Genomic DNA, 144,179 nt, shown 5'->3' on the forward strand with positions numbered 1-144,179 from the left:
GAGATATACAGCACAAGCTTTTGCCAGTTTTATTGACAGCATCTTTCAGAGCCCTTGGCTGGAGCCAGAAGAGCAAAGAGCAAGTAGTTTTAGCAATCAGCACACATTTCATTCCTTGTGAAACTGGTGGGCGGTTTGTTGCACCAAAGGTTAACAGGCTTTTTCAACCTAAGCTTTCACTGAACCGTTAATGGTAAGAGTAGTTTTGCCATTGACTTCCACAGAATGTGAACTGCATTGCAACAGAATGAGAATTGTTCCAAAACTTGCTACAAAGAATATAGTACCTTTTCCACATAATATCGGGAGAGGCAGACACAGTCCATGAAGCAACACAATACAGCTTTCTTTAGGTAGCAGGTTAGAAGTGGCACCATTTTCCTGCTTCCATGGCAAGGTTGCCAGTTTCCAGGTAGAGGCTGAATATCTCCCAGGATTTTTTAAAAAATTGTATTTATTTACCGCCACTTCCAGCCACCTGACTCCTGGCTCTTTACATCAACAAAAAACAAAAGTTAAGATAACCCAGTCCACCAATCTCAACCCACCCACCCACTCCTGGCTGCTTTGGAGAGTGGACTGTATAGCCTTACATCCTGCTGAAGTCCCCCTCTGCCACAAACAATGCCCTCCCCAGGCTTTACCCCATAAATCTCTGGGTATTTCCCAAACAGGAGCTGGCAACCCTTTTCTAAGGGCTACAGTACACTCCCTATGTCTCTGATAGCAGCTTCCTTTGCCCCACATTAATGAAATAATATTGAGAATGACTTTGACATATAGGCTATTGCTTGCCATCTGGCTGTGTGTGGCATTCCAGATTCCTAGCGACCACCAATGAGGACACAGAGACATGCATAGTGGACTATCTTTAACCCGCTCCTAGCGGAGCGGATTAAATAATCAGTTAAGGGCCCCAAGGGTGGGCCCTGTCCGTGATGAGGAAGGGTGCCCATAGGCCCCTTCCCCCGGACTGACACTCGGAGGGCCCAATCAGCCTCCCACCCTCCAGCGCTGCTCCGAGCGCCTCGACACCGACACACTCGGCCACAGAACTGCTCTGTTCCCCGCAATGTCAGCCGGGTCACCGGACCGCGCCGCACAGCCCAAGCTGCCCCAGCCCCAGCGTGCCTCGCCAGCCCTGCTAGTATGTTAAATAATCTTAGGCATCATGTCTAAGATTAAGAATTTGGATAGATCTATGAATTCAGAATGAAGCAGAGCCCATATCTAATCCATGGCCATAGCCAGGAAACAGAACCTGCCGTTTCTTGATGGCACCATGGAAGGAAAAGCACAGCAGAAGAGCGCAACTCAATAGCTGTGTACAGCTAAAGAAGGAAAAAAATAGCCAAGGAGAAAAGCTTTGCCTCCTGTCTTTCTTTCTAGCTGGCAATGAATTTTTATCTAAATCCATGGCTCAATATTTTTCAAATCTGTTAAATCCCTTCTGCCGTCAAGCTTTTATGATGGCCTGACTGAATATTTTTCCATCAGCCATGGTCTCTGGGACATATAGGAACATTTCTTTTGAACAAAGACTTTGTGACTGCTACCTTGGAAAACCTGAGTCAGTTATGTACTTGCTTTTATTTTATCCACTATTCTCGAAGCAACACACTTATTTGATTAGCCATGTTTTGCAAGAATCTAATGACTCACCTGGGCAATGTATTAAAATTCTATTAGCTGATAAGATTTCTGAAGTTACTGAGCACGTAGTCCCCCTAAATTCTCCAAAAAAAAGAGGGTAGGATCTCGTAGACTGTGCACTAAACTTTTATGCAATATCAAGGCTTAGAGAATCACTCTGGATCTCCCACAGATAATAGAGATAAAAGGTATGACAAACAAGGAGCAATGGTACAGTAACTGAGACCAATTGAGTATATATTGGAATGCCAATAAGGGTTTTACGATATGATTATCTTTGATTTTTAAATTTATATTACACTACCTAATTAGTAAAAACAACAAGGTCCACTGACAAGCAAATTTATCTCCTGGCTCCAAACTACAGTTTTGTCTTTTCAGATAATATAAAAGGGGAAGGTGCCTTTATCCAGTTCTAATGTTCGTGGGTATGTGCATTATTGCTTAATTAATGGTGTTCAGTGTCTGAACAGATGAAATTGTTTTCCCCAATGCTCAGTAAACAGGGCTTTTAGAGGATCATAAATTAGGAAACTGGAAAAGATCAAGCAGAATGAGAAAAGAGTTTTAGGGCTCCTGTCAATAAAATTTATCCGGAAATAAATTTTTACTTATTGGAGTTGCGTATATGGGTGTGGAAGAAGTGCTTTGCTGTAATCTTGTCTATTAAGTATCAGATCTGATTGCTTCAGGCCTATAAACTGCTTTACAGCACTGCATTATAACTTTCCAAAAGCCTCCCTTATGAATAAAATTTCATGAACTATCCATTTCTACAATAAGTCACATATCCCTAGAGACTAGGCATACTACCAGTTGATGCTGAGATTCATCAGTAAGAAAACAGCAGGTGTTTTCCCCCATTATCTCTCTTAACAGATGCAAAGGATATGAACAATTTTATTGCTCCCATAAAAAGAAACAAGCTTTGCACAAGAGGAAAGACATCTATAGAAAATCAGGCCATTAAGTCTGACTTCACTTATTAAGGATGATTTCTGAGGACAGTCTGGAAACAATTTGGTTCAGCTACATCAAGTAGGCAAGTTGATTTTTAAAAAAAGAACATTTCTCCTTTTTAAAAATGATTTCCCTGCCCAACAGGACACATTTATACCAAGTACATATTCCTGATTTAAATATGTTAACATATGACTGATAATCTCATAGCCCTGAGGCAAAAACATCTCAGCACCCTCAAAGCTCTTTATTACTTTGTTTATCGTTTTCTGTAGTGTCTTCCAGATAGGCATTCTCTGCTCCATTTCTTCACAACTTCATGCCTTCTTTCGCACTGTGCTAAAATCCTGGAATTTTCTTTCCCCATCCACTAAACAGATTACTCTAATTCTTCCATTGCATATAAGGCCGGAGCAATTTCGTCCACAAACCTCTCTGTGATCACCACCCAGATCAGCTTGTGGCATTTTGTTGCCCCCTCTAAACAAATAACACCCCCTCCCCTCTGGGGCCAGTGCATTAACCCATTCCTTTGTCAAGTTTACCACTTCCTTTGACCTATATGTTGATAAACGCAACTTATCAGTATTACTGATGAACAACGGTTATGTTACACCTGAGTTTTTCATAAGGGCTGCCATACCTGAGTTGCTTCAGAATTCACTCCAGTGCATTACCAGTGAATCCTGTGGCTCTGTTCAATGACACCCAAAAATAAATGGGTTGTGTTTTGACAATCTTAATCATTAAAGGCAGAGGAGCATTTAGAAGGTATGGCTCTATGGCATAGGCTTTCCAGCTTGTTAGACAAGTTACAATGTGTGATGAGGAACATGCAGAACTAACAAACTCGTAACTGTGAATGCATGCAAGTGGGGATCTGAGTCCCTTCATGGGTATTGGGAATCCCCAGGAATTATATGATGAGATTTGTTCCCCCGGAGAAAATGGCTGCTTTGGAGAGTGGACTCTATAGCATTATATTCCACTGAGGTCTGTCCCCACCCCAAAGCCCACCCACTCCTGGATGCAACCTCAAAGTCTCCGGGTATTTTGCAAGCCAGAGCTGGCAACCCTACCTGCAGGGGGGGATAGCATTTCAGTGCTTTCTGCAGCAACACTATTATGCCAGGCCTCAATTTCGAGACAGTTATGTATTTCTTGCAGAGCAGTAGTTTTCTCACCAAAATCACAGCATGAATTAGATCCAAAGGCCTCTGAGTGCTTCTGTGGCATGTCATTAAGCTCCCTCAAAGTACACGTGCAATTTTCTGTGGCTTCCCCAGTGGGACAAAGTCTGACTGTCACTTAGCAACATTTACTAAGGAGTGTGTTGCAAAGGTAGCTGTGGTTTTCCTCTCTCCTAGGAATGACGTCATTCAGTTGTGGGAATAACAGCCAACTCTCTGTCATTGTCATTTACAGGCAAAGCCAAGAAGCAGTTCAGGTATCAGGCTATTCATAGTGCATAATGCTGAGAACATGATTCTGATTGGAAGGTGCCAGCAAGAAAGATAATATGAATCCTAATATAATTTTGCTTAGTTTGGACAAAAGAAAGACTGCAGTGAGACAGGGATGAGAAGAACCTGCGTCACAGAGTTTCTTCTGCACATCTGTATAGCTCACCTTGCTCTTTATTTGGACTGGGAAGGAAACAGAATATAATCAGAGAGGATTCCCTGATCTTCTCAACATGTTCATTAAGATTCTGCTGCATGCAGTTTCCCCTTGTCTTCAGTGTGAGGAGGTTCATGTGCTTTTACACTCCACAACAGTCACTGCAGAGCCCTTCTGCCAATACTTGCTTGGTTGTTTTCTATGGGTAGGGTTTTGCTGCCTGCAGTCAGAACTAGAGCAGCGTTACCATACAATGACCTGTTTGCCTGGATGGGGCGTGAAAAGCTAAACAAGAGTAGGGTGGCTCGAATGAACAACACCCACCAAAGGCACATCCTTGGGGCTTTGGATAATGACTCTCACCTGCGTGAACATCCCTCCCATCTCTTATTGCTTGTGTAATTTTGTTCCCAGATGAATGCATGAATTGCCTCTTTTAAAAAACATGGTGTTCAAGAAGACCTTACAACGTAAACTTCTAGTAAGCTCTGTTGGGGATTTTACCAGGTCAGAATTCAGATTTGGTGTTTGTATGTGTGGAAATGCACATATGTTTGAGTCTGTGTTTCTAATGGAAGTAAATTGCAATGAAGATATTCTTAGGGCTGCTTGTAATGGTACTGAGGTGACATGAGCCTGACAAACACTTGTTCTGCACCAGGGGGATAAAGACATCACTCATCTCCTACCTTAGGAGTGGCCAAACTGTGGCTCTTTAGATGTCCATGGACTACAATTCCCATGAACCCCTACCAATATGTCATGGCAGGGGCTCATGGAAATTGTAGTCCATGGACATCTGAAGAGCCATAGTTTGGCCACCCCTACTCTAGACTCTCCTGCCTCCTCCTCCTCTGCTCCCCCACTTTTCTCCCAGGGCATTACTGTATTTCTCAAAGGTTTGTCTCAAGGGCTTGAGCTCAGGCTCTGCTCTTTTTTAGGTCACTGAAAAACCATACCCTTGCTTTAGGTCTCTCTCCGTTTCCACTGCTCTTCAATGTGGACTAAATGAAATAGGGGCCCCCATGGTTCACAGAAATCAGAAGGGCTCAATTTAAAATGGAAAGCACTTTAATCAGTAAATTAAAAGTGCACACTGAGTAGGTCGCACATTTGACTGAACAAAGTAAAAGCAATTTTACCTCAAACTCCTGTCCCAAGGTTTAATACAATACTAGGAATAGGGATAGGCACTTTCAGTCTTTAAGTTGCATTTCTTACCTTGGCCTCAACATGTGGCATTTATCCCATGTTTCCTCAGGACCACATGCTTATGGCTGCTAACCTGAGCAAAGATGGCATCTTCCTTCCTCCTGGTGTGAGAACTGAACCCCTTTTTAGGAATGCCCATAGGTCTTCCGCACTTGTTCAAAATAGCACAATGGTTACAAATTGAAATCGCTACTGTTTTGCTGTTATGCACAATGTCATTGACAATCTGCAACACTCCTGAAACCGATCCGCAAAAAGCGCTTCATTGTAGCGCTTTCAGGGAAATCCCAAAAAGTGGATTCACCCTCCGGAAAGCGCTACACTCTTGCAACCAATCTGCAACACTAGCGGGAGAGTTCTGTGCGTTACCATTGTTGCGGTTTCTGCAAAGTCCCTCCCCCTAGCTCTCTCCTCTGTTCTTCTGGCGAAGCGATCGCCATTTTTTTTTCTTGGAGCAAGAGGAGATCAATGCACCGGCAAGCCTTCGTTTACCCAGTGAGGCTTCCCTGGCTGCAGTCCCTCCCCATAGCTGTTTTAAGTCACCAAGCACGAAGCAACACACACCCATTTGCTGGTTTATTTTCCCTTCATTTTTCACTGTATTTTCGGCCGAAAATCGCGCCCGTGGGGGGGGGGGTATTTTTTTTTTCACTCCAGGGGAGCATGGCAACGATGAAACGGCAGCTCAAACACCACCTGCTAGCTAGATGGGTCTTTCCGTTGCAACGAATCAACGCAGATTCATTGCAACGTGTGTGTTTTTTTTTTTTAAAAAACCTTCCTTAAAGGGAAAGGGGCTTTTTGGGAGCATGATAATGGCCGCCCATTGGCTGCCTGACAGCCAGGGGCGGGACAAAGCTCGGCAATATCGCTTCCTGGCTAGCGATTTTTGCCAAGACCAGAAACCTGTGGGAAATGATAGAAATGCAACTGGATTCCACTACAAAGCCAGGTATATATAGCGACAAATTCCACTATTTAAAATGCCATTTTTTCGTTCTGCAACCAATTTGCTATATAGATCCTGGTGCGGAATGGCCCCAAGTCTTCCGCTATAGTAGAAGACCCATTATTTTTCCTGCTGACATCTGGAGTTCCCGCAGGAGAAAAGTGGGGGACAATTGCTATGTACACTGGCATCATGCTAGCATAACTTCCGGTAAAAGCTGTAAGTGGTGTCATGGATACTCTCGGATTTGCAAAACTGATGTGGTTTTACTGCAGTTTTTATCAATCCTAGAGCACTCCATGGGTGTCATTTTCTTTTATTGAAGGTGAATGGCAGCATACTGGTATGATACCAGCATGCCAGGCCTACTCCACAGTTCAATTTTCCACCTTAGCCACGCTCACAGATGATCCTTCTCTTGCAGTTTGCTAAAAGTTCATTCTTATTTTGGCCTCTTGGGTTTCTATGGACTAGGTTTGACTCAGGCTGCCTGCTGTCCTTCTCTATCCAGAGCAATCTGTGACATGGAATGGCTCTGCCCTAAAGATTCATATGCCCCTGCTTCTTTCTCTTTCCTTCAGCTTTCCTTCCTCCAGAAAGGAGTTCTTTATTGCCTCTAAGTTTGCTATGCAGCAGACTTTTTTTTCATTTTTTTCACTTGTGTGCCCATACTATATTGGGTCCCCCCCCTCCTCTTTTCTGCGTGTGTTTTGTTCATTCTTGCAGTTGCTTTGATATATCATTACTATATCTCCAGCTTACCCTCTGCACTTAAAAGATTTGGGAATAAGCTGATTATAGAACAACTAGGGGCAAAGCCCGTTGTCTCCAAGAATACAACGGGCGCTAGAGCTTGGCAGTGGGAAGAGGAAGGGGAGGAGTTGTCCAGTCTGTAAGGGCATGGGGTTGTCAAGAACCTGTGGTGTGGAATGTTTGTTGATTGTGGGAGAGGACTGACCTTTGGGAATTGTGGCATAGTGGTTACAGATGAGCTTTCCAGAGCCATGTCCTCAGATATGTGAAGGGAAAATCAGACTGGAGACTCTTCTTAGGGGAAGATTACATGACAACCAATTCCCCCCAGTTCTGCGTCATTTTCCTTCTTGTGGGAATTAGGCCACAGACACCAAAATGCCCCTCTGCCCTAATACACATGGGGTAGTCACAGTACACAGGTGTCCACCCTGTTCCTTCTTCTCCATTTTTTCACTGTTGATAAAATGTTATGTGCCCACATGCTTTTTTCATGGTTGCTCCTTAGAAGAACGGATTTTTGTACTCTATTGCTTACTACCTAAAGGCTGTAAATATTTATTTAGATCTTCCTGCACTTTCCATACTCACAGGACTGATGCTGGTCTGCCTGTCTGCGCCCCAGAATACAAACAGTTGCTGATAAGGGCTGGCCATAACCCATAGGCCAGGAGGGACACTCCTGCACCACTCCCTACCAACTGCAGGCAAAAATGGCTCATTTGAAGGCTGGACTCTGAGGCATTGTACGATTTTGAAGTCCCACTTCCAAACCTCCAGGAATATTTCCAACCCAGGGTTAGCCAACCTACAGGTGTGGCCTGGAGAGCTCCTGGAATTACAGCTCACCTGCAGAGTATAAAGATCAGCTCCCCAGGCAGAAACGGCTACTTTGGACAGGGTTGTGGTAGAGAAGAAACATTTAAGGCTTCCCACATAGGTTGTTGTTGAATTGAAAGACTTGAGGCCTACTGCACAGGGTTGTTGTGCAGATGAAACAGGAGACAAAAGAGCCAGTTTCCTCTGCAGAATAATGCTGTGCAGTGGCCTCAAATCTGCAGAGAGTTGCAAAGAAGAAAGACACATGGCTTGGCTGTGTCTAACCCCCGGCCAGAGCAGTATTTTAAGTGAGAAGGGGCTTTTCTGTGGCCTCCCTGTCAGGCAACTGATTGGCAGAAGGAGATAGTCCCTCCCCTCAAAAGGAAGGCCCTGAGGCTCCCCTGCGTTGCTCTTGGAAAGGCCTCCTTCCCTCAGTCAGGGCCTGTCAGAGGCTCCTTCGCAGCAGGCCTGAAGGGGGGGAGGGGGAGCACTCTGCAGCCTCCGGCCAGCTCTGTCAGGGTTCTGAGGCAATTTACAGTTGGATTTGACAGTTAGGACAGCCTTGGGGCGGAAAGGGCTGGCACAGCCTATCCAAGCCTCTGTTCGCATCCCCCTTGGCAGCCCTGCTGACCTCCTCTCCCTTTGGTGGTCGGGAGCAGACTGGCAGCCAGACTGGGCTGGGTGAATGGAATTTTGGTCGGTCCTGGTGAGGGGCCAATAGGAAGGCACTTTGCGCGCCTCCCCATTGGCTGCTTGGCCCTGGATGGACACTCGGAGGGTCCAATCAGGAGCCGCGAAGCGGCTCCTGATTGGGCCTCTGAGTTTTTATCCTGGACAGGGCCCGCCCTAACTCCTCCCCAGGTGGCCTTACTCTTTTATTTAATAGGACCCTGTCCTATTTAAAGATGAAATATTGAAGCAACCACTAGCTGGGGTGGCCAAACTGTGGCTCTCCAGATACCCATGGACTGCAATTCCAACATGTGCTGGCAGGGATTCATGGGAATTGTAGTCCACAGACATCTGGAGAATCACAGTTTCACTATCCCTGCACTAGAGAAAGCAAAACATACACAGAAAAGAAAAACAAAACTGATGCAATGCAGGGACACAAGCAATAAGATAACATGTGCAAGAGAAAAAACAGAGTGCAAATGCTCTGCAGCATTATCTTTTACAGCTAAATTTTTGGCATTAATCATTTTAAGCAGCACATTCAATTTTGCACAGTCTTTGTAGGAAGGCTATGTCTTCCAGCTGTGCAATAATTTGATTCTTCACTGCCATCCGTGACATTTAGAAAGTTAATAATATATATTATTGTGATGTGACAATGTTGGAAGGTATAGATCACAATGTAAACCTTCATGGGATAGAGCATGGTATTTTCTGGAGGTGAAAAATGTTTATAATGATTCCATCAGCTGTCAATCCCAGGAGGAAGGAAGATGCTGTTCCCCTTCCAGAAGTTGAAACAACTGCCTCAACAGATGTTCCAAGAAGCAGAGATGTGCAATAGAGTGGTAGAAGAAGAAGAGTTGGTATATGCCGCTTTTCTCAACCCGAAGGTGGCTCAAAGAAGCTTACATTCACCTTCCCTTTCCTCTCCCCACAACAGACACCCTGTGGGGTGGGTGAGGCTGAGAGAGCCCTGATATCACTGCTCAATCAGAACAGCTTTATCAGTTCCGTGGTGAGCCCAAGGTCACCCAGCTGGCTGCATGTGGGGGAGCGCAGATTCGAACCTGGCATGCCAGATTAGAAGTCCACACTCCTAACTGCTACACCAAACTGTGTGTGTGTGTATGGGAGGTATATGAGTGCCTGGTGACAGAGAAAATATGGGGGGAAGGACAATCTTGATCCTGTAAAATGTTTAATAATCAGGTTTTGCCACATGAATGCCCCAATCGGAAATCATGAAGAAAAAAGGACCAGTGAAATGTGTTCAACAGCCTTACACAGATTGCTCTATTTGCAAATGCAAACATATTGTAATGGAAGTCAGAAGCACCCTTTATGGTGCACTACTGTTGCTAGTAACAAAGTCCTGCTTCCCTTACCAAATACTCTGAGGGGTGGGTGAGAGAACAGAGACACATTGGGTGAGAAGAAAGAGAGTTCATCTATAGCCTGAGTTTTAGGCCTGTTTATGTCACAAACATGGAACAGGAAGTCTGCAGGAAAGATTTAGAGGAAAACAGGCTAGCAAAGGATAGGTTATGCACTGTTTCTCTGTTTTCATTACATCTCAAAAGGCACAGTCATGTTATACCTAGAGACTATAGATACATTATTCGGTGTTTCCATCTTGTGCTTGAATGTGGAATGTAAGAAGAGCCCTGTGGGATTAGACCAATAGTTGATGTCATCTAGCAGTCTATTGCAGCAGCCAGCCAGCAGCCAGCAGCCAGCCAGCTTTATCAGGGCTGTGGCGAGCCCAAGGTCACTCAGCTGGTTGCATGTGGGAGAGCATGGAATCAAACCCGGCTTGCCAGATTAGAAGTATGCACTCCTAACCACTACAGCAACCTTGCTCCCTTGGAAGTTCGGGGGGAAATGGGAAAACTTTGTAGAGATGGGTGATAATTACTTGTCTGAAAGAAGTCCATGGAATCAGCAAGTCAAGGAGAAAGCAGCCAGTATTATGAGAAGTGAGATAGAAGATCTATATGTAAGGGGGGGGGGGTTGAGGGGGATCCAAGAACACACACAGACTGCTGGAGCAGCAAGGTGCCAATTTATAGGGCCCAGGACAACCAACAGATTCATACCCGCAGAGTGGGAAGCCTAGCAGGAGGCATAAGCAGATAAGCGCTCCCTCATATAGGCAGGACCCAGGCTGTGTATAGCCTTAAAGGTCAAAACCAAAACCTTGAATTTGATCTGGAAGTAAACTGGGAACCAGTGCAGCTGCTGCAACACCGGCTGGATATGAGCCATCCAAGTTGACCTAGTGAGGATCCTCACAGATGCATTTTATACCAGTTGCAGTTTCCAGGTCAGGGACAAGGGTAGGCCCGCATAGAGCTAGTTACAGAAGTCTAATCTGGAAGTGACCTTTGCATGGATCACTGTGGCCAAGTGTTCCGAGGACAGGTAGGGTGCTAGTAGGTGTGCTTGCCGTAAGTGGAAAAACTCCATTGGAGCCACTTTTGTGATCTGAGCCTCCATTGACAGGGAGGCATCAAAGATCACCCCCAGATTCCTGGCTACTGGTACAGGTGTTAGTCACACCCCATCCAGGCAGGGGAGATGTGCTTCCTGATCCTGCCCCCTTCTACCCAGCCACAGGAACTCTATCTCAGAAGGGTTGAGTTTCAGATGATTCTACCTGAGCCACTCAGCCACTGCTTCCAAACAACTAGCAAATGTTTCCGGGGAGAGTCCATCCTCCTGTCCATCATAAGGTAGAGTTGGGTGTCATCCCATTCCCAGAAAGGTGGTGGGCCAACAGCTCATGATTGATCACATCAAATGCAGCCGACAGATCTAATAGTACAAGGATGGCCAAAACCACCCTGGTCCAGCTGGTGCCGGATATCATCCGTCAGGGTGACCAGCATGCCATGGGTGCCTTAATGGCAGAATGCCAGGATATGGATATTTGAAATAAATATAAGCAAATTGTGAACAACTCTGTGGTGGTAGAAATTGTGAGTATTCCCTTGCTCAGGCTAGTATGCAAATATATCAGCAAAGATGAAGCTTTGTGTTTGCTAGAGTTTTAAAATATTCAGTATCTGTCAAGTCTCTGAGTTCTGCGTTGCTCAGATCATACATTTTAGTGACATTACTTTGAAATTGTGGGTAGAAATCTCTTCCTACATATTGACTTCATTCTTCTCAGGAGCAGCTTACCTGCAACAGCTTTTTACCTGAGAACCCATCCATCAGGCGTGCCAGCTCAATGTTAGCACAATAAAATCAGAGTCCAGTAGCACCTTTAAGACCAAGAAAGATTTAATCAAGGCATGAGCTTTCGAGTGCAAGCACCCTCCGTCAGACTATGATCTTCTTACATGACAGGGAATATATAGCAAAAATCAGTTCTGTTACATCTGTGTCACAACCAGATACAGCCAATGATAATCCTTTGTCAAAACAGCCAATGAATCCCCTAGAATTCAGTACATTACAAAGAGAAACCAAAGTGTTGCTGGTAGAGAAATCAAAGGCTATCACCTCTCCATGTGTTGCTTGCTCCATACAACTGTGAGACATTCCTCCCAGGGAATTGCTGGTCACTTCCCAAGGACAGGGAGTCAAACTCAAAATTCCATTACAATGCCATATCTTACAGTCACATTATCTTTAAACCGTCTCGTGGCGTGGGGCGCCGCGGACTAAATAATTCAGTAAGGGCTGTTGGGGAGGAGTTAGGGCGGGACCTGTCCAGGATAAAAACTCGTGCCGTGCCGTGGCTGGGGCTGCAGAAGCCTTCGTCGTCCTCCCCCCTGGTGAGTCCGGTAAAAGTGGCTGGAGGCTGCCTTGGGTGTTGCGGCTCCGGAGCGTGGATATCTTGGATAATGCACTACTAATGCACTGTGCATGTTGCTATAAGCTCCCGTGAACTGTAGGGAAGGGTGGTAAGTAAGTAAGTAAGCAAGTAAATAAATAAATAGTAGATTTTTCGTGTTTCTCACCGAAAAATCCAGCTGCAGAAGCCCACATAGTGCATCATCCAATGTGTGCAGAATGGGCAAATACAGAAACGGCAGAAGCCCTCCCGAATCGACTGGGGGAAGAAGGGAGGCCAAACCTATTCTGTGCTGAATACATCCGGCGCAAACGATCCCAAACACCCACCGGCTGAGAAGCCGCGTTTCCAGGGCCGGCTTTAAAGGAACCGGGCTCGAGAACGCTCCGGAGCAAAGAGCATTTCTGCATCCCCTAACAAACAATGCGGGCGGTGGGGAGACGGGCCGAGATGCCTGCTTGCCCTATGGTGGAGACACAGAAGCAAGGAAGAGGAGCAGAAGTGGAGGCGCCAGGGAGGGCGCAAGGCAAGCCTAAAGGGAGACGTCGGCTGCAGGAAACAGGGAGGAGAAGGAGAAGGAGGACAGAGACCAACCTGCAGCAGAGGGGGAATCCATGGCCACCGGAAACAGCAGACGTGACACAACCCTCGTTGTTAACACACCAGTCAGGAGGCGCGGCCTCCCTATTGGCCACTTGGCCCGCCCCGGACTCTGAACCCACACTCCATCCCCAGATGGTTCACTGCCGGGAAAGGAGCAGGGTTGCCATGTCAAAGACACGGCCGCCCTGCTCCTTTCCCGCCAGTGAACTATTGCCCTTCCCTCCCGACAAGGACTCCCCGCTAATAGCGGCCGCATGTCTACCAGCTCGCACATCTACCAACAAGGCCGCACGTCTACCAGCTCACCTCCTTCGCCCATGCGTCCCCTGGACGCGAGGCTGACCCCCTGGACTGCCTACGACACTTGCTCGCCGCTCCGATGACTGCCGCCACTCCCGGCGAGCCTACGCAAGGATCCGCAACGCCCAAGGCAGCCTCCAGCCACTTTTACCGGACTCACCAGGGGGGGAGGACGACGAAGGCTTCTGCAGCCCCAGCCATGGCACGGCCCACCTCACACAGCCGTCCCACGCCGTGCCCGCCCATGCAAAAGCCTTTTGCAGTCGGGGGGGGGGGACTGCCATCTAGCTCCCATTTTATGAAAATATAAAATGGGCTTTAAATCTAGTCACAAATAAATACATAGTGAGGAATATGGATACACAAGTTGAACAAGGTTAGCATGAATTTAAAAAGCCTTTGTCTCTATTGAGTCCTGGGTATGTCATAGTATTGAGTTTTGTAATGACAGTCACATAAACCCAATTAAAATAAATTGTGAGGAATGTGGAAACAAAAGTTAGCATGCATAGTGAGATAAAAAACCTTTGTCCTTGTTGAGTCCAGGGTATGTCAAACTATTGAGTGTTGTAATAACTTGCATTTCTGCAATCTCCCTTTCTAGCCTGTTCTTGAAGTTTCTTTGCAATACAACAGCTACTTTTAAGTCCCTTATAGAATGTCCTGGAAGGTTGAAGTGTTCTCCTACAGGTTTTTCAGTCTTGTGGCTTTTGATATCAGATTTGTGTCCATTAATTCTTTGGCGGAGGGTTTGACCTGTTTGCTCTGTGTAGAGAACAGAGGGACATTGTTGGCACTTGATGGCATATACCAAGTTTGAAGATGAGCAGGTGTATAAGCCTTTGATGGTATAGGTGACATTGTTAGGTCCAGTAATTGTGGCATTGGAGTGTATATGGTAGCAAAGTTGGCATCTGGGTTTGTTGCAAGCTCTAGTACCAGTGTCCATGTTCCCATTCGATACTGCATTGTTGTGGGTGAGGAGTTGTTTGAGATTGGGGGGCTGTCTGTGTGAAAGAAAAGGTTTACCCCCCAGTGCTTGGGAAAGAGAACTGTCATTATCCAGTAGGGGTTGTAAATCACTGATGATGCGTTGTACTGTCTTGAGCTGAGAGCTGTATGTAACCACTAGTGGTGTTCTGTTGTTTTCTCTTTTGGGTCTGTCTTCTAACAGGTTTTCTCTTGGTATCCTTCTGACTTTGTTAATCTGTTCCTTGACCTCCCTGGCTGGGTATTTTAGTTCCAAAAAAGTTTGTTGTAGAACATTTAGATGGGAATCTCTGTTTGTGGGATTGGAGCAGATGCGGTTATAACGTAGGGCCTGGCTGTATACAATGGATTGTTTGGTATGTTCAGGATGGTAGCTAGAGGCATGCAGGTACGTTTGCCGGTCAGTAGGCTTCCGGTATAAGGTAGTCTCTAGGCATCCATTTTTTATTCTTACAGTAGTGTCCAGGAAATGTATTTCTTGTGTAGATTGGTTCATTGTCAGGTTGTTAGTGGGGTGAAAGTCATTGTATGCCTGGTGGAAAGTATCCAGGGCTTCTTTACCATGTGACCAGACAATAAAAATGTCATCATGATATCTCTTCTAATGGTGATAGTATTGTTTCATTTTCTAACAGAGTAACAAAGGACAAGGGGAAAATCCCAGATGTAAAATACAGTTGATTAAATCAGTTATTACAATGAACTGAAATTTGTGGTTTCCATTTCTTTCACGCATAGGTCTGACACTTAAAGGCTCTGTTTACTGCCAGGTTTCCCAGCCTCGGTACCAAATGGTACTGCAATGGATTCTCAATAGTACCATAACATAGGGGTTTCAGTATAGTATCTGGGGAGAGCCCTCTCATCCTGTGCTTGCTGTTTCTGTCTCCTAGACTATTCTTATAATTTCTTCCTTTATTTGGGCAGGCAGGTCAACCCACCCTTCCCGAAGTGACCAATGGTGGGCCTGGAGGGGGAAGGAAAGGGTCCTGACCATTCAAACCTTAGCCAGCTCCTCTCCTCTCAGTTGTTCCTCTTTTTGATGGTGGTGGCTGGAGCCAGTGTTAAAAGCTGGTCTTTCTCCTGTGGGTGGGTGATGAGCAGGGGGATGGGAAAGAGTCTCATGCTACATTCCAGTCTTATGCTATATGCCGGTGCCATAGCCTGAATTTCAGCCCACACCACAGCCAGTAGCATGAGGCTGGGGCAGGGGGGTGAGTGGGCAGGCAAGCATGTGAGAGGCCACTCCTGGAAGCAGGGCAGGGAGGTGTGGCCAGCTGACATCATGTCCTGGTACATTGAAGCCTGGAGAACTGCAAAATGGCCACATTTCGAGAATATATACAGGAATGGGTGGCTGAATTTTTTCCTATGCTAAATTCTTGAATTTGGACAAACCTTACCTTAGCTTTTTTTTAAAATTTAATTAAACTTTTTTACTTCATATTAGTAAAATGTTTTTACTTCATATTAGTAAAAGGTATAAAGGTATAAAATCTACTGCCAGTTAAAATTAATGCCACTTGTATTATTGAGGCTGAATTTCTTTCCAAATTATCATTTAAAAGGAGCATTAAAAAAGAACCTATTAAGAACTTAGGGAAATTCAGCAGCAATAATTATTGGCACAATGTTAAACTACCTGTGACAGTAATATAGGTAGGATCACCTGCTTCCTCAGTTTGGTGTAGTGGTTAGGAGTGCGGACTTCTAATCTGGCGTGCCAGGTTCGATTCTGCACTCCCCCACATGCAACCAGCTGGGTGACCTTGGGCTCGCCACGGCACTGATAAACTGTTCTGACTGGGCAGTGATATCAGGGCTCTCTCAGCCTCACCCACCCCACAGGGTGTCTGTTGTGGGGAGAGGAATGGGAAGGCGACTGTAAGCCGCTTTGAGCCTCCTTCGGGTAGGGAAAAGTGGCATATAAGAACCAACTCTTCTTCTCAGAAAAATGCTGTTATGATTGTGATATATTCAATTATAGCCTGAATGATAAATACTATTCAAAGGGTCATACAATGATCATAAAACTATACAAAATCAAAACAGAGCAAGATGAAGAACCTTAAAACAGCACCAATACAATTGCAAAGTCAATCATTCAAAGGGTAGGAAACCCAATTTTGTTTAAAGTCAGTAAAACAGCCTTTAAAATTTATAACAGGGTGACATGCTTAGTTCTCTGTGTATTTTATCCTTAAAATAATTTTGTCAGGTGAGTGAGGCTGAGGGAGATAGACTTGCTCAAGGACATCTATTGAGATCCATGGTAGAACAAGGGCAGTCACTGAGGTGCTGTCTGACATTGTCTAGAACTCCACACTGGTTTTTAACTGTCTTGTTTCATTTAGAAATTGTCTGAGGCTCAGGGGCAACTTTTAAATGTTTTTCATATCTTTTTTAGAACCTTCCATAACTTTGCGAAAGAAAATGACATGATTTCCTACTGATTTTAGGTACAATTGAACCTTATGGCACTTTATCCTGAACATTATTATCATAGTCTGACGAAGAGTGCTTGCACTCAAAAGCTCACGCCTTGAATAAATCTTTGTTGGTCTTAAAGGTGCTACTGGACAGCAAATTATTATCAGACTAATTGTTCTTGAAAAAGACTGATGGTTTGAAGAATGAAAACTTGAGTCAACTATGACAGTGCTGGATATTTTGTTCAAAGTGTATGTATACTTATTTCCATTTGAATATTAATGAATAATTGATAGAGATATGAATTATTTTTCCAAAGTTAGGTATGAAATTTAAAAAGTAGCAGTACCATTCAATTCTTACTAGGTGCAGAATTAAATTTTGAAATTTTGAAACAGAATTAAATTTTGAAAAATGTCTACAGGCCATTTTTCCCTGTAGCAGAACAATACCAGCAAGAATTGGAAGCTCTGAAGAATCTCATCCTGTTCACCTTTCTGGCAGTATCTTCATCACAGGATATCTTCATCACAGGTACATGACTTGTACCCTGATGGGGCAGAAGTTCAGCAAACCCTATAGTATCTCTGAGACATCTAGAACTCTCAGACCATTCCAGAATACCCTGGCTTCAAAACTAAGGTGTCCAAAATAGAAAAAGATGGCAATTTTTAAAACTCTGGGTTCACTGAAACTTTAACAGGATCAATGAAAATTTGTAAAAAGTACATTTTTAAAATATCTGGTGCCTGCTTTCACCATAAATATTCTATCTGAGATATGTCTATAAACTATCCTGCTATTCTACTTGACACGCTCTCTATGTACGTACGTACGTACATACATACAGTTAGAGATATGAGTGCTTTATATCATTAATCCATGAACACAGGTCTGTCCTATTGCTGGTAGCTGCCAGCCTTAGGTGTTTTAGCCTAATATGCTGCAGTACTCCTGGGTCTTTATTAGCAAGACATCCTGCAGTGACTGCAGTGTCTGTGCTAAGGATTTGTTGTTTGTAGTTTATAAGACAAATTTCGAGAGGTGCAACTTCTCCCACTGCTATTTCTCTGGAATTTAAAAGACAGGAAATGCTGAAGGTCTCTCTTGGATGCAGCTATTAAACTGGAGTCAGATGTCCCTATTTGAACCTGAAAATATAAAATAATACTTGCATGTTAAGTTAATTTACCATGACACCAAAATCTGTTCCTTAGATTTACAAAGCCTGTGACAAAGGTGCTCATAGGCAACTCAAGAAAGCTGTAGAGGTTCATGGCTGTTGTTAAGATGAAGAAATGTCAGCCAGATGAGACCCTCTGTGTGATTATTCTAATTCCCAGCCAAACAATCTGTGTGGCTCTCTCCCTGGAAATGTACTTCAGCATATGCATGACATTTTTCTATTTTGTTATATGAAAATCCAGAGTTGACTTATCTGCTGGTGTTTTTTTTGCCAGCCTTGTAGTTACTGCAGTAGAAGCTGGATGCTGTTGCTGCTGTTTTCACCAAATACAGTGGGATGATTTCAGCTCTGACCTTGAAATACATATTTGCATGGCTTTATCTGTTGACCCTTGAAAGCTATTCTTTGTGATTATTTTTATTTTGGAGCCTTCCTCTAGTCCTTGCTCACATTTAATCTATTTATTGTTTAAACAGGGCAGTTGGGAGGTCTAAAGCTTTGCAGAATGAATGAATGAATAAATAATATCCTAAGATGATGTCAGCATACAAAATGCTTGTATTCATTCATCCTTTGCCTTGTGTTGCTATGTACCATGGCCATTCTTCGATATTTCTGCTTTATTTTTAATGAGAAGGATTGCTGACAGTTTATTGGCTAAGTTCTAGAAGCAAAGGCAATTTCCTTGGGTTTTTGAACAGCAAATTAATATTTCCATTGTTAGTCCTAACACATTATATGTATGAGATTTGATCTTTACAAGTCATGTCTTCACATTCAGGGATCATTTAAAAAGCGTCCTGCAATGCAGCATTAGGTTGGGATAGATTCAGATTCAGAGTACCTTTATTGGCATAAAAGGGTTGGGATAGTAGCTGAGGATTTTTGTTCCCGGGAGGGGGGGGGGGAGCATATAGATGTGGCACCATGTGGTTCTCAAGAAGAAGAAGAAGAGGGTTTTATCTCATTTTTCTCAAACTGGCTTACAACTGCATTTCCTTCCTTTCTGCAAAATAAGCACCTTGTGAGGTAGTTGGGGCAAAGAGAACCATGACTGGTCCAAAGTTTCTCAGCAGGGTTCATTTGGAGGTGTGGGGAATCAACCCCCTTTCTCCAGAGAGGCTACCTATCTTAACCACTACATCATGCTGGTTCTACCTGTGTGTATTCTTGTGTCTTAATGTGATCTCTTCCTACCATGCATTGATGTCTATTTTGTTTTGTATCAATTGCCTTTTAAGAATTTTCTTTTATTATTTTCCTCCCTCATACATGATAATACTACTGCTACAATTGTACTAACATATACTTACACATTAAGTCTGCACACTAACTCAGAGGGAAGTTCCATTGTGGGGACTTACATTTGAGTAAATATGCATAGGATTAGGCTGCATATGATTATCAAGGTGATTAGAAAATAGCACCATTCTTTGAATTGAAGACTACCAGTGGAAATATATGAACACATGAAGCTTCCTCATGAGTCAAACAACTGTTCTATCCATGTCAGTAATAACTGTGGCTAGCAGCAGCTCTCCAGAGTTTCCAGCAAAGTTCTTGCACATCACCGAAAATCTTTTCAACTGGAGTCACTGGGGATCAAATATGGGATCATATGCCTACACCATAAGCCTACAGAGTAGATGTTCACCACTGGGCCAAAGCTGCTTCCCTGGGGGAAAATAATTAGCATTATATTTGTAAGTATATGTAGACCTACATGCTTCACCACATACTGGGTTGCCAGGTGCAGGTTGGGAAATTCCTGGAGATTTTGGGATAGAGCCTGGGGAGGACCTCAGTAGGATACAGTGCCATAGAGTCCATTCCCCAAAGCAGCCTTTTTCTCCAGGAGAATTGATCTTTGTAATCTGAAGATGAGCTGCACTTCTGGAGGATCCCCAGCTCCCACCTAGAGGCTGGCATCCCTAATTACATATGATACTTTCACACACACAAATACTTCCCAGTTACCTTATTAATTTTTTTTAATTTCAAAATTCTGTAACAGGGAACCTGTGAAGCAGAGAAAACAAAAGATTTGAATTTAGAGATTTTTTTTTTACTTTAACTGCTGATTGAAATTAATTGACTTTCAAACCATCTGACTTGCATAGACTTTGACTGCCAGTATTGGTTTAAGGTTGCTCCTTGTCACCTATTATGTCCTAGCAGAAAAAGCAATTTGATTGGTTAGTAAATAGTTAAGAACAATGGAGCAATTTTCATTCCACGTCATTCTTATTTTTAATACATAACATACATACTACAAATGCTTAACAGGAGGGGACAAAATGCTGTTGCTCAGCAACAAAGAACTAGGCAAGAGCTCGTAGAGAGCTCACAGACAATGGCTCTCACAGCTCAGCAATCAATAGACTTTGATTTAAAGGCAATGCCTGGTTTCTTATACATGCCATTTAGTAACCCCCAGATGTATTTATGACCAACAAAGGTCTACTGAAAGTACATCTACTAAAAGGACATCTGTTATGAAATTTGCCCTCACTTGCTCTGTTCTGTTTGAGAGCCAGTACCATTACTATGAATAATTTCATAATTGGTATGCTTTTATTAAAAATCATATGGAATAACAGCAGTTTAAAGACCATAAACTTGTAAAGGCCTGAAGTGATTCTCCATGGGCATCTGTACATATCCTGAATACAGAGAATAGAAGGGAACAGTGTTTGTGTACAAAGCATTCACTTCCTCACACATCTAATGTGATACATCCTGTCATTTGCCAGCCATGTCCTTCCACCACTTGAAAGGCCACCTATGCACAAACCAAACATTAAGAATGGTATTAAATCCTAATGGAGGTGCTCAAACTCACAGTACATTGTGAATTCATTAAAATGGAAGGAGAATTCTAAGTTGAAAACAGAACAATTCCAACTCAATGAAGTCTGTGAGTGACTAGCTTATTATGAAGAGTGATTAACTGTCCTTCTTTGAGTGTTTATTTAGTCTGTCTGGTCTTGCTTCTTTGTTGATCACCAGTGGTTGCTAGTCAATTGAATCTTGCATACATTTGATTGGATTCTTTATTCCTATATTCTTTGCCTATTTCTGTGGCATAACTCAAATTATTAGTTGTATTGTTTGGCCTTTTGGTCCCATGTTAGTTCTATGTTCTTATTAAGTGTGTACCAATTTAAACTGCATGCTATTCTGTGGTCTATCCTAGATTGATAAAATCCCAGTTAGATTTGACATATGAATGAGAACAGTGCAACAAGCCCCAATATGTTGGTCAACATAAAACTATAATGTGTACTAAGTGCATCTTGTGCATGCTGAATCCTTGCTGCCTGGCTACAGAGATGGTAACATAAAATGGATGTCCTTTGAGAATATATACACATAAATATTGACCTAAAGTTTGAGCCTATAATTTTCATAATGAAAAATGTCACAGGTTCAATCCCTAGTGTATTCAGAGGGGGTAGCAGAAGGTATGAAAGTCTTTTGCATAGGGCTCTGGAGACCTGCTGCTGGACAGAGTAGGCAATGCTGACCTTAACAGAACAACAGTCTGTTTCAGTCTAAGTAGTTTATGCACACACATAACTTATGCTACTTCACAAGAAGCTTATGCATACACAATCTGTTGATACCATGACTATAAAGGGGGGGAGGAGTCTACATCTGGGATCAGTGAATGGATCTGTTATCATTGAGATATAAATTACCCTTTCAAAAGAGATATTGATGAACAAGTGATGGTCCTAGCAAAAGGAGCATTTTATTAACTATATATATATATATGTCAAACACAAAGAGATCTCTGCGAGTTTTGGGTGGTGGGAGAGGGTGTGAAGTGCAGTGCCTGTTCTGGTTTGGGGACAAAACTCTACCATATAGTTTTGCCCAAAAGCCAGTACAGTGTCTCTGATGTGCTGATATAATTTATGTGTGATGTCAGCATGTTGGGGAGCTCCAGATCATGCCCCCAACCCCCGCCCATCTGCTTCCACCTGGCAACCCTCTGTGGGTCTGTCCTTTAAAATAATTCATTGAGCAGCACCAGTGCCTGGGAAATGCCCTCCAGACTGCTTTGCTTCAGGACACTGATGGTCCAGGATCACTGTCTGGCTCTACTGGCTGAACCAGAACATGATGCACTCTGTTAGTGGTAGGCATCTGCAAATCTGTGTTCCATCACAGCAGCAGTCTTTTTTGCCCCAGTCACCTGTTGAGCCTTGCAAGGAGACTCCATGGAGTCAACATTTGGCTGGCCATTGCTGAAGCCCACGTCCAAGACCCCAGAGCAGCCGCAGCCAGTGTTAGCTGCTAGATTCTCCCCGCTGGCATCCCCCTCAGCCCTGTGGTCACAAAGTAGCCACCAGTAAGTCGGCAGCTGCAGATTTCTGAACCTCTGATTTCCTTGTGAGCCATGTCTAATGTTTTGGCATAGTCTTGGTTACTACTTGGTTACTACTTTTCAAATATGATCATCCTTGTGATGCTAGATTTTGTTTGGAGATTGAGTAGAACAAACACACCCTCAGAGAGTCTCCTGCTCCCTGAAGAGAACTCTGGCTCTTAGCATTTGAGCAAAGAACTAATTTGTGGGTCAACCATTTAATCCTTCCTGCCCTGTGTTGGTGGGAAGTTTCTCCTAATCCAGATTGAGGGCATTTGCCACAAATTGGAAGGTGTACCCCAATCTCCCTCTAGTCATTCTGCAGCTCATATCTCAGCTATCCACTTTATCTCCCTCCTGCTCTCCTTAGCCGCTGTTTGCATTTTATGTCCCTCTTCCCTGAGAAAATGAATGGCTGTCAGGATCCAAGAAGCTTCTTGATGCACTTTAAAGCTTCTTATATCTCTGAATCACAACAGTCTAAATTTCTGCTTTCAGAGCATCAACAAACTTCGCCTCTGGCTCTTGGCTTTGCCTGAAGGTTGATCATTATATATATATCCTTATCCATTGTTGTTCCTCTGTATATTATGAAACAGCCTAGGGGGTGGGACGTGTCCGGCTGTCCAAGTTAAAATAGGGCCAATCAGGGTGCAGCCGGCTTTGCCCTGATTGGCCCTGCCGCTGCAGCTCCCGCCCTCTGTCCCTGGACTCTAGCCTCTTTGCTCTCAAATGCCTCAGTGCCTGGAGCCAGCAGCAGGTAAGGAGAGAGGGCCCTGGGCAAAGGGTTGTGGTGGAGGGCTTGCTAACGAAGGCCTCTTGGCCTGCTAGGCTGGGCCTGTCGGCAAGGGCCTCCCGGCCTGCTGACTGCCTGCTAAGGAGATCTGTCCCGGCCCTGCTAACGAGGTGCCCAGGCCCTGCCTGCCCCCACTTGATCCAGCTGCAAGCTGCAGCCCAAATCCACCTTATGCTGCCGGGCCAGGGGAGGGGGGCCCTTTCAAGGCCTACTCTTAGGAATGGGCTTTGAAGCTAGTATACACACACACACACATCTACATATACATCTAAGAGCATCTTGTGGTGCAGTGGTAAGGCAGCAGACATGCAGTCTGAAAGCTCTGCCTATGAGGTTTGCTTCCTTTGCTTTGGAAGGAAGGGGGGTGAAAGGGAGGGTTTAAATGGCTGCCAACCATTTAAACTTAGCAGCTGACCTGAGGAACCTTGTTCAGCTTTTCATCATTGCTTAAAGGAGATATATTGTCCATTGATTATTATATTGTCCAATGATTAATTTTGTCTAGAATGAAGATTTGACAATACAATAAAGAACTTTCTGATCAGCCATATATAGCCTATAATCTGCTCTTGCTATTATACTGCAGACCCTAATAAACAGGCAAAGAGTAGACAACACCGTTAGAATTCTTGAATCATAGATATGCAGTGTTTTAAAATGTATGTTTTTGCTAAAGTGGCAAGCCCTTTGAACTCTGACAGGCTTTTAAAAAGCATTGGATCTCTTGAATTGTCACATCTGTTCTATTGCAGTGTCATCTGCACACATTTCTCTCTGAAATTTAGCTCCATACCACCACCCAGTGGGGTTCCTTGGTAAGGGATAAAAAACTTAGGCAATTCATGAAATATTTCAGTAGAGCTAGTTCCAGCTTTTCTCTTTCAATAAATTAGAAGTGTGTCTCATTTACCTACTTTGGAAGGCACTGTGTGAGTAGGAAAGGTGATTGAGCAAGTTAGTTAATGACAAGTTTAATAATTTTATTGGGGGTGAATGCTGCCCCCAAGCAAATACAGATGTATTCAATAGAAATCCAGTCTGGATCTTCTGATGTGTAGAGAATGTTTGGAACATGTATATAATTACATTAATAGGAAATGACCTTCAGATGAAGAGGCATTATAACAAGGCGTATCAGCAATTATTTTTGGTCCCGATTAGCATTCCTCCTCGTCACACATATATGAACCCAGAGACAACTAAAAGCCACTTCCCCACATAGTTATGATCCCTTTGTATGGTGTGCATATTATAGTCTATTGATTATAGTTAATAGTCTGTTGACTATATGATGATTTATAGATGTTGATGTACTCCCATAAGGCTATCTGCCTACATCATATCTATAACACAAATATTTTTCATTTGGAAAAAAATCACCCTTCTGCATTGCAAAATAATTTAGCAAATTTCAAGGATTTTCACATTAATTTTATGTGTATTGTGAAATGTCTCATGCTATATTGTACTAGACAGATTGGCAGTTCATTTACCATTATGAGAACCCTGAAGACAGATCTAAGGGGGAATGTTTCATTGTTATGGTGTGATCCTGCAGCAATGTGGAAGTGTTAGGGTTTTTTTTATTTTAATGTTTTGGTGTTGTGGCGTTTCCCCATAGTAACATGGAAGTCACACAATGCTTTTACCACATAATACATTTATACTTAATGGCCAGGAGTCAAACTGTACACACAACTGTTCCATACATAAACCCCCATGTATCCATCGCTCAAGCACAACTCCTGACAATAAGGGGACAAAGTGAAAGGGGCGACACTTCAGGCAAGCATACAAGGTAAATTACATCCATCCTTTTGGTAGAGTGCAACAACAATCTATTTTTATCTACTGCAGAATTTTCTTTGAAATGTCACATAGAATGTCTGCGCACACACAGTATTGGAGGTAGAATCCAGCTGTTGGGTAAGACTTATGATGATTGTTCAAATGATGGTTGTGCTATCAATATACAAGGTATGTCCAAATGTTTTCCCTTTATTTTTGAGACTACCATCTTTTCCCTCTTAATAAAACAGTAAGGGGTGTTGGGGTGGGCTCAGTCCGTGATGAGGAACGGCAACAATTGGTCCCATGGCCCTGGACTGACAAGCGGAAGGGCCAATCGGAAGGCGCAAAAGCGCCTTCCGATTGGCCCCTCATCAGGGCAGACCAAAATTCCATCCAGCCAGGGGCAATCTGGAGAAATGGCTGCAAGTCTGCTCCTGACCACCAAAGGGAGAGGAGGTCAGCAGGGCTGCCAAGTGGGATGAGAACAGAGGCTTGGACAGGCTGTGCCAGCCCTTTTCGCCCCAAGGCTGTCCTAACGGTCACGTCCAACTGTAAATTACCTCAGAACCCTGACAGAGCTGGCAGGAGGCTGCACAGCGCTCCCCCCCCCCCCTCAGGCCTGCTGCAAAGGAGCCTCTGACAGCCCCTGACTGAGGGGAGGGAGGCGTTTCCAAGAGCAATGCAGGGGAGCCTGAGGGCATTCCTATTGAGGGGGGGGACTATCCCCTTCTGCCAAACAGTTGGCTGACAGGGAGGCCACAGAAAAGCCCCTTTTCACTTAAAATACTGCTCTGGCCAGGGGTTAGACACAGCCAAGCCATGTGTCTTTCTTCTTTGCAACTCTCTGCAGGTTTGAGGCCACTGCACAGCGTTATTCTGCAGATGAAACTGTTTTTTTTGTCTCCTGTTTCATCTGCACAACCCTGTGCAGTAGGCCTCAACATTCAACCCCATGCCCTTACAGACTGGACAACTCCTCCCCTTCCTCTTCCCACTGCCAAGCTCTAGTGCTCGTTGTATTCTTGGATACAACGGGCTTTGCCCCTAGTATATAATATATGTTTGACCTGAGCATTCACTAAACTTTCAGTCCTGTCATATTCTGCCCATAAGATTTTGACAACTGTGATAAATTTTTTTGTAATTTGTTAGAAAATAGGTACTAAGGCCCTGACTATACACATACCATGCAAACTAAGCTACCAGAATAATTGGCACTACTTCAATGCCAGTGTATTAGGATGGCCACTACTTCAATGCCATCCTAATAATTCACCTACTTGGTCTACTACAAGCACTGGCAGAGCAGGCCACTCATTTCTCTTGTGTACTATCTGTATTAAAAAAAACCTGGGAGGATTGACTGATCCTAGAGGCAGTGGTAGAATAAATTATTTCAATTACACAGAGTATTTTATTAGCACCTGTTTTAAAAATAAGCATTCATGTTTTTTGCTGTATCTTCTGAAGAAGGTACTCCACTTGCAAGTTTAGATTGGGCTGCCCTCTTTTAGTCCTTTTACTTAATATTTTATATGTTTCCATTTTCTTTTGTTTGTAAAGCTTCTGAGCTCGTTCTTTCTCTTCCTTCCTTTTCATGGCAGCCTGAAATTTAAAGAGTAAATTAGAAGAAGCACAATTTCCTATTCCACATAATAGGCTGGATCCAATGCAAAATTTCAGCTTGCGCTACAGCTGTTGATCAAGCGGAGGTGTAAGAACAAACCATGGCAGCAGTTTGTGCTGTCAGTTATATCTACACACATACTCCTGTCTATACGACCAACTTATGGGCACCATAATATGTCCACATGTTTCTGCTTATACATTGCTGGATCCAAGCCAATATCTCTAATGGCACCAGCTGACAATATACAGACTGAAGACCCTTTTACAAGCAAAAAATATTTGTGCTGCTTCAAAAAACACATCCCAGATACTATCATACTGCTTGTGCCTAAATCTTCCAAAGATAACCATAAAAGAAATGGAGTACAGATAACTAAGTATTGAATATACAAGAATATACAAGTTCATCTGATGGTATACATCTTCATTGATTAATTATACCTATTAGACTATGTCTCACCTTCCCATGGTGTGCACAACACCAAGAGGCCTAATAAAAAACTAATCTATATCACCATTAAAATAGGTCTAAAAGTTCTGTATAGCTTTAAAGAACAAAACCAACACCTCAAATTGGCTTGGGAGTGAGAATCAGTATAATCACTGTTTGATTGGGGTTACGTTCCCATTAACTGGCTCTAACCAGCAGTTTAGCCACAGCACTCTGCATAGTTGCAATCTCTGAATATTCCCTCAAGAGTAGTACCGAGTGCACTGCAATTGTCCACTCTCAGACTGAGATAGGACTGGACACAGCTGGCGCACCAGCCAAACATGGGCAAAAACACTATAAACCACAAACACACACCTGATTTTCTAAGGTAACCATAATGTCAAGCAGCATTCATATGCCGTGAACCTGGCTTTCCAAGGGAAGTTAAATCCCATTCAGGACAGGAGAAATCACGTCCCAAAGTCCGCCATTCTACTAACTCAGAACACCCATGTTGTCAGGAATGAACTCTTATATATATGGGAAGACTACTTAGTTATCTGTACTCCGCTTCTTCTATGGTTATCTTTGGAAGATTTGGGCACAAGCAGTATGAGAGTATACATGCTCCAGAGAAGTCAGACTGCACTTCCAGAATTCATGCCAGGAGCCCAAAAGACATTTTTTGGTGGAAAAAAAACAACTGCCACAAATGATTCTGTCACATTTCTAAAACATCATAGACCCAGAGCACCTAACATACCATCTACATGTTGCCCTTAAGTTAAGGATTTAACATAAGATTTACACACCTCTTTTTTCGCATCCTTCTTAGCCTTTATTTGTTCATATTCTTCTTTTGCTTTTTGGTTTGAAGTTTTTGCTTTATGTCCTCTCTTTGTGATATTGTACCTGCAGAGACAAGAATTAGACAAACAAAAATTAATGACTTGCAAAGAGCCATGTTATGTTTCTCCAAATACACTTTAAGTGAAAGTTACAATGCAGAGGCCCATTCTGCATTATTCAAGATTCAAAATGACAATTTCCCAATCTTGAAGAACATCATAAACTCAGAATGTAGTCCTGAGCATATTACTTGAAAGTACATACCACCAAATCAATGTAAATGTCTATGCAAGCATAACTGAACCCAACTTAAGTACAATTATTATTTTTAATCCTATAATATCAATTTAATTCTAAAAATATGTTTCCAAGACACACAAAATATTTTGGAATCCTTTTGAAGGACTGTTGTTTGACTGAATAAAAAGCTAATATCTCAAGCAAATTCTATATTAGGGAAGGGATACAGAATAAAACTGCTAATATTGTAATGCCCAGGTCTATGAGGCTGACTCTAGTTCTAGTCACAATATCTCAAAAAATACATTTCAGAACTGGAAGAAGTATGGAGTAGGGAACCAAGATGATTATGGAGTTGGCACACCTGTCCTATGAGGGAAGACTGAAGAGTCTGGGACTTTTCAGTTTAGAAAGGAGATGAGTAAGGGGAGACATGATAGATGTTTATAAAATTATGCATTGAGCAGAGAGAGTTGACAAAGAAAATTTTTTCTCCCTTTCCCAAAATCCTAGAGGCATCCAATGATGGGTAGTAGGTTCCGAACAGACAAAAAAAACTACTATGCACAGAGAAATCAGAGTCTAGTAGCACCTTTAAAACCAACAAAGATCTATTCCAGGTATGAGCTTTAGAGTGCAAGCACTCTTCCTCACACATTGAATAAATCTTTGTTGGTCTTAAAGGTGCTACTGGACACTGATTTTATTGTGCTATACTTCAGACCAACACAGCTACTCATTACTATGGACAGAGAGTAATTAAAATCTACATCTAGATTTTAGACATCTAGACCCCAGAAATAAACAGTTTTAAAAGGGTGTTTAAAAGCTTTAAAAGACAACTGATACCCCATGAATATATCAATGGCTACTAGACATAATGACTGAGGGAACTTCTACATTCAGAGGCACTAATTCGCTAAATCCTGGAGCCAGGAGGCTACTTTGGGTAAGGCCTCAGCCTCTATGCCATATTGTTGGCCATCCAGAAGTACTGGATGACTACTGTGTGAGACAGGATTCTGGACTAGATGGACTACTGGTCTCATCCAGCAGGATCGCAAACTGACAAAATTTGGTAGCATCAAAAGGCTACTTACTGCATTTTACAATATTTGTGTATTCATTCTTACAAAGCACCTGTGAAGAAGTTTGCCATTTTCTCATCTTATAGATGACAAACACAAGTTGAATTACAATAACCACACACAAAACCCAAACTTTGCAGTACCTCAGCTCCAAAGCCCTACTTGTTTTAATGAAACAATGTTATAGGAATCAAATAAGACAGTGATAAACCACATGCTTTGACAATTTAATTGCTGACACTTCCAGTAAAAAAAGTGTGCAATAGACTTAAGATATGCATAGCTATGCTTTGATCCAAACACCCATTGAAAAATATAAAGCTCAAAAGAATAGCTGACTTGCTATATGTTGGCTTATCCACTGAACTAGACTTTTAAAACCTAGGCATATAACTCACAGTAGAAAAATTCTCACCAGATTACACTTGCCTCACATGGACAAAGAAATTTCAATGAAATTACTTACTTGGTTGTACTGATACTTGTTTCTTCCAATAGACGTATAACATTATTTTTAGGCTTATGCTGTTTTTTAAGCATTTCCTCTTCAGCTAAATAAAGATGCTTTAAGTGTTCTGGGTAATTATCTGTATATTCAACACTTTTCTGGGAATTAGCATATTTCTCTTTTTTCAATAATTTTTTGTAATCACGTTGAATCTTTTGCTTTCTCCAAAAGGCAAATCCTTTCCCTGAAATCAGGAAAAAAAACAAATAAATGCTTCAAAAATTAATATCTTTCAGCTCATAAAAGACAGGATTCTTTGCATCAATTAGAAATACTTTTGCATCAATTAGAAATATGACCATTTTATTATTAGCTATATTAAACATTCAGAGTATCAGCCTGTGTTAATAGCAGTGGAAGGAAGCTACACTATCACTATATATTATAAAGTTGTGTGCAGTCAACTCACTCCCTACCTGATTGGTCCTGGGAGTGCACTGCCAGTGTGGAGATACCATTCTGCCAATTAGGGTCAAGCAGTTCAAATTGCACTCTGCTAATGAGGTTTAATCAGTTCAAACTGCATGCAGGCACCACAATCCCTGTCTGATTGGCTCTCCCTGGGAGTGTGCAGCCAATAGGGAGAGAACATTCTTCCAATGAGGGCCAATTGTGGGGCTTATCTGTCCTTTTTTTCCTCTTCCTGTTGCTTGCTGGGTGGAAGGGGGTGCTGCTGATAAATTGTTCCATTCTCAGCTTCTTCCTACCCTCTATCTCCCCCACACAAGGGAGAGAAGCTAGCTGCTTCCTTTGCCTCCTGTGTTGGTCTCGCCTTTCAACTCTCTGCTAGAAGGAAGCACAGAAGAGCTGCAAGACAGGCATTACTACTAGGTTGAATTCTAGTCTTAAACTATTCCCTGGACCTGGTTTTGGAGGTATCAATGACTGGTCCATAAGCAGAACAATACTGGAATATGAGTTGCAGACAACTTCCCATGACTATAAATTAAGCTGAAAAGGAGGAAAAATTCACATCCTGCCTTTTGCAAAATAATGTTCATATATGCATACAATACAAAGAATGTACACATTGCCTTACAATTAGTCTTATTATGCATAAAGCTCCCATTACTCCATAAACATTAGTGACCCATATCATCACCATCACCATTCACCATTAGATTATAAAAGCAAAGGACAAGTAAACAAATTCAAATTAACTGGGTGGGCTTTAGGCAGCACAGTCTCAGCGTCCTATTCATAAAACGAGGGCAACAAATGAAAATTAGGTCGGAAAGCCTCGGCAAGCACGCTCAGGATGAGTCCCACTTCAAAAACTGGGACTTCTTTTGACCAAACAAGAAGAGTCCAGGAGGACCTTAAAGATTAACACAATGCAGGTATTACTGGACTCTTGTTCTTTTCTGTTACTTCGACGACTTTTAGGTGCCGGCTAAATACTTGTAAGCGACGCGATGAAACAGCTAACGCGAGGGACGGAGACCGAGCAAAAGGTCTCAAACCGACAACCCAACATCCCGGGGGGGGGCAATTCTTACCCTCCTGGACGCTCCCCTTCGCCGCTCGCGGATCTCGTCTCCATGGCTGTTTCCGACTACGCTGCACTTGCACATTCTGCGCTCCTGCAGTCCTCTTCTGGCGTGGAGGCTCTCTCCTCTTCGCGACCGGCGCCATCAAGAAACCACGTCGCAGCGCCAACTACGTCATCAAACACGCGCCCACTGCTCGCTTCCTGAGGCGGGAAATGCCTCTATCGGTGTTTGATTCCCGTTGTCTGAGAAGCCACCGCGCTAGCATTCACCAGAACGGCGGGAAAATGACGCCCCGCGTGTTGGATATGGACTCCCACCGGTACGATTAAGGCCACCTAAATCAAGCGCCGAATGAGCAGCGCCCCTGGGACTGGCACGCAGACTAGCTATGTCGCAGCGCCCCCCCGAAGCGCGCTTGGCCATCCCCGAGGCCGGCGAGCTGCTTCCTCCCGAGCCGTCCGCAGAGGCGGTCAGAGCGCGCGTGCGGGCGGTAGCCCGGTTTCTGCGGCGCATGCTGCCGCTGTGCCAGGCTCATACGGTGGAGTTTTTTACGCGCGGTCTGTGGGAGAAGATGGTGGCGCTTCCTGCGGAGGCCGTGGTGGAAGCATTGAGTGGGGAGAGGCTCCAGCAACTCCTGGAAGAGCCGCCTCCACAGTGCCCCCTGCAGGAGTCCGCCGGTAAGTACCGGGGAGGGGGCAAACTGCTTTCCCGAGATTTCCCCCCTGGCAAAGTAAATAGCCATTCTGCTCTTGACTATGGAGAGAGGGAACAATTTTAATGGTTTAAATAGTTGCATTTTTAAAAACTAGCCCCCACAAAGTAAAGTGGCTTTGAAAGTAGAAAACAGCATCGTAATTCTGGCCTCACCCTTGATATGGAGAGGCCTAAACTCTGCTGAGGGGGCTGAATGAATTTCTGTCCAACCTCATGGGTGGTGGGGTTTTTTTAGTTGTATGGATTTTTACAGTTACTGTTGTGATTGGCATCATTTTCAACAAGTCAAATGGTGAATTTCTGAAAGTATTAAGGATATAGATTCAAGCATTTTAGAGGGTTTATTTAGATCAGTGGTTCTCAACTTTCCTAATGCCGTGACCCTTCAGTACAGTTCCTCAAGTTGTGGTGACCCCCAACCATAAAATTATGCAAGTGTTCTTTCGCAGAAATTAAACCAAAACTGACCAATGGTGTGAAGTTCCATTATCAGGAATAGAAGCCAGACTAGATGTCTGCACTCTTAATCAATCTGATAATCAATGGACATACTCCAGAACAGATAAGTTTGATTGATTTGGTATCTAATCACCAGAGGTGCAGCCTCTGTTGTGCTGTATTTAGCTTGCAAGTTTCTCTTAATTGCAGTCCAATGTGAAGTGTATTCTAACAGTGCAACTTGAATGTTATGTGTATGTCAGATTGGCTGTTTAGAGAGCTTCTGACCTATTTGAAAGAAGACACTCTTGACAACAGTAAAGTAGATTCTAGAACAGGGTTTCCCAACCAGAGGTCCACGGGAGCTCCTGAGGGGGTCTGACTTAGTGGATTTAGCCATAACTCTGGGGGTCCTTGAAGCCACAGAAATTATTTCAGCGGCTTCTCCATTGTCTCTAACGGTTGAAAAAAGCTGATCAAGAGTAACTCTGTACTCCTCACATGCTTGGTACCATGTTTTCCCAAAAATAAGACCTACCTCTAATTGGTCCTTAGAGACAGGGCCAGCCTTAGGGGTGTTCTTATAGGGGTGTTCGCGGTAATACAGGGCGCCAGGCCAGCTGACATTCAAATCTGCAGCACACGTGTATGCTGTGCTGCTGTGCCACTCGTCTCCCTGCCAGCAGCAATACACACTGCAGAGCCCTCTCAAATGTATTCCCAACTCACTGTATCCTGTTTTCATTTTTCCCCCTTCATGAGAGCTTTTTGTGTCACTGGGTCTCATTTCACTAAACAGTGAATTTGCTGATTAAATTGCTTACTGCTTAACTTTTCTTGATTTAGCAAAGGAGGTGAACCCTAGAGAGTTTGGCACAGACTTCAGGATTGAATGTTTACTTTTCTTAGACTGTGAAACGTCATCGAGCTGAAACTTTCTCTTTGGGATTATCCTATTTGAGAAGACATTTTGACGTTGCACTCGAAAGCCCACACCCTGAATAAATCTTTGTTGTATTTAAAGGTGCTACTGGACTCTGATTTTATTATACTAGCTAACTAATCTTTCTAGTTCTTCTTGTTCCTTTCTCTTTTTAGATCAGATCTGAATTAACATTCAACCCGGATAAATGTCCACTTTACATGATAAGGAAAAAAAACAAATACGTTTTTAAAAATCACATAAGAAATACACAAACTAGTTCATTCCTCAAATTTAAGGTTGTGTTGTTCGCCAGTTGCCTTATCTGAATGTTTAAGTTCTAGCAGTCTCCAGCTGTGACTCTGTCTCCATTTATCAGAATTCACAGCATGGTAAGTTCACCTGCAGCTTTGAAGTGGATTGATCTTTCCTTCCTACCCACACAAATTAACTATTCCCTAATAAGTCTGTCTCTGTTGTTTTTCAAGTATAAGAAATGAGGCAGCAAAAGGATTATTTCTTATTTCATGTTTCACAATGTTGAAATATAAAGTACATCTGTTTTTTTATACACAATTTTTAAAAAGTAAACTTTCCCATGAATTATTTTAGTATTAACCCTTCCCCTGCTAAAGTTTGCTGCCTTGCATTTTTGTTTAATTAAAGTAAAAATCATTTAAGCTATAGCATGGTAGTAACATATAGGAAAGCAATAATGATGATGGTTAGAATCATAGACTCATAGAGTTGGAAGAAACCTCCAGGGTCATGTAGTCCAACTCCCTGAATAATGTAGGAACTCACAACTACCTGCCCACTCACAGTGACCTGAATTTCATACCCAAGTTTCTGTCAGATGACTATCTAGCCTCTGTTTAAAATCTTCCATAGGAGAACCCACCACCTCCCAAGGAAGCTGATTCCACTGAGGGACCACTCTAAGTGTCAGGAACTTCTTCCAAACATTTAGACAAACATTCTTTTGAATTTATTTCAACCAATTGGTTCTGGTCTGAGCCTCTGGGGCAACAGAAAACAACTCTGCTCCATCTTCTATATCAGTGGTCCCCAACCTATTTATCACTGGGGACCGGTCAACGCTTGACAATTTTACTGAGGCCCGGGGGGGGGTAGTCTTTTGCTGAGGGACGTTGTCGCTGCCTGAGGCCCTGCTCCACTTGCTTTCCCGCCGGCGCCCCTGACTTCCCGCTGGTGCCCACTGGGGGGAGCTGCCAGCAGCAGCTGCGCAGTGCCACGCCAAGAGGAAGCCTCAGCAATGGCGGCTGTTGGAGAGCATCAAAGGTGAGCGGTGGCAGAGTGGCAGGGCAGCCCCCGAGGCAGTAGCCAGGGATGAAAATGAGGAGGAGCTGCGGCCCGCTACTGACTGATACACGGACCGGTACTGGTCCCCGGACCGGGACTTGGGGACCACTGTTCTGTATGACAGCCCTTTAAGTATTTGAAGATGGTTATTATCACCTTTTAGTCATCTTCTCTCCAGGTTATTAGTTGATAAAATGTTAAAATTTTAACCATTAAGGCTGTGGTATGTAAAGATAAGTAAATAGCTAAGTTATCTAAACTAATAATTGTAGGGCAATAAGCTTTTAGAAGTTTATATTCCTTCCTCCATACCATAATGATTCAAGATTTGTTGAGATCCAGGAATTTTCCTGCTCAGCTAGTACTGAGCACTATACCAAAATTACCTTGTGGTGCTTACTTTTATTTCTTAAATAATTATGATTAGATTACCTGTCGCGTCCAGCAAGCTGCCTTGTGGTGGGTTACAACATTAAAAATCCCACAATAAAATATAAACCATCCCCAAACCATTCCGATTACCGACTAAACCTCCCCCACCCCGTATGTTCGACAACTCCCCTGTCTGATGCCTCAGGATGTGATAGGAGGACAGCCTGATGTCCCGACCAAACTGAGGAGGGGCCCTTGATCTTATTGCTACGCAGCCTCAACCAAATGCCCAGTGAAAAAGCTCCGTCTTGCAGGACTGCACAACTGCACAAGCTCTGTCAGTGCCCTTAGTTCTTCTGGGAGCTCATTCCACCAGGTTGGGGCCAGGACTGAAAAGGCCCGGCCCTGGTTGAGGCCAGAAATACTTCTCGTGGGCTGGGGACCACAAGCAGGTTCATACCCACTGAGTGCAAGGCCCTGAGGGGGCATAAGGTAATAGGTGGTCCCTCAGATATGTGGGGCCCAGACCGCAGATGGCCTAGAAAATTAACATCAAAACCTTGAACCTGATCTGAAGTGCAATGGTAGCCAGTGCAGCTGTCTCAGCACCAGCTGGATATGTGCCCTCTAGGGCAGGGGTAGTCAACCTGTGGTCCTCCAGATGTTCATAAACTACAATTTCCATGAGCCCCCTGCCAGCATTTGCTGGCAGGGGCTCATGGGAATTGTAGTTCATGAACATCTGGAGGACCACAGGTTGACTACCCCTACTCTAGGGTGTTCCAGTGAGGATACTAGCAGCTGCAATTTGCACAAGCTGTAATTTCCAGGGCAACAACAAAGGTAGGCCTGCATAGTATGAGTTACAGAAATCAAGCCTGGAGGTGACAGTTGCATGGATCACTGTGGCTAGGTGCTCAGAGGACAGGTAGAGTGCTAGTAGCTTCACTTGGTGTAGATGGAAAAACACCTGTCCGGCTACTTTCATAATCTCCCTCTATTGATAGGGAGGCATCCAAGATCACACCCTGATTCCATGTGGACAATGCAATATCAAGTTGCATCCGAGCTAGGCTGGGTAAGTGCTCTTCCTGGTCTGCCTCCCTCCTGCCCAACCACAGGACCTCCATCTTGGAGGGGTTGAGTTTCAGGCAGCTCAACTCCAACCATCCAGCCATGGCTTCCAAACATCTGGCAAATGTTTCTGGAGGAGAGTCCATTCAGCCGTACATTAGGAGATAGAGATGGGTGTCATCCACATATTGGTTACTGCCCAACCTAAAGCGCCACACCAGCCGGGCCAGCATGCCAACAACTTGTGGTTGACCACATCAAATGCGGCTGACAGGATGGCCAAGCTGCCCCAATCCAGTTGGCACCGGATATCATCTGTGAAGGCAATCAATACTGTCTCTACCCCATGGCCAGGATGGAAGCCAGACTGATATGGGTCGAATGCTGAAGTTTCTCCAAGAATGCAGCGGCCTTTTCAACCATCTTGCCCAGGAACGCAAGATGAGTGACTGGGCATTAGTTGGCTGGGTCCTGCGGATCAAGCAATGTTTCTTTTTTTTTTTTTTTAAGTAAAAGGCGAACCACTTCATTGCCTCTGGGAACTCTATGGATGACAGGGAGAGGTTCCTAAAGTTACTTTAGGTTACCTAAAGTTACTTTAGGAACTAATTATTTAGCTCTACAACTGAGTAGTACAGTATCCGACGTAGAATGTTTTTCACCTTGCCCTCTCTGTGATAAAAGTTTAGGAACAAGATGAATACATATGCAGGAAGTACCCCAAGTGAGCAGTGGCTCTTAACTTTTCTCTGTTGCTCTGTTTTGCTGTCCTGTTGACTGCACATTTGACAATCATCTGTTTGTTATATATTGAATAGGAAAAGTAGGTTCCACACACCCATACTATCCATAGTTAACATGTTTTTTGTGTTGTATGTATATATACTTTATTTTAAATGCTTTTTAATGCTGAATTGTTTTAAATATTTGAGGTTTGCTGCTTTGGGGGTCCTATTTGGATGGAAAGGCAGCATACAGAGGATTTAAATAAGTAATTGCAGCTATTTCTTCTGTTTCTCAATACATCTTTCAGGGATATTTGACCTAGCTTATTGTGAAGATTCTGTTATTAAAATTACAATATGAAGCCATGTAAGATCAGTTAATGAAAACAGAAATTTTCCCGTGTATATTTCCATATACTGATCATTCTCTTGAATTGTGTCACATTCTTGTTGGTATTAATAAATAACTTTCCCCCTTCTTTCCTTACAGATGGTTGTGATTTTTCCAACATTTTCTGTGAAAATTCTCAGAAGTTGGTCAATGTGCGTGCTTTTGCTCTGGCCGCCAAGTACTACTCCATGCCAAATCTTGGAGTGTGTACTTCTTTAGAAGACATGCTTAAAGCATTGAACAGACAACAGCAGCCAAAATCTGGTAAATAATAATTTAATTTATGCCACAGTCTAAAGTATTTAGTGCTTTGCATAATAATGAGTCATATTCCACTGTTTATGTTGGCTTATATTTTTAAGTATTGTTACTTCATCCCCAAGCAATTTCTATGCAGGGTACAAAAATATTTGGAAAACTTATGAGCCAGGTAGGAGGAAACACCTGCTCCCTAAACTCTGAAGCAAACCTGGTTTAGTGACCATGTTCAGTATGTCCGGTGCTATTGACTCCTGGACATCTGGATTTTGCATCCTTGTTGTATGGTTAGTCTTCCAGTTCATACTTTTCCTGTTTGCTTTCCTGAAATTTCAACTTCATTGCCTTACATTTCCTTCCAATTTGTGGAAGAGTCCCATTGGATTAAATAGATGAACATGGAATCACCCGTGGGTCATCTGCATAGGAAATTTTGTAGACATTGGCTCTTATTATCTCTCTCTCTTTTAGAAGTTTGATCACTAGGATCTTTATATGTTGAGTGGTTTTCAAACTTTCCTTGATTTTGATTCTGTATTCCAGAAAATAGGCACATCTGTTAGTCGTAGCAAAAAAATGCTTTATCAAATAGCATTTTAAAAGATCTTGTACACAATGAAGTATGTCACAGCATTCAAGCATATTGTGCTGAGAACTTTCATGTGTTCTTTTCATGATTTTCCTTATAATAAAAGAGAAATACTCCTGAGTAATTACTTTGAAGAGTTTGGCTAGAAATAGCCAAAGAAACATAGAAGTATGTCATCTACATCTAGGTTACATTTTCAAAACTATCCTTTTCCTTAAAAAATTAAGTTGGTGCTGCTTTTGGATTACCAGTTGTAAAGCACTGGCTGCTTGAAAGATCAATAGGCTTGAGTGGTTGGTTCCTGTTTATCATTTCATAGTTAATTGGTGTGAATGTGATTTGTTTTTTGGAAAAGGATATTTTATGGGGGAGGAATCACTAAATCAGATTTTGAGAAATGGCAGATAGCCGGTGATGTATTTGTTCTGAAATTTTAAAGTTCATGCACTTGGAATCTAAACCTGTTTTCCCCTTGATCAGATGTAGAAATGAAAACAGATGACTTCATGAATAATAAGAAGTCACATGAAGTGCAGTTGATGTCCACACTGGTGGATGGCATTGCAAAGTATAATGGCTTAAATCAGGTAAGAATTTGGTAAGAATTGGCATAAAATTAATACTGCATGCTTGTTTGTTAAATACATGTCTGTCTACAGGGTAGGACCCGTGAATGAACTGCTGCCTATTGCAATCAGCTAGTGCTACGTAGAATACCTTTGGTGAAGGATTAAATAGTTTCAGAGTCAGATCCATGGACACACTACAAGTGAACCAAATTTAGAACTAAGGCAGGCTACTAGAGTAGCCTTCAGTATTGCTCCAGTTTTAGTCATGAGCCTGCATGCGTTCTGGAATACTGTGACTGAGGACCTGAATCCCTAGGGAAATCTAGTTAGACCATTATTGCTTTCTTCTGATCTGTATGTTCTGTCCTTCGATCATAGCACCTTGAGGCACAGTATGGTGATTCAGCTATTATGCTGGAGGCTGCAGTGACTTTTAGAGTTTAATCAGTAACCTGAGTATATTGGAAGGAAGAGAGGAGACAGCATAGGAAATACCATTTTTGCTTTAGTGGAGGAGTCTGAGCAAGTATTCTAGTGTAATTCACATTGGTCTAGAACAGCTAGTACTGTGATTCTTCAAGCTTTTGGTATCTTCCAGTTCCTCTTCTTTGTCTCTGCTCCTTATCTCTGAGAATCTTGAATATATTTAAGATTCTGTCTTGCAACAAAGAAGTCAAACCATAAATCTAAATGGGCAAATTTAGGACCTATGTGTTCAGTCGTGATATGTGGGCTTTATTTTTTTCTCATATCGGTTTCCTCAGAATTTCATGGTGATTTGTATTCTATACATGAGCCATAGCAGCACAGTGATTAGAGTGTTAGACTAGGAACTGAGAGACACACGTTCAAAGCCCTGCTCTGCCATTGAAACCTGCTGGTTGACCTTGGACCAGCCACAGACTCAGTCTAACCTACCTTGTGAAGTTGTTGTGAGGATTCAGTAAAGGAGAGGAGAACTATGTACCGTATTTGCCGGCGTATAAGACGACCCCCAACATTTCAACTCTAAATATAGAGTTTGTTACATTACATTACAGTACTATGGGCCACTATGGGGAACTATGTCTATCCCAACTGAAGTGCACCCGGCGTATAGGACGACCCCCTCCCCACTTGGAGGCATGTTTTTAAGAGGGAAAAAGTAGTCTTATATGCCAACAAATACTGTAAGTCATTTGGGTTGTCTATGGAGGAGAAAAGCAGGATATAAATGATGTCAATAAATAAAAACAAAATATTCTGTTATTAAACTTATAAAATGGGCAGTCACAATTCTATAGGCAAGACAAGGATATTCGGAAAATTATTTTTGCTTGGGTTGTCGATATGGAAGACTTAGGGTTTTTAATTTCTGTGATAACATATCCCTACATAACTTGAATTGGAATGTTTTTTCTCAAAACTGCTATTTCATGTAAAAATTAAAATTAAATTAAAATAAAATTAAAATAAATAATTAAAATAAATGAGTATCTTAAATCATAAATGAGTACTAGAATGCTAGAATGGCCTAATTTATGATTTAGATTATTAAGGAAATTGATATATTTCCTAACCATGTGCTAAAACAAACGGCAGATTGGTTTGCGGCTAAATAGAGCCTTCTATAAGTAACAGTACAATTCCAACCTGTGATCATGTATTCACCATGGCTTTTTTCACTACAGAATTGTGTCTGCTTCGACAAAAAGAGTCAGACCACTCCTTGGCTTTCCTTGTACATGTGCAAAAATAATAAACCAGCCATTAACTAAAGATTAAGGTTACAATTTTATGCATACTTGTTTGAAAGTAAATCGCTCTGAATACTGAAAACTCAGGTAGTTCAACATCATCCATATGGGGTCTGTGGATAATTTGTAAGACACAGGATGGTTTCTCCTAGTTCCTGTGAAGATTCACTACTCTACGTTCGGTAAATACCCCACAATACACCATAAAATCACAACTGGTTTTGTGTAATTTTCTGAAGTCATATGTTTTTTCTTAATGGTGTGTTTCAAAGCATAAGTTATCATATGCCTGAACAGTTTTCATTACGCTTAGGAATGAACCATAGGTCTATATAGTTCTTTTAGGTTTATAAAATGGGCATTTATTCGTGTAGAGTAATATTGTTTTTCTCATCTAAAGCCATCTTTTTGAGGAGACTGTGGTGTACCAGATGATTGAAATTGTCTTTGGTTTTACCCTTGTGCCTAATAATATATAATGGGTGGTAGAAAATACTAGTCTGGTGTTGCTGTTAGTCATCGTATAACAAAATCAAGCAAGCATAAATTCAGTATTCTTATTTCTAATGCAATTCCCTTAAAATTAGGTAGATGACATAATTGTAAGAAATACATTTACAGTTCCTTTGGGCACTTTCATTTTAAATGAAATGACCACATTTTAGATTTCTTACATTAGACACGGAGAATATTATAATAATACCATTCAACATATGCTGATATGCAGGTTATAAAGAAGAGTCAACTGTAAGAACTATGAATTATTCTAAATTGGTCAAGTTTGAATTTTACAAATAGATTGCAATTATATATCACAACAAATAAATAAAAACAAAAACTTTAAACCATACTTTATAAATTAAACTCTGCTTTAGTATAATGTCAGTGTGGCCTATTCAACACATTGTGGTTTCTTGGTGAATATTATATCGAGGTTCTCAAAAACACGGTTTTCATCTAGGCATATTTAGTACTAACTGTGGTTTGCTGTGATGTCCAAATCTAGAGATGCTGGCTTGTTTAATAGCACTACCACTTTGTGAAATCAGCTTTCGATAATGCTTCTTTAGGATGTGCCCTCCTTCCCCCTCCCTCCTCTCTATTCCTCTACCAGTGATTCCTTACCAAAAGGACTGCAGTTCCAACCTCTTCAAGGAGAACTACATTTTGAGCTATTGTGGAATTGGAAAGTAGTTTGTGCAGCCTCCTGCCAGAAGTCAAAATCATGCTGTGGTTCTCAGCTGTGGCAGCCATCTGTAAACTCGCTTATTTCTTTAGCTCACAGTGATTTGGCTGCCAGAATCCCATTATTTCTCCTGTTTCACTCTCAGTAGCGTATGTACCGTCCTGTCACATGGTTATGGTGGATCGCAAGCTGAGATGCAGCTTCCCTAATAGGATGGGTATCAGTAGCATGGTATGTAAGTATGTATTCCACATTACCTGTGTGGGCAGATGTTGCTTCCATCCATAACCATAAATAACACAGAAATCACTGCAAAATGATGGTAGGATTTTCCCTTTGGGCAACATGTACACGAGTCTTCAGAATACCACTTGAAATGACTTTTAAAAGTCCTTTTGTGAATCTTCTTGCCTCAGTGATTGGATCAGTCATAAGTAGTTCAGTGCTTTTGCATTGTGATGTTCTTCACTACTAGGAAAACTTGATTCCAATTTAGGAAACATCAGTTAATCTTTTCTTCTCTGCAGGGGATGAAACAGCAGACCTTTTCCCTGTTCTTTTTTCTTTGTTTCAGAGACCCAAGCATTGTTTGCTCACAAAAGCAAACATTGATTTATACTATATTATTAAGCCTTTTGTAACCTGGAGCAAGTATCTAGGGTCTACTTAATTTTAAAAGCTAACGGTATAGATAAATAGATAAACCTTAATTTTAAAATATGGATGCTTACCAGGCTACTTGAATCAGAATGTGAGACAAAAGTCTTCAGCCTTATTCCTTGCATATTACTGCTGGAAAGTATACCTTGCTGACTAATCTAGAGATTCTTACAGTTTATCATAATAAACTATGTTTTGTTGAAAATTATTTCAACAAAAAATTCCTTTTTTCAAAAGTAATTTTTAAAAACATTATTTGATATCAGTCGAACAGGCAGGGCTGTTGTAGTTTTTAGGACTGAAGATTTATTGTCACTAAAAAGCTTAGCCTGGTTGCATTTATGTTTTTTGTCTTGTTGCTCACAAAAGCAGTGTTTGGCCATAGTACTTAACCCAATAAAGCTTTCATTATGTCTTGGAAATTTCATTTTAATAGTTTATACTTGGCATTGCTCTTCCAAGTTGAGTCAGTGGCATGTCAACAGGGATTAGCTTTTTCCAGTATGTTTTATTTCAATGTGCTTAACATAACTTTCTCTGCTCTTTTCAGAAGGGAACACAAATATTCATTACATATGTATGGTGTGGATGTTTTTTCCTCTTGTTTAAAAGGTCTAGAAATGGTTTGTCAAAGTAGCGCTAGCAAGTTCATAGCCACTAGATGTCAGTAGAGGAAAGCACAGACAATTTGCTTTTGGAGCCTTTTCTTAGTAGAGTAGCACAATGGTGAAGAGGCTGGAAGAATGGAGATATTATAAAATGTTATTAATAGATGATGGCACATTTTCACTTGATCAAAATGGATAGTTGTTTTAGTCTTTGTGTAACAGTAGAAAAGAGGAAGCATCTGGTAGCACCTTAAAGATTAACAAAATTTGTGACAGGGTAAAGCTTTTGTGAGTCTCTGGTCACTTCTTCGGAATAATTCCTCACTTCTTCATTTTTCTGTTTATCTCTATTTTGGACAGTATTTGGCTAGGGGTATCTTGTAGCTGATACCCCTAGCCAAATACTGTCCAAAATAGAGATAAACAGAAAAATGAAGAAGTGAGGAATTGCCGGCTCAAGGTTGACTCAGCCTTCCATCCTTCCGAGGTCGGTGAAATGAGTACCCAGCTTGCTGGGGGGTAAACGGTAATGACTGGGGAAGGCACTGGCAAACCACCCCGTATTGAGTCTGCCAAGAAAACGCTGGAGGGCGTCACCCCAAGGGTCAGACATGACTCGGTGCTTGCACAGGGGATACCTTTACCTTTTATCTTGTAGCTGAGAGGGATGCGGAATGTGTTATTTATATATATGTGCATATTGTGTCTTTTCTCGTATCAGATATGTATTATGTGTTCATACCCCATTTCTCAGAAGAATATCTAAGGTGGCTAGGGTTTTTTCTTGGGGGGGGGGTTGGATATAAGTGCTCAAGTTGATGCTGTATCATTAAGTACCTTAAGAGAAGCCTCCCTTTATAGGCAACTTTCTCCTTCTCCATTAAACATAAGTATGATAAATAAATAAATCTTCTAGTTTAAAAAGGTAAAGGTATCCCTTGTGCAAGCATCAAGTCATGCCTGACCCTTGGAATGACGCCCTCCAGCGTTTTCATGGCAGACTCAATACGGGGTGGTTTGCCAGTGCCTTCCCCAGTCATTACCGTTTACCCCCCCCCCCCAGCAAGCTGGGTACTCATTTTACCAACCTCGGAAGGATGAAAGGCTGAGTCAACCTTGAGCCAGCTGCTGGGATTGAACTCCCAGCCTCATGGGCATAGCTTTCAGACTGCCTGTCTGCTGCCTTACCACTCTGCGCCACAAGAGGCTCTTCAGTAACATTACAACATTTTAAAACATTTAACCATTGATGAACTGAACATTTAACCATAACTTAACAGGTTGTCAGACAATATTTTATGAGATTTAATGTATCCTGTGATTATTTTATGTTATGTTGCACTACGGTTTTAAAATGTGATTTGCTATGGCTGTGAGCTAATGCAATCAACTTGACTTGACATTTTCATACCCAAAACTATTAAATTGTGTCTCACCTTGTATACTGTCATTTTAAAAAAATGTATATTTTGAAATTGAATGTCAGTGCGAAAAATGGGTTATAGATAATGTTTGGTATTAACATTTGAACCAAACCATTTTCATCTTTAAGGCCTCTCAGACTAGCTTTGTCCTTCATACTGAAATTAACAGCTATAAGCACTGTAATCATAATAAAATAAAAGTATGGATCATATAGTATTAGTATACTTAATGATGTTTTCTTTCATATTTTTCATATATAAACAATAAGGTTAAACCGATCTCCAGAACTACAATAATTTTAAATGCATTAGATGAAAGTTAGCTATCTTGGGAGATTGGAAAGGACAACATGACATCTAGGCCAAATTGCACACCATGTTATTAATTAATCTTCAAAGCATGTAAGATGCCACCAGAAATTCCAAATGATATAAATGCACATGAAAGCCACAATATAATCTGTCAGTAATTTCCCTTACAGAAGAGTAACATACTGGGATGGCTATAAATAGAATAATAAAACAGACATGCAGTCCATCCTGACCAGCATCCTATGACAGCTAATAAACTTGAATGTATTAACTTAGGATACTGCTTCATTTGATACTACCAAAGAGGCGGTTCAGGAAACAGGACACTCCTTGGATTCAGTCTGGGGTGAGACTAGAAGTGGGTCCAAGGCTCAGATGTTCCCTCACTACCCCATTCACTGCTGTGAGAAGTGTGTGTGTGGGGGGGGGGGGACTCATTGTCAAAGAAACACAGAATAATAATAAAAGAATATATATGGCACATTATATATAGCTCTCTATATAGCTATTTATAGCACATATAGCACAGCTTGGGACCACCCCAGATAGGGCCGGATTCCATGTGGAAGTGGGAATTCAGCAGAGTCGCCTGAAACTCAACACCTCCAAGACGGAGGTCCTGTGGTTTGGCCACAGGGGAGCAGGAGAGGAAGCGCGCTTACCCTCCCTGGCAGGGACGCAACTTAAAATCGCGCCTCAGGCCAGGAATTTTGGGGTGACTATTGATGCCTCCTTAACACTCGAGGCTCAGGTCAAGAAGGTAGCCAGCCAGGCTTTTTTCCATCTGTGCCAAGCTCAGCTACTAGCGCCATACCTGTGATCCGAACACCTGGCCACAGTGATCCATGGGACAGTCACCTCCAGAATAGATTTCTGTAATTCGCTCTACGCTGGCCTGCCCCTGCGCTTGATCAGGAAGCATCAACTGGTACAGAATGCAGCTGCTAGGGTCCTCACTGGTACATCTTGGAGTGCCCATATCCAGCCTGTGCTCAGGCAGCTGCACTGGTTGCCGGTTATTTTCCGGATCCAGTTCAAGGTTCTGGTTTTGACCTTCAAGGCCTTATGAGGTCTGGGCCTGGCGTATCTGAGGGACCGCCCTAAGCCCCCCGCAAGGCCTTATGCTCTGTGGGTACAAACTTATTGGTCATCCCCGGCCCCAGAGAAGCACGCCTGGCCACGATCAGGGCCAGGGCCTTTTCGGTCCTGGCCCCAACCTGGTGGAATGAGCTCCCAGAGGAGCTGCAGGCCTTGCGGGAGCTCTCAGCGTTCTGCAGGGCCTGCAAAACAGAGCTCTTCCACCAGGTCGTGGGGTGAGGCTGGGCCGCATGGAAGATCTGGCCCCCCTTACAGTGGCAGTAGTGTACTCCATCTGGCACCCCCTGTCCTCTCTCCCCCTCGAGTGGGCTACTAAGGCATAGATTAGATACGACCTGAGTTTTTTACCACATCTTGTTCTATTCTCTGGGGATTTATGTATGATATGTTTTATATGTTTTATTGTATGTTTTTATTGGGGGTTTATGTCTGTAACTTGCCTTGGGCCTCCAGGGAGAGGTGAGGAATAAATCTAATAAATAAACAAACAAATAAATAAATTAGACCCACACGCAAACAAGCAGTGATCACAGCCTAATCGGTCATGCAGAAGACGTCACAGTGAGTATATAATCACTGTGAGTATATAATCTATGAGGGGCTTGGTTTTGATATAACATGCACTTTATTCAGAAAGCCATAATCTGTGTTATTTTAAAAGTTGCATTATTTTATCAAAATATTCTTGAATCTATTTTCTAAATAAGAATATTTGCTACTTTTTTATTCTTTTTATCCACATTCTAGGTGATTGACCTGGGCTCTGGAAAAGGCTACCTGAGTTCCTTCTTGTCAATGCAATATAATCTGAAGGTTTATGGAATTGATTCTTCAAATACAAATACTCACGGAGCTAATGAAAGGAACAGGAAATTGAAGAAACACTGGAGAGCCTATCAAAATCAGGCAAGAGCAAATGTCAGAGGCCAAGTGTTCGAAAAGAAAAAAAAGAGACCAGAACAAGATAAAGAGAAATGTAAAGCAAATATCAGTGAACAGCTCTTAAGTACTAATAACAGTCTCCAAAGTCAGGCACAGGTGGCTACTACAGATTTTGTTGTTTTTGAAACAGCTGATATTTTCACAGACTCCAATATGTCTATTACTAGCAAGCAATATGAACTTTCCTCTGGGGCTCAGCTGCAAGTCAATGAGAACAACCTTTCAGAAAATGCGTTTCTAAATATTTTGCCTGCTGATGCTGTGGAAACAGACAATTCACCCAAAAGTAAATACAGGGAGCTCTGTGAAGAGGAGAAAGAACGAAGGAAGATGGCATCTCTTAAAGCCAAAGCAAGCAGGTCAAAGGAAGCTAATATATATTCTCCATTAACATCCTATATCACTGCGGAAACAGAGCTAAGTGATATCATTGCAGATCTGGAGGTTATTGCATTTGTTATCCTAGTTTGTATTTACTAAAACTTGATGCTTGAAATTAAAGGTGGGCATGAACCTGAAAAAATGGAGGTTTATGTGGGTTCATGTGTTGGGGGGTGTCATAAACCTCGAACCCTGAACTTACATGAACCCCATTGTGTTCGTGGATCGGTTCAGTTTATTGGGTTTGTTATGTGATAGGCTGTCTCCCAATGTACTAAATATGTGACATTCACTGTAGAGCCTCCTGAGTGCATCAGAACATGAGTTCTAATTGTGGGCCACCCCTCACCCCTTCGCCTCTAGAAGGGGCATCCCTAGAAGGGGCACCCATCCACCTACTCACATCACAGGTCCAGGCAGGAGCAGCGTGGGCTGATGATATCTCCCATGTGAGACAACATCTGTTTGCTCTGCACACTGGTGGTGGGGCAGGACAGTTGATTCATGGCACAATTTGAGAGATCAGGCCACGTGGCATTCTTGAGTGTCCAGTACTCTAGGGGATTTGAGTTGGGGGCTCAGGTAGGTATGACTTCACCATGACCTCGGCCAAGTCTTCCTCAAGAATTTGCCTGATACCACCTGCCTCCCGGGTCATCACTGAGGACCAGTAGTGGCCTTCCCCTGGTGTTGGGTTACTGTGTTCTCAAGAGGCAGACATTCCTCCTTACCGCTCACAGCACCACGTTGGGGACTTCTGGTTTATCAGATGCCCTGTCCTATTGATTGTATGACCTTACACAGGGTAATCTTCCAGGAGCCTCATGGACTATAAATAACGACATATAGCTATTGTATATTTTTGGACAATTCAGTGCAAATTGTTGGCCACTGTATGAGAGAGGATGCCAGAATAGATGGACCAGTGGCTTTATCTTTTAATGTTCCTCCCAAGTCCGTCTACATTGCTCTTCCCACTGGAAATATGGTGGGTGGTTATACAGAACAGCAGTCTTAACAGTGGCACCTATTCTCTTCAGCCCTCTCTCAAATGAATTTCACATTGATCCCTAACTCCCATTTGTGCAGTGGTAAAGGCAGTACTTTTCCAGAGAATATCCGATGCCCTAATGTTTTTTAACCTATGTGGATCCATTGATTGTTATGGTTCAGGCAATGGACCTGGACATGATATGTGATTTGATGGTGCTGTTGGGCTGACCCAATGCAAAATCCCTGAGGATTCATCATAATCTGTGCTTTGGAGCCTTGTTTTTGCTCCATGGTGTTCCTACTAAGGTGTGGATCCCTGATTTTTCTGGTGCAAGCTGTGGCCATGGGCATGATAAGTGATTTGATGGTGATGTTGAGGTGACCCTATGTAAAAACCCTGAGTATCCATCAGGATCTGTGCTTTGCTCCATGATGCTGTGATGACAGTGGGTGCATAATTTTTGTGGTCTACTGTATGATAGTGGTTTTATTTTGTTTCAGTATAAAAACCCATGTCTCAGATACAGGTTTTTGAGTTGCTGCTGTACCACAAAGTGTTGGATCCATTTTTTGAATGGTCCAGTTCACAGTCCTGGCTTCCACAAGTAATTTGATATTGGGGAAGATTACCCCCTTGTTAAACGAGCCAGATACCACTAGGCAAAGACCTCCAGCTAAAAACCTAGCTTGTCCTCTCTTCCTTCTCCACCAGACCCACTATCTATCCAGCAAATGTTTCTCTAGCCTGCAAAACTTGCAGGGCAGGGAAATCTTATCACAATAGACACTGCCCCTTCCTATTTTCAGGCTCCTCCTGGCAAAAGTTTTTCCACTCTCCCTTTATTGTCTTTAGTTTATGTTTATACTCCTGTACAAATCTGCATTTGTTGTAGTTTCACTATAATCCAAAATAAATGTAAGAAGCTGTAAATCTTTGAATCCCAAACTTTTAAAAAGAATGAGAAGTTTGTGATCCCCCCCCCCCCCCGGGAATGTATCACATACTGGCATTTACTGATTTGGATTGTTTTGTCCTACAGCCCTAGCTAGCGACTTGTTTTGCTGGAAGTTCACTTTAAGAAATAATATGAAGGTGGAGCATTCCCACCCTTCTTCATCACTGTCGCCATTGTGCATATTTCTTCACCCCTTCCTACTTAATCCAAAGTGACTTTAATTCTTATTGATTTATTAGTCTGAGGAAGAATGCTTGCACTCGAAAGCTCAAGCCTTGAATAAATCATGGTTGGTCTTAAAGGTGCTACTGGACTCTGGTTTTATTGTGATTTATGAGGAGTGAGGTGAAGGAAAAAGTCAAGTGATGAGGACACACTACTTGCATTTGGTGTATCATGTGCCTTACTTAGTTCTAAATTCTGTTGTGGGGGGGGGGTCTTCCTGTCCTTAGGACTGTGTAATGGTGGGCCTGCACACATGTGGTGATCTTGCGCCAAGCACTCTCCGAATTTTTACTGCTAAACCTGAGATTAAGGCAGTTTGCAGTGTGGGCTGCTGCTACCATCTACTGTCAGAGGAACATGAAACTGAGAAAGGTACAACTATTTTTCTTCTATTCCAGACAAGTAGCCAGTGTGATTAAAAAAATTATTTAACAAATAGCTTTTATTATTTTCATGGAATAATTCCTTGCTGGTTTTAATTACATTTTGTTGAAGATTTTCTTCTGAATGCCCTGTGGCTTTCCTGTTCTGTCGCTCCTTTCCATATCTGTACTGATTGTAGGCCTATGAATGAGAATGCTTTCATGTGGTTATAGAAACAGCTGGTTTCACTCTGCTTCAGTTAGAAATACGTGTTTTGTTCATTATTATATTTTCAGCCTTATAAAATTTATATCAGAATTTGCCCTTGGCAATGTACATATAACAGCATAATGCTAATTTATGATGCAGTTAAATGAGAATGTACGTCTTTGAGAACATTTTGGGATTGCACAGAGGTTTCTTTAGAAACCGGCTACTTTTATTTAGAGAGGGATCTTTTGAGGCTAGCACTAGATAGACGATTATGGCTGGAATCTGCATATTACTTATAGTGGTTTAGCACCAGGCCATCATAAATATATGTACATCAGTTTAAATGTTATAATAGGAGAGCAAACATTAATGTTTCAGATAATGTAAAAAGATTGTTCATATGTAGTTACAAAAAATACATTGTATATATATATATTAAATCTCAGTACTGTATGACTAAAAACTAGAGTTTTGTATGTTTGTCCTCCCTGAGCAATGAAAGTCCTTCTTCTGTCTCCCTTAGCTTTTGTATAAAAACCAGTCCCTTTGATACCATGGCAACTCATGAATGCTCCAAACAAAAGATCAAAGCAGTTGATTTGATTTCCATACTGTCTTTACAGCATGGGACATGTTTTGCTGTGTTCGATTCAGTTTCTGAGATAGTTGACACATGGCTGTAAAGAAAATAACAGATGTTTTTAACCAACATATATTCTGCAATATTTAAAAACCATTATCTTATTAAATTTCACTGACAGTTTTGTGGCTGCCTGACAATATCCCTGCTAAGTGACCAGTTCAAAATAAAGAGGGTTTTTGTTGCAGAAACTGTTCAGAAGAAATTCAGAGTTCTGGTTTTAATCTGTATGCATTTTGCCTAAGATACACAAAAAAACAAGTGTTTCTTCACTGAAAAAAAATGAAAAGTTGTGGGGGTTTTTGCTGCAATCCTATGGACATTTTCCTGGGAGTAAATCTATTGAATTCAGTGCAACATACTTTTGAGGATACCTGCTTTGGATTGCTCCCTTATTGTATCTTGAAGAAATCCATAAACCCAATTCTAGAAACTCATTGACATTTAGTTTCCATTGGATAAAAGGAAATATAATTTGAGTTCTGGCTTTCTAATTCACTGAAATGTCATTAGGGATTTCTTATTAAAATATATATGTCAAACAGTTATATTTATGAACAAAGGTTGAGTCCAATGGCATCTTTAAGACCCAAAAAGTTTTATTCAAATTATAAGCTTTTGTGTGCACCTGAAGTTATATTTATGTAACTTGCAATTATATTCAAGTGGCTTCATGCTGATATATATGTTGGTAATGCATAAATAGGCAACATATGCACATTAAACATTTGTGTCATTAGTTTGATCAGTACATGTTCAAGGACGGATGCTGGATTGGTTTTCAAAATGTTCAGAGAATACAACAGCATTGTAAACAAATATATGTTTTGAAGACATCTGGATTATTGTGTGAAACAATATGAAACATTTCAAATGATCATTCAAGACCAGGCATTTGGTTGAGGCTGCGGGAGGTTGACCGGAGCTTTGGTCTGGGGCTCCCGCCTTATCTGAGCATCCCAGGGTTATAATTAAGATCAGGACATTGGTCCTTGGTTGGAATCAGCCGAACTGGATTGGGGAGATTACCTTTTACTGCCATTGGATAACTGTGGGATATTGTGATTAATGTTGTTTTAATGGGGTTTTATGGGATATACTGTTTTATGGTTTTATTCTGTAAGCTGCCTCGAGGCAATATTGTCACAAGAGGAGGGGTATAAATTTAAAGATAAATAAGATCCAGTGTCTTGTAAATGTGCATTTTCTATCTTCCCCTAGACAGAAGGACCAAATTTAGTGAAGCTTTGGATGGGTATCCCATTTCTGTTCTACTGTTCCATAGTACCATTCAAACTTTCACTGGTTCTTTCCCTGAAAGTATCTTTTTGTAGCTAAGGCGGCTTGGAAAAGCACAAACAAACAGAAACACTCTACTGTCACTCTTGCATACTAACTTTTCAGAAGTACTGCTTCTATAGGTGCAATCCGTCATTATTCGAGAGAAGTGTAGAAAACTATTAACAGCTGAAGAAATATTCCAGTTTGAATCAGTGGAACACTATTACCTTGCCACTGTAATAATTCATCAGGAGAAACATCTATGCCTATCTCTGTCTATCTGTTGCTCCATTTTTAGAAAAACAAAAAGGACTGAAATATGCCAGTGCAGGTGCCGTATATATTCTGAAGGTATTAAGACAGTTGCTTTTATATTGTTATGTAGCTTTTAAATAGGTAAATTGTACAGAAGCAGTAAGAAGACATATATGTTTGTGTATACAAATCCTTGTGTTAATACAACTTTTAGTTATTTTACCTTCCAACATGATAATTTAGTGTTATATACCACTCACACTTCTGTAGAACTCTGCACACAGAAATTGTAGCATATATTTCATTAGTTTTTCTATAATTTCAGAATGATTTTCACCCAAGCTTAACAGCGCTTAGTGCTCCTTGGTTGTAATTTGCATTTGTTGTTAGTAATAAGATCTCTTATATAATTGACCTCTCATATAAATGAAAACAAATATACAGTTCATTTCACACTTTCAGTTCTATCAATACAGTGTTCAATATGAGAGAGGCCTTCAGCTGAAATGAATTTAAAGCTGTTTCATTTGCTTTAGAGTTCATCTTATAACAAGGACATAGTTTGGAAAATGATCTTATGTCAGGCCTTAGGTTGTTTAATTAAGGCATTCAAATAAACAATGGATTGTTGTGTGCAGGTATATAAAATGCAACAATTGTCCTTGTGTCAGACAAACTGTTCTTATAAAGCATTAAGAAAATTCAAATGGAAAATAATTCGTAGTTTCAGAACCTGAAACAAAACATAGTATATCCCCCAACTTCCTAGAGGGAATTTTCCGGTTCATGGCTCTTGCATGCTTGGAATTCTGGAACTCTAGATAACACACCTGTCTCAGCTTGTGGGAGGAGTTTTCAGAAGAAGTAAAAATAAAAAGGATTTTTAAAAAATTCTTTCCTATCTCCCAAATTGCTCATGGCCTTAGTTATATGTGGTCACTTAAGAGTGACCGTCACTCTCCGAGCAGTTCAAAATAGCTCTCTACCCCTTGTCTGGTTCTGCAGTAATCATTATCTTATTCTTCACTATAAAGTTACCACTGCAACTTCCTTTCTTCCCCTTAAATGTGAAGGAAAAAGAGGCACTTTGGCACTGGGTGGGAAAACAGCCCCGGCACACTTTCTCATCCACTTCTCTTATCCCCTCATGTGTGGACAGAAATGAAGTTTGTTATTGATTCTTTCTCTCACACACACATACACCCCACATCAAAGTTCCCAGTTGCCTCTTCCATGAAAAACATTTAAGTAACAGTATATTTTTCCTTGCAGGGCCATTTATAATTGGGAGAGGAGTGTTTCCTTTCGGAAAACAACAGAAGAAAGGTTTTCATACCTGTTCAACTCTGTTGTAATGTTTGTGCAAACGGCCACTGTGAGACTGGTTTTACTTGCCAAGGCACAATTATGTGACTTTACTGACCCATGAAACTACTATTATGTTACGGGTAGCTCCTAAGGCTCTTGAAAAAAGTTAAGAAGCTCCCATAAGAATAAGAAGAGCTGGGTTTTCTGTAGCCCATTTCTAAGGAGTCTCAAAGTCGCTTACAGTTGCTTCTCTACAACAGCCACCCTGTGAGGTAGATGCGGCTGAGAGAGCTCTGAGAGAACTGTGACTGACCCAAAGTCTCCCAGCTGGAGGCATGTGGAGTCAAACCTGGTTCTTCAGTTTAGAGGCCACAGTTCTTAACCACTACACCAAGCAGTTCTGCCCCTATTTCATCACTTGAAAAATTGCAGAGGGAGGGTTAAGGCAGTGGTCCCCAACCTTTTTCCGGCTGGGGACTGGCGGGGCAAGTGCCCCGCCCACACAATGCGCATGCGCGGCTGCGCCGCGCATGCGTGATGCCCTCTCCCCCCTCCCACAGTTAGAAGCTTCCCGGGCCGCAAGCTTGCGGCCCGGGGAAGATTTTTACTGCAGGAAGAGGGAACCGCTGCCCGGCGCCCTGGCCTTCCCGGCCCGGCACCGGGCCGCGGACCGCAGGTTGGGGACCACTGGGTTAAGGGAGTTTTTAAATACCTTTGAAATGGTATCATCCTTGTGGGGGTCATGAGGACACTGACACATTTAGCCTTGCCTTCACAGTGACTTGAAACCAAAGAGAGACTGGCTGTTCAGTCCATCCCTGAAGAGTTAGACCTTACTTCCAAATGAATGTAAAATGTTTGTGATTGTTTTTCATTTCTTTTAAACTACTGTTTGAAATCAGATTAGTTTCAAATTAAGCATATTCATAATCATATGAAAATCTTTAAATTTTTCTGGCTATCAGATCCAGCTCTCAGTCGTCTCTGCAGGCTAAACAGACCAAGCTCCCCCAACCTTTCCTCATAAATCTTGGTCTCCAAACTCCTCACCATTTTTGTGGCCCTCCTCTGGACATGCTCCAGTTTGTCTACATCCCTCTTCAACTGTGGTGTCCAAAACACATCATGGCCAATCTCTTTAACCTTAGTCTGACAGTCTAACCATTTTACCACACAGGCTCAGAAAAGTCAGTGAAACTATTAAAAACCCCTATATTTTATCAGAGGGGATGTTCCCCCACCCTCCTTGTCTGTGCTGCTTGCCCATGCTGGTGTCTTGTGAGGAAACCTTAGCTGTCATTGCAAATAGCATTGGAAGGCTGGTGCAGCTAACCTGGGGCAGGATGTTCCAAGTTGCTTCATTTTCACACTAAAACAATCATCATAGTGAACTGGATGTCCAGGTTTATTTTTTGATGAGTTGTGCTTTTCATAGGCATCACTGTCTGTGCAAAAAATTGGGAAAGGGGTTTACAGTTGCATAGGCCAGGACAGATTCAAATGAGTCTTGGTCTGAAGTAGCACAATAAAATAAGAGTCTGGTTTTATAGGCCAGGATGTTATGATTCCCTTCATATTTAGTAGTACTATGACCATCCTGAAGTAGGTGGCTAATGTTGAGTATTCTAGCTTCATTTTGATGAGTTTCATGTGCCACGGATAGATCAACAAATCTTTTTATAAAAGAAGGCATTTCACCCCTATTCCATTTTTTTCCTAGGAAAAAATTCTGGAAATGTTACTTCTCTAGGTGCCCCTGCATTGCTAGAGAAATATTTATGTAAAGTCCACATGTAAGAAAGTGTTAAAAACTTAGGTGATAAGAGTTATTCTCCATTATGGATTTTCTTTTTGAGTTTGATCACCAATATAATATAAACCAGCCAAATTTGAACACAGTTTTGTGGCTACCTCCCAGGTAGTAATCTTTATAATTAAATAGCTGATAAACTGTTGGTGCCAGTCTTGTGAACTCAGCTGTGAATGAGATATAAGTTACCCTTCACTGTTTATCTTTGGCCTGAATCCCATAGCGATCTCTGCCAATAAATGTGTGATTAATACAGAGATTTTTTGATGCTTGGCAGGGCCAAGGTAATTACCTAACACTGACAGCTGTATCTGATCTTCCGTCAGTTATATGTTTTTGGCAGGCTTGGCACAAGTTTTATTTTTTCCTTGAGGTAGTCTGTTGCTTTCCAGAACTGCTTAGGAAAGGAGTCTTGACACATTTGTGATTCTTTCTTAATTTTCATTTCACTTGTATGAACAAAAGGACTGTAAACACTTGTGCACAATAGAACTTTAAAGTTACAGAACAGTCATCAGGATGCAAGCTCAAGTAACATTTGGATAGTTTTGAAAATGAAAAAACCAATTTTGCGAAGAAAGTTCCATAATCTATTTATTTTTGTTTGATATGGTTATATATTGTTATACATTGAACATAAAATATGGTAGACAGTCCTCTGACAAAATTTAAGCCACCTTGAACCTTCAAAGAATGTAAAAAAGATCTGTCTTTCTTTTTTGTTGGTTTGTTTTTCCTAACAAAAATTTGAACTATATTTTCCCCCCAAGTTGCACATATTATGTTTCCTATTATTTAACTACATACAATTTCATGATGCTTTCAAACAGAATGAATTATTGCTCTTTTATTTAAGCAAATGAAGCCAGGGCTTCACAAAACCTGTCTTTAGCACTAAGTAATATTATAGACAAAGACTGAACGTCTTCAAACGAATTAAGAATACCCCTACTGCCCAAAGTTAAAGCATTATAAATGTTAGTAATACAGTCTGAAACTTTATCAAAGATGATAAAATATATATCTCAAAATATAATGTAGGATGTGGAGGCCTGCAGAGGTCTACATGCATGGTAGGGTAGTTGCTACACGCAACTTTTTTTTTCACTTTGGAGATCACCCTAACATCTTTATCTTTAAAGGTAAAGGTTCTAGAGTGGAGGAATCTATTTGGAAGACAATGTATTCTCAATGTATCCAGTCACCTGCAAGAAGTGTATTATATTTGTTTTCCTCCCTGAAGACAAGATGGACTATACTTGTCACAAGTGTAAATTTATAAGGTTTTTATAAGAGACTATATTAGGGGCCTGAATGAGAGGATTAAAACTCTGCATGAAACCAAGGAAGGAGATGATTTCATTGACCAGAACTGTGTGAACCTACATAGGAAAGAAGAGACTAGTACAAAGAAGAAAGGGGGGGGGGCAACAATTTCATTTCTCAATGAAATTCTGGCCAACAATTTCATTTCTCAAATGGTGGAAGAACCTACAAGAGGCTAAGCAATACTCAGTACTTACCAACATGTAAGATTTGTGGGTAGGGTGAAGGAGTTGGGGACCCTTGGCGGGGAGAGTGACCATGTCATCCTAGAATTCCTTTTGAAATGGGGGAGCCAGGAAGTTTGTAGTCAAGATGCATATGTTAGACTTTTGTATGGCAGACTTTAATAAACTGATACATGATGAGAGTCATCCCATGAACAAGGGAAGGTGGCCATGAGTATTACAGCAAGGTAGAAACATGGTAAGGGATCCAAGAAGTCTATTTGGATGGACACAAAACTTTAATAGAAGCTAAGGAAGAAAAAGGAAATGTTCAAGAAATTGAGGGAAAGTCAGACCTCTGAAGAAGAGTATCTGCAGGTTACTAGGCACTGTGGGTCAGTAATCAGAGAGGCCAAGGTTGGGAGTGAGCTGAGACTGGCCAAGGAAGACCCTTATAACAAAAAAGAAGTTTATTCAGATTTGTGAGGAACAAATGTAAGGTAAATGAGGCATAAGGCCTGTTGTTGCATGAAGATAGACTCTGACAGAGGACAGAGAGAAAGCTGCTTGTTTTTCCCCTGGAAGAATATGGACACATTTAGGGATGGTAGTAGGCAAAATATAGTGTCTGGGTGGTGGGTTGACAAGGAGAGAAAGGTTGTTGAGAGGCACCTGGCTGTATTGGATGAGTTCATATCCCCTGGACTAGATAGTGTGCATACAAGAGCGCTCAAAGAACTTTCCGGAGAATCTTCAGAACCTCTTTGAGGACTGGAGATGTGCCAGAATACTGGAGGAGAGCTAATTATTATTATTATTATTATTATTATTATTATTATTATTATTATTAGATTTATAGCCCGCCACTCCCTTGCGGCTCGTGGCGGGTAACAATATCGCAATTCCCCATTAAAACCCCATAAAACAATAATAACATTGCCAATATTGCCGGCATGGCAAGAATGGCAGCTCAACTCCCCCCCTCCCTCCCAATCTTCAAAAAAAGGGAGAAAAGAAGACCTGGGAACTACAGGCCAGTGAGTCTGACCTCAGTTGCAGGGAAGATAATGGAGCAGATATTAAAGGGGGTGATCTGCTAATATCTGAAGGACAATTTGATGGTCTGGGAAAGTCAGCACAGATTTGTTTTCAACAGGTCCTGCCAAACCAGCCTGGTTTCCTCCTTTGACTGTGTGACAGACTTACTACATCATGGAAATTCAGTTGATGTTGTTTACCTGATTTCAGTAAGGATTTTGGCAAGGTTCCCCATGATGATCTGATTGGTAAACTGGAGGGCTGCAAACTGGATTTTCAGATAGTTAGGTGGATAGGGAAATGACTAGGCAACTACTCAAATAGGAGTAGTTAATGGCGTTTCAGCAAATTGGAGAGAGGTGAGCAGTACAGTGCCACAGAGTTCAGTACTGGGTCTGGTACTTTGCAACATTTTTATCAATGATCTGGATGAATGGGTGGATGAACTCCTTATTACATTTGCAGATTACACCAAATTGGCAGGAATACTGAACAACCCAGAAGATATAGAGTTCAACAAGATCTGAACATGCTGGAAAAGTAGACAAATGAGAACTAGATGCAATTCAATTAGGATAAGTTCAGAGTTCTATAACTGGGTCACAAAAATGAAAATCATGCATACTGGATGGGAGATAAGCTTCTGGGTCGCCGTGTGTCTGAACGAGTTGTGGACTGTACGTTAAATATGAGCAGACAGTGTGATGCAGCGGTAAAGAAGGCAAATGCAGTCTTGGGCTGTATTAACAGGCATTACATCAATATCACAAGATGTCATAGTCCTGCTGGTCAGGCTGCACCTGGAGAACTGTGTGCAGTTTTGGAGGACTCACCTTAAAAACAACTTGGACAAAATTGAGAAGGTACAGAATAGTGTGACGAGAATCAACTGGGGCCTGGGGACCAAGCCCTATGACGAAAGGCTGAGAGACTTGGAGAAGAGGAGGTTGAGAGAGGACATGATCTCTTTAAGTATAGCCATCTTGGTGTAGTGGTTAAGAGCAGTGGCTTCTAAGCTGGAGATCTCGGTTTGATGCCCCGCTCTTCCACATGCAGCCAGCTGGGTGACCTTGGGCTAGTCACAGTCCTATTAGAAGCTGTTCTCACAGAGCAATCTCTCAGAGCTCTCTCAGCCTCACCTACCACACAGTGTGTCTGTTGTGGGGAGAGGAAGGGAAGGTAATTCAGGTAGTGAAAAGGAGTGAGTAAAAACCAACTTTCTTCTATTTGAAAGGTTATAACTTAGAGAGCAGGGAGCAATTCCAGTTGGCAGAAGAGGGTATGACCCACATTAATGGTTTTAAATTAAGTGTAGCAACTAGCTGTCAGGGGAAAAAATGCCACAGTCAGAATAGTTCAGCAGTGAAAGGCTGCCTATGGAGATGGTGAGGTCTTATTCACTGGTGGTCTTTAAGCAGTGGCGGGACATATTCTTTTCATTGATGCTTTAGGCATCAACCTGTAGTCAACCTGTGGTCCTCCAGATGTCCATGGACTACAATTCCCATTTGCTGGCAGGGACTCATGGGAATTGTAGACCATGGACATCTGGAGGACCACAGGTATGATTCTGTGATTCTTGTGAAGTAATAGAATTGTAACATAGATAATGACAAAAGTCTTTGTTGTTCTTCACTAAATATAAGATTTTTGGAAAACACTATTTGAGAGGGAAGAGAAGGGACAAAACTAGATATTCAAGGAGTAATTTGTTAACAGTCCCATGTCAGATTTGAAACTAGAATGCAACTTCTGTCAGGGTATCCCAGAACAATTATATTTTTTTCCAAAAGGGAATTAATTATTGTCACAACTGTAAAACATTTGTATGAAGTGCTAGTGGCTATTGCAAGAATTCTGTCCAGTTTGTGCCACGTTAAGTCCCTTGTTTGCTTCATATAGATTGTCTCTCAGAATGGCAATTGTGTCATTGAACTTAAATGAAATAGATGTTGTTAGATAGTCATGCCTTTCTTTAATTGCTGCTGACTATGCAGATTGTATTGAATTAGATTTTTGAACAATATATCAAGCATTTTTATTCTCCTAATACTATAAACGACTCTATACATTTTCTGTTTCTATAAACTGGTTTGTGTAATTTTGTGCATTGTAATAAGTTTGATGGTATCACTTTGATGTTATACTGCAGTGAGACAATGGTTTTTATAATTTTCCCCTAAATGTTGGATAAAAATCTATTTTTAGAAGGTTTCTTGAATGTTGAATTTGAATACATCAATATATATTGAACTCACACTTAGAAGCAAGCTTCATTTCCCCCATTCCTTTTGTGGCTAGTCTATTGATTCACATTGTAATTAGCTTTTGGTAAAGGGAACAGCATATTTTTTCCTCTTTAAAAGCCAATACAACTTTTAATCATTTTAGAAGGGCATAAATTCTTATAGAAAAGCTGTTTTTTAAGCTTTAAAGTTTTTCAAGAAAGATTTGTGTATACATTGTCTTTCCTCTATAATAGCGATCCCCAACCTGTGAGCCACGGACCACATGTGGTCCGTCAACTAACTGGAGGTGGGCCACGAAGGATGCCTTCTCCCCCCCCCCCGGCCCTTTACTTCGTCCACGATCCGGCAGGTGCACATGGGACTATCTCGTTGCAGAGAAACAAGCTCAGGGTTCCCATTGATTTGTCATTGTCATGAGTTAAAATTTCCATGTAAATAAAATGTTCCTTATGTTCATTGTTGTGGCATGTCCGTATCTTATTTTGAAGGGATGTTTAAACATTACCAAAGCGATCAGAGTCAGAGAGCATTAGGGCAGTGGGCCTCAGTAAAATTGTCAAGCGTGGAGTGGTCCCCGGTGATAGAAAGGTTGGGGTCCACTGCTCTATAACATATTTTTTTCAAAACATGCTTTCATTTGCATTCTTCTCTCCTAACTTGAAGGTGTGTGGGAGACAGGGAAGCATTTTCCTCCTCCCACCCATGAAAGATCTGTGGTGAGAATGGACAGTGGGCTTTACCTCTAATTCCTGTAACTTCTGACAATCTTTGCTTTGTATAATTTTGTTTCCAGCCTGTTGCTTCTTCACTAGTTTCACGTGTTATTTATTATTTATTATATTTATATACCGCCCTCCCCGGGGGCTCAGTTTGCCAAAGGCCTTACTTTGTGGCATCAGAGAAACCATACATTCACTGCTTTGATTAATCAAGAAAATGTTCAAGTTGGAGAACTTCCTTGCCTCTCCTTCCCCCTTCCTACAGCAGCTCATTTATCACCACAAAATGCTTCTCCTTGGGGATCAAGTATCCTGAGGAGTGACATTGTGAGTTTGCAGTGTAAAAAAAAAGGAATAGATGAAAATAGCCAATTTAGTCTAGGTCCAACCTAATCAGATGTAGTTTGAGATATATATTTAAAAGCTGGATTTTCCACAGTGCTAGTTGGCCTTGTTTGTGTACTTCATTCATATCCACCCAGAGCTGTAAAGAATGGGTGGTATAAAAATCCAAATAAATAAATAATAAATAAATCCCGCTTTTCTTCCTCGTGGTCACTCAAAGAGACTTACATTGTCTTCTCCATTTTAATTTTGCAACAGTTTTTTGAGTTAGGATGTATGTCTGGTCACCCGGCAAGCTCCCATGGAAGAGTGGGGTCTCCCAGATCCTAGTTTAACACTTTATAATCATTAAAGCATCCTGATATATACAACTGTGGTATGCTACCATAATCTGGTATTTTTGAAATTCCCAGATTTGTTGAAGAAGGCTGTATTAAAAAATATGTTATGTAACTCTGTTATCTGAAAAAATCCCAAAGATGTTAACAACTTGATAATCCAAAAGGACTTTGCAGCACAAACAAATGTTCAGCAAGTTAAGTTAGAACAATGGATTTTATATTTAATAGATCAGATCCCTGGAGATGCAAGGAAAGGTCAACAAGAGACAAACACTGGAATATCCCTTCCTGCCTTCCCACTCACAATCTGCCTAGCCTCTACTTAAAAACTACCAAAGAAGGAGAACTCACCATTTCCTGAAGAAGCCTGTTCCACTGAGGAACCACTCTGTCAGGAACTTCTTCTGGATGTTTAGCCGAAAATTCTTTTGAATTAATTTCAACCCATTGGTTCTGGTCTAATCCTCCGGGACAACAGAAAACAACTCTGTTCCATCTTCTATATGACAGCCCCTCAAGTATTTGAAGATGGTTATCATATCACCTCTTAGTGGCCTTCTTTCCAGGCTAAATGGACCAAGCTCCCTCAACCTTTTCTCATACGACTTGAACTCCAAACCCCTCACCACCTTTTTATCTCTCCTCTGGCCATGCTCCAGTTTCTCTACATCTTTCTTCAGTTGTACTCCCCAAAACTGAACACAGTAGTCCAAGTGAGTTCTAACCAGAGCAGAGTAAAGTGGTAACATTACCTCGCATGATCTGGACACTATATATCTTTTAATACAGTCCAAAATCCTGTTTGCCTTTTTAGCTACTGAGTCACACTGCTGAGTCACGTTCAGTGTATTGTCTACTAAGACCCCCAGATCCTTTTCACATGTACTACTGCCAAGACAAGTCTCACTCATCCTATAGTGATACATTTGATTTTGCTACCTAAATGCAGAATTTTTCACTATTAAAATTCATTTTAGCCCAGTTTTCTAGCCAGTCAGCCTCTTCTCCAGGCTAAACATTCCCAGATCCCTCAGTCTTTCCTCATAGGATATGATCCCCAAGCCTCGGGCCAGTCTCATCACTGTCCTCTGAATCCTCTCAAATTTTATCTACATACTTTTTGAATGGAAGCCTCGAGAACTGCACACAGTACTCCAGGCGGTATCTGACCAATGCAGTATATAGTCATGTGAACAAACTTACTACAAGTATTGATCCCATTAACATGGTTCATCCTTGCACTGCCTCCACCAATGTTTCATGACAGTTTGAAGATTTGCATGTAAGCCATAAATATGTTTGAAAGAAGAAGAAGAACATGTGAAGGAGCGGGAAATCAAACCCGGATCACCAGATTAGAAGCCACCCCTCTTAACCACTACACTAAGCTAAGCACATACATTAAACAAATTCTAGGTTAAAATCTTCTGGAAAATCCCTATAAATGTTTAGGTGGTATAGTGCTGGTGGTGTAACTGGTTTTACCATCCTGTTGTGCAAGGGATCTTATTTGGAGCTTAAACAATAGCTTGATAAATCATTTTAAACATGGCCCCCCAAGGTTAACAATTTTTTATCAGTAAAATTATTTTTTTCATACTTTGTCTGTTGTTAAGATGAAATACCATTTGACCATCTCTTGCAATGCTCTTAATGTAACCTTTTATTAGTTGTAAATTTGCTCTCTCACTTGCTCTCTTTTTTTGAAAAAATAATGCATGGTTCCTCTCTCTTCTCTAGGTGACATTCAAGGAGCCTGGGGTTTTCCCATGTGCCAGTACTTAAAGGAAGATGTTTGCTTCTGTGGTCGTAATGCCAGAATGGCAGCCTGTTTGGTACAGTGCTTTTATTTTGTGTTTTTAAAGTTTTTCATCCAGAGTTTCATTCACGTTATGGAATTAACTGTTTTTGGCTTGGAAAACCAGAGCTGTGCAGAATATCACTAATGATCTATTTATGACAAATTATAAAGAAATATATTGCAATGGAAAGTATATTGACATTTTATGTAAATGGAAGAGTAGACAGAAATGAAAATTGAGTAAAGGTAAAGGTATCCCCTGTGCAAGCACCGAGTCATGTCTTACCCTTGGGGTGACGCCCTCCAGCATTTTTCATGGCAGACTCAATATGGGGTGGTTTGCCAGTGCCTTCCCCAGTCATTACCGTTTACCCCCCAGCAAGCTGGGTACTCATTTTACCAATTTCAGGAGGATGGAAGGCTGAGTCAACCTTGAGCCGGCTGCTGGGATCGAACTCCCAGCCTCACGGGCAGAGCTTTCAGACTGCATGTCTGCTGCCTTACCACTCCGCACCACAAGAGGCTCATCGAAAATTGAGTACAAGTGTATAAAGTTTAAATTCAAAGATGGACAGAAAGTCTTGGCAGTTGTCTACGAGAAAGGAATATATGATAGGAGTGCTAGCACCATCACTGACTAAGGTAGTCTTGTCCTGGGCATCTTTACTGTGTTCACAAGCAGCCTTCTTGCTACAGACACAGTACAGTCCTTCAGTCCTTTTTTATCTGGATATCCAATGCAGGTTTACGTTGCATTGAGTCGCCAATATGTTAACTGTTTCTTGTCTCCCCCTCCCCACTTCCCTGGAGTCTCAGACTTATGAACCTTCTCATAATGGTGCAGATGCTAGCTATGAATCAAAGGGGATAGCTGTGTCTGCCTAGTATTATGGAGATTAGAGTATTAGAGCTGCTCCACTGCTTCTGGATGCAGTGCTATCCCAACTCCAGAAACACATATCCTTGCTTAAACCAAATGCTTCCTTAATCCTTTTCTGATCCTCTTATATACCTGTTTCCCTCAGTCTTTACCCCTTTGACTTCTTCGTTCTGTGCCTCGGCCTCCATAATCCCTTCAAGCACGTTCAGACAGATTCTTGTTTTTCTTGCACTTTAACTCCTTTCTTCAGTAGACTACTGGTGGACAACACCTCTTTTTCTTCTCCCATCACATTGCTGTGCATTTTTTTCCTGTTCCTGTTATTCACTGGGAGCTTATTTTGGGAAGCCACATTTCTGTCTTTTTTCCTATGTCCTGAGTAAACCTCCAGTCACTGCATTTAAATTGCATGCCTATACTGGCATAGATATGGCTGTGTACCATGTGGCATGGTAATACACACACACACATACATACATATATACATACATACATATACATATAATACACACACACACATATATATACACGTGTTTAGCAAAAATATGGCTGGAGTTAACTTTCTAGTGACAGATCTTGGTTTTGAGCATCAGGTTAGAAGGAGAAAAACTGAGTAATACTGTTTCTGCCACAGTACATGCTTCTGCCACAGTTCAGGTGAGGGAAGCCACCTTGAAGACTGGAGAAAGCAATACAGCTCATATTTGCTACAGGGATGACAAAATTAAAAAGTTGGTTTTTAGATTAAAGTGTATAGGCTAGAGGCATGGGGCAACCTCCTTTTTATTCAAATTACATTTTAAAATGTGGCAGTGTTTGTCATTATTCTGCAGGAAGTTTTGTTGATTTTCATATCAAGGCTGAGTCAACCTTGAGCTGGCTGCTGGGATTGAACTCCCAGCCTCATGGGCAGAGCTTTCAGACAACATTTCTGCTGCCTTATCACTCTGTGCCACAAGAGGCTCTATTTTTAAACATATCCCCCTTATACTTTATTTGTTTGCAAAAATAAATATATATATGTTTCATTATAATTTAACTCATACAGTTAAAAAAGTGATGAGAATACAGTCTCTGTTAATATGTTATTTTCTATATAGCCTATTTTTAAAACATTCAGCTACAAGAATGAACACATCCTTTTTTTTTAAATCTTTAAAGGCTCTGGAACGAGTTGCAGTTGGCCAAGTGGTGAGTAATGTTGTTTATTTAACCCTTCTAAAGACAAAGCCATTTTTTGTCTCTGAATATTTTGAATGCATGACCTTATACTGAACTTGTAGTTTGCTAAAATCGAAGAGTTAGCAAATAACAAAACGCGAATTTGAGGCAGATTGATATTCCACTTCACTGCCATGAAATTGCACCTTTATTGTCTGGTCTTCATGGACCAATGATAAAGCTTAATTTTCTTCAGTTAATGAGGAATGATTTAAATAGAATTACATTAAAAGTACTCTAGATGTTTTTTCCGTTCAGTCTTCCGTCAGCTTTATTCATTTTTTTAGCTTATTTCAAGTCAAGAGGAATTCTTCAAGACTGGTGGTTTAAGTGGAATGAGGATTTTAGGCTTACTGTAGGGTGATTCTTGTATTGCTTCATGCAAATTTAGAATAAAAATCTTGTCCTGCTACTGCTAAGAAAATATGACATTAAAGTGCTCATACTTGGTAACTCCGTGATTGAGTGTGGCAATCTCACCACTGTTTGTTCATTCTGGTATAGTTCTTTGTAAATAAAGTAGTGTAGCTCACTGAATTCCACGTAAGATGCCTGAATTTGATACAAGATAGGGTTCCCCACAGCACTGATAAAAATGTTCTGACCAAGCCGTGATATCAGGGCTCTCTCAGCCTCATCCACCTCACAGGGTTTCTGTTGTGGGGAGAGGAAAGAGGAATTCATATTTTCATGAAAACCTTTAGGTAGACAGTGACTCACATAGGCCCATTATGCACGGCCGCCGAAACAGCGATTTCGGGTCACATGGAAAACGCGGAGGGGGAAGATGTGACGCACACCGGTTATGCACGGGAGGGGGCACAACGGCGGCAAAACCCAGAGTAACTGATTATGCATGCGGCGATCCCGGCGCCGCTTCTGGTTGCGCCCTGGTCACCCGGAAGCTGCGCTTTCTTCCGCGTTTCACTAATGCGGCTTTTTTGGCGGCATGCACCGAAGCTGCGGCCGGTTGCAGCCAGCACCGTGCGTTATCGGTGATTTTAGTCGCCGCCATTCCACCCCGAATGTGCGTTATTGCCCCCGTGCATAATGGGTAATAGGGGTAATGATTCATTTGATAAATTATGCTGTTTAATCATGTGCCATACTAGAGAAAGCTACAATTTTAAAATTACACATGAATACATGAAGCTGCCTCGTACTGAATGAGACCAGTGATATATCACAGTCACTGTTGTGTACTATGATAAGCAGTGGCTTTCCAAGGGGTCTCAGATGTAGTCCTATACAACAACCCCTCTACAAGCCTTTGCCTGGCAATGCCAGTTGTACTTGGAAGCTGCTGCAAGCCAAACAGATGTTCTATCACTACATGTGTCCCCACACCAGACTACTAATACACTTCGATAGCAGCTGCTTCAAAAAGTACAGATCATGGAACCGACTGCCAGCTCACTGCATGTATAGTATTTATCTTCCTAGCCGAAACATGTGGATGAATGCGGAGGTGCAAACAGATTCTTTGTGACCCGCTGCTGTTTGTAAGTTTAATGAAAATTTCTCTTTAATAGGCTTTCTCACAAAGTCAGTGTGTTTGACAGACCTTTCCAAGCAACATAAAATTTACAAATTTGTAAATTAATATTCTTCTTTCCCTTGAGTTGTTCACAATTATATGGATGTATGTTGTTTATCATAGTGTATTACTACACTACACATTCGGATCTTTCCTTAAGAATTATTTGTTATTGAGATAAAAGTTGGAGTCCAGTGGCACCTTTAAGACCAACAAAGTTTTATTCTGAGTATAAGCATTGTGTGCACGTACAGATACCTGGTCTTAAAGTTGCCACTGGACTCAAATGTTGTCCTGCTGCTTCAGACCAACATAGCTACCCACCCAAATCTGTCTTGTTACTGAGATGTTATTTCTATTTAAAGTCTAATATTGCAAGGACTTAAAGCCAGAAATTACATCATGGAACTTAACTTCCTCTCATCTAACTAGAACACACTGGTAAGACAGCTTCCTAACCAAGCCTAATGAACAATCAGTGATACTTTCCTCTCTCAATGTGAATTATACATAGCTAAAAATATAAAAATGTGACTGTATTGCAAAGATTTGCTTTGATTGATTGTAAAGCTAGCTTCTGACAGGACTCTCAGTATTCCTTATTTTTAAATCCATGTCTCAGTTCTTTCTGTGGACACTTTAATTCATTCCTTTATAATTTATCATTTATTTTGGTGTATGTATGCAAGTTGGGTGGAAGTTCAGCACACCAGATTTATGGACTTGTGTATCCCTGCTGTAAACCCACTAGCCTCCTTGGAGCTTACACAGGGGATGAATTTGGCCCTACATTTTAAAGAAGCAAGCATTATTTTTACTTATGTAAACATAGTTCATTTGTAAAGGTATGAAGTTCTTCAACACATGCACTGTTTTTAGAAACCTAGTGCTTTCTGTATACATCAGGGAAGGAAAGTGAAGTTGTTGGAGGGAAAAGAGTACATTTAATACTTGTGAAATATTTCCTCTTTGACTTTAAAGAAACACATCAAACTCTATTGGGTACATTTCTGCAATAAAGCCAGCATAACAAATAGTATAATTTAGCCTATGGGGCCTTTTTTTTCCCTCTCGCTCTTTTCTCACTTCCATTCAGTGTTTGCAGTTTCCTGTGTTTATTTTTTCCAACAATTATGGTTACATCTTTGTATGTCTAAAGAACATTGCTTTAACTTGGGAACAAGAGAATTATTACTAACATGGAATGAATACAAACCAGTAATTAGTTGAAAGCTGCCAACTATTTTTCACTGTTGTAGTGTCTGGTTCCAACTTCAACTTCCTGCTGTTCTTTGATTTCTTGCAGCTGCCTACAGAATCATTGTTTTATCGAGCTGTCTTACAGGTTATTATAGAAGAATTTTATGGAATCAACAGAAGGTAGGAGGGTGTGATTTCACATACCTTTATTGAAAAGCCACTTCTGTTTCTGTTGAGAGCAATCCTAAGCAGGTCTACTCAGAATTAAGTCTCATTTTATTTAATTGGGCTTACTTCCCAGAAAGTGTCTTTAGGATTTGCAGCCTAAGTCTTGGTATGTAGTAGTGCTACCCTAATAGAACCAACATGTGGAAAGAGGAACAACAGTACTAGAAGAAAAGCAAAAAAAAAGCTTTAAGGATTTCTGTAAACCAATGTTAGTGTGAGATAACAAGATGGCATCATTTGCACACAGAAGAAGACAACAGGGATGACAGTTCTAACCAAAATGACTTGACATATCATTTAAATTTAAATTAAATAGATACAGAGCCACCAGGCAGCCTTGTCTGACACTGTTCAAGGATGGATTTGTCACCTCTCTACCTACAGTGAACTTGAGCAGTAGCATCACATTGCAAACAATATATTAACCATAGTAACCTTTTATCAAGTGAGGTACCTTGCAGCTTCTCCCACAATCTAGTCCAGGAGACAGAATCAAAGGCCCCCTTTGGGTCTATAAACTCTACATAAACAATACCATCTAGAAAATATGTATATTTTCTGATCAAGTGGGATAAGAGCAGATATTGATCCGGTGTTGAACTATCTTGCTTGAGGTCTATCCTAAAATATACAATCACATGTTGTTCTGGTACTTCAGATCAATATGGCTACCCACTTGAACCTAAAATATTCTGTTGCTCTGGCCATTCTACAATAATATTTAAAAATCAGGAGAATACAGATCACCTGAACATGATAATAAACTGATCAGCCAGGAGCAACCACAGTCAGCTTGGGAGCCCTTTTTTAAAAACTGGCACAATTATTGTATGCCTCCATGATTTGGGTTCATCCTGTCTAGTTTATCCAAGTAAACAAGGGAGTGAGTATTTCCATACATCAACACAGATTAATGTTGAGCTACTCATTTGGAATAAGATCAACACCCGGAGGCTTTCCCTGAGCGAATATTAACTATTAAGTCCTCTGTTTTCAAGGGAGTAACAGCTGGCCATGTTGGTAAACAAACATTTATAACCAATGGCCTGATGACAAAAATTCTTGTTAGAGGAAAACAGGCTCTTAAAATGTGCTTCAAAAACCTTTGAGGAAATGCAAGAAGGAATATAACTGATTTTAAGACCCTGATTTATAATAGACGAGAATGCTTGAGCTGTCATGAGAATCGGCAGCAGTTATTTGTGGAATCCATGTGTTATGCGATTCTTCAGTTTTCCATAATCTGGTCAATTTCTTGTAGTATTACTTGAGAGGCAAAAACCGCGAGTCAAAATAACACTATTTCAATGGATTACATGGTGTCTTTTCTGTACAAAGATTTTCTGTACAAAGCTTAGGTCCATTCTTGAAAATGGTATATTTAATAGTGTTAGAAAAGCAGCTAAAGTCAAGCATAACAATGAATGATGATACCTGTTGTGACTAATAATTCACAAAGCACTTTAACTGTGCTAAATGATTAACAGAGGTTAATATATTTTTTCTCAGTAGTAAGATATGTCATTATAATTTCTATCTTGTAAACAAAGAATTAAGTTGCAGGGAAAGAGGCTTAGACAAAATCACCAGAGTATTCCACATCTGAGGTGGTCTTGGGGTCAGTTCTCTGCTAAATCTACCATTCCGCAGCTTTTTTTACTCGCTTTACTTCAGATACAAAACACAACCAAGTATATACAACTTTTGGGCATCTAAGCTTCATAATAGACCAGTTTTATGAATGTATCATATGATAGAGGGGCATGTTTTACTTTTAATTATTATTTTATATTTTATTTATTTATAAAATTTGTACTCCACCTTCCTGCCCCATTGGGGCATCTAAGGAAACTAACAAAACTAGCATTATAAAATAAAAACACATCATAACAATAAGTAAATCTAAAGATAAACTACATATTTAAAAGCACAGACAAAAATAGTTAAAACATAGGCAAGAAGAGGGATCATTGGGGGAATGCTGGTAGAAGACTGTCTCTGGGGGCAGAGTTCAGAAGGATGAAACACAGCCTGTTTCAAGGCTAGGGCAAACATCACCACCCATCTAGAAAGCTTTAGCTACCTCTCTGTATAGACCATCTCATCTCCATCTCTCTGAATGAGTCTGACAGGGTTTTATAAACTGTGAAGGCTACTACTTGTAGTTCAGACCCTTGCTCTGTGTGTGTGGATTGTTCTATGGATTCTACTATGAAGGACTGTGCATGCTGCTTTTGGTTAGGGGACTTTTCTGAAAATTATTTAAGAAGGCTGTAATTAGACAGTTTTTGAAAAGCCTTCTTTGGCTGGTCAACCTATCTCTAATTTACCATTCCTAGGTAAGATCATTGAAAGGCTTAACAATTCCAGCCCCTGAATGAGGTAACGCCCCCTTGACCCTTTTCAATCTGGATTTTAGGGCTGGTTTCAAGATTTAGATGCCTTGGTAGCTGTAGTGCACAATCTCCATTTGCTACTATATAAGGGAGCACCTCTTCTTGACCTGCATTCTATCTTTGATACAGTTGATCACTAGCTGCTTTTTAGGTACTTGGAATATGACATGATTTTTATATTTTTGTCCAACGGTACACAGAAAAAGCCATCAGGACTTGAAGAATCAGCACATGCTATAGGAGTAACACTTTATTGGATCCTTTCAAATATCTGTATGAGGCCCCTTAATGAGATTTGAGTCAGCTGTCTACCAGTGTGCCGGTAACATCCAAATATGTGCCTTTGCTGCCCAATGTCTGATGATTGTTGTCAGGTGGCTGAAGGAAGCTCCTTCTGTTTGTCAGTAAGGTAGTCTGTTCTTGAGGAGGTCCCAGTGACCATTTTGGCTCTCTTTGAGAGGTCCTATGAGGAGCTTAGGGGGTCCTGTTAGACTCTACTCTGTGATTACCCAAACAATTCACTATGGTGGCTAAGAGTGCACTTTTACAGCTACATTTTGCTCAAAAACTTTCTCATCAGGATCTCACAGAGCTGGAAGAGACCATAAAGGGCTGTCCCAATCCAGCCCCATACCTTCCTGGGAACTTAAAAATCATGCAGTCCTGACAGGTGCTCATCCAGTCTCCTCCTAAAAGCATCCAACAAAGATGACTTCACCACCCTCTGAGGCAGCATATAACATCTACAAACCACCCTCACCATCAGGAAATGTTTTTTAATATTTAAGTGGTACCTCCTTTGCCATAATTTGAATCTATTGCTCCTAGTCTTTGTTTCTAAAGCTGAAGTAAACAAGTTAGTCTCCTCGTCAACATGTCTACCTTTTACATCGTTAAACACTATGGTATCACTGTAGAAACAGTTTCAACAATACAGTAACATTGAGGCTTGATAGTTACAGTGCACTGTGTGCAGGACTTCCCTCAACAACTATCTGAAATTGCAGTTGGTAGAGCACATGGCAGTCTGTTTACTTTCAGGGGGTAACCATTGGGAGCAATTTTCCTATAATTGATTGCCAGTTTGTATCCAAATCTAATTCAGAATGCTGGTGCTTATCTTCATGATGTGAACCACATATCTGGGTCTCCCAGCTTGTACCCACGTGGCAACTTTGTTCAGCACAACACTGTCTGTTGGTTGTACCTTCTTCCACCAAAATGCAGTAGTGTGCTGGTTGTTCATGTGCTTATTCAGTGGCTGCCCTTATCTTTTAGAAGAGTCTCCTCGAATTACTGAGGAAGGACCTGATCCTGTTTACATTCCAAAGGCACTGTGAAATTGAACACACCAAGCAGGCCTCTGAGGTTTTAAAAGTTCAGTTATGGTGTTTGCTTTAATTGATATTGTGTATTTTAACTGGGTTACCTGTCTCAAGTCCCAGTAGTTGGAAGAAAGATAGGTTTATATGTAATTAAGAGCTATGGCTCCATTAGCTGACTAAAAAATGTAAGGATTATACAAGCACTTTTTCTTCTATCTGAATTGCTGATAAATTTGGGAAGGCAGAGTTGCTTCATTTTAATGATCTATACATCCATTCATCTAACTATGTCTAATAGGTTTTCTATTATTTTTCAGGGGGGGAGGAATTTAGAAGTGTGTTTAAACCTATAGTGACTTAAGAAATCTGTACAAAGTAATCTAGTCTGATTTTATTCTTCGGGCCTCATCACCATTGTGGGCTGACATTGCTGACAGATACACTGATATGTATCTGTCAGGGAGCAGAGCATGAACTTGCTGACTCTCCTGTATTTCTTAGCAGCTTTTAGTATCATCATTTATGGAATTGCTCTGGATTGCTGACATTGCCACAAGAGGCTCTTAGTAAAGAATTAGTAAATAAGCATTATTAATATAACAAAAGTTAAATATTTTTCAGAGATGAGAAAGAGATGAGAAATAGATATGAATTGACATCCTTATTAAACATAGTTATAACAACTTCATCTTCATAAAGTTCTGCTTTGGATAATCCTGACTTCTATATGATTTAAAAAATTTTATTTAGATTGTTTATAGTCACTGAGACGCCGGTGGAATTATATAGTAAAAATCAAGTATAGTAAACAGATTGTTTTATTATATGCTTTAACTGATTTATCCTACCCCGAGCCAGCTCACTGGGAGGGCAATATATAAATTAAATAAATAATAATATCTCAAAATTGATGACGTACAAACAAGATAACAATCACTATGAAAAGGACCAAACATGTTTGGGGCCTATGGACCTTTTTCATTTGTCACAAATACATACGGACATGCCAATAACAATTGTTGATCTACTAAGCCAAGCCTGGTGTTGAATGATTCGAGGTCCTCCACCTTACGCTTTAGACAGATTGACATTTTCAGTGGCCACCTCTCTCTGTAAGTCTACTGCCACAAGCATTCAGCTGCAATCACTAAACTAAAACAGATATTTTCCTGTCAAGATTGAGAGCTGATTACAGATTAAATTTAGAAAGTCATGTTGGAATTCTGAATTCTGAAGATGGTGAAGAACAGACATCAAAGTTTTGACCTTTTGAAGCCCTGGACCTTATGTCATCCTGATAATTGAAGAACTATTATTTCTCATGTGAGCCTAGTCCCCAGTCAAGATAATCAGAGTCTCCTTTTCCTTTGGGGGGCGGAACTTTGCCAATTAGATGACATCTACTGAAAAACAAGCTATGGTTTTTTTTTTAGACTCTAGGCCGTCTTCTTATCTCTCCAAGCCCTTGGTACTAAGTTTCCCCCCATGTCTCAAGTCTTCCTAAAGGTAAAGGTAAAAGTATCCCCTGTACAAGCACCGAGTCATGTCTGACCCTTGGGGTGACGCCCTCTAGTGTTTTCATGGCAGACTCAATACGGGGTGGTTTGCCAGTGCCTTCCCCAGTCATTACCGTTTACCCCCCAGTATGCTGGGTACTCATTTTACCGACCTCGGAAGGATGGAAGGCTTGAGTCAACCTTGAGCCGGCTGCTGGGATTGAACTCCCAGCCTCATGGGCAAAGCTTTCAGACGGCTGCCTTACCCCTCTGCGCCACAAGAGGCTCATTCTCTCAAGTCTTCCTAGTTTTAGTTTAATTACTGTTTCAGCTGCTGCTGCTTTTCATTTGTTTTTATATTGGGGGAGTTGTCTTGTAAGTTGTCTTGAATGTCACATTGCAGAAATGTGATACATAAGCTTAATAATTTGAAAAACTGTAATTGGAAAGAGTATTTGGGTATTTATTATGTATATTTCATTTGATTTATGCTAAAATGTTTTCTGATTTTTTTATTTGCCATCTAACATACTTTATTAATAGGGTATAATTTGTAATCTTATTCAGGTTTGCTTTTCATCCCAGATCAGTTTACTGTGGGCTCACCTGATGGCTCTGAAAAGATAAGCTTTTAGTTGTATTGCTCTTTCTTCTGTTTAGCAACAAATACATTGAAAATGGCCATAGCATGCTGGGAGCTATAAAAAGCTAGCTTTTGGAAAGCGGATAGCAGTCCTTTCACCTAGGGGGAAGAACATATGGATATTCAGTAGAACATATGGATATTCAGTAGCAGTTCTATTCAATTGCAATTCCATTAAAAACTAAATTCATTTGGTACCAAATAATTAATTGTGAAATAATTTGTAAATTTTAAGTAAAAGTTATTTTATGACCTGACTTATCACTAGTGCCTCCTGGAAGATATGTGTTCTGTGGGCTGTTAATATTTATAGTATTTTAATATAAATCTTATTTATTATTTCAGCGACCGAAATATTGGGAAAGTATTTTCTAAATCATCTTCATTCCTTGATTATGTTAGAAAATCCTTAAAAAAACTTGAACTTGATGAGTCAAAGGTATGTAGCTGATTACTCAAAATATATGTAGCTCATATTTGTAAACTACACATATTTAGAGCCGTGGTTTTCAACCTGGGGGTTGAGACACCTTTGGGGGTCGAATGACCCTTTCACAAAGGTCATGGCAGGCAAGCAGCTTGGCTGGGGAGGGGGGGGGCGTCATCCACACAACAGCCTTGCAGGGTAGATGGAGATAGAGTATTCGTCTGTCTGGAGCCATGGAAAAGAACGAGATCAGCATTGTGGGACAAGAGGCAGCACTGAAGTGAGAAACCCCAGGAAAAAAACAATTTTTATACAATCAATTTATATACAGAAGAATGTATCTTCATGCCATTGGTCAGTTTCAGTTTAATTTCTGTGAAAGGTCACCCAGCTGGCTTCATGTGGAGGAGTGGGGAATCAAACCCGGTTCTCCAGATTAGAGGCCACAGCTCTTAGCCGCTACACCAAGGTCACTCCCATTCTAAAGATCAGTATCATCTTTCTTGTACTTGACTGCTGCATCCCGGGACCAGATTGATGATTCCCAGCCACAGAGTTCTTGATGATGTCTTTTGATTGTCCGATATAAATATTGAACAGTATTGGTGGTGGAATTAAATGGAATCCTGGAAAGGCAGGCAATTGATTTTGCATCTCCAATAGAAACTCTTTATGGCCTAAAAAATTGAAAAGAAAATTCAGAACCATCAGAGTACAATGGATGTTATCCCTATTCTATTCTTGAATCAGTGTAATAAAATCGAAGGGTTCACATATGTCATCCTGTTGTCTGAAATGTTTTCATATCCTTTCAGATAGACTATCTTGCTACTTACAATGGGAATATTACTACTTTTAGAGGGAATATATGTGTGCTTGTAAATACTGGCATATTCTTTTAACAAGCTTCCATTTCTAAAGGTAATATTCAAGAGTTATTCTTTTAATCAGTTTACTTAAACATAGACAGAAGCCCAATAACTGTGATCTAAAGAACACTTCACACAGACTGAGCTTGGATGTAAGCCAATTTAATTTCTGCAGAGAGGTTACATGAAAATGAGGGAACGACTTAAAAGGAAACCAAAAGGAACACCTAAAAAGCTATTTAAAAACAAAGACTTTCATAGAATATATTTCAAAAACAGCGGGATGGATCCTACCCCACTGTACCACTCAGCAAAGTGCAAAGCCTTCTATTTATTTACGTTTATTAGTTATTAAAGCATTTACGTTCTGCCTTTCCCCATGGTTCTTACAGCCTTAAGAGCCTTCTTCCAACCTAAGTATCTCTTCTCATGGAGGAAGAGCCGCAGATTGGAGGAGAGCTCTTTGGAAGATGGTTGGATCTATCCCACTGATTTAGCAACACTCAGAAGGTGCCAGAAAAGCTAAGTAGTAATATAATTGAGACATTAAAGGGCAAGTTAAAAAAATAAAATTACTATAATGGAGGAAAGATTCAAATGAGTAGCCGTGTTGGTCTGAAGTAGCACAATAAAATCAGAGTCCAGTAGTACTTTTAGGGCCAACAAAGATTTATTCAAGGCATGAGCTTTCGAGTGCAAGGTCTGATGAAGGGTGCTTGCACTCGAAATCTCACACCTTGAATAAATCTTTGGTGGTCTTAAAGGTGCTACTGGACTCTGATTTTATTATAACGGAGGAAATAGAACTATCTTTGCTGGTGAACCTCCCGATGGCACCTGGATTTTTGGCCACAGTGTGACACAGAGTACTGGACTGGATGGGCCATTGGCCTGTTCCAACATGGCTTCTCTCATTTCCTTAAAGTTTAAGGAAGTCTTTGAGAGTGAAAAAATAATTCAAGATATAAACAAACAAAGTAGGGCTTCATCTGGAAGTTTTGGGACAATTTGGTATTGTTTCCAAGCTGGAAAAGAGCACTCAAAGAAAGCAGACAATTTAGAAGAAAGTGACTTTTTTTGGCATGTGCTCTCCCGGGGTAGTGACAGTTGCCTTTAGGTGGATATCTGATTAACTGCATCTGCTACCGTCCTTGCAGCTGGGATACAACTACACATGGAGCCACCAATTACTTTGATCAAGTAGTTTGGTACATGCAGTGTCTGCCTCATTTATTTCATGTCATCTGGGTACATTTGCTCAATTAATGAACCAGGAACAGATTTGTGGATGGGAATTATGCCATTTGTTTTGATGAATGCTCTTAAACATGCGGCACAACCAGTGCCTGTTCACTGATATGTAAAACTTTTTTTGTTCATTGAAACCTGTTCCAAAGAAACTGTGCACTTTAGTCTATTTTTTTTTTTAAGGGGGAAGTCAAGGTTCAGTTTCACCACTTTTTATTAACTTGAAAATGGGTTAGTTCCATCTTAAGCAGTAACAAGCAGTAAGAACATTTGCCAGCCAAGTGCAAAAAGGCAGATACAGTTCAGCTGTCAAAATGGGATTATACAAAGTTAATGATTATCACGGTATAAAACATGTACATTAATGCTGTGTTTAAAGGATAACTGTACTTTAAATATAAACCAACCTACAATTTGTGTGATGACAGTGCCAGATTCCAATTTAATCTGACAAGGAGTTTTAACAGCTGTAAAGTCTACAAAAATCACCTGACAAATTACAGAGTGCTTTTTAGAATAAGCAAATAGAAAATCCCCAGCATCATCAAGGTGTTGGAGGAGAAGGAAAACGTCTCTGGCAGATAAGCATACAGAGTCAAACATGGGATTCTGTTTCAGGCTTTTCATCACTGTCAGAACAAGTCAGTTTCCCCCAGCCTCTTTTCCGTGAGCATTGTACTGCCAGACCGTGATCAAAATATTCAGAAGTATCTGTGTTCCAAAAATGTCAGAATTTAGGGAGACAAGACTCTCCTTCAGTTCCACTTAAATGGTTGCAGGACTATGAGAAGCTTTCCTTTCCTTGGATTACCAACATCTGTTCTGATTTTTTTTTTTTAGTTTCTTTAAAATGATCATCCTTGTGAAATACAATTTACTCATTGTAAAGGAGTTTTATATCTGGCCACACAGACATCTCCACATCTTCACAAACCTTACTTGGCTCTCTTAAGATTCTGTATTTCATTCAAAGGGTGATGTCCACCTGCTGCCCATATTTGTCTGCTGCTTGTTAAGCCAGGGCTTAGTGGTAGAGCATCTACTTGGCATTCAGTCTCTAGCTAAAACGAACAGTGCTGTGGAAAGACTTGGACCTGAGACTTTGGAGAGTTACTTCCAGTCAGAGCAGACATTACTGACCTTGATAGAGAAATTGCCTGGCTCAGTGTAAGGCAGTTTCATCTGATCCTGTGGTAGCTATCTTCCTTTCATATTTTAAATGTGCCCTTCATCCAAGGATGAGCCTCAGGTGTAAAGGTAAAGGTATCCTCTGTGCAAGCACCGAGTCATGTCTGACCCTTGGGGTGACGCCCTCTAGCGTTTTCATGGCAGACTCAATACGGGGTGGTTTGCCAGTGCCTTCCCCAGTCATTACCGTTTACCCCCCAGCAAGCTGGGTACTCATTTTACCGACCTCGGAAGGATGGAAGGCTGAGTCAACCTTGAGCCGGCTGCTGGGATTGAACTCCCAGCCTCATGGGCAAAGCTTTCAGGCGGCTGCCTTACCACTCTGCACCACAAGAGGCTCATCGAGCCTCAGGGGAGGGGTATACAAATGAATGAATGAATGAATGAATGAATGAATGAATGAATGAATGAATGAATGAGAGGGTAGCACACCTAGTTTTCCCTTCTATTTTATCCTCACCTGTGTGGCAGGTTAAGGTGAAAAAGAATGATTAGCCTAGCCCAGGTTGTAATTGATCCTTGAAAATGTCTTCTGGCTCCTGCTTCAAGCCCCAATGTACCACCAGAAGTCTGGCAGCAGGTAAACGTTCTTTTGAGCAAGTGAGTGAATCAGCAGGCTCTGTCTTAATAGACATGGCTGAAACTTCCCAATCATATTACTACTACTACTACAATTAGTATTATTATTAATAATAATAATTTAGATTAATAAACCACCCCTATCTAAAAAGGTCCATAAATACAAATTCTGATAAAACAGTAAAACAAAAGCTATAAAACTGATTGCCCCAGTTCTTATTCCTATGTCTTTAGGGCATCTATGTTGATATATGCTGGAGGGAGTATATTCTGTAAGGGGGGAGGCCCAGTGATTTTTTTTGTTTGTCCTGACCTCAACTGTATGCCTGGTGGAATAGTGCTGTTTGGTATAGTGGTTAGAAGTGCAGACTTCTAATCTGGCAAGCCGGATTTGATTCTGCACTCCCCCACATGCAGCCAGCTGGTTGACCCTGGGCTCGTCTCAGCACTGATAAAGCTGTTCTGACTGAGCAGTGATATCAGGATTCTCTCAGCCTCTCAGCCTCACCCACTTCACAGGGTGCCTGTTGTGGGGAGAGGAAAGGGAAGGCGACTGTAAGCCGCTTTGAGTCTCCTTCCGGTAGAGAAAGGCGGCGGCGGCGGCTCCTCCTCCTCCTCCATATTGCACCTGTTGCTGCTTTCAGGTCAAGGCCAACCATAAACCCACACAGAGTGAGGTACAATAATCCAACCTAGAGGTGACAGTTGCATGGAACACTGTAGTTAGGTTTTCTGGGGTCAGATAGACTACTAGTAGCTTCACCCAGCTTGCTGGGGGGTAAACGGTAATGACTGGGGAAGGCACTGGCAAACCACCCCGTATTGAGTCTGCCATGAAAACGCTAGAGGGCATCACCCCAAGGGTCAGACATGACCCGGTGCTTGCACAGGGGATACCTTTACCTTTAGCTTCACATTGATTTGGAGCCTAACACTGAGAATAGTCACATCACACAGACTTCATGATAGTTTTGGAACTTAAGTAGGATTCTGTGTCTCAATCCCAGCAGCTTAAATATTAGTCACAGATTTAGAGTGCTATCCTAAATAGGAAGTCTCTTCAGTGTAATTCCTTGATGGATATGAAAAGTTCTTTAATCTAGGAAGATTTCCTAGATTCTCCATTTTATCGTATGTATGTTTTTATAATGTGATTCCCAAAATGTTTACTAAGTAGTGTGTCTCACTGAGTAAAGGGTTCTTGGGCTTGTCATAGTTGTAGTAGACTTCTATATCTAGAGATACCATAGGTTAAATAAGAAATTTTTGAAGTGAAGACATTTGTACCAGAAGTTATTACAGTAACTTAGAAAAATATTGATTGTGAAATGAAATGTGTTAGTTTTGAAGTATTTTTAATTAATTTTAATTAAATTAAGTTTTATAGCTTTAGGATGCTTAGGGCTGATCCTGCGTTGAGCAGGGGGTTGGACTAGATGGCCTGTATGGCCCCTTCCAACTCTATGATTCTATGAAAAATAATTTCAGCATTTGCCTCAGGTAAGTTTTAATTGCTGCCATCAATTTTCTTCCTGTTGCAGATTTCAGACAGCCTCATAATGGAGTACTTTGGAAAATTCAAACACAGAATGAATGAGCTGGAAGCTTTTAATATGGTAAGAACCACAGTAATAGGAAGAGTTGTTCTTTATGTTTATGTTGGGCCACAGTTGGACAAAGTTAAATTTCTATGAAAGGATGGATCAGTTTATGTTGAGTTGTATATTCTTACAAAAATGAAATGAAAGCTGAATTTAGAGCATACTCTTTTCAGAATTATATGAGGTGTCATTAAAATCATAAAGTGAACATATGGAGTTCCTTTTTTCAAACATAATAAATGTTGGAGGAAATGTAGGGCTCCTTTTGAACCCATATTGGTCTCGATGTATTTATTTTGCCAATGTTCTTTTTAATGCCTTCCATTATTAGTTTCCTTTTAACAAGATTTCTTCCACTTGCAATGTGTATTATATTCTGAGTTGTACCTCAGACTTACTGAGTAATAGATTCCCTTCCTATTTGATCTTTGATCATTATTGTCCTGATTTTCTGAAGATGTTCAGTAGAGTAGAATTAGCAAGGACTGGTTTTTCTCAAGAATATGACCCACTTCTTTAATTGTTTTTATGTGAAAAATATCTACTGAAGAATATCTGCTCAGTAATACAGGATCAGTGCCAAGAGCCACTCTGGAAACCTATCTTGGAACAAAGAATGTAGCTCCTGGATACATTAGAACATGATATGCCTCAGCGTATTATGAACAAATTCAGTCTTACCATATGAGTCTAGAGAAACATTAACCCATTTTTTAAAAATCAACAATTGAATCCTGCCAGCCATTCTACCACAGTAAAATATAGAGCATGGCTATTATTGACATAAAAAAGCTATGCTGGTTTCATGAAACACATGGATACCAAAAACACAGAATGAGAAGGGAATTGGTCAGTATTGCCCATGTACCTTCTTGTGCCAGCAGAAAATCTACTGAAAGTATGAGATATTAAGAATAAAACAAATTTGCAGTTTATATAATTTGTCTTCTCGAGCTAACTTGATGCATTTCAGCTAGATTTTTTTTAAAACTAAGATTTGCGATAGAAGACTGTTTTTTATCATTTTTCAATAGCAAAATAAATTTGCTTCATTACAAATAACAGGTGTTTAAACTTTTCTTTTAGTTGAAAGTTGTTTTGGGGCCTTGTATAGAGGCGTTGATACTTCTGGACCGTCTGTGCTATCTCACAGAACAGGTAATTCTTGGTTATTTTATGCTAGAGTGGGGTGATGTATTAACTGTGTGGTTATACTTTAAATTGTTCACTCAAGAGCAGTCATTTTTGTTTAGTTTAGATTTACTTTTTATTTTTCAGAAGAGATCACACATATTAGCCAAAGTTTTTAAATGTTCAATCTATCATTTCAAACATTACTCAGCAGATGTTTTTACTTTGGGCAAATCTGCTGCAGTAAAGTTTTTATCTTCTTTTAATTGCCTGGTAAATTACTAGTAATAAAGAAACTGCATAGCTCCAACTGATATTTTAATTGTTAATACTTGAAGTGCTAAACAACCTTTACTTTGTGCTGACTACTGCTTTCAGTAAAGCCTTACATTCACACTCAAAAAATATTTAATATATCAGTTCTGAATTGTGTTTAAAGGAGTTTCTGGTAATTTTTTGTTCAGTACAAAATCAGTTTGCCTGCTATAAGTTACCTGGTCTTAGCGAGGTAACACAATGGTATTTTTCTGCAATTGAGTAGTTTGCACTTTTCTCAGGTGTATATTCTAGAGCGGGGGTTCATCAACCCCTGGTCCGCAGTCCGGTGCTGGGCCACGAGAGCCTCATCAGCGGGCCGCAGCTCCCTCTCCCCGCCCCCCCGCAGCGAGGGCCCGGGTTGCCCTCTCCCCCCACCCCTTGGCAGCAGGCCACAACTTCAAAAAGGTTGCAGACCACTGTTCTAGAGGATAAATGTTTCCTAGGGTACACGTTATTTTTAGCACAATGATCACTCCAACATTGCTTGGAATAGCATGTACATCCTCCTTCCATGTTAAGACTTGTTGTATGCATCAGCACCATACTGATAATGCCTGTCCAACATGGAGGAGGTGTTTTTGGCCTGGCATATTAACCACACAGTCCTGTATTTATTTATTTATTTATTTAATTATTTTATTAGATTTTTATACCGCCCTTCCATACGGCTCAGGGCAGTTCATACGGCTCAGGGCATTTTACATGTAACATCGCGGGCGGAAATGTGGAACGTTCTAACAAATAACATGTAAAAACTAATAACAATAATTTAACAGTGGTTCTGAATCTTAATCAACAACAATATAACAGGAATGATAACTTAGATAGGCCCCCAGAGAGGTCAGATGTGTTCAGGGTATGGATGTCTGAGGGGGGATCTATGGATGTTGTTGGGTTTGGTCGGTCTTAGGCAAATTCTCCCTTTTGCAGGCCCTGTGAAATTGTGGGAGTTCAGGCTGGGAGCTCATTCCACCAGGTTGGGGGCCAGGATAGAAAAAGCTCTGGCTCTCATTGAGGACCGACATGCTTGTTTGGGAGCAGGGATCACCCTCCAATTGGCGGTGGTGGAGCGTAATGCTCTTTTGGAAGTATAGGTGGAGAGACAGCCTCCCCCCGCCCCGAGGCGCGGCGCTGGCTACATCGGCTTGGAATGGCCAATTCAGCCACCTCCGCACACAACCCTAGTCTGAATTGTGCCCAGGGATCTTCATGATTTCCAAGAGGAAAAGAACAAGGCCTCCTGCATTTATCTTTGTTATCTGTACTATTGAAAATTGTATATTCCCTGACACTAAGCAGTAATTCTAGAATTCTTGCCTATGATGCTTTTATAACATTTCTGACCTGTCATGCTGCTATTATTAATACTTCTGGCACAGCTATCCCAACACATTTTAAGCCCCAAATCACAAGTTATCCTTCCCGTGGCATTAAAAGTTTACAAGTAGAACTGAAGGATTTCCAGTTTTATTGCCTGTTTCCAAAAGGCAGGCATTACTTTACCTATCTAATGATGCAGCCAGCTCTGCTTGTACAACAAGATTGAAGATCAGATATTCTTTGGAATATCTGAGAAGGTAATGGAAGGTAATCCCAAATGCTATCTGGCATACATTAGAAGTTCTGTTAATTTGCTGCTGGGACAGCATGCTCACATACACTGGCAAAAAATAACTGCTCGTATCAGGCCAAAACTACAAGGAAGCATAAGTGAGGCAGGGCAGAGAAAAGAAGTTCTTGGGTTGCTGGGATGGCGGTTAGAAACTGATGAAACAAGAGCTAAACAGGAACAGTGACCAGCTTTACTATTTTTTAAAAAATCCAATTGAGTTCCCCTGAAAAATAGTTCTTTTGTTTATTACATATAACTGCAGAGAGTTGGGGCATTTTAAAATTCAAATATACTGCAGTTTCAGAGATTTTGACTCAAATGCTTTTTAATGTATTCTTTTTGTATATCATTTTATAGGACAATCTCGCCTGGTCTGGCCTGGTGAAGTTATTTGATCCCATAAAATCTCCCAGGTGCTATGCAGTTGTGGCTATGAAGAAACAGACATTTCACACACAACAAAATTGCTAGCAAAACTCTGTGAACTGCTGCTGCTGTTGCTCTACTTTACGTTCTATTCAGTTTTATGGTTATTAAGCATTCCATTGATACTTTAAGTTGAAAACTGACCAATGTGTTTTATGAATCATGGTAGATGAATCAGAAAAATAAAATACAGACTGCCAATCCTAACATTTTGCCTTCTTCCTAGGTGGATAATTTGACTGGGTTTCATTACTTCCTCAGGAAAAGTAGCAAACTTACAATACAGTCTGAATCAGAATTACACCCTTCTAAGTCCATTGAACCCTGACCTTGATGGCCCTGGCTAGACCAATCTCTTCGGATCTTGGAAGCTAAGAGGGATTTGCCCTGATTAGCATTTGGATAGGAAATCACCATGAAAGTTCAGGCTTGCTTCACAGAAGAGGCAATGGTAAACCACCTCTGTTTGTCTCTTGCCTTGTCATACCATGAGATTCAGTGTGGTGTATGGGTTTAGAGTGGCAATCTCTAATCTGGAGAACTGGGTTTGCTTCCCCATTTCTCTGCATGAGTCCAGCTGTGGGTGACCTTGAGTCAGTCACAGTTGTCTCAGAACTGTCTCAGCCCCACCTATCTCACAGGGTATCTGTTATGGGATGAGTAAGGGAAAACAACTGCAAGGAAAAGGGATGGTAGGCTGGGAAAGCTTCCGTGATGCATTATGATACTCCTTTGTTGTTTATGAACTTTCATCAGAGGCCAGTCATAGCTGCTCCGTCCTGTCTTCTTGAATCAGTGACACAGTAAGTACACCGTGGTAGTTTGTTTATTGCATCCAGCCTTTGTCAACCTCCTTGCTTCATATGGTTGTTGTGAAGATACCATGAGTGTTGCACTGAGATTCTTGGAAGAAGGATGTTCCAAAAGTAATTAACAGAAAATGTTTTCTACTAAACATATATCTGTAGCAAGGAATTGTGGCCAAGTTCAACTCTGGTAGGTAGGTGTAGGATTATAGTAGAAATGTCAATGTCTTTGTTTATACTTTCTGTGTACATATAATTTTTTTTCTTTGCACATTAACCTAATGCATCAAAGCACATCTCCTACACTGTCTGTTTCAAAAAATCCTGTTGGTTAATTAGTGCTTTAAAGTAAGGTTCTGTGATGTCATAATTTAACATGTTATGCACAGTATTCTTTTCTTATTTAATTTATTTCATTTTTGCTTTTATATATCTCTCATCATCTTAATGGCTATGGTACTTTTTGCCTGTGTTTATGTGACAGTAAAATATTTTTTAAAAATATTGATTAAAGTGTTATTTTATAAAATGCTGAGAAATGCAAGTGTATTAAATTGGCAGGTTGGTCTGTAATTACATTTCAACTTTAGTTATGCTAGGATTATCTTTGGGCTGGTGACTGTCATTGGGGACTGATTATTTTGTCAGTTATCACCATTATAAAATTAGATGACATTGTTCAAGAACCATGAAAAAGGTTTGGAATCTTTGAATATGGATAGTTCTTGAAGCATCATGACACTTCAGTAACATATTGAAGGACACACTTGTGATTGCTGGAGTGCTATAAAAAGGAACAAAAGACTAGAAAAGAAGATCTGTCGATGACCTCTTTCTCTTAGAAATGCCCCGTGTACAACTCATGTGAAACAAATGGGATTTTTCAAGGGCCTCTTCATAGCAAGTACTTCGTTTTGGGCATGGAAGGCTCTTGTTAATACATTCAGAAACCTTCATGTGGAATGGCCAAGTGGAGTCTGTGTGTCTATGTTAATCCATAGCATCAGTTCTTGTAAATGGAGCAAACAAATTTGTAACTACATTGAATGCAAACTATCCCAGTCTGCCTCCTGCCACATTTTTAAAGTTATCACTGTGGTTTTTTTAAATATAAAATAAATGTAGTTTGGTCACCTTACTGCATGAAAACATGTCTGAATTTCATTCAAAACTGGTGCGGAGTAAGTTTCTTATCTAGTTTAAAATGTCCCCGGAATCTGTAGGTGGCAAAGGCTACAAGACTGAGAACTTTTGTTAATATATTTATTTGTATGAGTAGCCTCATTACATCTACAGATGTTCTGTCTATATGGGAAATGATAGTGAATGAGAGATTGTTATTTTAGGGTGTGCTGTGCTTTATTAGAGTTTTCCAGGTATGATGCAGATCAGGAATGTTGTGCTCCCATACATTAAACTTACCTATTGTAATAATAACATGCATAACAGAATCATTAGTATTTAACATGAATTACTGGGAAGTAATGTAAATGAACACTGGGTAGAAATTCTTGATAGTAACAATTACAAAATTGTAATAATACTAAGAACTATATCCAGAACAACCAGACTGATCTTTTAACAGCATGTGCTCAGCATGTGGAACTATAGTAAAAGAAAGCACCATCAATTATCTGTGCTTAGAAATTAATTAAACCAGGTTTTGAGAGGTCCAGGAACGGAAGCCCATTCCTCCTCTATATCTCTTCTTACGGCAAGAAGAGAATCATGGTAGAAGTATTCATAGGCAAGAATAAATGATAGCCAAGATCTTTCCAGGGCAAAGTGATCTGCTGATCTGAGCCACTGATATAGGAAGTTTGGGTAAGGTGTGCAGCCAGGCTTCAACCTGAACAGTACAGTTTCCTCTCCTATTTTGCTTTTTATGAGGCTTCATAATACCTTTCTGTTGCCTTCCTTGAAGAGGACCAGTCCCTATTCCCTACCTTTGTCACTATCCAGCTTTTATGTTCTTATGGCTGGGAGGAGGGGTGGGAATATGTAGTAATAGTAATGGAAACCTATGAATCCAAGGAATATACAGAAACCCCTACCTTATCTGTGTTTGATCTTGCTTTATGGGCTCTACTGGTTGGCACAGGAATCAGCTTAGCTAAAGAGGGAATGAAGAAGCAAGAACAGATGTTGCCATTTGTTAGGGAGAACAGATTCCATTTCTCACATCTTATTTACTTTGTCACTTCAGCAAAAGCAGGAAATGGTTGCATTCAGATCCCGTGAGAGAGTGTAGGAAATAATGAAGTTTACAGGCACAAGCTTTCTTTCTCTATTCAATAGTTGTGTGAGGTAGAGTTTAAGCCAATTAAAATGGCCTATTCCAGATTTCTCTGTTCTTTCACTTCAAGAGGCAGTTGTCTGTGGGAATAGCCATGGTAGAATTAAGGAGGTGTGAGCATTGGATAATACAAAACGTTTATTTTGGGGGGGCTTCTCATCAAACAGCAAGTATATATAAAATAATATGGTCCTTGGCTCTACTTCTACCATATCATTTTTCAACAGCTTAAAGCAGGTATTGTTTAGCTTTCCCCTTCTGTTTTCTCTTTTAACTTTTGTGCAAAATCTCCAAACTGCTTTCTAAACTCAAAGGTTTTTAATTTGAAGAGCTCCTCTACTTTCCCGGGTACTCAAAAAGAGGTGTGAATAGGGAAGAAAAGAGGTGAACAGAGAATTAACTAATCCTTTCTTTTCATGGGATTTCTCAAGGGGGAAAAAAAAGATTTGGCACAATTTGGGATTGCTCAAGATTTCTCAAGAAAAAAAGATATAGTCCAAACTAGACAGCTAGAATCATGGTCAAATTGCTTTAATTCTTGCTGTAATCTCATCCATGAGTTTAAGAAACAATGGCATGAGTTACCTGCTTCATAACCCAAGTACTAACTGGGGATGACTCTGCTTACCTTCTAGAACTGACAAGATCAGACTAGCCAGGGCTATCCAGCCATCCTACCTGCTTTATAAATAACTTGGAAGTATAAATAAATATTTTATTTCTATACCTCCTTTTCTTAGTAAGCTTAGGGTGGTTAACAACAGTGTTTAAAAAATTATAATGAAACAATTTCACCTCAATAAAACCCACCTGGTACTCTCAGTTGAATAGCTCAAACTAGCCCAACATTATCAGAGTTAGGAATCTAAGCAGGGCTGGCCATGGTTTAGTATTGGATGGGGGACCACCAAGGAAGACCAATCTCTTGCCCCATGAATGGTTGCCAAATGCCAGTTGTGACTTAACAGCACTTATTATTATTAAACACATGGAGAGGAATTCCAAATCATAAGATGCAGTTGTTGATATCAAAGCCTTGTAGATTATAATTGTGTTAAATCTACTGTTCAGGAGTTTGCCTTCCTTGGCATCATCTTTAACACTTAGCTGTATAAATATTTGTGTGGAGCCCTCCTGGGCGGAGTTGGTCTGGCCAATGCTTCCAGTCCCTGGAATGTTACAGGCCAATCAGGATGTGCTCAGCGTCCTGATTGGGCCAGCCCTGCTTGCACCTGCCCCCAAGAAACTGGGCAAGGAGCACTTTGATGCACTTGCTGCCATTCAAAGCCAGGAAAGAAGGTTGTAATTTAAACCTCCAAGCATGAACACCCCAGAAGACAGATGTTGCCAGCCTCCCAGTGCAACCCCCCACCCCACAAGCTCGCCCTTCAGAAAGTCCAGAGCCCAAGTCAACATTCCACAGCACGGCATAACGCAGGTATAACGCAGCTGGCCCCCCCACAGCCCCTCCCCACCCCCTGTCACTGACAAGTCACACCAGCTTGAACACTGGTGACAACATCTTCTATAGCAGTGGTTCTCAACCTTGGGGTCGGGACCCCATTTGGGGCACCGGGCCCTTTCCTCAGGGTTGCCAGCTTGCCCACCACTGCTGCGGTGGGCAGAGGCAGGTGGAGGAGGGTGGTAGCAGTGGCAAGCAGGCAGGCGGAGGCGGCGGCCAGCAGCTGGCAGCTGGTAGAGGTGAGCGGAGGCAGCAGATCCACACCGCCTTGATCATTTTGTGCATGCGTGCATACGCCACCCCCATGTGCATGCACGCTCCCTCCACCGAAGCTGGGGTTGTGATGAAGAAAGCGTTGAAAACTGCTGTTCTATGGTCTTCTGACTGCCCTGTGGGATAACATCTACCACTGCTCGCTGCTACCAGATAAGTCCCCCCCCCCACTAGCTCCCGTTGTGTTTGCAGCCGTTTGTGATGGCGGTCCCTGACAACATGATGAAGGTTCCAAAACCTATTGGTGGACTATCCCCCACTCAGGGTGAACTGCTGCTCTTGCCCAGGACTCTGCAGCTCCCCTTCCCTTCAGGCCTGGTGTGAAGGGAGCCTCTATCAAACACGGACTGAGGTGAGGGATGTGTTTCCGAGAGCAATGCAGGAGAGTTTGTGGGGGGCTGCGTGTGCGCATTCCTTTTGAGTGGGGAAAGCTTTCCCCTTCTGCCTGATGACTGACAGGGAAACCACAGTAAAGCCCCTCGCTTAAAATACTACTATGGCCAGTATTGCTGCTGGAGAGAAGATACAGCCAAGCCATGCATATCTCTTCCCCCCACTCCCTGAACATTTGAGGTCTACCACACAGGGTTGTTTTGTGGTGAAACTGGATCTGTTGCAGAGGTTCTTCCACGTCCTGTTTTACCTGCACAATAGCCCTGTGCCTCAAGTGTTTCATCACCACAACAACCTGTGTGGGAGGTCTCAAATGTTTCTTTTGAACAACAGCCCTATCCTCCTTCAAAAGTATCCATTTCTACCCAGGGAGCTGATTTTTATAGTCTGGAGATAACCTGTAATTTCAGGCAATCTCCAGGTTCCACCTGGAGGTTGGCAACCCTGGGTTGGAAATATTCCCTGAGGTTTGGAGGCAGAGCCTCAAATGGTGCAATGCCTGAGTCCACCCTCCAAAGCAGCCATTTTTGCCTGCAGACCTGATATTTATAGATGAGCAGTGATAGAGACAATGGTCAAGGGTTGGGGTGGAGTGGCATAGGTGTGTCCCACCTGGGCTGTGGGCTCCAGCCAACAGTTTGTATTTCTTGGCAGAAACAGGCAGACAAACCAACTAGATAGTGGAGACAATGGTAGAGGCTTGAAGATTGAGGTGGGGTGGGGTGGTTCAGGTGTGTCCTGCCTCAGCTGTGGGCTCTGACAAGCTTTTGCCAGAAATTGGTTGGTGCAAATAGACAGACAGATCAGCAGGATCCTGCAATGAAGATCTAAATGTAATTACAGGAAGATCTAAATAAGGAATATTTAGACCCTTTAACTGCTACAGAGTCCTCCTTCCAAATCAGTCATTCGCCTGGGCAGCTGATCTTTGTAGTCTGGAGATGACCAGTAATTCCAGAATATCTCCAGGGCATACCTGGAGGTTGGCTACCACTGGGCTAGAAATACTCTTTGAGGTTTGAAAATGGAACCTCAGAAGGGTATAAGGCCTCTGCAGGCACCCTACCAGCCACATAGTACCCCTGGCCTATTTCAGGTCATTAAAACAGAGAGAGGAGGTAAGGGGAGGCAAGAGAGATAGGTGTAGGTTCATGTTCTGGAATTCCATACTTCGTAGGTGCTTGAACCTGACTTGGATCAGGACTGTTGTGCACAGAGGGACCTCTTCTTAGGGTTGCCAACTTCGAAGTGAGGCACAGAACCCACACCAAGCCATGAGCTAGTGCCCATTGCATTACACCACACAATGGGCTTTACTACTAGTGTTGGATGAAAGCTGACAGTGAGGTATTCAAATATGAGAATCTGAAGCCCTGAAGATAGTTAAAAGAGCATGTATCAAACAGGTTTGGCTTCCATTCAAGTGAGTTTTGCATAGATAATATTCTTAACAATGCAATCCTATACTGAATTACATCCTTCTTCCTCCACTGATTTCAACAAGAGTATTGCTTTGCTTGAACTGATCTCAGAACCTTAAAAATTATGTCAACTGGCCTGAATTCTGGATGAAGGGCAAGATTTAAAATAACAATGAATGCAATAGATAACTTCTACATAGATAATGCTGCTATTCAGAAGATATTCTGCTGAGTCAATTATGCACAACAGAAAACCTCACAAAAAGTCTGCTTTTTAAATTCTGCATGGCACTGCAGTATTGCAAACTTGCTTTGCTACATTTTTTCCCTTTAAGCCAGTTCCAGGGCTGCTTTTTATGGCATTCATAAATGTTCCTGAGATTTCTGTCTCCTCCCTGGGCTGTGTTACACCAATGGCTGAAAGGAAAGCCCATGAACTGATTCTCACGAGGCTCTGCCAGCAGCATATGCCAGTCAGGTGACATTGCTGCTGACCACAGCCTGCCAATGAGCTCCTAGTACAATGGATGAAGTACTCTCCCACTTGAGGAAAGTTCTCTCAAATGCATACTCATTTGCTTCACTCTACTATGGTATGCAAAAAAACAATGCATTTTAAAAAGGGGCAATTTTAAAAAGGGCTGATTTAACAGCATCAGTGATCTGACTTAGATGAAAAACTGTGAGTGCATAACTGCCCCTGTTCAAGTCAGTGGAATAAGGAGTACATTAATTGCAACATGGCTTTGCCGTTACTCAAAATGTCCTTGCAGATTACACAAAGCACCCCCTTTTTTAGTTTGTTAAGGAAACTTCTTCTAAGCCACATAATAAATCTTTTTTGTCAGGCATCTTTTCATACAGTTTATCCTGAGTGCAGCAGGCATATTGTCAAACATAATAAAATAGAACGGAGTTCCAGTTTATATCAATGTTTTGTTTTCTACCGCAAGCAACCAACTTTGTCAGCTGTTAGAACACAATATATCCAGCATTTTCTTAGTTACATTGTTGTTATAAAGGAAAATACGTTAAATAAAGCCTACTTTATGTACTGAACAGAAATATAGTCCAAAAGACATAAATATAGAATATGACCCATAAATTTTGATTAATATTAAAATTCCATTTTAGAGAGCATTGCTCAGAAGAGATTGCCATGGAAAATATTTCTGAAAGATTGGCTCATTGAACATTGTTTCCATTTTGACTTGAAAGTTACAGACCAGAGGGGGAGAAATGTTTGAACAATGAAAACAATATTTCAGATAGGCAGAATGAAGCAAATGAGATTTTTGTATTATATTGGTGTATTTTTGTTTGCAGTAATCAGAATCAATTATCTACAACAGCTGTACAGAAAGGTAGTTTTCATCTAATATTTTTTCCACTGTTAATCAGAGCTCTTTTAATACCTTTGGCAAAATTCAGCCTGCAGTCCAAGAACTGAAGTCCTGTTTCAGTCTGGCTGTGGCGCATTTTTAGTGTGTCATTTGCTGTTTCCGAGTTTCAATATATGAAATCAAAAGAATATGCCTGGAAATATGATGGGCTTGCAAGTGCACAGCAGCTGTTCAGTCTCTTTGCCAACACAGTTCTGGAACATGGGACCCCTCCATGCAGACAATGAATAATGGAATCATTTCTGAACTGGTGATCTTCAAGCCAGGGAAGGCTGATCATGTTTACTTTAGAAGTGTTGGACTATGCCATCCAAGAGTGGAAACTGTTGCTTACATTTGTTTAGCTGTGTGCACTAAAAGTTTGATTACTCCAAATGATGGTGTCGATAGGCTTGAGATTCTATTGTTTATCAAAAGGGTTAATTCATTTCATCCCAATACATGGGGATTCATTTCATTCATTAATTCATTTCATCCCAAAAGGGTTAATTCATTTCATCCCAATTCTCTTCATGCAATGTGTAGCACAGGTGATTCGAGAGGAGAGCTGTGCAACAGGAAAGTCAGACATGAAGCATTTTGACCACCGTAAATATCTATATAGTGTTAAATGACATTACATATTCATTGGATGGCAAATTCTTCCATGAGTTTGATATTTAAAAAAAATGGTAATGGAAATAGGAAACTGCAGCTAAAACTAAATCCTAACACTCTTCCCCCTTTCAAGTTTGGATGTTGTTCCTATTGTATAGCTATGTTTTGCAAAAGCCTGTGCATGGCAGTTGAAAGAAGGCTTATTCATTTTGTGCATTTAGTATTTCTGGAGAAAATTAACTTTCCACCCTTTGTGCAAGAGAATGTTCCCCAGTTTTTGGGAGCTAGAAGGAGATGGATTCAAATGGGTAGCCATGTTGGTCTGAAGTAGCACAATAAAATCAGACCAACAAAGATTTTTAGAAGGAGATGGGGCACTTTTCAGTTTTCAACACAGCTTCTAACGTCTTCAGACCAAGTTTTCTGGGTTTTTCTGTGTTGTGTTCTTTGAGCCATAAGAAAAGGCAAGTTATAGACATTTTAATAAATAAATACGAATAAATAAATTCTAAATAAATACAGCAAACAGAGGAGTACCAAAAGTTTAGTGCCTTACAGCAGCATTTCTTTCAAAAGAACCAAACATACCAAAATGTGGGTACCTAATTAAAGAAGAAATGTACAAAGAATTAGTTTTCATCATCATGTGCTTTCACACAATCTTAAATGGTCCCTTAAAAGGGGTTTAGGGGTTATAAATTACTATGATTTCCTTCCAGTAGCTTCTCTTTTTAAAAGATTAATTTATTATTCAGCATGCTTAATTTGCATGGGCTTTTCTGTCTTCAATAAACTATATTTTGAAGTCTTTTGGTTAATAGATCTAAAGCAGTGGTTCCCAAACTTATCTGGCCTACCGCCCCCTTTCCAGAAAAAATATTACTCAGCGCCCTGGAAATTATTTTTGTTTATTTTAATAGTTATTCATTGCCCCCAAATGCACCTGTGGCCCATCGCCGCCCCCTGGATCGCTGCAGCACCCACCAGGGGGCGGTAGTGCCCACTTTGGGAATCACTGATCTAAAGGGAGCCCAGCTTTAATAGTCTATTTTACAACTCATGTAAAGATTTGCTGATTTACTCAGATCTTTGGGAAAGCTATGGAAGAACAGTGCTGAAAAGTTAACATACAACACCCCCCCCACCTAAATTTTACAATGAATACAGAATAGTTCTACAATGTGAATTTAAGTGGTTGGACACAAAATCCCAGAGTTTAAAATAAGTGGCTCAGCCAAGATTACTATCTATTAAAATAAATAAAAGCACACTGATGTTTAAAATTATTAAAAATGTATTCCCCCATCCCTAAGTGGCAAGGACTGCATGTCTGGCATATATTGCATCTCTTATTCAAGTCACCCCATTCCATTCTTCAGCCTTTCCATCATTGCCTATCAGCCTCCCTTGACAAATACAGAGTAGCTGTTTTCATTGTAATGGAAAGAAAAACTGAATGTATCCTCCAGACTAAGTTCCATTGCTTTGGTTTTAGTGTGATGACCCTTTCTAGTTTCGATGTACTTGTGGATATCTTGAGTGCTGTAGAGTTCCCATTCCTTTCATTGCAGGGACATAGTCTGCATAGACAAAGGAGTACACATCTGAATTAGCTCTCCCTATTGAAAATCTACAGGGGACCTGCACTGTTTCAAGCAGTGCAGGCATGTCCCTGTTAGAGTTCATGTGCCCAAGCAATGTACTACTTGATTAGGTCATTAAGTATTATACCTCCCATGAAAAGTAAAGCCAGACCCTATTGTGGTTCCCTAGATGGGAAATTTGAACCGCATACCCATCTCAACATGTACATTGATGCTGTCAATAGATACCTGTAAGAAGGCCATATGACTTTTTATAAATTGTTCTAATAACTCAGGCAAACTTTGATATTATACTAAAAGAAGAGTGTGACGCAAATGTAGAAAATAGTTGCAGTGATGCATAAATATTCCCACATATATGAAAAATAGCCAAAACCGTAGTGGATTTGATGTACTGAGAGATGGTTTGGAAACACTGCAATAATGTTAAACTTAACAAGAGCAGAGAACAATAGCAGAGCCAATATAATTAATTAATGCAAACCAGATGGCAGTTGTTGGAAAAAATGCCAGCAGTGACCATAATAACTGGTTTGGGGGGAGGGGGGAGAGAATAAAAATGATAATTACTACCAGTTAATGAAGTTGTTTGTTAGAAATTCTACACATGCACTGTATTTTCTTTGTTATTCTGTTCCAATGGAAAAATTTCATGCCCCCTACCTACATTGGTATTAGAGGCTTTAGTTACTTGTTAGCAAAAACTCTTCCTTATATAGAATTCTCACAGACCTTATATACACTTTGTCTTTAATTGCTGAATACAGAAATTCTCTCTTCTAGGAGTAGAAATGCTTTCAGATGAGAACACTGTACAGTGTTTTTGTATAATGACCCAAAATAAGCTTGCTATATAGTATTATAGCTGCCTTTCTCAACTATTTACTGTTGAGAAACCCCTTGAAGAAACCCCAGAAGTGGTGAGATTATACAGAATATGGTTGGGAAATTAGCTGTGTACATTTTCACCCAGAACTTCTTCCCTTCCCACCCCCTCCAGCCCCATCATTGGTTATGGGGCGGGGGGGGGGTCAACATGATAACATATGGTCATATCACCTGATAAATGTTTGACAAATTTTTAAAAATTAAAATTAATTCCCACCTATTTGGGAAACTCTTCCAGGGCCATCAAGAAACCCCAGGGTTTCATGAAACCCTGGTTGAGAAAGCCTGTATTACATAATCATTCTATATTCTAATAGCCAAGTTGTCTACCTCTGAGGATACATAAATCCAGAGACTGGACCCACAAACAGACAAGATCTTTCTACAAACCTGAAAAGCATCCTAGGTTTGCAGAAAAAGAAGCTATAAAACCCAAAATAACAGGAGTGCTTGTAGCTTTAAGAAATTGATGCCTTCATTGGCTGTTACTGGACAAACACAACAGGCTTGGATTATGTCAGTAAAAGGAGGAGGAGAAAGGGCCCTTCCAAAGCCGTTTTGGCCTTTGAAAGAAGAGTCATTGGAGCCAGGCCCAGCAGCAATCACCAATAGTTTGCTACCACACCTCACGTGACTGACAAAGGTTTGCTACACCTTCCTCTGTCTCTCCTTTGGGAGGCAGGACCAAGATGGGTTGGGGAGGAGCCCTTTTTCTGGGTTTTTCACCTCTGCTTACAAGATTGGTCTGAGGATTAAATGGAAGAAAGGAAAATTAAGTAAATTTGGGGTCCCATTGTGGGGAAAGGGGGGTTAAAATTATAATATAGCTGGTTACAGAGGAGCAGGTAAAAGTTAGGTGGATAGAAGAGAAGAAAGAAGAATATGAGGATATAGCCATTAACAATTGGAGGGAAAGAGGAAGTTGTGTTGGGAAATAAAGATGGGGAAATGGAGTGCCCCTTGCAAATCCTTACAGCTTCTCAGCTGTGCAAATGGGCTGGCCCTAGCAACTTGCGCTTGGCAACTGTGCAATAGTTTCCCCAGGTAGAGGATGCCGGGCATATGTAAGCACAAAAGACTGAAGATGGGCAGAAAATAAAGTAGTTTGATTGGTGGATGGGAAGGAGATATGGGAAGGAGATGGGATGGGAAGGAGATAAAAGCAACCTGTTAAAAATTCAAAAATGATAAAGCCTGTAGTTTTAAGAAGAATTGGTTCTTATATGCTGCTTTTCTCTACCTGAAACAGATACCCTGTGCGGCTGAGAGAGCCCTGATATTACTGCTCGGTCAGAACTGCTTTATCAGGGCTGTGGCAAGCCCAAGGTTACCCAGCTAGCTGTTTGTGGGGCAGCAGGGAATCAAACCCAACTCACCCTAACCACTACACCAAACTGGCTCCATTAAGAAATGGATACTCTTGGTGACTGTTGCTAGGTAACCAGAACAGATTTTACCAGCATTCCGGGGGGGGGGGGTTGGTCTTTGTGGAAGGATTCATTGGGGCCAGGCCCAGCCTCAACCACCAGGTAACTTGCTACCACCCTACTTGGTGTGACACACTTAGGCCTGGTTTTTCAGCGTAGCCTAGCCTGTCACACAGGGTTGTTGTGAGGATAAAAAGAAGAGAAGAATGCTGTAAGCTGCTTTAGAGAAAGGTAGGGTTTATATTCATTAAATAAATAAAACTAAGGTTTGGAGACAGATAGGAGGTTGATTGGTGAGTGGCTGAGAAGGACAGCATGAGGTAGAGAAAGAGGAGAGAATATGGGTGTTGCTAGGAGGAAGAAAAGCGGAAATAGTAGGCGAGAGACTACAGGGAGGTGCCCGTGTGGTTCCCAGAGAACCGGCCCAGTAAGCACCTCTCAACTGGGCATAATTTTCCAAGGCATCGGCTGCCAGCAGAGTAGGAGAAAGACAGATAAATGTAGGTTGACTGTTGGGTTTGAAGGAGAGAAGAAAACAGTGAAAATATGGTCTTTCTGTGAAGGGAAAGAGAAATAGTAAGGAGGGAAAAACGTGATACCCCCTTGCAAGTCTTTGCAGGTCCCCTGCTTGTAATGTATAATCACAGTAAGATGTTGCCTCATGTACTTGCAATTGGATTGAAATCATTCCCCACACATGGGGATCACTTAAAGCAACTTGTTTATCATTTTATTGAGTAGCACAGATAAAGAAAGGAGGTATAATGTAGCCTCCTGAAAGAAAATGCTAGCCTGGGGGAAGATTGCTAACTGGTGGTCAGCAGAGTGATCCTGTAAGTACGGCAGTGGGGCAATGCTTTAGGTTTGGGTGGCAAGAGATAGTGGTGCTGTAGGTTTTGCAGTGAACACTCCATGAACTGAGCATGAGTTCTCTTCACCTGCTATCTGACATGAGCAGTTGCTAAACAACTTTGTAGCTGTACAGGAGCTGCAGTGGTGGAATTTTGTTTTCTGCAGCCTTAGGGGCGCTTTCACATCAGTGCAGTAGTGAAATGAATTCTCTTCCAGGATCATGCATGGTTGAGTCAGAGAAATGAATGGGTGGGGAGTAATTGTATAATTCCCATAAAGCTGTTTAAAACCTTGTATGGTGAAGTAATATTCATGTTAGATGAACACCAAATGGTAAGACTATTAAAAACAGTGCTTATTTATTTTAAAAAAACCCTGACTGATTTATTTACTCACTTTTGATTTAAACAACTGGCTGGGTACTTATTATTTCCATACAGTAATGAATCCATATGTTCCTCTGCTTTGCCCAAGTGTAGGATGCTTTGTGAATGCTGAACTGAGGTCCATCCAAAGTTATTTCTAAATTATTATTTTAGTCTGTTTCTTTTTAAATAATGCAGAATCCCTCAGAATTATTACCAGTAGTTATGGAATTTTCCTTTAAAGTCCAAAGTGCTAAATACTGAGAAGAGTTTTGCACAATTCTTAATGACTGCATTTGTATCCATACTTGTCTAAATTTAATGAGAAATTAGTGACATAATCTTTCTTTTTCTTTTGTTGAATTCTTTGTTGGTCTCCGTGTATAGTACCTGATTTGTGAACACAAAATACATGGACCATTAGTCATTTTCTTAAACTATGTATCTGCTGCACAGAATACAAATGCAAATAATTCCTTAATAGTCAAGCTGAGGAGATAGGGAGTTAGAATATGACATAGTTCATTAAGGCAATTAGCATTTGGTGCAGCCACCATTCCAGGTTAAGGTCTGGGACTAGCCTATCAGGGGGTGGTGAAAGACTTTTACACAGACAGAAAGATTACACTAACAAAGGCAAGCACGAAGTAGCTGAAGCATCTATGGCCTTTTATGCACTGGTGTTTTCCATCACTTTTACCGTGCATTCCAATCTGGTTATATTTCCCTTCTGCTTACCAACTCAGTTTCGCTGGTGCATCAAACTTTCTTTTTCATAGTGCATAGATTTTGCTCCCTTCAGCATGTAGTTCCTTTTCCCTTCGCTGTATCTCCAGTTCTTAAAAAAATGCTATTGCTGAGTCCCCCCCCCCCATTACTTTGCTCCCAAAGTGAAGGTAATTCACAAGAATAATAATTCTGGTGGACTTTCTTTCCCTCCCTCTCTTCCCACCTCTAGGAGGTTTCTCCTCCTCCAACCACATCCTGGCTTGTGGTTGGTCTTTCCTTATTGGTCAGTTTCAGACAGGACATGTTTTTAATGAAATTTTAAGGAGGCATTTCTCAGGCCTCCTGCCTGATGTTTCTTGGGAGGCAGCACCCACTGCAATGATGCCAGGCTGTTTTAGGAGCCCGTGCACTTGACCTGGTCTTCCTGCCAGAGCGACTTTTGGCCCTGGTGCAGGTGCCATACTGCAGAGCATTCGGCCTGGTGCTTGAACCCAGGAGCACCAGGAGGAAAAGCTAATGGCAGAGCTATTGAACGAGGAGACTGCTACCTGAATATTTATGTGTTTCTCATCCCCCATGGTACCTTTTCCCATAAAAATAACATGAACTTTGAGCTTAACAAAATATTTTTGTCAGGACACAACCCCAAAACTGGACTGTACAAATTATAGTGGAGGGTCTGTTGACTCCATTGAATTGTATGAGTTCTTAATTCGTAAACTAGATCCCTGTCCTCCTGGCTGAAAAATAGTATAGAAATCATCTTGATTTTAGTAAGCTGTTTCTTTGTTGGAACTGTGCTTACTTAAAAGATCAAAATGTTGAAGAAAATGAAAATGGACACAATCCACTCAGATTCTGCAGTATAACTGAGAATTTTGTTTTCCAGTTAGAACTCTTTTTGCAGTAAACTATGCCAAGATGTAACTTGTTCCAGTTTTCCTCACATTCAACTGAATTTAATTCTTTCAGTATCTGAACTATTTAATGATACATGATGTACCTGTTAAAACACTTAAATTTCATTTAGTACAGAGGACATCTTTTTGTGTGGAGCTTTCAGAATGTTTTATGCAGGTGAAGCAATAAATCCTTGTTCAGTCAATCTTAATGCATTTGAACTTTAGCACTCATCTGCTATATATGTAGTTTTATAAAAAAAATTATGATGTGGAAAATTGTACTATCTGGCCTAAATAAAGCAGGATAAAAAATAATATTTTGAAGACAGCCCCTGTCTCTCAGTAATGAATCAATCTCTTTTCTTTTCTGGAAAAATAACATAAAGAGATAAAAGTTTTTTAAAAAGGAAGCAGCAATATTTTTCCATAGACATTTATTTCATGTTACAGTTTTTACAATAATCAATGAGCTATAGTTGGAAGACTACTCAGTCATGAAATTACAGGTGGTTTGTGTACATTCTTAAATTAATAATAATAATAATAATAATAATAATAATAATAATTCAGCACTTTATTTTGTTGAAAGTATTTTACATTACTGCAATAATCATCGCATAAGCAATTATGTAGGAAAGGGAAGTTTTAGTATCCCCATACTAAACCAACCAAACTAACAATTGATGCTGGAGGAGAAAAATAACAGGAAGTTCCTATTCTAACTATATACCTCTCCTATGATGCCTCCATAGGAAATTCCTCATATGCTCTTGAATCACGCACACTACAGATCTTGCATATTCCAACAGATATGTCGGCATCAATGCAGTTACTTACTTTAAACTCATATGCTACCAGATCATCATCTCCAGTCTATAACACATAATTTTGGGCTTTCTACATCTGTACAGCACCGTGCTAATTGAGGCAGATCCATGGTAGTCATGAAATCTTAAACGTCATCTGACTGTACAATCTCATGAATATCAGAGTTCCCTGGCACCATTAACCTAGTTACTTCAAACTAGATTATGCCACTAGTGATGCCACTAGTGTGGACTGCCAACCTATGGACAATCCTAGAGCATCAAGAGCATTGTCGCCCTGACAGTAGCCAGAGGCTGGTGCCTTTTCTACAACTCAACACTGGAGGTTTGGGTGGAAGGCATATATATATATATATATATATATATATATATATCAATGCCTGTGCAGCCCAGCTGGCTAGGAGGGGAGAGGGATTGGATTCTAGTCCGAGGGAGGTTGGAGAAGCCTCTAAGGGTGGATTGGCCCATGCAATAGGAGGTAGAGCATGCGAAGGCTCCTAAGAGGAGAAAGAGGAGGAGAATGAAATTGATAATGAAGACCTGGGTGAACACAACCCCATCCTCTCCACAGCTGAGGACCGAGGGACATGGTGGCCCAGATCTCACCTCCACTTGAGAACCAGGAGCAGGCTCAAGTCATTTGTCTCAGCTTCTCCCTTCTCTGCTTCCCTACCCCACTTGGCTGCTCCAAACCATGTTTCTACAGTCTCTCTTTCCTTTGACCAGTCCATACAGCCTCTTGTAATAAGTTTTGAATGTGCCAGTGGTTTCCATTAATCCAATTTTTATAAATGCCTTTCTATTAGTGCAATCAGAAGATGTCAGCACAATATTTTGAAATTGGAGGCCACTATTAGCCTGTTGAATCCATGCTCCTCTCAGCTAGTAAAAATTACCTGCAATGTCTCAGTAGCTGAGAAGATTAGTGACATCTCCTTGACTGAAACATCTTTGCATGTGCCTATCTCTAGATAAGCAGTTGACAGTTATGACCAGAAGTGCTTTTAAACCAGCGTAGAGTGGTGGTTAAGAGTGATGGCTTCTAAACTGGAGAGCCAGGTTTGATTTCCCACTCCTCCACATCTGAGTGTAGTGACCTTGGGCTAATTACAGTCCTGTTAGAATTGTTCTCACAGAACAGTTCCTCTCAGAGGTTTTTCAGCCTCCCCTACCTCACAGGGTGCCTGTTGTGGGGAGAAGAGAAGGCAACAATAAGCCACTTTGAGACTCCTTTGGGTAGTGAAAAGTGGGGTATAAAACCCAACTCTTCCTGGAGGAGTATTCAAAAAATACTATTTTGCACAGAGTGAGCAAAATGTGACATTTTCTCCCAGAGGATGTAGTGACGGCCACAGGAAACAACTTTAAAACAGGATTAGATAGATTCAATTAGGATAAATCTATCAATGGCTACTAGCCATGGTGACTGAGGGGAACATTCATATTCAGCAGCACTAACCCCCTGGATTTGGATGGGGAAGACAGAACAGAAATAATTCTGTGTAGATGATAATTAAGAACATAAGAAGAGCCCTGCTGGATCAGAACAGTAGTCCATTTAGTCCAGTATCCTGTCTCGCCTGGTGGCCAACAACTTCCACTGGATGACTAACAACAGGGCACAGAGGCCAAGACCGTCTTCTGATGTTGCCTCTTGGAACTGGGATTCAGCCTCTGAAAAAGATTGAAGAATATGGTCGACATAATTGTCGCTCTGATATCCTGCTTCCCTCAATCTACCACTATTTGCAAAGTTTCCTATCTGTCCAAATACAAAAAGGGACATTTTAAAGACCTTTAATTACCTTTGAATTTTTAAATTTTTTCAGCTATGAGGCCCTGATTTTAGACTCTGATTAAAAGGAATGGATCCTACTACATCAAAGAGCAAGTCTTACTCTAGCTTCAAGAGCCTCCTTCAAGCTTCAGTAGCCCTCCCTCAAAAGGAAGAGCCACTAAAGTGGGAGGAAGGCTATTTGGAAATTAGTTGGATCTGCCCTAGAAGTATTAAAACATGAGTAGTGAATTGGATGCTCAAAATATGATCAGCTTGAATTACCTGTCTCATATGAGACTGTCTATCGTGATCTCCAGGTCTGAAAAGTTATTTAATTTTCCAAATGCAAAAAGAAACGTTAAAAGTTTTGAAAAAATGTTGATGAGTAAAAAATAAGGGGCTATTTCCAAATATCAGAATGATATTATAAGCCTGAAAAGGGATCCATGAAAAAAATGGCATAAGGATTTTGACCATGAAGTCATTACATTGTATATTCATTTATGAAGAAATTTATTTTCTCAGTAGGTTTAGAATCTAGGAAAATGTTATTAAATTGGCTACTTCATGACATTTTCATCAACAAACCTGGTAAAATCTGTACAATTATTGGGGAAATGTTAGTCACAGCAGAGCAAACAGTACATGTTCTGGAAGTTTGCACAAATGACCAACCATCGGGAAATCTGTTTTGTACTGGATTTAAAGTTTCCTGTATATGAGAATTCTTGTGGGCCTCATGGACCACAGGTCTGGCTCTGCAAAGCGCCAAGGAGGAAAGGAGAATGATAGCATCACCACTGCTCTCTGACAGGTTTCCAATCCAGGAAGCTTTCAATCATGCTTCACACATGCAAGGAAGGAGGATGGAGGGGAGCGCATGAGCCCTGCATGGAAGCCATGTTGGTGTCTGTTTCTGAAAACAGTGGTCTGTCATAATTCCTTAATTATAAGAAATATTTTATAAATAGTTAAACAAAACGGCAAGGCTCAAGAAATAAAAGTCTTGTTACATGGATAGTCTGAGCATTTAGTTAAAAGCAATTAAGAAGAGATTTATCCAGAATAAATCATGAACTTTAGACAATTTATGTGCACTCAAGGTCAAAATAACTTAGGTTGAGCCTGTTGAACATTCACTGCAGAATTTCATTTAAGATTCTAAGCTAAATTGGAACTTATTGTGGAAATGGCACTGAATTTATTGCATAGCCAACACTGTAAACTGGAGAAAACTCTGTGCTGAATGATGTAATTACACATTTTGGAGACATCACTAGTGAAAACCTTTTACCCGAACTGATGATGTGTGTATGTGTTTTCTCTGCTATAAGAGATTACCCAAACGCATAAAAATAGTGTCTCATGGTGACATTTTAAAGAAATTATTGTGTCTCCATATTAGCATCTAGCTGAAGCAGATTGTTTCAGACTAGCAGGCTGGAAAAGTCTCTTGTTCTAACATTTATGACTACATACATAAAAAGTACTACTTTTCTGAATCGAACAAAAAAACTACCAGCAGAGGTCACCATTTACTACCTTCAACACACTTGGAAACATGCCTAACTGTAAGGTTATTGTGAGGGAGAGAGGAGGGGGGACATCTACTGTAAGAAAACTAGCCCGTTATTAAAGAAAAATGAAGTTCTCTAGATTAGAATTTTATCTCCTGAGCATCTTTCTTTCTCTGTCATAAGTCTTTAGGAGCATTTAGCTGCAGGCCAGCATTTGAATGAATATAGTTCATTAGAAATGGCCATTGGCCAGTGTCCCGTTTTAATAAACATGGTATTAGCAGGGTGAGGTTATTCCCTAAACACCAAAGTCCCTAGATACTGGGGGCAGGGATGAACATAGGGATTGCTGTTTAAAGCACTGTGTGAGACTGCTGAAATAATTTGCCTAGATTTTCAACAGACAAAAGGATAGTTTATTAGGAAAGTGCTACACCTCCCTTATTGGGATTTTTATGTCATAATAGCTTTCATGGCTGCCTCCTTGATGGTGTTAATAGGACCAGAGTGCCAAGTGCAGTACTGAATAATCAAAGCACAAATCTTACTTCTTCCAAACCTGGTAAGCTCTATAATTTTAAATGGCTGCTTCTTGTAACTTCCCATGCAACTTTAAAACCACTAATTGTTCTCCATAGCTGCAAGAACTAATCTCACAATCCAAATTCTCCACTATGTTTTCCCTTCTTTCCTGATTAATTATTAGATCTATAACAGAAATATCCCGACACATAGATGACTGTATTATAAGCTTGATGAAATCAGACTTGGAAAGAAACCTCTTCTGGGGCATTAAGGTTTTTCCTCTTGTGGATTCTGGAATCTGTTTTAGGACTTTTCACAGGCAGCCAGGGATCTCTGAATCATCAGGCTTTCCTTGATGGTTGCTATATTCATTAACACTCATTGGTCCCAGCTTTTTAAAACTGGTACACACAATGCCGCGTAGGCATACTGTCCTACTAACCTTTCACTTAGGTGACACACTTGTTGGTAAACTACCAATAGATGCAATTAGATATGTGTATTTAGAATGTAACTAGCCACTGTGATCCTTGCAATGATTACCTTGAGGCTAGACTTCTGTATTGCGGTCTACACTGGGCTGCCCTTGAAGCTCATTCAAAAACTCCAACTGGTCCAGAATATAGCAGATCAGATTCTTACAAAGACCCAATGGAGAGCACATATTATATCTGTGTTCTCCCAACGGCACTGGCTATTAATTGGAGACCAGATCAGGTTCAAGGTTTTGCCTCACTTTCAAAGCCACAGTCTGGGACCCTCAGATATATGTGACTGCTTTTTCCTCTATATTCCCCAGAAAGTATTGCAATTGAGCAGTCAAAATCAGCTGAGAGTCCTAAAGAGATAAAACTGGCCCTGACCAGGGTTTTTTTTTGGGGGGGGGCTGGGCCCAGCCTCATGGAATGCTCCACCTGAAGAGATCAGGGCCCTTCAGGCCTGGGATCTTAAACAGTTCTGGAGTACCTGCAAAACGGAGCTTTTCCACCAGGCCTATGGTTGAGGTGGGGTATAAACATCACGATACTGGCTTTGCTGCCTGAGAATATGTCCACCAGCATAAGGCCTCTCCAAGCTCTGACCAACCACAGAAAGGTATGAATTATTATAAGAGGAGGCTGTTCAATTGTTTTTAAAAGTTTTTATTGATTTGTACTATTCATTTAAAGTCAGTTGTTACTTGCCCTGAGCCAACCAAGGAAGGGAGGGATAGAAATTAAATTATTATTAAAAAATCTGGCCCAAATTAATTAACCTCAACTGGGTAACAAAGTTACTGTTAGAGTAGATGTCTCCAGCACTGAACTGAATTAATGTGAAGAAAAGTTAAAAGATCTATTCCATCTATAGATGTAACTAGTCAAGTCAAATTTTATTCAGACCAAAGTGTAAGTACACAAATAAAATACTAAATTAATACAAAAAGAGAAATATAGTACAAAAAAAGTGTATAGATGTAACTATTTTACAGTTAATAGTTTGTAACTTGCTATCTGTTTTTAACCAACTTAAAGCAGTTTTCCTTGTTGTACCTCCCCTCATCATTTTTTTAAAGTTGGGTCCAGTCACCATTCCCTGCCTATAATGGGAATCCAGCAGAGAAAAAGGATGGAGGAAACTGCATCTGGGTGCTTACTATGCCAGAGGGAATTTTAAGATTCTCTAATATTAAGAGTGTCTTTCTTCTGTCTCCAGTTTGGTTGGAAGGATGGGGGGATGGGACTGAAATGTTTATCTTAATTGGATGAGAGCAGGGAACATTAGCCCCAGTAATATGGCATGTCTTTCATTGACCTTAGAATAAGTATGCTTTCTCCTATCTGCCTGAAATTTGGGAAGGAGAATCTTTTGGGCAAGGGAAACAATCCTTAAGATTTTCCATGAATATTGTCAATGGTAAGGCCTCTTGCTTGTGTCACATTTTCTACTTTATCTATTCTTTACCACTCATCTTCAGCCCCAATGTACTATTCTGCCAGATGTCATAATGACGGGCAGTATATAAACTGTACAAATTAATGAATTCTAGATAGGTTTTTATCCTTTTCTGAGAAGGGACTATGGTTAATATATCTGCATTTTGGATCTTCAGCAGCCTACTATGGATGCCAATTTGTTATCAGTGTTGATCAACACATACAAAAACAGGATCTTGCTGTACCATGAAATAGTTCACAATATTCAAGGAGATCTTTTACCTTTATGAAACAAAGTATGGAGAGATATGTATGACTTTATGACATCTCCAAAAATGAATGTTCCATTGATCCAATATCCTACCTCCATGACTTAGTTGAGAAGGATCTCTGCCCCTTAAGACATCTACAATGATTATATCTGAAAGATTTTACCTGTAGATTTTCCAAGTGAGAAGTTTCTGGAAACAGTCCCCTTTACTGCTATGAACATGGCCATTGACAATTAACTAAAGCTAACCTGCTTTTTCAGCCTTCATCTTATTATTTGCCTGCCAGTGCCTCTGGCAAAAATTATTGTTTCTTCACTTTGCTATAACTCAGAATTGATCTAGAGTCACACACTAAGATCCATAGTGAACTTCCATGTTATTGATCCTCTGTGACTAAAGTATACAAGCATAGAACTTGTATTAATCACAGACTTCAGACTTTTCTATGCATGCCCACAATCTCAGGTTTAACCTTTTAAATCATTTTGACAGTCAAATGGCTGAACTTCAGACATTGCAGTAGTCAGCCAACAGCAGCTACATGTTATGATGGCTCACTCTAGCTTCTGGTGGCCACCAAACAATGTTGAATCTTTGCCATAATCCAAACAATATGGCTAGCACAAGAAGAAGAATACTCCCTGGTGACTCATATATTTTTTGGTATACATTCCTTGCTAGTTCTTGAAAAGAGAATAATTTTTCAGTATACAAACCATTACAGTACTTCTTGGGATTATCTAAATGTCCTATAGGCTTTCCTTCTGGTTCTTTGGCCTGGATACCTCTTTGGCTTTTCTCCTTCTACAACTTAGATCATTGAAGACATTTCACAGTAATAAAAACAATGCTTCCCTGTTCAATAGAAGTCACTGTCAAGGCCATAACTGACTATCTACCATATTAGTCTTTTCTAAGTATTAGAGGGAAAATGTAATTGCTATTGATAATAGTGATAATTCAAACGATGCTTTTAATGGTTGAAAAATAATTATTATTCACATCAAAGTAAAAATGCTTTATAATATCTACTCAGGACAGGCTTTGAAGGGCCTATGCTTCTTCCCAAACTATCCCCCCCAGACTCTTCCCCAGCCTTCATCCCAGCTCCCCCCAGACCCTTCCCGAGGCTTCTGCCGAACTCCCCCTCCCTCAGAATCTTCCCTAGCCCTCTTCCCAACTCACCTCCCATCAAACCCCTCACTAGGCTTCTTCCCAACTCCCCCCAGACCTCTCCCCATAGCCTTCTCCCCAAGTCCCATTCCTCCTCTTCCCAAGTGCCGCGCCGCACTTGGATGGGCTTTGAAGGGGCTGGGACACCCCCCACCTGTCCCTCTCCCCACCGATTTTGCTGCTTCCCAGCGGGCCTTGGAGCAGGTATGGTGGTCCTGCTCTGAGGCCCACAGGGAAGCCTCCCCCGGCTGCCTCCCTTCCCGCCGATTCCCTGGCTTCTCTGCTTTTAATGGTTTATGTTTTTTTAAAAAAATAAACTAGTTGTTGTTAGGTGAAAAGTCGTGTCCGACCCATTGCGACCCCATGGACAATGATCCTCCAGGCCTTCCTGTCCTCTACCATTCTCCAGAATCCATTTAAGTTTGCACCTACTGCTTCAGTGACTCCATCCAGCCACCTCATTCTCTGTCATCCCATTCTTCTTTTGCCCTCGATCGCTCCCAGCATTAGGCTTCTCCAGGGAGTCCTTCCTTTTCATGAGATGGCCAAAGTATTTTGAGTTTCATCTTCAGGATCTGGCCTTCTAAGGAGCAGTCAGGGCTGATCTCCTCTAGGACTGACTGGTTTGTTCACCTTGCAGTCTAAGGGACTCGCAAGAGTCTTCTCCAGCTCCAGAGTTCAAAAGCCTCAATTCTTTGATGCTCAGCCTTCCTTATGGTCCAACTTTCGCAGCCATACATTGCAACTTGGAAAACCATAGCCTTGACTAAATGCACTTTTGTTGGCATTTTAGGCTTTTTAGGTTGCTGTCTAGATTTGCCATAGCTTTCCTCCCCAGGAGCAAGCATCTTTTAATTTCTTTTCTTTTTTTTTATTCAAAGTTTTTTATTTTATTTTCCAAGATTAAAGATAGTACAATGCAAGTAATCTACATTATTGATACAGAAAGAAAAAGATTATGCTCTTCATTTGATACACTTGATACCCCATTTCAATCCCCTTTTAACTTATTTTCTTAGGTAAATCAGATAAGGGCCTCATTGTTCTTGAAAAGCCTCTTCTCTTCATTTAAGAATATAAGACTCCACATGGCTACAATATTATGGACTTTTACCCAAAGCTTATAAACTTTTTCACGTTTCCACCACATTTAAAAAGAGGCTTTGTTACCATCGTTTCAACATTTGTTTGCATAGTTTTTAACAATTTTAGCAGTCATAAACAATTTATACTTAACGCAATCTTAGAGCCATCCACATTTCCACTAGGGAAAAGAAAAAGAAAAAAAGCCCACTTAGTTGTATGGAAAGAAAAATATATATATATATATAGGTTGTTAAGGTTGTTAAGTTATATAAGTGTAAGTTATTAATACAAAAAATGGTAAAATAGAGTCTTCATTAGTTACTTAGTTGTACAGAGGAAAAATATATGAGTTGTTAGATAAGTATAAGTTATATAAATATAAGCTGTTAATACAAAAATAGTAAAATAAAGTCTTCGTTAGTTACATTTACACCTCCTCAATTAGGTGCCTCCTTTTAGTTATGCTTTAAGTTTAAACTGAGAGTCACTATAGAGATATGTTAAATAATTCAAATTCAGCTAACATAGGAAATCTAAGACCCCACACTTACATGATAGACTTACAATGAACAGTAAAGTATAGTCTTCATCTGTTATTCTTAAACCCATTCCATTAGGTGTTACTGTTCATTGTAACAGATGGGCGTCTTTTAATTTCTTTGCTGCAGTCCCCATCTGCAGTGATCTTGGAGCCCAAGAAAATAAAATGTGTCACTATCTCTATTTCTTTCCCATCTATTTGCCAGGAATTGAGAGGGCTGGATGCCATGATCTTTGTTTTCTTGATGTTGAGTTTCAAGCCAACTTTTGCACTCTCCTCCTTCACTAGCATCAACAGGCTCTTTAGTTCCTCTTTACTTTCTGCCATTAGAGTGGTATCATCTGCATATCTGAGGTTGTTAATATTTCTCCCTGCAATCTTGATCCCAATTTGTGACTCCTCTAATCCCGCCTTTCTCATGATGTGCTCCGCATACAAGTTAAATAGGCAAAGCGACAGTATACAGCCTTGCCGAACTCCTTTCTCAATTTTGAACCAATCAGTGATTCCATGTTCAGTTCTCACTGTTGCTTCTTGACCTGCATATAAGTTTCTCAAGAGACAAATAAGATGCTCTGGTATTCCCATCTCTTGCCACAATTTGTTGTGCTCCACACAATCAAAGGCTTTAGCATAGTCAATGAAGCAGAAGTAGATGTTCTTCTGGAACTTCCTAGCTTTCTCCATGATCCAGCGTATGTTGGCAATTTGATCTCTAGTTCCTCTGCCTCTTCGAAATCCTGCCTGTACTTCTGGAAGTTCTCAGTCCACATATTGCTGGAGCCTACCTTGGAGGATTTTGAGCATAACTTTGCTAGCACGAGAAATGAGTGCAATGGCGTGGTACTTTGAACATTCTTTGGCATTGCCCTTCTTTGGGATTGGAATGAAATTGGATTTTCCAATCCTGTGGCCATTGTTGAGTTTTCCAAATTTGCCGGCATATTGAGTGTAGCACTTTTACTGCAAAAACTATTATGAGGTGCCTTTTATTTTATCATATATATATATATGTTGTAAATGCATTATTTATATTGTTATTTTGTAAAAGTCTATGGCCATATACCTTATTAACTATTAGCTACTGAATGTACATTAGAGGGGAACACAGGAATGCATGCCCCACCTACATGTGTTTAGCCAATTCAGAAGAAATCTTACATACATTTTATTTAAAATATTTATTGACCGCCCTTCTACCGTACAGCACTTAAGATGGCTTTCAATATGAATTCATACAAATTGTATCATGTAGGCTTGGCTGTGTGATCAAGATACCAGTTTTGTGCTGCATTCCTGACAACGTGCAGAGCCCATGTATGCATGCTGTTTGTAGCTGCATGGAGCCTTTCGTACAATCTGCTGTACACATGTTTGACAGGGAGGATCCTGCCACTACAATTGCAAACTGCCCTCCCACACGTATTCAGTAGCAGTGGACTGCTTATCTGGAAAAGACTATTATCTTGAGCCAGGCAAATGGGGAATGGTAACCGACCTTATGAGCCTCAATAAAAAGGGTTGTGATAAGTACTGGCCTCTGTCTGAATATTTAAGACTGCTGCAATTCCAGAACTATCTAATTAATCTTATAAATGCATGATCTTTAACTCTGTGCATTTTGCAGATATAATTAGTATCCATTTGATGTTGCCTTGGTGTTGAATACAAGAAATAGGATTCATATTTTAACAACAATGTATTCAGTTTTTAGCCATACCAATCTTTCCAGTTCTTTACTCATTTGCTGTACTGAATTTAAAATTTCCTGTATGTGATTTTTAGGCATGGAAGGAACTGCCTCCAAAATGCAGTTTCTAGTCCCTATAAATTCCACCTGCTGCCTGCCATTTGTTTTTCATTGTACCAGCAGCTGCATCACATCACAGATTCATAATATTTTGTCCAGTGTTGCCAGGAACATTCTGGTGGCCCTTCATGGATGCATTTCTCAAGAACTCTGTCATTGGCTTCATCTGGTGTGCCAAAATGGCATATCCTTTTCTCAGCGGTAACTGTGCCTATCTTGCTTTTTGAAAGGTGAATTGGCTGCAAAAAATCATAAAGATTTGGACATTTTATAAATGTAATCCAAAGGTTTATTATTATTATTTTCTTTATCTCTAAACTGAATTCAAAGCCTTAATTGACTATAATGAATAACTGGGATTAAAAATGTCTCTCTTCTATTTTCCTTCCACTTTTTCAGCCCACATGCAAGGAGCACAAATGGTATAAGAACAACTCAAAGCTTCTTACAGTATCATGAGTTCAAACTCTTCCATCAGAAAATGAAATCATGTGGCCTTGTCCTGATTATTATAATACCACCTTTATCACAGAATTTCTACTGAAGGATATGAGAAAACAGCAATGAGTACTGAGCTAAAGGGCTGCACTCTGGCATCCACAACTGTCATATTGTCTCTCTTGATTTCACAACAGAGACACAGATATAAGGCTAGATGGGAGTTTTCATTCACAGCATTCCCACATTCTGCCAATCATTGCCCCATCTCAGGCAATGGATCACTTTCTGGTTCTGTATTTATGAGAACTGTTTTGTTCTCTGGGACAGGTAGTAAACAAAGTCAACATAATTTGCTTGTACATACAAGCAAGAATGGTAGATGGGGGAAACAGAAGCAGACTCTCTCTGCATAGTAGTCATGAGCCAGTATACTGGGAGAGGGAAATAGTGGCTAAGGAGTCCTTCCCATAATAGGCAGCCAAGCTACTGGCCCTTGAAGGAAAATTGCAAATGTTTCACTTCTCCACTGCTGGCCAGGTACAAACTACCTGCCCAGAAAAAGGGGCTGGGATCAATGCAGACATGTAAGACTTTCTCATGTGACAATAAAGCACACACCCAGAAGACAAATGAGATCTGTAATGAAGAACAATAATCTCATCTCTCTGTGTGTGACAGAACACTGGACTAGGATTCTAAATGTAGAAATGTTTTTAATATTTAAAAGTAACTTATAAGCACTTTACAAATGTTGTCATTTTGTTTACTGAGAGCTTATACACTGTATGTCCCCTGCTAATATGTGCACTTGCCATGTTGTATGCATTGATCATGTATGTACAGCATGGATTTTTCTGTCCACATGACATGGTGACTGCACCTATCAAAAAGATTGTGAATAACTTGCATTCTCATTATGTGCAGTTGGTAGGCTACACAACTGTGACATATGAAAAAGACAGGAGCAGCTTGACAGATCCACCCTCTCACCTGTATAGAAGGAATGTCTTTAAAAAAATAACAACCCTGAAAACAGAGTATATGGGTTAGGGAAACTAATCCAGCTTAATCTTTCTGTGATCCATCATTTGAAGTGATCTGTTTCTCAGTCTCCAATAAAAAGAAGAAAAAAATGTCAAAAGATAAGATGTTGGGAGTTCAAGGTTTAATTGCCCCAAATGCTTCATCATTGTTTAACAACAAATTCCTCCCTCCTGCCACGTGAACATTCCAAGAGAAGAGAAATTACTGGCTCACTCACATGGCAATATTGTTATACTTTCTTGTTATACTTTCTATAGGGGAGAATTTTAATGGCCGATGCAATACAAATCGTTTCCTTTCTCCAATCTAACTGCAATTTGGCAGGAAGAGATTCCTGGAGTAAGGGATAGATTCCCTGAGAAAGTCATTGGGGTGGGGGTAATTGCACCCCAAAATGTATTTTCTATTGACCATCTGGAATTAACTGTCAGAGGGATTTCCTAGCATAATGACTAGCTTTGATTTTGATGTTAACAAACACAAATCAAGTTTTAAAATAATAAAAGATTTCACTCCATTTATTCCATAATCCCATTTTTCATAATAGTTAAAAGCGTTTCTTATTCTATCCTTGAAAATGTTCAAGGGAGATTTCCCAGCCTTGCTACACTGCATATTTCTCATTTTTCTGGAACTTGGGTTTTCTGGATGAAATGTGGAGTTCATTGTAAAAATCTCCCCTAAGAATAGTCTCAGAATCTTATATAAATGTTTGAAATTGGTTGTGTGTGTGTGATGGTATTTTGTTGTTTCTGTTATCCCCTATATCAAAAGAGAAGCCATACTTGGAGGAAAGTTTCACCGGACATTTTCTTTTCTTGGGTTTGTTACCAACAGATGTGATCCACCCAACCCCTAGAGACAGCTGTCCAGGGATGCTTCTCAGGCCTTGTTAATTCTCACTTAATTCAGCTGAATGTGGTTGGGAAGTGGGAAGAAAGTTTGCTCTTATCCAGAATCTACCTCAGAGGCAGCCCAAGGATTGGTGGAAAAGGATCAGGAGGTCTTTAGGCTCTGTTTCTATAAAATATAGTCTATGCTGATAGGCCACAACCCTTACCCTTGTTCCACCTTCCCTCTCTTAGCTAAATTACCTGCTTTGCCTTATGCTGTACCTATAAAGAGGTACACTGTTTGCTAGCAACAGAATTTGCCAAAGCTATGAGAAGTTACTAATTTTGTTGCTAAGGTTTGTAAGTATAGCTAGAGATGCTTTTAAAATCTTTTTCTTTAATTTTCTTCATAAAATTATTTTTTTAGTCTAAAGTGTGTTGCTGTGAGTTGCAAGGCCAAACCCAAGGTAAACTTGGCTATATTTCCTCAAAGGAGCTTGTTCTAGGGTCTCAGGGCAGAGACAGGAGAACAAATCTCTCAGACCAAGGTGGGTCAGCCTTGGCACTAGGGTTGCTAGGTTTCAGGTTGGGAAACTCTTGGAAATCTGGGGATAGAGCTTGGGAAAGATGGGGACCTCAGTGGAGTATAATGCTATACAGTCTATAGTATAGACTCCACTGTTCAAAGCATCTATTTTCTTCAGGCGAACTGATCTATGTAGTTTGAAGATGAGCTGTAATAGCAAGGGAAGGGAGGATTCCTGGAGGCTGGGATGTCTCCTTTTTCTATGCTACATCAGCACATATTGCAAGCCAAATTGTTTTATTATCCTGTCTTCCAAGACTCAGCATAGCTCATTGTTCGTTTTCTACTACTACTACTACCACTACTACCACTATTACTTGAAATATTGATCACCCCTTCTGGTCTGAGAGTGAGTTGTAAACTAGTTTTACCGGATCTGTCAGACTGTGAGAGAGATCAGTTTGAGGTATTTTTGTAAGCTTTACATTGTGGGGGGACTGGATACTGCTGCTTGTGTGCAGGGCCATGGGGGGGGGGGATATTGGGTCTAAAATTCCAAGAACTCTGGTTGCCTTTAATCTGGGAGCTATGCAAAGTAACTCAGGGAATATTAGCAGCATACCTCTTCTAATGAAACATCTTTATGTATTTAAAATGCTTATTAGCTGCCTTTCTGCCATGCAGAACTCAAGGCAGCTTACAATAAAAACAATGCAATAATAAAAACAATAATGATATGAATAAAACAATTATAAACATTTACAATTTAAAAGTTTGAGTTGAGACTGCCAATAAATAAGATTAAATTAGTTAAACTCAGCTCTCAAACTGCCTCCTAAAGATCAACAGTGAGGGGGCCAGATGTGACTCCCTGGGGAGGTTGTTCCATAATTGTGAGTTTTCTTCTGTACATGAGGGGAGCCAGATCTTGTCACCAAAATGTGTCTCTTATTAGGGGGCCCTTGTTGGCTCTTGCCAGCCTGGGCCATATGTTTATTTCTGAGGCACCATAGTCAACTATTGTATTTGTACTTGAAAATGTTACTACAAAGAGACATGTAGTCTCAAATTTTCTCCCTGAAAATGTTCTTTCCTCTAACCAAGTCTGATATTGCAGAGGTTGCTTTGAAGGTCTCACTTCTTGGGGAAGGGCAGTGTCAAACACCATATATGGCAATGGCAAATGTGCCAGGAAAATAGTGCCAATCCAACCTTTTGCAGTGACTAAATCCGTGACATTGAACTGAAGCAGTGGTCACTGGACCTCATCCTGACCGCTTCTATGTTGGCACTGGGTTGAATGGATCTGGCCTTCAGGCTTACCCTGTAACAATGATGTTAATTTGAATTTTTACAGAACTTTACATGCATTTGGATCAGTTCTTAAGAAATTCTCCATGCTCATTCAGTTGTAGATGTACACATGGTTTATATAAGAGATAGAGGTATGCATACAGCCCACATCTACCTTATACCCTATAAAAGCTACAGATGGAAAAAATCAAAGGTTTTCTTTTCATGAGTTACTGAGATGAAAAGAGTGAGAAAAAAAGATTATAGAATTTCTCTTACAATAAGCAGTAAAATTTTACACCTCTCAGCTGTTGTTTGTAATCCAAAAGAAGCCCGGGGTCTTTGCCATTTTCTATAGGAACACAGTTTAGACCTTTTGGTGTTTATAACTTGTCCCTGCATCTTTTTAAGAACCCGTCCCTCAAATTTCTGATGGAAAAAGTATGTTGATAGAGGACACTGCGCAATTTTTGCCTATCAAAAGCGTATGTTGACTTGGTAGACAATTTAAATGGGAGGTCTGAAATACACATATAAATCACATCAAGATTTACTGGATTTAGGTGCTACTGAAGTTACACAAAGTAAACCCATAGGCCTTCTATGAATGACAACTAGTATAATTTCAAAATAAAACCTGGGTCATGTTGGTAACCAATTAAATGTATCCGTTAATTCCATGTTATTTGTATGCAGTTGCAACAGAAAGCAGATCAGTTCAGTGCTAAAAGACAACATACCTAAGACAGCCAGCATGGTGTAGTAATTAAGAGCAGCAGAATCTTTTCTGGAGAACTGGGTCTGATTCCCCATTCCGCATGGGCGTGGCCCGGCCCCAATTCCCTCTCCCCGCCCTCCCGCAGTAAGAAGCTTCCAGGCCCGCAAGCTTGCGGCCTGGGAAGTTTTTTACTGCGGGGGGGGGGCGGGGAGAGGGAGCCGCGGCCCGCAGGTTGGGGACCACTGTGGTAGAAGACCTCCCTTTTGCAGGCCCTGCAGAATTGTGGAAATTCAGGCAGGGCCCTGATCTCTTTGGGGAGCTCATTCCACCAGGTGGGGGCCAGGACTGAAAAGGTACTGGCCCTTATTGAGGTCTGATGTGTCTCTTTTGTGCCAGGGATCTGCAGCCAGTAGGAGGAGGTGGAGTGTAGAGCTCCTCTGGGGGTATAGGCAGGGAGGTGGTCTCTCAGATACACTGGGCCCAGGTAGTGTATGGCCTTAAAAGATGATTACCAAAACCTTAAGCTTAATCTGGAATTCAAATGGGAGCCAGCCAAGTTTCTGGAGTACTGGACGGATGTGAAATCTCCATGATGTCTTAGTGAGGATCCCAGCCGCAGGGTTCTGCACCAGTTGTAGTTTCCAGATCAAGGATAAGGGTAGGCCTGTGTAGAGTATGTTGCAGAAGTCCAGTCTAGAGGTGACCATCTCATGGATCACTGTGTCTAGGTGCTCTAGGTCCTGGTAGGCGGCTAGTAGTTTGGCTTGGCAGAGGTGGTAAAATGCCAGCCATGCTACCTTTGTGACCCGGGCTTCCATCATAAGAGAAGCATCCAGAATCATGCCCAGGTTCCTGGCAGAGTGAGTCACTAGGATTTGTACACCATCTAGGATGGGCAGGCGCCCATGGTCCCTTCCTCCCCTGGTCCCTTCCTACCCAACCATAGGACCTCCATCTTTGCAGCGTTGAGCTTCAGATGACTTTGCTTGATCCATTCGTCACTGCTTCCAGGCATCTGGCTAAAGATTGGGGGGGGGGGGTCAGATCCCTCTACCTAAATAAAGAATAAATAAATGAATGTTCCAACAATTAATTTATCTCATAATCACTGATTTTCTCTCTGCCCATCTAGCTTGCCTTTTCAACTAATCTACCCATTATTGTTTCACCCATGTAGAGCTGCCAGATGGCCAGGGAACAGAGGTTTAGTATGCAGAAAATGGCAGCTGAACTTTTTCATGCATCTTATGATCATAGCATCACCTGATAATTGCTGCAGAGCAGATTGATAATAAGACATCTCTTTCAATGAAGCCCAGTTCTCTTTGCTTCTGACTCTGACATAACAAGCTAAAATGGCAGCAACAGGGTTTATCAACAACTACTTGATATGCTAGCCTGCCATCGATAAACTGCCTTGTTTCTGCAGATGACCTGAGCAGGCAACAATATGGTGCATTTATGCAGATATAAACTCATTCTCTAGACAGAACATCAAACCTTTAATCTTTTAGAACTACCTTAACTAAAAAGAAAGAGAGGTCAGTTTTCTATCCAGATGGCAGTTCAATATAGTGTTTTCTGCCTAATGAATCTCAATTGCCTGTCAAACTCATTGAAAAGTAGTTTTTCATATGTTTCTTGGGGACCATGAAAACTACAAATGCTCTTTTCCCTTAAAGATGTGAGACTGTAGCCATGAACATCAATATTCTGTCTATCTGTCCATCTGTGTGTAAATAAAATGTGAAATGTGTAACCACATTTTGTCATACAGTGAAGATTCCATGGCATGTTATGTATACGCAGATCAGTGCTTTCCAACAGGGGTCCAAGGACACCTGGGAGGGGGGGGGGTTTGCCGTAGTCCCTGGCATTTCCCATGCTGCCTTATCTAGGCTTAGGAACTGAACAATTTCTTTGTCCCCCCCCTTGGGGTAGTGGTTAGGAGTGTGGACTTCTAATCTGGCAAGCTGAGTTTGCGCTCCCCCACATGTAACCAGCTGGGTGACCTTGGGCTTGCCACAGCACTGAGAAAACTGCTCTGACCAAGCAGGAACATCAGGGCTCTCTCAGCCTCACTCACCTCACAGAGTGTCTGTTGTGGGGAGAGGAAAGGGAAGGTGACTGTAAGCTGCTTTGAGACTCCTTCGGGCAGAGAAAAGCAGCATATAAGAACCAACTCTTCTTCTTCTCCTCTAGCATGAGTGGTTTATTCTGCTGATGGTTTTCCAGGCTGCATACTTATTCTGAACTTAAACTGCCTACTGTCTCTCCTTGTCAAGCCTGCTTGTTAGTATTTATGCTCCTTGGAGTATGTTCCTTTTCTGCAGTACTATTGGGAGGTTCTGTTTTTCTACCTAAAACTGAGAGCTTTGGGAAGGAAAGGGATCCAGGGTTCATGTGGGGTGGGAGAGAGACAGACAGACAGAGCCCAGGAGAATTGATCTCTGCCATCTGGAGATGAGCAGTAATTCCAGGTGATCCCCAGGTCCCACCTGAAGGCTGGCATCCCTAGCTGAATCCAGTGAAAGGACTGTGCACAGCCTGCATAAAGATTCTTTTCTTCCCAGGTTTCACTTTGCCCTGGCAGCCATTTCTGACCTTAAGAAAATATATTCTCAGTTCCTAGGATTGCCAACCTCCTGGTGTTGCCTGGGAATCTCCACAGAACACATCCAAAGCACATAGATCATTTTCTCTGAAGAGAATTGCTGCTTTGTATGGTGGGCTTTATGACAGCCGAGATGAATACTTCCTTGTTTTGCTGAGAAACATCCTTGTTTTGCTATTTAGCATGCTATTTAGCTAGCTTCTTATTAACAAACATTTTATTTTATTAGTGATTTATTTTATGCCACACACACTGGCACTTTCTCATCATAGGATTTGGGGTTCCCAGGCCTCTTCCTGAGTCACCAGAATTGACATATCTATTCGATCCAACCCATTCCCACCAACATTTGACTTTCGCACATTGCTAGAGATGCTAGCCTCCAGAGGGGGCCTGGCAATCTCAAAGAAGTACCAACTTCTCTTAAGCTTCATAAACAGAACAATGCCTGCATTCTGGGTGGACTGTTTGCTCTTCTTCAGGGAAAAGGTGTCTGAGATGGATTCAAGAGGCTGTGGCCAAAGCCTGGGCCAAGGGGGCTAGACCTCTCTGGGCAGGATAAGGTGTCCCCCCTTCACCAGATGCCTAGAGCCAGACTGCAGCGTCTTCCTAATCTTCTTACAGTGCAATCTTGAAGAAGCCCTGCTCCTGACTGGGAATATTCACCAGATGAGCTGCCAGTTAACAATAAAAACATGAGAGAGGCCATGATGGATCAGTCCAGCCCTCTGTGTCACACAGTCACCAGATCCTAAGGATCATCAAGAGGTCCACCAACAGGGCTGGAACTCCAGCAGCTCTCCCACTGTTGCCCTTCAAACACCAAGAATAAGACCATCACTGCCCCAGTCATAAGAACAAAAAAATTGCCATGCTGGATCAGGCCAATGGCCCATCCAGACTGTGTCATACAATGGCCAAATCTCATAGGCCATCAAGAGCTTTTGCACCACACAGAGAATGCCATGTGAATTAAAAGTCCCCAGAATCCCTGTGCCAGAAACCAACTAATGGGAAAGTGCTTCTGGAGTTCTGGCCTTGCTGGTGGGCGTCTTAATGGCCCCTGGGTTTTGCCCCCGCCCCCCGGCCTGGCATCTCTAGCAATGTGTGAAAGTCAAATGTAGGTGGGGATGTGTTGGATCTAATAGATGTCAATTTGACACAGAAAGAATCGTGGTAACACCACTTCCTGTGACGTGAGTTTGTTTATGTCACATCCAGTGGGAGTGTTTGGGTGATGCCACTTTTAGTGGCACATGACTTCCAAGGGTGTGGCCAGCTGACATCACTTCCAGAGGTCCTCAAAGCCTGAAGAATACTTCAAGGGGTCCTCCATGGTCAAAAGGTTGAAAAGGACTGATGAGGATGGATGGACTAGAGAGCCAACACAGTATAGAGGTTAAGAGATGTGGACTTGAAGAATCTAGTTTCACTCTCAGCTCCTTCACATGAAGCCTACTGGGTGATCTTGGGCCAGTCATAATTCTCTCAGAACTTTCTCAGTCTTACCTACCTCACAAGGTGCCTGTTTTGGGGAGAGGAAGGGAATGCAAATGTAAACTTCTTATGGTAGATATACTGTTTTTATTATTCTAGGCTACACATCATGATCCATGTTCACTGGCTCTCTGAGGAATAAAGGATACATTTCAGTGCAGTAGAAATATCTATTACATCTTTGTAACATTGTAGCCTTAATAATAAGGAAAGCAGATGATGGGTAGGAGTGAAATGATATTATGTATAAATGATGTGGGCGGCTCATATCCATCTATATACAAAAAATACAGTCCGCTGAAGTAAATCTGGACAGGAAGCCTTTCTTTGGTTCCTTTCTTTTTTTTGCTGTTTCTTAATTTAAACATTGTGATTAACAGAATGCCTTGGGAATTACTTACTTCATTTATACTCTGCATTTTCCCCCAATGAAGAACCAAAGAAACATATATCATTTCCCTGTGTTCCATTTTATTTTTGTAACAGCATGGTGAGGCAAGTTATGCTGAGAAGATGTGATTGGCTCAGCATTATCCAGCAAGCTTCCATGGCAGAGTATCCAAGACACTAGTCCAGCACTCTTAACTACAATACCATACTGGCTGTCTGGTAGATACAAGAGTATATAACACTGCCTTGGATAATTTTTTATTATTTCTTTTATTTTATCTATTTTGTGCCTCTTAATAATTATGAAACAGTCTTGGGGGATGGTGCAGCCAGCTGCACCCTGATTGGCCCTGCCCCTACAGCTCCCGCTCTCCCTCACCAAGCCCTCATCCCTTGCCTCACAGACTGCCTGGCTGTTAGAGCCAGCACTCTGTGACTCTGCTGCTCCACTTGCAGGGCCCCAGGTAAGAGGCCCAGCCTGGGGGGGAGGGAGTGCTTCCCAAAGGCCTGGAAAGGCCTCGCAGAGGCCCCGGGTGTGCTTTCAAGGCCTTTGTGAAGCCCTTTGAAGGACAACTCGTCAAGGCAAGATCCACCAGGAACCACCAGGCAACTAGCTACCACACACTTGCATGACTCATACCGCCACTCTGGGCCACTGCCAGTGTGTTGTAACAGAACAGCATGCCCACCACTTCCAGTGTCCCCATGGGGGACCTATTTCCAGGTGCACACCATCCCCTCCGGATTTCTGCATCCCCACAATGCAACTATGGATGAAAGTTTCCATCACATGGGAGGGGAGGCGGGGGGTTATTTGTATGTAGGTGGGGGTGCATTGCAATGCAATCCCACCTTCATGCAAATAAAAAAGTGCCCCATTCAGCCCCATTATGTCCCCTCCAGATGTCATCCACATGGGCCTGTTCCAACAGCAGACCAGGGAACATGGAAACATTGGAATTCCCTTGCTGCAGGGCAATGGAGGACCTAAAGCATGCCAGGTTCAGGATGGGGCTGGGCCAGCATCAACATCATATGGCTGTGGGGATCAGCCCCATATGAGTGCTAGCCTGGCCTTTTCTGACCGTGTGGAATTAGTCTCACCCAGGCCTAGATCCTGGCAATTGTTCAATCATAGATAATCTTTGAAAGCCAGTGTTGTATAATGGTTAGAGTTCTGGACTAGGCTCTGGGGATCCAGGTTTGCATGAAGGTAAAATTATGGAGAGGGTAATAATGCAAGCTGCTTGGGACCACCATTGTAGAGAAAGGTAATACATAACGTTAAGTATATACGGCTGAAGATGGAGGGACAGATAAATGGATAATGGGTGGATGGAAGCAGAGAAGGGTGAAGATCTATAGTTTGGAAGGAGAAAGAAAAGAGGAATAGACTGGGGAGTGAGATACAGGGGAAAGTAAGGTGCCCCAACAATTCCTTGTGTGTTCCCCATCATGCAACTGGACCTTACAGCCAGAACTGCACAAAATTTTCCCAAGGAAAGGAAAGGAGGAAAAACTGAACACTGGGGCAGATAAAGGTAGAATGGCTGGTGTATGGGAAGGAAAAAAGCAGCAAAAAGGGAAAAGCCTATGGAGCCTTTAAAGAAATGGAAAGAGGAATGAGGAATGGGGTAGCCCCTGCAAGTCCTTCCAAGTCCCCTGACTTGCATCTCTATATATGCAGGAAATGCACCGCCACACTTAATCCCATCCCCCACCACAGGTTTGGTCTTCAAACATACCTTAAGAGCTGCCTTTATAGCATCTGTGTATTGGCTGGGTTCTGAAAGGTGTTTGGTCTAGTAAGAACTTTCTGTGAATGGTACTTCTCATTTCTTCAAGAAGTGAAATTTATTTATTTATACTTAGATTTCTGTACTGCCGTTCCCGGTTGGGCTCACAGCGGTTTACAACAATAAAAGGATAAAAGCACAATGTTGTTGCTGTTAGGTGCAAAGTTGTGTCCGACCCATCATGACCCCATGGACAATGATCCTCCAGGCCTTCCTGCCCTCTACCATTCCCCGGAGTCCATTTAAGTTTGCACCTACCGCTTCAGGGACTCCATCCAGCCACCTCATTCTCTGTCGTCCCCTTCTTCTTTTGCCCTCAATCGCTCCCAGCATTAGGCTCTTCTCCAGGGAGTCCTTCCTTCTCATGAGGTGGCCAAAGTATCTGAGTTTCAAAAGCACAATAAAACCTCATAATTCCCTTAGCTACATTCCTGTTACTGCTAAAACTACTAAATCGTGGCAGGCGAAAAAACCACTAGCTGCTCAATTCCTTGTCTAGTCAGGGGACCAATCAGGGTGCAAAGCTTACTAGTGGGAGTGAGGAGCCAGATCAGTCAATAGACATAATGCACAAAATGGGCATGATGGACATGGGGGAGGGTCCCAGATTGAACCGAATATCAGGACCCCGCCCTGGCCTCAACCCTATGCCTGGCGGAAGAGCTCCATTTTGCAGGCCCTGAGGAAAGTTGACAACTCCGGCAGAGCCCTTAGCTCTTCCAGGAGCTCATTCCACCAGGTTGGGACCAGTTCATGTCATGGTTGTAGAACTTGATGGTTTCTCAAGGGAGTCGTTCACTTCCTAGAAAATGAGGTCATCTATTACCTTATGAAACAACTTTTCAAATTCAAGGACTGGACCTGGAGAATATTTTTATTAGATTAGGAGATGGTAAAATGTGATTCTGAATCAGAACTTTAGGACACTTTTAAAATATTATAGTGATTTTAAGTGGCTTTAAGCATCTATAGAGTTTTACACATTTTGATGTCGTGAACATGTCTGGAACATATCAAAGTGTGACACATAGTGAATCTATGTGCTCAATGATGACCTTATCTTTTTTTCTCAACTGCCTCATATGCTCCTATCATCTTTAGAAATGCAGGCAAACATTCCAGCCTTTTGAGCTAGTGTCTTAAAAAAATTGCTGTCTGTCAAAGCTAATGATTTTAGCTACCTTAAAGCAGCAGATTGGCAGGGCACATGTGACAAGGAGGGTAGGGATTCCTTGTCCTTTTTCTTCTACTGCTGAATTAATTGGTTTTAGTAGTAGTTGTTTTTTTTAATCTATCTGTAGGTTCTTGATCCTCCACAAATGTTTGTGTCATAACATATGCTCAGGAAGAACTTGGCTAATCAGCAGAACCAATGACTTTTGTTTAAAGGTGTTGTCCTTCATTTTATCTGCGAACAATCTTTTAGGTTATCCAGAATCGAGATTTGGCATTTCTGTGTTTTTGAGTATGTGAGCTGAGAAGATTTATACATAATTCTTCCATGTGTCTATTTTAGTTGCTTTTTGCTTTGTTGTGAATAGGTTTATGTGGCAGTCAAAAGCATGAGAAGCACCTAGCAGTCTCTTTCTTTAACTAATGTGCCACATGCAAAGAGCAAGTACTTTGTAGAAAGGCTCCTGCAGCACAAGGGTGGATTGATCTTAACTTACTGTGAAAGGTCCCATTAAGATACTGCCCTGGATTATTGCTGGTGGCCAGAAGCAAGCCAACCCCATTAGCTGGATAGCCATCTGATGGAGAGGCTAATTCTGTGAAGGTTCAAGGAGGTGGCAGGTTACAGTGGATGTGTGTGTCCTGTATAGTGCAGGGGGTTGGACTAGATGACCCAGGAGGTCCCTTATAACTCTATTATTCTATGATTCTAATTTTCACCAGTATACAGTCAGTTAAAAGATAAGTATCTGGATTTTAGTTGTCTTTAAAACAGTGCAGCTGGATTTGTTTTAAACTTAGCTTAAGGATATTACAGACTGGATCTTTTGTTAAATTTGTTCATTGCAATACCCTAACAAATCATGTTGAATCATCCAGCACATTCCCTAGTCCAAAGTCTTATTTGTTTTTAAGATCAGCCCTAACAAACATACCTGAGCTCCTTTGGCACAGGGGACCCTTTGCCACCGCCAGGGAAAGCACCAAAAGGGACACGGGAGCCTGTGCATGGCTCCCGGTCCTGGGAAATGACACAAGGTGGTGGGGGTGGTGCGGGGACACACAGCCATTGCCATGGCACATGTCACCACATGGAGTGAGCGGGGTGAACCAGGTGCCTTATACGGGCTGCCTGGCTTTAAACTGCCTCTTTTCCTCCTTGGCGTTTGCAGAAGTAAATCCCACCCACCCACCTTTTATTGGTTGTTTGTTTTGAATTTTATTGTGAGTTCTTTCTTTTTAATGGTTATAAGTTTAATTTTGTCATAGCCTGTGGTGGATAAATGGGGCAGATCTTTAAGGGCAGGCTAAGCTTGCGCACTGGCCTCCCTTGGTTTGGGGTCCCCCATAAGGGGGCTGTGTGGATGCTAAGCTTGAGCAAGGCTAGCATTTCCGGGTGGAGGATGGAACCCAGTAGAGGCTGACGCTCAGGGGGTTCACATCCGGTGGCCACCTCCCATGGGTCATCAGGCCAGGTAGTCCTGAGCACTCTGGCTGGATAATTCGGCTGCCCAGTGAGGGTTTAGGCCGGCTGACAGGGGCTACCTTGTGGCCGGCTGGCCGCAAAAGGGCAGATCCTACCCCCATTTATGCCTAGCTCAAATTTAATAAAGGCCGTGGCCAATTTTATGCCATAATAGCTGTTGTCTGTGTCCTTAATGAGATGTAAATAATCAATCCCATGCAATCATGTTGAAGCATCCCGCACATTCTCTAGTCTAAAGTCTTATGTGTTTTTAAGATCAGCCCTGCTGATCCAGTACTGCATTCTGTTTCTGAAACAGGACAGTCAGGTGCATGGCATATTATGCTCTGTAATGCCCCAGAGTCTCCTATTTAAAAATAATCTGCCTCTGAACATAGTGTTTCAGTTTAGCAATCATAACTAATTCTGACAGATAACAAATGTGCGTGATCCTATAATTTGCAGGGTCATCATAAAGCAGAAGTGACTTGACAGCACTAACCACACACATACATACATTTAAAAGCCTTCTCTGCAGATGACTTCCTAAACATCCTGTGATAGTGAATCTTAGTCTAATAATGTAGCATACTTTTGCTAGAAGACCAGCCAGTGTGGTATAGCAGTATTACTGTAATTCACCCTGTGTTTTCAAAGTGAGGGTGAAATATAAATTCCAAAATAAATAAATAAAATAGTATCCTTTGAGGATATCAGAGATTCAGGTTCAAATTTCAGGTTCAAATTTCTTCTTGTAAACCTAATTGGTGACCTTGGGCCAATCACTCACAACCTAACCTAGGGTTGTGTGTGAGGATAGTGTTGATGTGAGGATAAAGTGGAGGACAGGAAAACAATGTAAGCCCCTTCATTCTCCATCTGGGAGAAAGGTCTGTGAAAGCCACCCAGACCTGCTTATATATCTCATATTCTCCCCTTCCTGCCCCCACAGTGGGCCTTAAGTAGCCCATGACATCTCCCAACATTGCTAGCTTGGGCAAGGTGGGGCCAGTATGGAGGAGTATGGTGGTGCCTCTAATTCCTCCATTCCACCTGGAACCCAGCCTAATAGGTGTGGCATGGGAGGGTTCTTTTTCAGAACTGTATTTGCCTCCTAGGCTGCATACCACAGTCTTTGCTATATCTGAAGCAGTAGAACAAAAATTGATTCCAGTGGCACCTTTAAGACCAACAGAGTTTTATTTAAGGTACTAGCAGGGGAAGCCATGCCTCCTGATCCCTTTAAATTCCTCCCCAAGCTAGGGGAGAATGTAAATAGATTAGGCTGTGTGGCTGTTGCTGTCAGATACCTGAAGAAGTATTTGAAGAAATGTGCTTGCACATATACATTTATACCTTGAATAAAAATTCATTTGCAATATTCTGTTCTCAATAGCATAGCATACATGAGGCAAACTGGGACAGTTGACGTCTGTCCTAGTAGGTCAGTGACCACTTTTCTTCTATTTTTATTAACATAATGCATTGGCATTCACTTTGCCATTATATCCAGGGGAACTGATCTCTGTAGTCCAGAGATCAGCTACAATTCTGTAAGAACTCGTACCCTCACCGGAAGCTGGCATCTCTATGGATTGGGGAGGAAATGTCCTTATGGTCTAGCAGCATTAACCAAGCCTCAACATAGGCTTAATGCCTCTCAGCAGTGCTTTACAAGCAGTGGTTAAGCAGTGGTAATTCTGTCCAAGTTTGGAGCCAAGTTGGCTTTGCCTAAAATGTTGGTCACTTGAGTAGTTTATTTGAGTAGTTTGTTAGTAGTTTGTTAGTACCAAGCCAAACTAATTCAGGGATGTTGCATGGATATAGATTTGTTATTAATAAACTAGTTAATCCCCACACTCATTTCTCATATACTTGTTTGAGGGTACCAGTATAAACAGTTGCATTATGAGGTATGGAGAAATAACTTCAAGTAAACTCTCTTACCAAATCTGATACTGTTCAGACATGGTCATGATAATTTTCAGGAATTTTATTATTGTTTTATGGGGTATTTTAAACTGTTATGATGTTTTATTGTTAACCGCCACGAGCTAGCTTGCTGGGAGTGGTGGTCTATAAAATTTATTAATAAATAATAAATACATCTTGATCTATCAGTGAAGTGTAAAAGTAAGTTAAAAAGTAGAAGGGGAGGAATTACAGTTTCAGCATATTTTGTGAAATCTAATAATTATTAGATTATGGATTTTAAAACATCCTGTACCATTATATTTCTGGATATCCATATCCAGATTTTGACTATGGAAATGAATAATGCCATGCTGTGTTAAGGAGAATGTTCCTGTCATAGTGATTTTGTGTGCTGAAATATTTTGCTGAGTTGGTACTCATATACCACAGAAAGTGGTATTGTTTATTTTATGCCTAATTCTCTCTCAGTAGTTGGCCTCCATATCCATAGAGAATATGGCAGCACAGCTGTGCTAAACTTGTATGAGCAAATCAGTATATAAGCAAATCGGTATATTTGCAGAGCAAATAAGCAAATCAGTATATTTGCAGAGTTGCTTAGCCAAAAATAGACATATTCTTTGGTTAAATAAAATATTAAAATAGGGACATAGTTATTTCTTGAATTCAAACATAAACCTAAAGATGTCTTAAGTGCTGTGCTGTATCAGGACCAAACTGAGAATCCCCCCCTCCCCAGTATGAACCAAAATGTATTAATTCTCTATCAGATTTGACAGCTGTTGGTTATTTTGAGATACTCTGCTAGAGATACAGTGGAAAGATGAATACAAAATTCAAAATGTTCAAAATTCCTATGTAATTTAATAAAAAAAGATTCAGCCAGATGTTACATTCACAGATTTTTTACTCTGTGGAAGACAAATTACATGTGCTCACATAACTAGTAAGGCTAAGTCTCCAGTTTCAGCAACAGATTCCTTCCTCACTAGGGCTGATTCTGATATCTGTCCAGTGTTGTATTTCCAATCTTTTAGCAGTAGTTAGATATTTGGAAACCTTTTATAGAAACTTATGTGTAGATCGGCCACCATTTTTGTTATATTTGTGTCTCTATGTATACATTTCTTTCTTTTTTTTCTTTTTTCTTTTGTTTTGTTTTTTAATTCCATCATCAGGAATACTTGGATTTTGAGGGCTTTTTCTCTTCTGCATGTGTTCCCTTCAAGCTTTCTGCAGATGTGTAAAATATATGGAGTTCTCATGACATGTGACAGATTAACACTCCAGGTCTCTGATTGTCTCTGTGTACATAACAAGCAAGCAGCACTAAAACTGTATTCACATTGCCCTGGCCGTGTACCTCAGCAATGACTTAGAGGGACTTCCTTCTTGCACTGATGGAGAACTGAGAGGTCATTTAGTCTGTGAGAGATTTGTATGGTCTCCTGACCAACATAATGGCATATGAGTGATTGAAAGAGCCATTGATCAATATTTTATACTGCAATGTGATGAAGTGTAAAAGTGTGATTAATGGAGCAATCACATTCTTTTGCTTCTTGTGGGAATGTGAAGCTGTTGTTTTGCTATGTTAACCTTTTATGCAATGAAAAGTTATGTTAACGTCGTGCACTGTTATTGCTATGATTTACATCACTGGCAAAGCTGATACATTATAAAGTTGTATTAACTTTGTGACTATCCTCTATTCTTAACAGCAAGAATCTTGAGGCAGATTTGCTTCACATCTGTGGAATTCTAGTAAGAGGTCTTATCTGCTACAGGAAGGTAGCACTTTATGTTGGAAAAGGCAATGTCTTGTATAAAAAGAAGAGAAGAAGATTCTTCAGGGGGCAGCAAGGAGACAATTAGATAGGATAGTGAGGTCAGCACTTTTTCTCCTGTTAAGCAATCTCCAGATTGCTACTCTTCAGATAATTTTTCCCTTCTTCTTAGAAGTCCCACATTCAGTCTTAATCTCTCTCTCAGCTAGAGATAAAGTTGGACCCTATCTTTGTCTCCTCTTTCCTATTATGTTAATTCCTAAATACCCTTTTAATTAGGTTGTAAACTGTTGCTGTGCTAATTACTCTGCCAACAGGTGTCATGGTCCTATATTAAGCACATCTCTGATTAACGGTAGAAAGATCACAATAGGCTCTTGGGATGAGTAGACAAGGTGCATAGCACTTGATAGACAGACTCAAGTAGAACAATTGTCTTATTTGGAGGAAATGCATGAAGAATCATATTCTTGGAACAGGATTATGGGACATCATCTAGGGTGCCTGACCAGGAGCTGATGACCCAGCAAAGTAGAGAACCTGGGACACCAACAATGAAAAGTCAAGAGAGACCATTATCAAGGATTTAACTGAGAGAACTGTTGTTTGTTTATTTATTTATATACTACCCTCCCTTGCAGCTCAGTGTGGTATACATGGGAATGTGAAGGGGATATGAAGAATATAGATGCCAACAGACAAAGCTGTGTGGTGTGAGCTGAAAACGCTATGTGTAAATTCCTTGTTAAAGAGCCAGTTCTATCTACAAAAGAAACTTTTCAGTATGAAGATGAAAGAGGACATAATTTATGTAATCTCTGAGCTGGCTGAGCAATAGAGGAGTTCAGGAAGAGAAATTGTTGATCAAGACTGCCTTTGTGTCTCAGAACTAGGAAATATTTCTTATTTCTGTGAAAATTCTATATCAAACAGTGGGGAGAGTTAATTGCAACTGGCAAAGTGCATCAGAATTTATATGCTCTTGGGACTAGCCTGTAAAAAGCAAACTTTACCAAAAATTGTGACCACAAGAATTGCCGTTAGCTTTGGGATAGATGGTTGGGGAAAAGAGACAATTATGTAGTTAGTCATCTTGAAAGCCAGAATTTAACTGAAGGCATGCAGATGAGCAAATGTATGCATTGCATTCAAGCAAAGGGAGTTTAACCAGTGGCATGAAACAATCCAGTTGCAGCAACCCCTAAACCTGATACACAGTGATGTTTGTGGACCACTGAAAACTCAACCTCCTAGTGGGAATAAATATGACTGACTTTTTGATAACTTTTCAAGGAAGTGCTAGGAAAAAAATGAAATGTGGCGATGGTCAGTAACAGATTTCAAAGAAAGCCACTAGCAATCTGTACTGATAATGGAGAATATGTGGGACATGCAATGAAGAATACTTTGGCTGAACAAGAAACAGAGCATCATCTGTCAGTCCCATACACAGCAGAGCAACATGGTGTGGCAGAGAGGAAAAACTGCTCTCTCACTGAACTGTGTAGGTGTATATTCCCTGAGACAGAGCTACCTGACAAGTTCTAGCAACAAGCAATCAATACTGCTACCTACCTGCAAAACAGTTTACCTAAGAAATCTGATAGCAGTACATGATTTGAACTGTGGTATGAGCATAGACCCAGTCTAAATCATCTAAAAAAATAAAGATGGATAGAGCAGAAGATGACATTTTGTTGGCAGTGCACAGAGATGTAAAAGATACAGAATCCTCAAACTAAAGCAGTCAAGATTTGCAATATGATCTACATTGATGAAAGAGAGAAATCAAGAAATATGGGAAAAGTAGTGAATCTAAACCAACAGAGAAAAATGAAGCAATGCATCTGAGCACTATGGACAATACACATTACATACATGAAGAACCTAAAGAACTAGAAGAGGATGCAGAGCTAAGTGTTAGTCTATCAACCAGATCAAACAAAGCAGTACCACCAGGAAGACTTTCTTATATAGCAATTGCAGAAGCTATATGTGAGCCTTCCACATGCAAAGACATAGCAAGAAAGCAATTCAGAGAAGGAGTTGGAAGATTGCTGTACATAAGTACACTGATGTGTCCTGATATTATAGGAGCTATGGGCATGTTCGAAATGGTAATGACTGGGGAAGGGAATGGCAAACCACCCTGTATTGAGCCTGCCAAGAAAATGCTAGAGGGTGTCACCTCAAGGGTCAGACATGACTCAGTGCTTGCACAGGGGATACCTTTACCTTTTTATGGGCATGTTATGCAAAAAGATGGAATTGCCAAGCAAAAGGGACTGGAATGCAGTCAAAAGACTTACAAAGTACCTACATGGCACTGTACATCTGAAATTAAAGTTACCAACAAGTGACAATCCCAAATTAGTGGGATATATGAATGTAGACTTGGCAGGAGATTTTACCAATAGAAATCCAAGCAATGGGTGTTTATTCTTCTTTGGTGGTGGAACAGTCAGCTGGAGCAGCAGGAAGTAAGAAACTGTATCTGTATCCTCAACTGAAGCTATGTATCTGCAGTAGAAGTATGCAGATGACTGAAATGGATACTGCAAAGTTATTGTTTGGGGGGACTTTAACCTCCATACAGATGTGCCGACTCCAGGACTTCCGCCAGATCTGGTGTCAGCCATGGCAACTCTAGGGTTCCCACAAATTGTTGCTGGACCCACTCATGAGGTGGGACATACCCTCAATTTATAAGTGATCTTATAATTGACCTGTAAAGCAAGAGATTCTATCATTTCTTCTCCTCAGTCTTCTTGATCCCTCTTGGCAAACACTGCTTGAATTATCCATAATGGATGCATCAAAAGAAGGATTCTGAATTATGGTGGCTCTATTGTTTTAGTATACTTTGTGCAGTGAAAGCAAAACTCCATTGGTTCATTATACAGCAAAACTGTAAGTAGTAACCAATCCCATCAAGAAGTGAACCTTGGCAATAAACAGCTGCTTAGTTTGTTGATGTCACACTGACATGATGCTTCTGTGATTTCTAGGTTTTCAGTTTTGTTCCTTAGATGAGTTTCAGATATCATGGTTTACATCATTCATTCATTCATTCATTCATTCATTCATTCATTCATTCATTCATTCATTCATTCATTCATTCATTCATATTCTGCCCTTCTCCAGGGGACTTAGGGAGGCTCACGGTAGTTTCTAAATCACATGAAATAATATAAAATCAGTAAAATCTTATACAATCCTAAAATTATTATAATTAAAAATAAATATCACAATTTCGGCTAAGCTGCCTCTTTCTCTTTAGAGAGAGAGGGGCACGTAAAGTGCATCATCAGTGGTAGGTGTTAGCCTGTATTTACTCATTGATTACAAAATTGTAAATCAAAAATCACTTCATATAATTGCTTAAGCTTCTGCAACAACTTGTAATTAAACAATGACAACAGCATTTCAATGGAAGCAGTAGCTGTGGAACGAATGTGCCTGAGACAAGCATGTCTCTTTGATTAGTTTGATGAAGCAGTTTTGCATCTTCGTTACCCCTGAATGTTTGCATTTGGAGTGTACGTAATTAAAAAATATATGACAATGTTTCCCTGTATTCTAGTTTGTTGAGGATGTGCCAGCAAACAGAAGGGGCGGGGGCTGCATTCCTCTCTTGTAATAATAATTAAAAAGCAATATAGCCTGCAAAAGCTGGGCAAATACTGAAAGACCATGTTGGAAAGACATATAAATTTGCTGGTATGATGGGCCTGCTTGTGTGCTAGCAGGAAGGTAAGCATTGTTCATTTAAATCAAATCAGTGATTGCCGCTTACGTTAGTTGTCACTTTGGCATCATCATCCTTGTCACTAAAAATCAAATATTTGTGTGCTTGGGTCTTGTTTGTGTGAATGTTTGAGAACCTGTTGTTATTCATAGAAAACTAGGCATTCACGCACAATTGAACACATTCATGTCAGAAGTATTCACCTGGCTAGCTTGTATAAAATGGCTTTTATACTCCAGACTGGCACTGCTCAGAAGCACACAGAAAATAGTGCAGCATTTTTAAAAAGTGGCTGCTAGCTTTGTTAGATAAAATGACTGTAAGAGCCTCATGCACAGCCATGAGAGGAAAAAAGGGCGATGAGGAGGACAAGGTTCCCAAAGTGTGAGGGAAGTCAACTTACTGAACAGAACTGGAATATAGCACAACACTTTCAATGTGATCCTGACCAGGAAGTATAGAAAACCAATGCACTGCAAATCTGTATGACAGGCAATGGGTTTGTGTCCCTTGATCTGTTTCACTAAAAACAATCCTTTCTCCCATTGCATGGAGCCTTTGCTTACGCAATAAGCATGACAGTCAAAGAGGCTCCCCAGCCCAGAGGAAAATGCTGAAGTTAGTGCAACCTTTTTCAACGTTTTGACCATGGAGGAACTGCTGAAATATTTTTTCAGGCTTTGAGATAACAGGAAGTGATGTCAGCTGGCCTTGCCTTCCTCCCATGCCACTGGAAGTGAGAGGAGCCTCGAGCAGCAAAGGTTTAAATGGCTGGGATCCTTCCCCTTCTTCCCCTCCAGGCCCATCAGGGCCACTTTGGGAGGGGGTGGATAAACCTGCCCAAATAAGGATAGAATTTTTAAAAAACAAATTTTAAAAACATTTTTATTTCACAGGGTGGGAGACTGTTCCTCAGCTGCAATTTTGACCACACATACACACACTGAAATAAAATCGAGGGGCCTTTGCAGTACTGTATGGCACCTTGGCACCATAGTTGGGAAACCTTGTGTTAAGGGGCAGATATTTCTGATACAAACAACAGGTTTTGTCAGTATGTACATATTCATAATTCTGTCACTTAACGTGTTATTTTTATGTATAGAAAAGCTTACAGCATGATCATAAGATCAATCAGAAAAACAGTACTATTAAATGAAATACATCAATATAAAAATAACTCTATCAGCCCAGACAAAAAATCACTAATAATATCAAATTTAGTCAAAGATCGGAGACGGGGAAGATAGCTGCTTGAGCAGTTCTCCTAAGGGAGAGCTCTAAAAAGTCCTATCACTGATCTGCAGAGAGAGATTCTCCAGATCTCTAATAGCTATATGTGACCAAGGCCAAGAAGCAGTCTGCCATCAGAGCCTTCTCTATCAAGGATTGCCTTTTCTTTCTTATTCCTAATTTTCTGAACTGCTTTGAAGACACTTCAGAGTTCTCTAACTTCAAACGTCTGCTATCAACAGTGAGTAACATTTTAATGACACTAAATTGTTTTTGTACACCTCCCCCTGTCTCGTCTACCAAGCCGCGGCAGTGAGCTCATCCTTCTCACAAAGACTTTCCTGCTTGTCTTTCTTGTCTTTTTTCAAACTCTGGGGGAAAGGTGAAGCATATGAACAATTTTTAAAGATAAATGAGCTAATTTGGACTGTTTACATTATACGGAGATGTCCCTTGATAACGGCTCTTGCAATCTCTCCCACTGTGTGACTTTCTAAGCAATTAGAACTTCTGCGGGAGGACCTCTCCTGGCTGTTTTAAATATTACACAAGACTGGCTGGTGTTGGCTTTTAAGTCTGATTTTTAATATGGCTATTTTAACTTAGATGATCCGTCTATTAGCAAAACAAAGAGAAGATCTGAATGCCTTCACAGAAAATTTGTTGAAAGATATTTTTAAGGAGATCCGAAATGGCAAGAACAGGAATGATGAACCAAATGATAATGATAATATTAACCAACTGGAACAAAATAATGACAAGACTGAAGAATTACAAGATTGGAAATCTTCAGCAGAAGAGAATTTTGAAGCATTGGAGATGGAGTCCTTCGGAAAGCAAGACCTGCAACAAGAACATATTATCATCACTGTCAAGTTCCCCCAGATGAGGTTAGCTTTAATGAAAAGACATATCTCAAAGCAGAAGCACAAAAGAACCAGCCAAAAGTCACATTGGTTTTCCTGAAAGTAATTATTCTAAAAGAGTTTCCCAGGAAAAAAAGTGGTCCTAACACACCCCAGATTGGATATCAGGAGGTGCAACTGTTTCAAGAATCATTGGCAGATTTTGTGTGGAAAAGAGCACAACTTCATTTCCTAAGCCTCGAATTGAGACCCCCTTAAGAAGATTGGGAGGAGGCAAGGGGGGAGGGCTGACATTTTTTCTAAATTCTGTTCCTGTATATTTTTGTATGGATGGCATTAATACTTAAGGTAACTGCAAATATTTTAAAACAATTTGAATTGAAGAATTTAAGAGCTGCAAATGTTATGATAAAGTGATCTTCTTGTCCCTCCCCCTTTAAAAAACAGATACTGGGCTAAAATAGCTGTAAATGTCATGATAAAGGGGGGGTCTTTTTATTTTTGTTTTATAAATACTGGGTTAAAGTTCATATTGTTTTATAAGAAATGCTTAATGTTAAGTACTTATAATATGTTGTTATGAACAAGTGCAAGAACCAGCTGATTTTCTAGCTTAAAGATATGCCTTGGTTCAAGTCTAAGGGTAATTTTTATAACACCCGTTGACTGTAAGTGCTGGGAATGTTATGTTAAAGTGGGATTTTTTTGTTGTGGCTTTGTTTTTATATTTACAGTCAACAGACATCTAGAGTATTCAGCAATACGAAATTCAAGCAAATGGGGACTTTGGGAGGTAGAGGGGCAGACAACTAGCACATTTGAGACAGTCATTTTGCAGCTGGAACTGGAGCTGTGATTTCTAAGACTCAGCATGGGTTTCGCAAGAGCAAGTCAAGTCAGACCAACCTTATCTCTTTTTTCGAGAAAGTGACTACCTTGCTGGATCAGGGGAATGCCGTGGACATAGTTTATCTGGATTTCAGTAAAGCTTTCAAAAATGTTCCACATTATATTCTTGTTGATAAGTTGGTAAAATACAGCATGGATTCTAATTCTGTCAGGTGGATCAATAACTGGTTGACAAATTGTACCCAGGAGGTTAATGGTTCAGCATCTTCTTGGAAAAGAGTGACAAGTGGACTACCCCAAAGATCTGTCCTGGGGCCTGTGTTGTTCAACATATTTATAAATAATTTGGATGAGGGATTAGAGGGGATACTTATTAAATATGCAGATGATACTAAACTGGGAGGGGTAGCAAACACAACTGAAGACAGCAACAGAATACAGGATGATCTTGATAGGCTCAAGAAGAGGGCTAAACTGAATAAAATGAAGTTCAATAGGGACAAATGTAAAGTTCTGCATTTAGGTAGGAAAAACCAAATACACCAATATAAGATAGGGAAGACTTGTCTTGGCTAAGGAGACCAGATTGTCCCACTTTTGGAGGGACATCTGGGGGCACCTGGCAAACTGTGCTTATGTTGAAATTTATATATATATATTACAATACTATTTTTGCATTCTATGCATTCTATGAAACTTTTGTTGCTCCATATAGACCAAATTTTTAATCAAGTACCCTCCCCGGTCAATGGTGTCCCGCTTTACCAATGTTGAAATCTGGTTCATCTTAGTCTTGGCAGTAGCTTGTGCAAAAAGGATCTAGGTGTCTTAGTAGACCATACATTGAACATGAGTCAGCAGCGTGATTCAGTGGCTAAAAAGGCAAATGGGATTTTGGGCTGTATAAAATGGAGCATCGTGTCCAGATCACAGGAGGCGATGGTACCACTTTACTCTGCTCTGGTTCGGTCTCACTTGGAGTACTGTGTTCAGTTTTGGTCACCAGAGTTGAAGAGGGATGTTGACAAACTGGAACGTGTACAGAGGAGGGCAACAAAGATGGTGAGGGGTCTTTGAGACCAAGACATATGAACAAAGGTTGGGGGAGCTTGGTCTGTTTAGCCTAGAGAGGAGATGACTGAGAGGGTATCTGATAACCATCTTCAAGTATTTAAAAGGGTGCCATATAGTGGATGGAGCAGAATTGTTCTCTCTTGCCCCAGAGGTACAGACCAGAACCAATGGGATGAAATTAATTCAAAAGAAATTCCATCTAAACATCTGGAAGACGTTCCTGACATTTAGAGCGGTTTCTCAGTGGAACAGGCTTCCTCGGGATGTGGTGGGTTCTTTGGAAATTTTTAAACAGAGGCTAGATAGCCATCTGACGGAGAGGATGATTCTGTGAAGGCAAAGGGGTAGCAGGTTACAGTAGATGAATGATTGGGATGTGACTGTCCTGCATAGTGCAGGGGGTTGGACTAGATGACCCAGGAGGTCCCTTCCAACTCTATTATTCTATGATTTATGTTGCCATAAACCAGCTGACCTGTGTCAAAATTCCTAAAGCTCCCAGAACACTCTAGAGAGCTATTGGATCCCCAAATTTTGATGGTGGATCATTTAAATGGGCTCATTACATTTACAGACAGCAGAAAAGGATCTATGTCCATCCCATTACATCCTCCTAAGCTAAAATGGGATGCAAAGCTGTAGAGGAACAGAAGTGTCAGTGAGGCTTTGGCATATGCTTCACTTACAACAGCTACCACCACCTTCCTTGGATAGGCAATTAGTCCTGTCTGCCCTTACAAATCCTAGGAATACAGTATGGGTGTTATTTGTAGATACAGCTCCATGTGGGAAAGGAAAGTAGGACAATACATTCCTGGCAACTATTCTCACCTAACTCTGACCTTTGAATATCAGCATTCAAGCAGATGTCAGTGGCAATCTCTGCCTGTGATCTGACACAGGGATGTACATGATTGTGATGAGTGAACTGTAAGTAGCATTTCACAGAAAGAGATTACTGGTTTCTACACATCATCAAAATGACAGATAAGATGTGGAAAAAACATAACACAACAGGGTAGATGGGAATGGTGCCCTAGGATCACTGTAGGGGCAGTCCACAAAAACCTTGTTTCTTTAAATGTAACAAAGTCTTCTGGACCAGATTAATTGCATCCAAGAGTATTAAAAGAACTGGCAGATGTAATCTCTGAACCTTTGTCAATTATTTTTGACACTTCTTGGAGAACAGAGGCAGGCAAATGTTGTCCCTATCTTCAAGAAAGGGAAAAAAGAGTATCCAGATAACTATCGACCTGTCAGCTTGACATCTGTAGCTGGCAAAATTTTGGAAAAAATCATCAGTCAGTCAGTCTTTGAGCAGGTGGAACAGAGAGCTGTGATTTCTATGACTCAGCATGGGTTTCGCAAGAGCAAATCATGTCAGACCAACCTCATCTGTTTTTTCGAGAAAGTGACTACTTTGCTGGATTAGGGGAATGCTGTAGACATAGTTTATCTGGATTTCAGTAAAGCATTTGATAAGGTACCACATGATATTCTTGTTGACAAGTTTGTAAAATGTGGTATGGATAATTATTCTTTCAGGTGGATTGAGAACTGGTTGTCAGATCGTAACCAAAGGGTACTTGTTAATGGTTCAGCATCCTCTTGGAGAAGAGTGACAGGTGGAGTTCCCCAGCGATCTGTCCTGGGGCCTGTGTTGTTCAACATATTTATAAACTAGCCTCAACGCCCATTCCTAAAAGGGTCCCCTCCCCTGGCCCCCAGCCAGGCAGCTTAAGGTGGCTTTGGGCCACAGCTCGCAGCAGGATCAAGTGGGACAGGCGGGGGCTAGCCAGCTCGTTAGCAGGGCTGGGACAGAGCTCCTTAGGAGGCAGTCAGCAGGCCAGGAGGCCTTCATGAGCAAGCCCTCCACCACAACCCTTTGCCCAGGGCCCTCTCCCCTTACCTGCTGCAGGCATTGAGGTGCATATGAGCGCAAAGAGGCTAGAGTCCAGGGACAGAGGGCGGGAGCTGCAGAGGCAAGGCCAAACAGGGTGCAGCCAGCAAAGCTGGCTTTGCTGGCTGCACCCTGATTGGCCCTATACCAATGTGGACAGCTGGACATGTTCCATCCCCCAGGCTGTTTCACAAATATATAGAGGAACCATGGATGATTTGTGACCTTGATTTCACAGACACCCTGTGAAGTAGGTGGTGAGGCAGAGACAGCCCTGATATTACTGCTCGGTCAGAACAGCTTTATCAGTACTGTGGCGAACCCAGCTGGCTGCATGTGGGGGAGCACGGACCAGATTAGACGTCTGTGCTCCTAACCACTGCATCAAACTGGTAGTATCATTTGTATCAAGTTCAGGAGATAATCTCGTAATGGAAATGTTTTCATACACAAAAACCCCACATTTTGACCCACCAGGGATTTGTAAAAAAATGTAAAAAATTACAGACTGTAATAATGTTGAGCCTTGCATTACATAGGAAGGCTCAATTAGCCTTGAAACATAAACAGCAAGTTTCCCCCATGCTTTCATAAGTTGTTAAGCAGCTCTGGTTCTATGCAGAAAGCTGAGTGCAAATTTGAGCAGCAATTTTGCTTTGGTGGCCATTTTCATTGGTTTGGGAGAACATGCACTTAATCACAAAATAAGAAAAACAGTAAATTAACCTTTTTTGACTTCCAAAAATTTAGTTTTCATTCAACCTTAATGTATAGGCAGGCTTTCATTTCCCCCGCAGCACAACAACAATGTTAGAACATTTGAAGCTCACTAAATATGAAGACGCAGAAGAAGAAAAAAACAGAAGAAGAAAATAATTTAAACACTGTAATCCTCCACTATATATTCCATCATCTCTTTGACGAAAACAAACTGAAAGTTCCCATTGGATTATGACCACCTTACCCAAAGTGATGAAGAAGAGTAGAGAGCACAGTTCTGAAAATTAACTGTTGTATTATGGTTTTCTCAGTCCCTTTTGGGCTAACGTTAAGGAGACAGAAATATTGAAATGTACAGACCTGGTTACAAATCTACCAAAGAATGAAGTCATTTTTTAACATCTGCCTCACAAGGGAAATTTTGCCAGTCCAACCCCAGTGAAAAACATATGACTGATGGACAACATGATAACTCGCTGCTTTCAGTGGGAATTGAGATGACAAGAAACAGATTTCAGTTGTTGCTGAAGCTTTTTCATTTACCGGACAATGTATCTGCCAAGAAATGATGAAAGACAGGATATGATACACACACTATGCATACAGCCTCTTTCTTTCTCCCCACCTGCACAAAAATCCAGGTCATTGGTTGCAGATTCATTTATACCTCTGTAGAAATTTATCATTTTGAACTTCATTTCAAATGAACATATTTAATTCCAACCCCAGGAAAATGTGGTATATTTTGAATAAGGGCCAAACTAGACATCATAGCAATCAGCCTCAGGATGTTACACTCTCCTCTGAACAGTGGCAGGCCTGGAGGGGCTAGTTGAATCTATCCCTGTTTGTGGTTTTTCTGTCCAAATTTAACCCTAGCTGTTAATCCCTGTGGGAACAAAAAATTGTCAGCAGGGAAAGAAAAATATTCTCTCCAGCTGCTGTACAAGATTTTAGCTTCTCAAGTCCATTTTTTAAAAAACTGGAAGAAAATTACATGCATAAAAGTGACACCTAACTTAGTTCTCAAGGTATTATGGAAAAGAATGCTTGAATAAAGAAATATAGGAATGGGAGTCAAGGTCACAAGCTCTTTATTTTATATTTGTTTACTAATTAAAAAATAATAACATTGGAATTCTCTGTATATATGCTTGTATGGCATTAGGGTAGGGAAGCCCATAGCTAGACATTTGGGACAGGCTGCAGGCTGAGAGAGAAATAGAGGTGGGGCAAGCAGATTATGGTGAAAGCCAAAGAATACAAAATGGGATATACAGTGTACAACAGAACAAATTTAGAGTCTAGTGGCACCTTTAAGATCAACAAAGTTTTATTCAAGATTTGAGCCTTCGTGTGCATGCACACTAATACAGAAGAAAAAGACTTCTATAAGAATTTGAACAATATAGAGAAAAACTCTATCCAATGCTTTCAAAGCGCAAACAAAACATAGTAACACTACAATCAATTTATTTACAGTTCATTGATGACTACTGAATTCCAACAAACAAATAAAATGCCACAACCCATATAGAAATTATAACAGTGTTGCATAGATTCTTAATAATGATAATTTAAAAGATGATAAAATTAATATATAATAATAATTAGAAAATCACAGCATTATTAAAAGAGCTTTGCATCTGCAAAGCACAATGTGACAAAATTTTGATACCATATATCAAATTCTCTTGTTCTTCTCATCCAAAAGATGTCTCAGTATTAGACCTTCCACATGTTTAAAAGAATTTTCTAGAGGGATGAAATGTATAAGGAGGGGTAGTATTACTACAAATACACTAAGAAGCTGTAGGAATGCCACTGAAAATTCCAAATACCAACAAGGAACTGGTAAATCTTGTGTTTCACTCATTAATGCTTCCTCAGTAGACCCCAACAAAAACTTTACTGCACAAGTGCCTAAAGCCCTCCAGATAATATTCACATACTAATGAGTTTCTTCATAGTTTAATTGCAGAGTAAACACTCTTAAATATATAAAAGACTATAAGGAAGAGTGGGATAATATTGTACAAAGTCTTATTGAGTTGTCTTTACACAGTTGATTTTTCTTCTTCTGTATAACACAGGCATTTCTGTGCATTAGTAAAAATAGTGTTATGCCAGCGGAATGGCAAAGCACGAAATTTTATCGCGCTTCCCAAACCCTCCTCACCTTTTTGCTGTCTTGCCTTTGTCTGATGCCTTTTCAGGCATCTCACCCTCCACCTTCTGCTGCTGGAAATGGTGGAAGAGAGCAAAGCACCATGTTGCATTTCTGCCTGTCAATCAATTCAGGCAACCAATCCCCTTTCTCTATATTTTGACACAGTTTAAAGTCCTGCAATGCCCACTAATTTTGTTTTAAATCCATACTTATCTGTTGCAATGCCTATGCATAGAACCATAGATGCATAATGCCTTTTGAATACCACCCCTTATGGAATCATGAGTCCTTTGAAAAATTAATATAGTTCCTGATTTTGGGGGAAGAAAAATTTTGAGAGGCATGCTTTGTGTTACAACACTGGAAAAAATATTTTTATTTCTGGCATCACCTACACAAATGTCTGCCTATTAGTTCCTCCATGCATGTTGCCATTTTTAAAAAGTAAAGAAGTTCCCAGGAACAATGGAAAGGGAGGCAAGTGTGAGCGCAGGACGATGCAGACAACTAGCACATTTGAGACTCCATACGTTTCTTCTGCTGGTTGCCTTCTGATTGTCCGCTGGTGGAGCATGCTTTTTAGGTTGGTGAATCCACTTTATGCGATTCCTAATCTCGCACTTTAAAATGGAGGATGTAGCAAAGCTGTCAGCTGGCCAAATGCTGGATGTGGGCAATGTCATGCAGAATGGCCAGAATATAATGCCTTCATTAGGTTAACATTTCAATATATTTATGGCGGGCAAAAATCCCCATTAGATGATGACTGAATGCTAACTGGACTGCATCTCCTTCAACCAAGCAGAACCAAAGCTTAGAAATCAGATGCAGGATAGTGTCACAAACATCTTTCTGAGTCCTGGAAGAACAGCAATGTATACTGCACTACCTTTACACCACAGTCTAGTCCAGGAGACAATTGACAATAGTGCCAGATATTCCCAACATACAGCATGGTAGTTCATGTTAAGGGCCAAAGCGTGTCAAGGGAGCAGTAAGATGCTCACTGGGTTGGCCAGAACACTGGTGGGAGGGAAGTCGGGTCTTCATAGGCCAGTCGCATAGCTGCACATGATCTGAGATAAAGCTGCTTTCACACATTGTTGGATAATGCACTTTTGATACACTACAGCAATAGTTTGCAACTAGATTTTCCCATTTTCCATTTTCTGCATAGCTACAACAATAGTTGAATCGACATTTTATTTAGATTTAAATATTGTAGAGTGATGCTTGTAAGCAGAGGTTGTATATACATTGGTATAATAAACATTCCAATTTGTGTGATTGATTATCATTGCACATAATAGGGTACAAATTGATATTACTGACATAAGCCACTTGTGTTGGATTCTGACTTACGTGAGAGATACAGTCCTAAGGATATGAGAATATATATATAGAATTGACTGGTGTTTAATAAATGAGGCAGATTTTCGCAGTCTTCTCCAGTCCTCCTATTCAAGTCCCATTGGGAAAAAAAGGTATTTGCCATGTAGAACTTGAAGCTAGTTTGTCTTCTCAGTTGATGTTCCAGAAACTGGGGAAAGTTCAAGAATTTCAGTAGAATGATCGGTTTAATATGGCTTTATGTTGGTATTTCTGTGTTTTTCTGGGCTAGATAGTACTCTTTTGGGACTTCAGTGTGATGGACATCATCTAATTCATTCTTAATACCATTAATGCACAATGAACTATTTGCATTTCTTTCTTGTCTGTGTAAAAAAAACCCTCACATTTTACCTTATATTTCAAAGGGCTAGGAACACTGAAACACTCAAGCCAGTAGAAGATTATAAAGCATGGTAAGTAGGCAGTGCATTTTGCAGCTTTAAGACAGAAGGTGCTGTTCCAGGAAAACCATTGTGAGTGTTTGTACTGGAGAAAGGGACATGACTGGAACATAATGTAGAAATTATTTGAACCAAAACCAAATAAGTAAATCCACTAGCCAGTTTTAGTTTTGGTTTTGCTACACCCATTACTCCCTGCTTGTCAATCTATACATTATGTAGAAAAATACCAGATACATTCTCTGCTTCCTCTCTTCTCTGTCTGCAGCTGTGATCAAAGAGTGCTTTTGCGGCCGCACAAACCACGCCATGATCTGGACCTACGTAATTTAAAACCTCCCCGGAACTTTTCTTTCTTGCAGAGATTCCTCCTTGATCCTTAAACCACTTGAATATAATGAGCTAGTCTAGCGAAAACTGATACTTAAACTGAATTTTATGGTAGGGTCCAGATTACGATCTTTATCAATTGGTTACACTCAAGACTTTTTTCTTTCATATTACATTTTCTATTAAAATCAAGGATTTTGTTGTGTTTATTGAGAGCAAATATCATAAATGTGAGCAAAACAAGATTTTAGGATTGAGTAGACTCAACTGAGAAGCTAAAAAGTAGAAAACAAGTATATTTTTGCAAGACAGAAAATTAGTAAATAAGTGAGGAAAGCTAACCATTACATTTGTAGGATGTCACAGTTTCCTTGGTATTAATTTTGTAGGCATGTCATTCTGGAATTTTTCCTTGGATTAATCTCATTACATTCCAACTTCTCTTCCCTTCACACATATACCCCAATTTAGCAATATAACACTATTGATTCAAAGTCGATAGTTTCCTCATCTAGTAATTAAAGGGTTATCAAGAACCATTTACACCAATAGTCTGGAGACTATAGTCTGAATTCCTGGAGATCACATCAAGGTATTGCCTCAGGGAACATTTTTCCTATAACCAGAGCACCAAGCAACCTTTGTAGTGTTTGTATTTTTATTTATTTAATTTATATACCATCCTTCTCAGACTTGCCATCTTGGAGTGATGAACATCGTAATCAAGTTACATTCATCGCAGTATAAAATCAATCGATTAATTTAAAAATTTTAAATTAAACTTTAAAAAGCTGTCAACACCTGTGATACACAGTATTTATATCACTGCAATATAACAAGGAAGACTGAGGGGTCGAAGGGAGGGGAGGCGGGAAAAGAGGGAGGCCCAATAGGGAGTCTAATGTAGGTCCTAATTGACCTCAACCATAGGTCCAACAGAAGTGTTCCGTCTTGCAGGCCGTGCGGAATGGGCTCTTGGTATTTCTCTGTGTTTGTATGTGTATGTTTTGCCCCTTTTGTATATTTTTAATAATAAAAAACCCTTTCTGCTTGAACATCCAACTGGTTTATTTGACGAGTTCTCTAAGGAAAGAATCACTGTAAACACTGATGGAGATTCCTCATTAGCCCCCTCATTTGGTTTCCTTTAAAGCTAATTATCCCAATTAGAAGACCACCTCTTTGGGTAACAGATTTACATGGGCCCATCTTAAACTGCCCTGAGCCAGCTTGCTGGGTAGAGTGGTATATAAATCTCATCTCATAAATTTATAAATAAATAAATTCCCATATCTGAACCTTATACATATAAAGTATCTGCTGAGCTGACTGCTTCCATATGGTGTGCATAGGCAGGACAATGGGGGGGGGGGATTCTAGGTCCTTTTAAAAGCGTGACTTTCCTCTTTAAATGTGTCAGCTTTGCAGTTTAGCTTAAATTAGGACTGGAACTTTCTAGCCACAAGATTTTAAATTATTTGTAATAAGGTGACTTTGAACTTCTTTTTCTTTGTAAACATTTTTATTTGTGGGAATATTAGTTTATACTATCCATTTTCAGTCTGGGATACTTGAAAACAAGAAAATTAAATGGCACAGCATAGATTTTATTTTTGTGGAATGGATACAATGGTTTCCTATTACAGAGTAAATCATGCAGGAATGAAGAAATGCTGTGATGGTGATCTCCCCTGAGAGTGAATGGGCTTTTACATATATGACATTGTGGCTGGAAGCCAGCTGCTAAATCTCCAAAGATGTCCACAAATGATTGCTTTTTAGCAACCTTGCTGCTGTGAATCCCTTTGTGATTTAACGAAAGGCTCTAGGAATGAAACATGGATTTTTCCATCTTCACTTTTTAAAAAACTCAAAATAAATTGGCAGT

At 40.8% G+C, this 144,179-nt stretch overlaps 2 protein-coding genes across 5 annotated transcripts; one reads left to right on the forward strand and one right to left on the reverse strand.

The window, feature by feature from the left end:
- Positions 1-26,299: 26,299 nt before the first annotated feature.
- On the reverse strand, positions 26,300-31,316 carry CCDC59 (coiled-coil domain containing 59). Its single transcript, XM_077338948.1, has 4 exons — positions 31,164-31,316; positions 29,623-29,848; positions 27,792-27,891; positions 26,300-26,522 (listed from the first exon to the last, which is right to left on the reverse strand). The coding sequence occupies exons 1-4, from the start codon at positions 31,297-31,299 to the stop codon at positions 26,361-26,363; spliced, it is 624 nt and encodes a 207-aa protein (XP_077195063.1). The 5' UTR covers positions 31,300-31,316; the 3' UTR covers positions 26,300-26,360.
- Positions 31,317-31,545: 229 nt separating this feature from the next.
- On the forward strand, positions 31,546-84,566 carry METTL25 (methyltransferase like 25). 4 transcript variants are annotated; one of them, XM_077338946.1, is made up of 13 exons: positions 33,414-33,623; positions 35,934-36,004; positions 37,216-37,380; positions 38,444-38,550; positions 46,304-46,942; positions 49,281-49,425; positions 62,846-62,940; positions 64,948-64,977; positions 67,851-67,924; positions 74,178-74,271; positions 79,685-79,759; positions 80,831-80,902; positions 83,163-84,566. In XM_077338946.1, the coding sequence occupies exons 3-13, from the start codon at positions 37,305-37,307 to the stop codon at positions 83,274-83,276; spliced, it is 1,521 nt and encodes a 506-aa protein (XP_077195061.1). In that variant the 5' UTR covers positions 33,414-33,623; positions 35,934-36,004; positions 37,216-37,304; the 3' UTR covers positions 83,277-84,566. The 4 variants fall into 4 exon arrangements, with proteins under 4 accessions (XP_077195059.1, XP_077195062.1, XP_077195061.1 ...); XM_077338944.1 differs by lacking the exons at positions 33,414-33,623; positions 35,934-36,004 and adding an exon at positions 31,546-31,834; XM_077338947.1 differs by lacking the exons at positions 33,414-33,623; positions 35,934-36,004 and adding an exon at positions 31,546-31,834 and having other exon boundaries at positions 46,304-46,462.
- Positions 84,567-144,179: the final 59,613 nt, after the last annotated feature.

Source organism: Paroedura picta, chromosome 5, assembly GCF_049243985.1.
Source record: "Paroedura picta isolate Pp20150507F chromosome 5, Ppicta_v3.0, whole genome shotgun sequence".
Lineage (NCBI taxonomy): Eukaryota > Metazoa > Chordata > Lepidosauria > Squamata > Gekkonidae > Paroedura > Paroedura picta.

Coding starts and splice junctions, on each gene's coding strand:
- CCDC59 (XM_077338948.1), bottom strand. CDS start 31,299: ATGGCGCCGGTCGCGAAGAGGAGAGAGCCTCCACGCCAGAAGAGGACT. Junction 29,849..31,163: donor GAAGGGGAGCGTCCAGGAGG/GTAAGAATTGCC, acceptor TCCTGATTTCAG/GGAAAGGATTTGCCTTTTGG. Junction 27,892..29,622: donor ACAAGTATCAGTACAACCAA/GTAAGTAATTTC, acceptor TTGTCTCTGCAG/GTACAATATCACAAAGAGAG.
- METTL25 (XM_077338944.1), top strand. CDS start 31,546: ATGTCGCAGCGCCCCCCCGAAGCGCGCTTGGCCATCCCCGAGGCCGGC. Junction 49,426..62,845: donor GGAACATGAAACTGAGAAAG/GTACAACTATTT, acceptor TCTCTTCTCTAG/GTGACATTCAAGGAGCCTGG. Junction 74,272..79,684: donor TTGAACTTGATGAGTCAAAG/GTATGTAGCTGA, acceptor TTCCTGTTGCAG/ATTTCAGACAGCCTCATAAT.